This window comes from Rhinolophus hipposideros (genome assembly GCF_964194185.1).
Source record: "Rhinolophus hipposideros genome assembly, chromosome: 3".
In the NCBI taxonomy this organism is placed as follows: Eukaryota; Metazoa; Chordata; class Mammalia; order Chiroptera; family Rhinolophidae; genus Rhinolophus; species Rhinolophus hipposideros.
This window is the reverse complement of record NC_138049.1, coordinates 41,135,583-41,279,761: the sequence shown is the minus strand read 5'-3', so window position 1 is coordinate 41,279,761 and position 144,179 is coordinate 41,135,583. Positions and strand designations below refer to the sequence as shown.

Below are 144,179 nucleotides of genomic sequence, written 5' to 3'. Positions count from 1 at the left end.
AGGCTGTCGCCAAATACAAAAGTCTTAATAAATGCAGAGAGAATTAAGAGATGGCAGGAGTGAGGTGGAGGCGGAGGTCGTGCTGAATAGCTTGAGCCTCGGGGGAGAACAAACCGTTAGAAAATAGTGGGAAAACCCAGGTTTGGACATAGCAATGGGAGAATGCCAGCCCTCTCTCTTGCTTTGAGAAATGTGGGAGAATAAATAAACCTCACTCAAGAGGATGGAATGGAAAGATAACATTAGGTTACAGTTAAGGGACATTTGGATAAAGCCATCTGCAGAAATGTTGTGGATATAGTGGGATTTATTCATGATGGTATAAGGAAAGTGTGGAGGGGGAGGAAACGTCTTAGAAGAGTACGAGATGGGGGTGAAGAAGACTCTAGTAGTAAGAAGAGCAGAGTCCCATGAGGGACAAGGGAAGAAAGATTTTTCTATTTTGGAGATGTAGGATTTACAGAGATGAGAGAGCACAAGCGATCTGCCTCAAACATGCAACTTTGCTGCAAGTTTTTAGGGAGCCTGGAAGGACCTGGTCTAATCTCAGAGAACAGGGCCCAACTGTCCTGTATGACAGTTGGGGCCCTGATCTGGGCACGCTTCTGAAGACTCACACAGCGAGCATAGCTATTCACCAAAACGCTATGGAATGGTAATCTTATGTCAGCCACTGGTGGTGGGAAGTAGCAAAGAGGTTAAGTTGAACTAAGAAAAGAATAGTACATTTCTTGCCCCTGCTCTCACAATTCACTTGGTTCCAAAAGCTACTTTTCCCCCCAAATAAATAAAGCAAACCTAGTGGATGGGTGCTAACAGCAACTGGTTCACTGTGACCTGCCCACCCAGACTCCATATCCTGACACCCTTTGTGCTGTAAGGTGGACAGCTAAGGGCACACCAATTCTTTTAAGGTAGTAGAGAATCAGGGAGTCACTGAATAAAATCTTTGGTCTAAAGCCGAGCATTCATCTGGGTTCTTAAATTATGTACAACAGTTATTTGTTATCGATTCCCAGAGTTGCAATGTAAGAGGTAATCCCTCACATTGAGTATTCTTTTAATGGGCACACCCTGTATGTAAAGTTGCTTGACATATGCTACTCAATTTACTCGTCTCAACAGTCTTGAAATGTGAGCACTATTAACTATTATCCTGCTGTTACTAATGAGAATGCTGAGTCTTATGGGGCTAACTTATCACACACACACTGCACCTCACTTCAAAGGCCCTCTTCTTTCAAGTACATCTCACCTCTGGAGGCACACTGAGTAAGGCTCAGTTTCACAGAAAGTGGTTACAGTTTATGTCAAAGCCATGCTGCTTTGAGAAAACTAAAGATGGAAGAAACAACATGTTTGTTAGATGTAGTTGCACTTTGAAAGGTTTTTGGTTCAAGTAGTATTTATGAAGAACCACGTACCCCTCCCCCACAGCGATCAACTTGGTGATCACGGAGAATTTGACACTCCTCCAGGTACTGACACTGTAAGGACATACCTGGGGGGAAAAACAAAGAGGTAGAACTCAATATAATATATTTAGTCTAATATCTTTAGTCTGTGGGAGAGCAGGCAGAGAAGAAAACAGTCAGGATGAATGACACCGGGGGTTCTGTCCAGAGGGGGACAGGAAGGGGACAGAACATCATGGAGGTACTAGAACTTGAGCTGGGCTTTCTTGTGAATTAGCTTATGAAAGAGAAACCAGAAATTTGTCCTTGAATAATGTTTCCTGTAAATGACCTTTTTTTTTTTTTTTTTTTTTTTTTAACTGTTTGGTCTTACTGGAAGTTGGCTTAGGAGCTTGGAGTGGCTGCAATAGAGGAAAATCTGGTGTTTTCCCCAATTTGCCCAAGTAAAAAGTATTGTTGCAACTGCATTGGGGCAGGAAGGGTAAGGAAAGTCCCCTGGTTGGTTTTCAGCTGGATGGAAACCAAGGTTACAATAGCACGGAGTCTATCCTCAGAGTCCCTGAATGGTGGACAAAGGTCACCTGTGCGGCAGCCTGTGGAAAGGGGTAGTTAATGGCGTGTGTGCTTGGGTCTGTTTGTCAACCAGGCCTTGTTTGGTTGAAATACGAAAGCAAAAGCTCCTAAGGCCAGAGAAAACTTCTCTTTTTGAAAGCGGTTTCCTGACAGACAGTTAAAAGCCTCAGACCCCAGCCCACCTAAACCATTCGAGGCGCAGGGCAGGGACGAAGCCGAAGCAGCCGCAGGGCCTTGGGGAAGGAGGCCCATGGAGAAGTTTCAAGCGGTGCTGGACCTGCACCTCAAGCATCGCAATGCTCTGGGCTATGGCCTGATGACCTTGCTGACCGCGGGCGGGGAGCGCATCTTCTCCACCACAGTGTTCCAGTGTCCCTGTAGCGCCACCTGGAACCTGTCCTATGGCCTGGTATTCCTGCTGGTACCCGCGATGGCACTCTTTCTCCTGGGCTACGTGCTAAACGCCCGCACGTGGCGACTGCTGACCGGCTGCTGCGCCCGAGGCACCCGCTGGAGCTGCGGCTCCTGCCGGCGCCGGGCCCAGGTGTGCGCGGAGCTCAGCGGGATGGCCGCAGTCGCGCCCCTCACCTGGGTGGCCGTGGCGCTCCTCGGGGGCACCTTCTACGAGTGCGCTGCTAGTGGGAGCGACATCCTGGTGCGGTATTTGTGCCCGGGGGGTGACCCCGCCTGTGCCGCCCAGCTGCCCCTGGTGCCGTGCAAGGCCAGCGCTCCCAACGGGCGGGACCTCCGGAAGGAGCTCAGGGCCCAGTCGCAGGTCAGGTGCTGGCGTTGGACGCGGTGGGGAGGAGAGAGGCGGGCTTCTGCGGGGCGGACCGGGTGGAGTAGAAATTGGTGCCCGGTTACCAAATAAGTGACACGGAAGACAAATTAGAATGGCCTCTTCCTTCTAATGAGCCGACAGCAAATATTTGAATAAACTGAATGAGAAAGAGGAAAGGCACTCATACAGTCGCAGGCACCTACTCTGGGCCAGACACGGTGCTAGACCCTTTACCCCCTACGTTATTCTCTTACCTCTTTAGAACTGTCAAGTTGTTTGCCCAGCCAGAACAAGGCAGAAGAATTGTCACAATAAAATAGGTCTTCCTGGCTCTAAAGCCAACACCCTACACTGCTTCTGGGCATATAAAACGCAGAGGTTCTTGAAAATGAATGCTTGTTCATTAGATTTGCCAAAATTCCACATGTTTTGAGTTCCAGTGGAGAGATATATAAGTATCTCCCTGGGCCCTTGACATGACTTGGAATATAACTGACTTGCTAAGCTAGCAGATGTACTGAGGGGCTTGGGAAGTTACTGCTACTCCTTTTTCTTAAGTGATTAAGACCTAAAACTATTGCTTGCTCATCATCATGACTGCTGAGTCGTTCAAACTTTATCTGAGGATCTTAACATTTCTTGTGAAACAGGTGATTAGATTAGTATTTTGTTGTGTTTTCCTAGATACTGGGCTGGATCCTGATAGCAGCTGTTATCCTCTTCCTTCTGATTTTTACATCTGTCACCCGATGCCGATCTCCAGTTAGTTTTCTGCAGCTGAAATTTTGGAAAATCTATTTGGAACAGGAGCAACAGATCTTCAAAAGAGAAGCCACAGAGCACGCAAACAAATTGGCGAAAGAGAATGTTAAATGTTTCTTTGAGTTCTCACATCCAGAGGAATTCAAAACCCCAAGCATGAAAGCCTGGCAGCGGATTTCCTCACTATATACTTTCAATCCGAAGGAACAGTACTACAGCATGTTGCACAAATATGTTAACAGAAAAGATACGAGTGACAGTATCAAATCTGCTTCAGGAGATACAGTGATTCCTGCTCTTGGCTTTGTAGATGCACCTGGTATAATTACTAGTGACGTGACCTTATGAATAAATAGAAAAATCTTTCTTTTCAGTTTTTGCTTCATTTAAAAAAATAAGCATTAGGATTATTTATGATGGCTTTCATCTTTTGGTCTTCCAAATTGTGGAAACATGGAATTTTAGATCTGAAATAAAAATTTAGAACTTTACCTCTTTATTCTATTAATTATTTAAAAAAGAAGTGAGGTTAAATGATTCACTCAAAGTGACAAACTGGAACTAGATTAGCAGTTTTATATCTCCATTCTAGGGTCCTTTTCACTGAATAATAATGCTGATTTTCAAATTAAAAGACTTTAGTGGCAAAGACAGTGAAAGAACAATTGAATTTCAGACCTTTCTTTTAGATTATCTGTTGTTAATTTCAAGTTGTCTTTCTTGCAGGCAATACCTTGTTTGGAATTTTAAAATACTGACATTTTATGTCTCTAATATAGTTACTAAACAAAAATACAAAAATCCATCATGAAAAAGAAAGTAAACTTTTTAAAATACAAAATTGAAAATTGAGTTTATGGTAACTGCAGGCAATAATTGTTCTCAGTTTGTCAGATCAGAGGGAAATTTTAAAAGTTGTTTATCATGGTAAATTTCAAGTATGCACAGAAGTAGAGAGGATAGTATTACAAACCTCTATATAGTCATTACACAGACTCAACAAATGGAGAAGTCAGATAAAACCAATACCATACAAATAAATATCGACCTATAAATTGTGACTTGATTTAGATTAGGGGAAGAGGGAACTGGGAAAGTCTGTGAGAAACTGAAGTCTGTAAAGTAGGAGAAGAGCATTTCAGTTTGCAGGAACAGTATGTGCAAAGACTGAGATGAGAAATATCTTAGCAGAACAGGAAGCCTTAAAGGTAAGTGGGAAAAAATGAGCAAGGGACAGATGGTGGAGCCCCTTGAAGTCATGCAAAAGGAGCCCCTTGGAGTCATCCTAGGAGCACTTTAGAAAGATTGATCTGCTTTTCTTGTAGAAAAAGGAATGGCAGGGGGAAGAGGGAGAGCCAGGGTGGAAATGGAGAGACTATTATCAGGAGGCCACAGCAGTGGAAATAAGCAGGAGTGAACTTGAACTGGGTTGATAGTGATGAAGATTGAAAAACGGAGATAGATTCAAGGTAGATTTTGATTATAGACATAGATAGAATTTGTTGATGGAGATGATGCAAAGATTTGTTGGGAACAACGATATCTACAGATAAATTCTGTTGCTTGATGATGCGAGGATTGAATTTTCACGGGACATTAGATTGTCATTCCTGCCCATCCTACAAATTTTGTGTGTTTAAAAATGAGATATGAGAAAAAAGAGATATGAAAACTTTAAACTGTAAAACAATTGAGCACTGAGTAGCCCTCTTTCCTCTCTTGGCAGACCCTCGTGTCGGCTTCTATCAAAGGTCATTAAAAAGAACTAGTCAGCAGGACTGAATGTCCTGTTATTGAGAGTCATATATAAGAAGAAAGTTCACAGCAGAAAATTCATGGTCAGTGTTTTTCTATTCCCTAATGAATACTTTTGAAAATCATATTGTGACTGCTTTCATTTTTGCTTCCTTTATTTTATTTTCCAATTTCTTTTGCACATTTTCCCTTTCAATACTTTTTTGCTCTGGTCTACCTTTTATAAGGACATCTTCGATAGTATCACATTGTCTCCATTTTGTTGATTTATGCTCCACTTTCTCTTGCAGTCTTTAATAATTATTGTTAAAGTATACATGCCTAAGATAAAAAATTATGAAGATAGATAAGTGTGTGAAATTAAAAGTAAAACTGTCTCATTCCTTTGCAATATAGTCTTTCCAGAGGAAGTCATACACTCTGGGTCTACACAAATATTATAAATGTAGTTCTGCCACTTTTTCACATAAAATATCATTGTTCCATGTACGTATATGACAATCTACCTCACAAAAAAATTACTGCATAGTATTCTACGGATTAGTATTGGTATGATCCCTTTTTTGTTAAAAAAAATACACACACACAACTACACACATATATTCATAAAGTATATAAAGATAAACACCAAATTGTCAAACTGGTCAATTATGGAAACTAATAAATGGGGGAGAGGGTTTGGTTTTAAACCTCACACACATCTGACCTTTGGATTTTTTGGTAATGAGTAATAAATATTAACTGTGTCATTAGAAAAGATTAAAAAGGACCCTTACTCTGGTGTAGGATTTTATATTCAACAAAACAATTTTGCATCTTTCACTTACTTTCATTTTCATGTACGTGGGGTACCCATGAAACACATCACTCACACAAGTGAGGAACTGAAGCTTAGAGAGCTTACACTATTAGTCCAAGGTTACATGGTCAACAAAAGCAGAACTAAAGCTGGGAAGCTGACTTCTCTGAATCATGAGGTTCAAAGTGTCTATTTGGCTGCTTTTATTACAGGTTCTTCCCTTTTTAGCCCATGTGCTCTTGTAAGCAGAGAAGATAAAGATGTCCTAGTGGCCCCAATATTTTTCATCTAATTCAGAAACTTGGCAACTGTTGATAGCTAAGACCATTTTGAACAACCACAGTGAGATCAAGACACAGCACAGTTATGTCATGATGGGAACATGTCACTGCTGTTTGATAGGACACACTACTCATCTGAACCTGGCCCCAAACACGCCACATCTTGGTCTCCAGAAGCATTTATTTCTACACTCCATGTATGTTTATCTGCTGGCTTACCAAGTGATTCTTCATAAACACCCTGGCTTTACACTGCCCTAAAGCCTTAAGCTTGGAAAAGACTCAGACACAGCATCTAATATTAATATTTGTTGATAACCATATTGTTCTAAGAGATGATTCTACAATGTATTGAGTACTGGCAAGATGATACAATTTACAGAGCATAAGATTATGCATGGTTTCTTTGCTCCATCCAAAGCCATGGACAGAAATATAGTCTATGAACTGATTAAAGAAGCAAGTCCTGAGGGAAATAGAATTAGCCACATACACAAATTTCTTTGGCTGAAAAACATCTTGGAACGCCCAAGTCTCACAACATCTTGCATCTTATCTACCAGGTAACCTATTATAAATAACCCTTCCAAAGACAAGAGATGGAGAAATACTCCCTAAGTCAGTCCCAGCAACAGCAACCACTGCCTATTTTGTCAGCAAGAAACTCCCACTAAGTGCCTACCATGTGTCAATCACTGGGCCTGCCCTGAACACTAAACCATTAGTTGATCTCATTTTCTCTCTTCCTCATCACCAACTTATGAAATACCTGTTGTGAAGTGCAATGTAAGGGCTGTGGAATTTATTATATTGCATTCTTATCTAAGGAAAGATACCTGTATCAAAGAAAGGCCATGGTCTGTCAAGATCCTTTGCCACAAAGAGCAGAACACTAAAAATTTCCAAATGAAAGAAAAATTCTACAAGATTAGGTAATTTATTATCATTTTTACAATTGTGAGATATCAAACATAGAAAAGAGTATATGAAACACTTATGTACAGTTTAAAAAATAGTAACAAAACAAACATCTATAGGACCACCAGAGAGGGAAAAGAAATAGTGTATTTCCAGTATCCCAAAAACCCCATGCCCATGTGCCTCTTCACAATCAACTCTTTCTACCTAGAAGTGGGAAGTGATCATTTCCTTACTTTTGTAGTCAGCAGGGTGGAGCCCCAGAACCACCAGAACAATCAGATTCAGATTTGGCCATAAACGTGGGAATTGGAGTCAGCACATTAAAGATGGCGGCCGTCTGCTCAGCTGTTGGGAAAATGACCCCACAGAGGGAAAATAGCAACTAGCTTCCAGTCCTGGCCTCAAGGTCACACACCTCAGTCTGCTCCCCATATGCCTCTGATGCCCACAAGTCACGGACCCTCCACTGGAGCCCAAGGTGAGTGACTATGAACGAGTGAGTCTGTGTGCGGACTATTTAAAAGGACACCTGGGTTTCCCACAACCTTCTCTCCCACCTGGATGGTTGGAATCCCTACTGTTTTTCACAACCAGATGTTGTGGGGGGCTCTTCTTCCTGGCACTAGTACTCTCGGCTGGGGAACCTGGAGTGGGCCTGAAGTTCTTCACTCCTCCAGGGGTAACCTGCGTGGCTGACGTATCCCTCCCTGTTTTCAACTGCCAAAGGTTTGGGACCAGCTTGGTTCGCCTCTCTGCCCCTCCTGTGAGTCTTGACGTGGCTTCTTCTTTATATACTTAGTTATAAAACTCCTGTCCACCCAGACTTCAGATGGTTATCCAGGTTGATTTTTCTGTAATTTAGTTGCAATTTTAATTTGTTCCTGGATGGAAGCAGACATGGTGTTTATCTACTCCACCATCTTGGATTTCCTCTTATTATCTGCTTTTATGTTTGTTTTTGTTTGGAAGATTATGTCTAAAACAACTTATTTTAATTGCTGTGTAATATTTCACTGCATGAATATACCATCTATAATAATCTAGATATCCATTTATCTGCTGATGGACATTTGGGTTGTTCTCAGTTTCTGATTCTTATGAACAATGCTGGAGTGAACATTCATGTACTTGAATCTGGTATATATGGATTAGTGTTTGTTCAGGGTGTGTTCTTAGGAATAGATGGTAACACAAGGACATGTACAAATTCTAGTTTGTTAGATAATGTTGAATAATTGCCATAATGGTTGTGCTGATTTACACTACTATGAGACTTCCCCGTGCTTCTTATCTTTGTAACCCTTGTTATTTCTAATTACTTACTTTTTGTCACTCTGGTGAATATGCAGTGGTATTTTTCACTGAGGTTTTAATTGGCATTTCCCTGACTGGTCAAGGCTTTTCCACAGCTTTTCATATGTTTACTAGCCACTTGGATATCCTCTTTTATGAAATGCCTAGTCAAACATTTTGCCACTTTTTATATGGAGATTGCTGGTCTTTTTCCTGTTGATTCATAAGATTTCATTATTTCATTCAGTTAAACCAACAAATCTTTATTGAGTGCCTGCTATGTTCTGGGCATATTTTAGGTGTTTAGGTACATCAGTGAACCAACAGCAAAGACCCTGACCTTGTAGAGTTTACATTCTAAGGAGAGAGAGAGAGAGATAATAGACAGTAAGCGTTATATGTAAAGAAGTAAATAATTGGGTATGTAAGGAGAAAAAGAATACTGTAAAAAAAAAAAAAAAAAAAAGAGAGAATACTCTAAGAGGCATTAGAAATGCTGGAAGTTAAAGAACTATTACCCTCATTGAGATGTAACCTTTGAGCAGAGACTTGAAAGGGTGGCCTGAGATGTGAGCTAGGGGACAAAAGTAGGCCATGAGGTCAGAGAGGTAAGGGGGTGGAAGACAGATCATACAAAGCATTTGGGCCATTGGAAGGAGTTTGGTTTTTGCTCTGAATGAACTGAATAACCACCTCACACATTCCCTAAAACACCTAAATTATCTGATGACTGAATCAGGCCATTGGATACCCTGGGATAATTAATAGAAGGCAAGAATTTGCTGATAAAAAAAGAGGAAGTGATGCTCCCTTTTAGACTATAGATGTCCATAGCCCTGGAATTAGGGAAATGATGCCTAAGACCTAATGGACTTTGTTACTGTGGAATTAAAATCAGATGGGAAGTGTGTGTGTATGTACATGAGTTCTCTTTTGGTGCCTTGCATACATTTTTGATAGTCCCTTTTGCTAGGAGAATATTACTCTAGAAAACTTGGTTTGATAAGATTATTGATAATGGTCAGAAATGAACTTATATATTCAATAGTTACAGATTGCTTTTAAAACTCTGTAGCTCTCTTTTCAGTGATTCTCCATGTCAAATTTTGGGCTCCATTTAACCAATGCCCTCACATTCACCATGAACTTCTTAATACATTCATTTTCAGTCATTCAAGAAGAAACATCCAAACATATATTGAGAATACCTACTATATGTGGGAGTTTTATAATACCATGATTAAGAACTTAGTCACTGGAGACAAAGTACTATTTACTGGGTGGCTTATGAACTACAGAAACTTATTTCTCACAGTTCTGGAGGCTAGAAGTCCAAGATTAAGGTACCAGCAGATTCGGTGTCTAGTGAGGGCCCATTTCCTTTTCATAAATGGCCATTTTCTTGCTGTGTCTTCACATGATGGAAGGGGCAAGCGAGCTCTCTGGAGTCTCTTTTATCAGGATATTAATCCCATTCATGAGAGCAAAGCCTCCCAAAGGCCCCACCTCCAGATCCTATCAATTAGAGATTAGGTTTCAATATATGAATGGGGGGCAGCAGACACAAATATTCATGTCCTAGCTGAGCCTCTACTAAGGATGTGACCTTAAACATCTCTCCAAATCTAAGTTTCAGCATCTACAAAATGTAGAACAATCATATTACTTACCCAGATGATTTTTGGAAAAATTAAATGAAATAGTGCCTAGAAAATGCTCAATAAACAAAATTTATTGTTATTGTTGTAAGGCAGTAGTTTGAATGGATTGAAGAAAAAGGAGAGAAATAACATTAATCTGTACTCTTAAGGAGTTTGTAGGCAAAAAGTAAACAGTTAACCATAATAGAAATAAGAATAAAATATATTGTAATAGAAATATAAGCAAAATGTTTTGAGAAAAGAGAAAATAAATTCTTCCTAGGATTTTTGGAGAAATTTTCATTAAAAAAAGAAATATTTCAGCTAAGTCTTGAGAATAACTTAGATTCCACTTATCAGGGAGAGATTGAAAAGTCAAGTTTACTGAAAATATAATCTCATAAACTCACAGGCTACCCAAAGCCACCCAATAAAGGCCTGTCCCAGTACATTCCTACTAAACAATGTTGCTTTGGAACATGGTAGTTAGCAACAAGTCCTAAAGGATTCTCTCTGGGATGCCATTTCAGGTTTTTTCCACAATAGCTCATCCCACTAGAGTGCTCTTTTCTTGAATTTATCCTCTTTTGGGGAGCATGGTGATTGTATTTTTCAATGTGATGATTCATGCAGTATGCGTAGGACTTTTTAAAACATGGTGGCAGTTTAAGAATCTATCTAATTCAAACCAATATTTCTATGGAAAACTAACTCTTTCAAAAGTCTTCCCAGCATATTTGCAGTGTCTGGTGATCCTTTTCCAGGTACTGAATAGCATTTGTGGACACAAATATTTTGCTTTGACATTGTGGATCAAAACAAATCAACTCCTTCCTATATTTAAAGCTCTTAGGTGCTTCCTTCCTTCTCCTTTGTCTCCTTCCCTTAACAATTTGCTTTTTCTTAGAGTCAGTCACTTACATTAAGCTCTGGTTTAATCACTGAACACTTTGTCTCGGGGGTCAGATGTAAGGTGCTGAGATGAAATTCTAGTTTCCCAAACTCTGTCTTCCCTGATTCTAGATTATTGCAATAGTCTTTTACTTGGTTTACCTGTTTGTAGTTCCTCCTTCTTCCAATCTCTCCTTCCTGTAATTGCATAATTAATTTTACCTAACACTGATTCTATCACCCTGATTGAGAGATCCCTACTGTTTCTCCTATCAAATCTGAACTCTAAGCTCCATGTAAGAAAGAGGTTACCACTCAATTTCTAAAAAAAGGAGACAAGTTTAAAAAAAAAGGAGACAAGCAAAATAGAACTGTGCTTGTAGGGCACAGTCTCCTTAAACAAAGAAATTTGCTGATCTTACAGAGGGTTTGAGAAAGTGGTAGATTTCAAGAATTTGTGGACTTTCTGAAGTGAGAATTGGCAGAATTTTAAGCATGGAAGTACAGTTATTGGAGTAACTGATTGGCTGACTTTCAGAAGTGTGAGATTATCACTGATTGGTTGACTTTTAGCATCATGGTTACTGAAGCAAAGTTGTTAATTGTCAACTGGGACAGGTTTCAATTTGGTTCTAGTAGTTTCTTATTCAAGGCTTGAGTCTGTGGCTCTTTCTATGTCCCAATTCCTTTCTTGAATTTAGGGGATAGGGAAATTTTATTTTCACATGATTAGAAAGAGACTGTCTGTTTGTTCCCCACTGTATACCCAGTGCTTAATATGATTGCTTAGTAAACATATCTATTATACATTTCTTTACCTGTCTGTCTTAGTCTGTTTGGGCTGCTGTAGCAAAATGCCATAGACTGGGTGGCTTATAAACAACAAAAATTTATTTCTCACTGTTCTTGAGACTGGGAAGTCCAAGATAAGGCACTGGCAGATTCACTGTCTAGGGAGAACCCGTTTTCTGGTTCATAGACAGCTGTCTGTTCACTGTAACTTCACATGGCAGAAGGAACGAGAGATCTCTGTGAAGAGTCTTTTAAAAGAGCAATTATGCCATTCATGAGGGCTACATCCTCATGACCTAATCACCTTATAAAGGCCCCACCTCCAAACACTGTCCCACTGGGAATTAGGTTGCAACATATGAATTTCGAGGGGACACAAATATTCAGTTCATAGCACTGTTGTTCAAAGCCTTTAAAATCTACCTGCCCCCCACTGCATCCCAAATAGCTACTCTTATTTTTCAATATTCCCCAATATATTATCTCTGACTTAATCAGGACTTGTGACTGTTATACCATGCCCATTGAACAGTATGAAACAAGCAGCCTCAGTTGCACCTCCCCACTCAATTGAAAAACAATTATATAAACATATTTAATATTTTTATTATGATAGAAAAGAAATAAAATTTGAAAGACAACACTTTTTTTTTCATGGAGTAGCCACTACCAACTTGGGTTATCGATGTTCCAAAAAACACAGTTTGGGAAACAGTAATTCAGATAATCAGAGGCAGATGGAAAATTAATGGTTTTTTGGCTTACTTCACAATATTCTTAAATCACATAGTCTATCCAAAAGTAGCAACTTGAATAAACCTAAGTCTGTGACATGGTCTAACTATGGGTCATCTTATTTCAATGGCCAAGCAAGTAGATAGATACATAGGGGATTCATTAAATCATAATTCATTTCATGGAGACCAGATCATCATGTGTTTAGTCATCTTTAAAGACACTTAAAAGCACTTGGAGAAAGGGTAGAGCATCAAAATAAAAAACAGATGTTTTTCCTCTTAAAAATCAAAACACTCCTAACCCCTTTCTTAGCTCCCAGCTCTGTTCAAGCTTTTTCGATGAGACAACTGTTCCTATCCAATTCATATGCAATCTAAGAAGACTAATTTTAATGATTCCACATTTTTTAACTTTAAAACCGCTTGACACTGTTCATACCAACAGAATTCCACAATCTTTCCAGCCTCATAAGCACAATTATCCTAGCTAGAAGCTGCTTAAATCTCCCTGCAGATGTCTAGTGAAGCTCTCTTTATAATATATTTTATTCTCTTAAAATCTAAATCTTTATTCCAGATCTTTTATATTACCACTACAATTTGAGATTCAACAATTTACACTTATTAAAAATAATGCTTGGTAAATAGGGCTATTGGCAGTGAAAGACAACTGAAAGAGGTACTTCTGGTTTAAATTGTTGGTTTGAAAGTACATATTCAACCACAGTAAAATAAAAGCAAAGAGGTCTTTTGAATGTCATAGAGCAAATAACAGGATTGGAAAAAGCAACACAATCTTTAGAAGCTGAAAAGCAGATGGTAAGTGGTAATTGGCCTAACAGACCTGAGAAATCTGAATTCTAGGCCAGAACTGGAGAAAGATAAGAAGTAATATAAATTGTACCATGAAATTTATAGGGGGAAAAAAGGATGGGGTCTCAGGAATTAGCAGCACCAGCCACCTCTGGAAGTGGGGCTGGAGGTGAGGCTAAAATCAGGATTGGTTGAAAGTTTGTTTAAGAATTGGTCCCTTAGATTTCTGTCTCCATTCCAAGTATCTGGACAACTACTTCTCCTCCCCCTAACAAAAGATGGGAGTTTTAATCTCTAGGTGCAGTTTTCCAAAAGATTTCTTAACTGAGGGACACTAGGCTACTTGAAGGCAGGGATACTACCGTGTTTTCCCGAAAATAAGACCTAGTCAGACTATCAGCTCTAATGTGTCTTTTGGAGCAAAAATTAATATAAGACCTGGTTTTATTTTACTGTAATAAAAGACTGGGTCTTTAATGTAATGTAATATAATATAATATAATATAATATAATATAATATAATATAATATAATATAATATATAATATAATATAATATAATATAATACCGGGTCTTATATTAATTTTTGCTCCAAAAGATGCATTAGAGCTGATAGTCCGGCTAGGTCATATTTTTGGGGAAACATGGTATATTAAACAAATGAGAAGTTAAAATGTATACGCAGAATTTTTATTTCCTCAGCCTGGTTCCCAGAATGCTGGCCTTCAGGCCTGTGTTCTCCAGGCAATAGGTCAGAAGAGCCATATCTAACAAATCTGACTGTCTAAGAGAGGAGACTTCGATAAAATGATACATTTTGAGATTCATATTTAAATTCCCCAACTAATCATCCTGTGTTGAAGTGTATAATCTACAAGCTCCACCAAAGTTCATATTTTATAACGTAAGTGGATAATTAAGGAGCTCCAGAGATTTGAGAAATGTATGAAAGACAAAAGCCAAACAAACAAAATTACTTGGAGAAAACAGAAGCAGTGTGCTTTTAAGGAAAAAAAAACAGACATTACTTTTCATGATTTTAGGGCTATAATAGGAGACATTACATGTATGGAATAACTAGGATGAGGTTAAGGACATTTAGAGGACAAAAGAATTCTTGGAAATTAGTAATATGATAGCAGAAATTAAAAATGCAATAGAAGGATTAGATAATAAACTTGGGGAAATTTCCCAGGAAGTGAAGTATTAAGATAAAGAGAGAAGATAAAGATAGAAAAGAGAGAAAAGTAAAGAAGAGTAAATGGCTAGTCTAGGAGATATAACATCCTACAAATGAGACCCAGAAGAAAGAGAAAATGGGTAGATTAGGATAAGAAATCATAAAAAAAAATTCAATATGTTTTCCCGAAAATGAATGATACAGACTTCTATCTGAAGATTTCCATCAGGTGATCAGCACAGTAGAAGGATACAGGTCCACAGTGAGAGGCACCATGGTGAGATTGGGGAACACTGGGGAAAAGGAGATTTTTCAGAGACAGAACAGACCAAGTTTTCCAGAAAGAAGCAAAAATCAAATGTCATTGAACTTGTTGTTTTCACAACTGGAAGCTGGATAATCATGTCTTCACAAACTTTATCTCCTATTCACTGTCAGAAAGCTACTGAAGTATGAACTCTTCCAGGAGAGGGAGTACATCAAGAAAGTCATAGGATCAAGGAAACAAAGGATCCCATAGAATATAGGGGAGAAGGGACTCTGTAAGATGATGATGAAAGGAAAAGAGAAAAACAATTCAGCTCTCCATAAGATTAGCCTGATACAGGTTGATCAAAGTTTAGGAAAGAAGTAAGTTAAAATTTTAACAAAATTATGAGTTCTTAATATTTTACTGGAAAAATCACTGTGACCTCTTTCAAATAGTGTGTAGTGATTTTAAAACAAGTCTACAGATTCTTTGAAATTCCTTCTTTCAAAAGATAAATTCCCTCCCTTGATTGTATGTTGGACTTATTGACTCATTTCTAATGAACAGAAAAAAAGTGGAAGTGATGATAATGCATCTTCAGACCCTAGGTCATAAAAGGTATTGCTGCAGCCTCTTCTCTTCTCTTCTCTCCCTCTCTCTCTCTCTCTCTCTCTCTCTCTCTCTCTCTCTCTCTCTCTCTCTCTCTCTCTCCCTCCTTCCCTCCCTCCCTCCGTCCCTCCCTCTCTCTCTCCCCCACCATTACTCTCTCTGATGGAATTCAACTGTCAGGTTGTGAAGACAGTCAAGCAGCCACTGGAGAGGCCCATGTGGTGAGAATCTAAAACTTCCTGCTGATAGTCCCATGAGTGGCCTGTCTTGGAGTTAAATCTTCCAGCTTTAGTCAAGCCTTCACATGACTGCATCTGACTCGACTGACATTCTCATTACGGCCTTGAGAGAAATCCTGAACCAGAACCACCCAGCTAAGCTCTTCCTAAATTCTTGACCTACAGGAACTGTGAGATAATAAATTGTTGTTATAAGCCACTAAGTTAAGAGGTGCTTTGTTACATAGCACGAGGTAACTGATACATAGCCTTGTGAAATTTGCTAATTTATAACTATAAGGGCCATCCTCCCCTGTGATGCTGAATGACATGGCATCTTATTTTCTCTACTTGAGTGTCCCAGGCTCCTCTTCTCCTGCTGGCCAAGAGACATTTTGGTGAGACTTTTACACTGCACTCTTGGGTAAAAAGACCTGATTTTGGTAGATTAAAGAACTGGGATTTGAGATGCCCAACTACTGGTTGGTGAGCATCCTTTTCTTCCTGTGTGAAAGTGCTCAGCAATATCCAAATCTTATAAATTTGAGTCAGTTTTTCTTTTTCCACTGCAATAGCTAAGCAATAAAACAACATCAAAAGGCTTGGGCAAAACTTCTTTAAGAAGAAAAATTAATAGAAAACTTAATTTGTTTCAAAATATTGAGAGATTTGTGCAAGTGAGGAGAGAGTTTGGGGATTAGTGATCTAAGAATACAGAAAACTAAGGGCAGGTTAGCCCAGTTGGTTAGAGTGTGGTGCGGGTTTGATCCCCACATGGGCCATTGTGAGCTGTGCCCTCCACAACGAGATTGAAACAACTGCTTGACTTAGAGGCGATGGGCCCTGGAAAAACACACTTAAAATAAAAATAAAAGTTAAAAAGAAAGAATTGAGAAAGTTATGAAAATGTAAAAATCTATTCTATTATTAACTTTAGAAAAAGCCACACGTTGTGGAAGAAAGGAAATCTACTCTTATTATGCTATATGGTCGAGTGGTCAATAATGTTTATACAGTCATTATAGTGTAACCCCTGACTATTGATCTAACCCCAATTACACTATACTAGGAAGAATGAGAATCAAGAAGTTTGCCTATATATGTGGTTAGGATGGCAGCTGTGTGAGAGAGTCTCATGTTTCTTGTGTGGAAATTTAAAAATCATGCCTCAAAATGAAAAATCAAAAAAGAGCTACATAAGCATATTATGTATGGTATTTCAGGAAATGTCAAAAAAAATGGTTACAAGAGTAGAAAGGAGATGCTCGTGGGAAACAGGAAGTGATAGAAGGCAGAAGTGGTAGAAGTCAAGGAGGGGAGCTAGGGAGATTATTTACACTCTCATCTGACTCTAAACTATTTGCATGAACACATTTTTTAAAAGTAAATTAAAAAGAAAAGAGAAATAATTACTAAAATGTACAGAGCTAATCTGTAAATGTTACCATTACTAATTGGTACTTTACATCTTTTGCAATGCCAAATTCTCTTCCTGGGGTACCCAAAATGTGGTCCTTACATCTACAGAGAGGAATATCTACATGACATTAATTTCTACTAAAAATATTCCAGTATTTTCTGAATTTATTCAAAATAATCCTATGACTGGAGCCATAATAATCTGCTCTTGGAGAAGAATCTTTTTGTGTCCTGAGAAGGGACAAAATCTCTAGTGATCACTTTAATCAGTCTGGTGACTATTTTGTTTTCTCTATTGATTTAAAGTATGAAAAACAATATTCCAGTTATTTAATAGATTTTCTTCATTTTGGCTTTCCCTTCTCTTTGCAATGTCACTCAAGAAATTTAAAACAGGTGCCAGCTTTATTTAATAAATTTTTATTAAGCATTTGTTACATATCATAATTTAGTATGTGGTGGGGAGCACACCTGTAATCAAATAATTGTAATGCAGTTGGATTTGTATGGAGATTAGTGTGTGTACATGTCAGAGGAAAAGTCTAGTGATAATTTGCCTGGGAGCGGCCTCAAATTTTTATGGAATGAGGCAAGGTATAAATTGACGAAGGAGTGGAAGAGAGGTGATGAGGAAAGGTTTTAGAGAACATGAGCCCTGAAGCGGTTTTTGGAAGAATTGTTTACCAGGTATACAGGCAGGGGAAGAGCATTGCAGGAAGAAGGGACATGTGAAACGGAACAGAGGCACAAACAGTGCTGTGTATTAAGGAATCAAATTACTTCAGCACTGACCTGAATGCAAGGACAGGAGAGGAAGGTAGAGGGCTGGTCATAGATGCCTTCGTTTGTCATTATAGGGGACTTACACTTCACCCTGTAGACAATGGAGAGGCAGTAAAGAAATCAGTAATATCATCAGATATAAATGCATCATCCTGGTGAAGGACTATTTTTACTTGATATTACGAAAATTATATAAACTTATAAAAAAATAAAATACTATGATGGAGTGCTATAGAAATAAATTTAAAACTTCTTAACATTTTTTGAAAAGTGTTTATTATGAAAAGTTTCAAGAATAAACAGAAGTAGAGAAAATAATATAATGAAGTCTCATGTACCCATAAGTCAGTTTCAACAATTATTAACTAATTACCAATGCTATCTATGCTTCAAAACACTTCCATCATTCCTAGATTATTTTGTGACACATCTGAATATCATATAATTTCATCTGATACTAATATATAAGCACATGACTCGTATATCTCAAAAGGAAAGGATACTTTGAAAAGAAATAAAATGAGTACATTGGCAGTTACAAAATAGTAGTCACAGGGATGTAAAATACAGCATAGGGAATATAGTGAATAATATTGTAATAATTACGTATGGTGTCAGATGGGTACTAGGCTTATCAGGGGAATCACTTTGTAAGTTATATAAATGTCTAACCACTATGCTGTACACCTGAAACTAATATAATATTGAATTCGACTGTAATTGAAAAATAAAAATATTTTTAAAACTCTTATCTAGAAGCTACCTGTTGTTTTATAAATGTCCTTGATCTTTTAAAGTGATGTTAAAATGTGTTGTTTTTATCACAGAATATATATACATCAAAATTAAGTTGGAAAATACAAAAACAAACAAACAAAATAGAATGTAGAACACCAAGAGTGAACCATTATGTAAACCATGGGCTCGGGTGATTATCATGTTTCAGTGTAGGTTTAGCAATTGTAACAAATGTACCTGTCTGGTGGGAATATTGACTATGGGAGGAGGCTATGAATTTATGAAGGCAGGGGTATATGGGAAAGCTCTGTACCTTTCAATAAAGTCTTAAAATAATAAAACAAAAACTAACAAAAAATAACCAACACAATCATCACACCTAAGAAATAACAATTTCTCAATATCAAATATACAGTCAGTACTTAAATTCCCATGTCTCATAAAGGTATTACATTTTTGAATTGGGATTCAAATAAAGTCCATATACTGTAAGATTGCAGTCTCTTAAATGTCATTTAAATCAATTCTCTATTATAGTCATTTATTATTTAAAATTTTTTTAAATGTGGTAAAGTACACATAATATAAAATTTACCAGCTTACCATTTTTAAGTGTACAATTCAGTAGTATTAAGTACTTCACATTGTTGTGTATCCATCACCACCATCCATCTCCAGAACTCTCTTCATCTTGCAAAATTGAAACTGTACCCATTAAAGAATGACTCCCATTCTCCTCTCCCCTCAGACTCTCATGACCACCATTCTATTTTCTGTCTCTGTGCACTTGACTAGTCTAGGTACCTCACATGAGTGGAATGATACAATATTTGTCTTTTTGTGACTGGCTTATTAAGCTTAGCATAATGTCTTCAAGGTGCATCTATGTTGTGGCACATGACAGAATTTCCTTCCTTTTTTAAGGCTGAATAATATTCCATTATAAGTATATACCACATTTTGTTTATCCATTCATCTTCTGATGGATACCTAGGTTATTTCTATTGTGAATAATGCTGCTATGGACATCGGTATACAAATATGCCTTTGAGATCCTGCTTATGATTCTTTTCGATATATGCCCAGAAGTGGAATTGCTGGATCATATGGTAGTTCTATTTTTAATTTTTTGAGGAATCACCATACTATTTATATCATAGTGTAAATGTCACTGCACCATTTTACCTTCCCACCAACAGTGCACAAAGATTCCAATTTCTCTGCATCCTTGCCAATACTTGTTATCTTCTGGGTTTTTTTGTTTGTTTGTTTTTGTTTTTTAATAATAGCCATCCTAATGGGTATTAGGTGGTATCTCATTATGGTTTCTATTTGCATCTCCCTAATGATTGTGATGTCAAGCATCTTTTCATGTATTTATTGGACATTTCCATATTCTTTATGTATTCTGGACATTAATCTCCTATCAGATATATGATTCACAAATATTTTCTCCTATTCCATGTATTGCCTTTTTATTCTGCTAATTTTGTCCTTTGATGCATATAAGTTTTTAATTTTGATGTAGTATAATTTATCTATTTTTTCTTTCATTGCCTGTGCTTTCGGTGTCATATCTGGATTTTTAAGAAGATGTGAATCATAGATTCATACTGATAATATCCAGTCCAAATCTGGACTACAAGGTTCTTTAAAATGGGTTCCTCATCTGTGTGGCTCACGTGAACGTGTTACATGATAAGCTGTGTATACATGGCTTGAGGACCAGAAAAGTAGATCTGCAGCTCTGGGACCACATATTTCTTACTGTGGCTGAATGCCACAGGGGTGGGTATGAGTGCGCCTTCCTTTATATATTTTCCCGAAGTTTTGGGGAAAATGAGATTTCAAAAAATAAAATCTGATCAATGTTTGCTGGAGAAAAAAAAAGAAAAAAATAATTTTAACTTTATTGAACAGGCCTTTTTAATCTTCTTTTTCTTATGCCAAAAATCCCAGGTCTTAACAACACCAACTTGATTACTATTTTTCTTTACACCACAATACACATCCAAAATAATAATACCAACAGTACCATAAACAATTTGATTACTGAAAGAAGTTTCAGATTTTTTATTTTGTATTCTCCATTAGTCCTTTTTGTCCTTAAGGTATATCCCCCTAAAGTTGTAGAATCAAATTACTGTGTTAAAAATCACTTGGATTAGTTCTTCTCTATATTTTGTACCACTAACTCAATATGCAGTTAGGCTTATTTATTTAATTTTGCTTTCATCTATGAAAAATTGCTTTTAATTAAAAATGTTTAATTATCCTGTAATGTGATTGCATGGCTACAAAGTTAAATCACTCAAACAAGAACTATTTGGAGAAGTCTAGGTTTTATCCTTCTTGCTTCCATACTGTTTTCTCCCTCACACATTTTTTTTAAAGGTAGGTAAGTGATTTTACTGTTCCAAAGGAAAGACATAGCTGTCTGAGTCCAAATAGTTGTCTATGGTTAGGCAGGTTTGTCTGGTTAAGTTAAAGAATGCATATATATACATATATATATATATATATGGGCAAATATCAATAAGATAAACAATAATTCCAAATTAGCAGACATGAATATAATAGTATATAATATGTACTATATATTAATATATAATGTAATATATCACACATGATACATACATTTTATACACACATGCACATGTACCTATAAATGTACATATATTAGGTAGGTAACCTTTTAAAAAATGTTCCGATTAAGTTTTCCATTTAAAAATATGTTTGTAACCCATATTTTCTTAGATAAATTTTAGTTTACTATGCACTCTTTTCTCTACCTTCCTGTTTTTAATTAGCAATATATCCTAGAGGTCACCATGCTGTACAATAACTATTACTTATTTCTTTTTTATAGCAGTATAGTACTCCATTTTTTGGATATACTATACTTTATTCAATCAGTCCTCAATTGACAGATATTTGGTTTTTATTCTTTAGTTAGTACAACTGAAAAGTCTTGTGCATATATGCATTTAATATTTTGCCATATTTGATTATTCTTTTTTGTGAATTAATTTAAACAGAAATATAAATGTTACCTTTTCCCAAAATTGTTTAATATATATCTTTAAAAAATGATAACATCCTAAATAACCACAATACATTATCACACATTGCATAACTAACAAAATGGTAGTTGATTTTCAGGGAGAGCAAGAAGAGAAAGCCATTGTTGGTGGTGCTAAGGATGAAAACTAAGGCAGTTGCAGTGTGTAGGGAAAACAGGATATTGATTCAAGGGACATTTAGGAAACGGGGTTGTTATTCAGTGAGACTTCGGAATATAATAAGCACTTCTACTGTGGTTCTTTTAAAACACATTCAATCTACCTATGTGGTTCTTTTAAAACACATTCAATCTACCTAAAACACATTCAATCTACCTAAATAAAATCTCTTTGATCATGTACCTACTTGTAATATTACAGTCCACATGGTTTTTTCTTTTTTCTTTTTGTTTTTGTTCTTTTTTAGTTTCAGGTGTACAAAACAATATAATAGTTAGACATTTATAGTTTATATCCCTCACAGTGACAAGCCCCTTCCCCCATCTACTACCCCTCTGACATCACATACAGCCGTTACATTTCCACTGTCTCTATTCCTAATGCTGTACTCTACTTCTTGCAATTTTATATATAAAATTATAGTTGACTTTCATTATTGCTCAGCTTCAGCTTCAGGTGTACAGTGCAGTGATCAGGCATCTACATCATCTCTGAGGTGGTCTCCCTAATGAGACAAGTGTCCATTGGATACCCTACAAAATCTTTACAACATTATTGATTACATTCCCCAAATTGACTTTCGGATCCCCGTGGCAATCTTGTGGTTACCGATTGTGCTTTCTAATCCCCTCACCTTCCCCCCCATTCCTAGCCCCCCTCCCATCTAGCAACCCTCAGTTTTCCCTCTATGTCTCCGAGACTGTTTCTGATTAGTTCATTCATTTATTCTTTTCTTTAGATTCCACATATAAGTGAGATCATATGGTATTTGTCTTTCTCTGTCTGACTTATTTCACTTAACATAATGTTCTCTAGGTCCATCCATATTGTTGCAAATGGTAAGATTTCATTCTTCTTTATGGCTGCGTAATACTCCATTGTATAAATGTACCACAGTTTCTTAATCCAGTTGTCCACCGATGGGCATTTTGGTTGTTTCCATATCTTTGCTATAGTCCACATGGTTTTTAATTTTAAAGCATATGCATTGAAGAAAATGATGCATTGAAGAAACCAAAGAACGTGTAAAATAATGATCTTTTTACCTTATTTGTCATGAAAACTCTGGCCACTCCAGAAAATTACGGGGCAGACCAAATATTCAGTAAAGTTATGATCTCCAGCTTAATCCCCACCTTCTCGAGCAAAGCAAATTTTATGGTGCTGTGCATAATCAGTTGAGACATCCTAGATATCCTCATGACCAAAGGAGTCTATATTTTAGAGAACATTGTTTTAAAAGCTTGACATTAACAATAGAAGGCCAAATGAATAACATAAAATGGCAAATAATCTTCCAAGATTGGCCAATTAGACCTGTAGGTCGTCATCTCATTCATTCATTCATTTTGTATATATGTCACTCAGAAAATACTATCTGGTATTGATTGAATGTCAAGCACTGTGCCAGGTTCTGCAAATACAAAGATACTTGTAAATAAGATGTACTGTTTGCCAAAGAGTAACTCATAGATAAACTGGGAGGAAAGATATGTAGGAAAATACTCAGCATATAAGGTAGGAATTGGTATTAGGTTAGTGCAAAAGTAATAGCGGTTTTTGCAATTATTTTTAACCTTTTAAACCGCAATTACTTTTGCACCAACCTAATAAAAGGTACTAAATAAACCAGAGATTAGGGGGCAACTCACTTAGTCCAGAGGTGGGGTACAGAGCAGTTAGGATGGTCTTCATTGATGAGTGGGAGTTCACTTGGTGGATAAGGAGTATAATGTTCTAATATTACATCCTGTAGGCGGAAAAACCTCTGAGAGGTTTGCAGTGCAGTTGTACCACTCTCTACTTTGTATTTTCTAGAAATCATTTAATTCGAGTGAAATGGAAGTGGAGAGTGAAATGGAAGTGGAAACTAGAGGTGGGAAACCAGTTAGGAAGCAGTACAGATGAGCCGCTGAACTAAGGGGAAAAGAAAGATCAAGAGGAGTTTAGGATGTAGAATTAGAAGAACTTGGTAACAGACTAGATGTAAATAGTAAGAAAGAGGAAAAAGTGAAAAGGTAATAGGTTTTTAGTTTTGACAATGGGGTCATTAACTAGGTAATGAAATATTGGAGAAAAGGAGATTTAGCAGGGGATGAGAGAAAATAGAGTTGAGTTTATACCCAAATATGTGCTTCTGGGACATGTAGATTGAGTAAGCAGATGGGTGAAGAGGGTGGAGAGGAGAGGTTTTCTGTGTAAGAGTTACCCTCACTATCCAGGTGGAATGTCTGCCTTAAGAAAAGAGCCAACCATGGAGCCTGCATGTATCAAAATCTTTGGAAGGAAGAGGAATTGGAGGGGAATGAAGGAGATTTAGAATTAATATCCGACTGAAGAATCCCGATGGAAAAATTTAAAGGGAGTATTTTTACATAGGATTGTCCAGTTTCAAACCTGGCATGCTGTCTTTGTCAGTTTGGGCTGCTATAACAAAATTCTATAGTCTTGATGGCTTAAATCATTTATTTCTCACAGTTCTGGACTCTGGAAAGGCCAAGATCAAGGTGACAGCCGCTTCATTGTCTGGTTTGCAGATGGCCGCCCTGTTGTATCCCCACAGGGCAAAGGGAGAAAGATCTTTTATCTCTTTCTCTTCTTCTAAGAACATTAATGCTATCATCAGGGCCTCACCCTCATGACCTAATCTAACCCTAATTACCTACCAAAGGTTCCACCTTCAAATACTATCATACTGGGGATCAGGGCTTCAACATATGAAATTTAGGGGGAGACATTCAGTCTATAGAACATTCTATCTGCTATGTCATGTTTTCTTAAAGTTTGTCAGTGAAGGATGAGGGATGCATTGGTGGCCTGTCGGGAAGAAGTGTCAGGAGAATGGTGCTTTTTTTTTCTAGGATGATAGGGACTTAATCATACTTTTAGGCTTATGAGAAGGAGCCAAGAAGAAGGAGAGAGGGGTAAGTGATAAAGTAATGTCCTTAAAGAGGTAGTGAGTACTAGAACATGCCTGTCTCTCTATAAGAATAAACAATCCCAGGTATTAACACTTATTTATTCTATTTGCTCTCCCCTGGGTTCGTCCTCATGACATTATTAGCAAGCTTCCCCGTCTCAGTACCTTCATTAATTTAAAAAAGTAGAATACTTCAGATAATCTGCAAGACCAAGTTTTGTCTTACATGTAAACTTTTATCTTTATAGCTTTTTCTATAAAGCCTACCACCTAAGAATTAGAAAGAACTTTCTGAGTTATTGCATGGTTTGTCTCCCTGCCTCCAAGCCAAATTTGCCTCAAATATTTCTACCTCTAAAAGGTAGCTACAAGGTATATTGTTGAGAATTAGTTCAATTATGTTCAACTACATTTAACTTTATAGAGTACAAGTCTTTGCCAAGAGATATCTGGCTCGTTCCATGCATAGAAATACCATCTTAATCAACTGTTGGACCTGGAGAAGTTAAATTATTGGCAAAAAATTGCCCTTTGAGCTGTCTAAACTAGAGCAACTAGTTTCAGGGCTCCTTTCGCCCTATTCATTCATTTTGATTTGATACCCTCATGAGGGACTTCACCCAGCAGGGATTCAGAAAAGTTTAATAGCACAATTTTTCACCTCAGGAAGGTTAAGGATACGTTATTTAAACCTGGGCCTCTTCCAGACAATATTTAGGGACTATTGACAGTGGGGTGGGGATTTTCTTCCTTTTGTTGATTTTTAGTTATCTCTGGAGAAGTGAAAATTATGTCTGTGGACACTTATTTATTGGCTCCGGCTTTTGTGCTGCCTTTCCTGGGAACGTTTTTTTTCAACAGTGGCATTTGTCAGCTTTCCACAGGATTCTGTGCAAACACTTGGAAAGTCTTTCCCAAAGGGGAGCAATGCTACTTCTTTTACAACCTTGGGAAAATCTCCCTACAAGTTTTCGCAGTCCAGTTACGTGGCTGTCTGTGGTTTTCTTCAGTAGTCATTTCTATTCGTGAACCATGAGCAGCTTCAGGATGCAGGAATACCTGGGGCAGCTTTGTAGCCACAATCCATTCACTGCATGGAAAAGCTCCTTAAAGGAACCAACAGCCAAATCTCCCTATCTCCTTCAGAGACAGAGGAAGTCCTGCTTGTGATTCCTGTGGTCTCAAGGAAGTGCCTCCAGTCAGAATATTACCCCCCGCCCTGCCCCTTTGTGTTGGAGCACAGGGAAAGCAAAGTTCATGTGTATTTTCTCCGTAGGCATGTGTATGATTGTTCAACGTGAAGGCTGGGGTGTTTTCTACATCTGGATGTGATAACAGAGAGTATGAGAGGTGGCCTACAGCAGAAGATAGCCTTATCCAACCTCTACCCACCTCCATCTCCACACAGACATTGAATCTTGCTTTGAGGGAAGAGTGAGCCAAGAGTCATGAGTTCTAGCAAGGTCCTTCCTAAACCTTCAATCCCATTCCTATCTATGCCCACTCTCACCTTCATCACTTTTCTCAGGGGAGGGAAATCTTTACATAGTTCAGAATCAAATCTTTCTCTTAAAAGCTGGACCCCGCCCTCTCACACCTCCTTACAATGTAGCTTCATCAATCATTCCCTCTCTCCTATATTTTCAAATGCCTGCGTTCTTAAAAAGTAAAAATAAAAGAGTAAACAGCTTAACTGTGTGCTGAGTATCCTATGTCTCTTTCCATTTACAATCAATTTTCAAGAATCATCTATACACCGTATCTTACCTCCTGTTGACTCTTCAATCCAACATAGTGAGGCTGCGGCCTCCATCTTGTTCTGTAACTCCTGAGGCGAAGACCTTCTCCTTATCCAAACCCAACATTCCTTTCTGGCCTAACTTTCTTGGCTTTTCCGTGGCATGCAGTGCTTTTAACCACTCTATTCTCCTTGAAACACTCTTGGTTTCAGTGTAACCAGTTTCTCCCATCTACATTGCTGCCTGAAAATTTGGCCTCACTTGTGCTCTTCTTTCCTTAATGGCTTTTGAATGTGATTTTTCTTGAGATTCTACCTTTGCTCCTATATTTTTCGCAAGTCTGTGCTCCCCCCAGATGTGGCCATGACACCCACTACCTGCACTATTACCGATATACTAATGACTCCAAAGTCCATCTTCAGTTCAGATCTCTCTTCTGAGCTCCTACTGTTCTTTCGATGTTTCAAAGTTTCCTTAAACTCAAAATATTCAAAATGTTTTAGCTTATTTTCTAATCTGACTCCACTTCCTGTGGTCCCTCACTCAGCCTCCCAAACCACACACTCAGGAGCGGTTGCCAGCTGCGTTTACTCAGCAGCTCTGCATCTTAATGCACTTGAAGTGCTGGCTAATTTCGCTCCTTGGTCGTTTCATATGTAGCCCCAGACTATTATCAACTTAGTATCTCAGATTGTTGTGAAAATTAAGTGACATAACACAAAATTAATGCGCCTAACACCTGATAAAAATCTTAATAGAATCTGAAACCAAGAAAGCAGCATTTCCAGGTGTTTATATTATTTGGCGTGTACAGGTCACTGGGAATAAGCATTTCCTCTTTTAAGTCATTGAAATCTATGTGATTCACATACTACACTGAAATAGCGAGTCACTAAATACAGTTTGCTGGCTTGAAAGATTTAGGCCACCAGGAGGCTCCCAAAATCACAGGAGTGTTCCGACTTTGGACTTCTCAAGTGACTCCTGATGTGATTTAAGTTTCCAGTGGAAAGAGTTGAAGCAAAGATGGGAAATCTATAAGGTTTTGTTTTGTTTTTAAAGAGCTTCCACTGCCATCATATAAAATGTCTTCTCCCTAGAGAATCTTTTCTGGGACTTGTGTACTGGGTAGGTGCAAACTTTAATGCATTTTTCTATTTTCTCCTTCCTGTAACCCTTTCCTCTCTGTGAGTATGAGAGCTACTGCAAATCCAAATTCTGTTTCATTGAGTATTCAACCATGTAAAAAATATAATAATAAACAGTTTATTCTCTTTGGTATTCTCTGATATGTTGCAAATTGTCTATTACATATTCATCATGCAATGAACTTTATTGCATTACCATAACAGAAACCCAACCTACTCTCTTAAAGAATACAGTACATTTATTGGTTCATGTAAAACGCAGGATTTCTTCTCTTCAGTCCAGTCATTTTTGTCCTCCTCCCTATGTTAGCAGCAATGATTGTGGTCTGGGGAATGCCATGTCCTGATCGGCTTAGATCCAGCTGGCAAGAGGCTGGTTTTAAACTGAGAATGAGACTCTGTGTCCAGGCGATAACATGGAGCAGGGGATGACTTCCCCTGAAGTGGATAGGTTGCCTAATAAAGAAATGGTGGGCACCTGACTGGAAAATTGCCATTCTAACAGGAGGCATAAAGGTATAGGTAGCCAACAAATGTTCATTACATGAAGCATAATTAAAATAAAGGATATGGAAAAGGGAATAAAAGAGGAAGTAAAGGAATTGCAGGAAGATGCTTGGTCCTTCATAAACATGGAGAAGAAGGAACTTTCCACTTATTCACAATAGCCCATTTCAACTGCTAAAGAGATCCAGGCTTCTAATAACTAATAGATGAACTAGAGAGATTTGAGAAGACAATAAATAAGTGTATGGGCTGCTTTCTGATTCCTGGGGGACGTATTTCTGATTCCTGGCAACTTTAAATAGACAATAGGCAGGCCTCCTCAGTAAACAGCTTAAGTAACAGTTTGGTGATGTCAATTGAAAGCTCTAAACTATCTCTCTGCCCCAAACCTTTCTTCCCCTTTAGCTTTTCCAAGATAATAAAAATCTCTGCATTGATCAAGTTTCCAGATTCTATTCCTGGTCTTGTGTGGAACTGGTTTGAAGTTCCTTCCATTGATGCTACACCTGCCCCAGTGGTCCTATTTGGTCCTTAATACCTACGGCAACGTCCTTTTAAAGAGACAGTGGAGTAGGTGGGGAATGAACAATTTCCCATAGTCTCTTAAAGTCTAAAAATGTGGAATTTCAGCTGTTATTGATGTCATTTAAACGCATTTGTATAATTTTAGATAGTTATCATATCCTATCCACTCATTTTACAAAGAGAGAGAGAGAAAGATAGATTATACACCTTAGATAGGTATTGCGTCTTACCCACGATCAGTCACTAGTCAGCATCAGCTGAAGCCCCTAGAAACAGAACCAGGACTGTACCTTGAGGCTCTTGAGTTCTAGTTAAAGTCTATCACTACCATGTCACTTACACCCATTTTAACTGGTGGTGTTACTAACTGTAACTTTTAATTTGAGTTCTCTGCAGAATCCAGTAGATTCTGGACTGCCGTATAGGCTGCCCTTGTATGCTGATGGTCTGGCAAAGAATACTGTTTATTTCATCCAGTACATTCTGAATTTTAAATATATTCTGGTCACGGACAAAATATACTTTGTGAAGTTTTTAGGGGATAAAAATGGCAATAAAAATTCTAACTGAATAAGCGTTGAGATAAGACAGTATTCTCAAAGAACATTATTCACCTCTCATTTTAGAGATTTTCTGACCTCACCATCACCAATATTTCATGAGAAAAGGAAAAAAAAGTTGGTGAATGCCAGCTACCTAAAAATTAAATTAAATGAATTAAAATCAAATGTTGTTTTTAAATATTTCAGAACTGGCATCCAAATAAATATCTTGCCTTGTTGATTACAAGTCAAGAATCGCTTCAGGAGGCTGAAGCAGTATGCCAAGGCAATATATGAGAAAAATGACATCTATAGTTTTTCAAATATATGGAAGATTGCTGCAAATAGAACTGTTTCTATAGAGAATGCAATGTACGGTATCTAGAAACTAAATATAGTGAACTCTATGTTGTATTATTTCCTCCACTTTTCCATTGAGAAGAGATAAATACATTACCTATATAGGTGACACTTTTTTTCTGTTACCATAAATAAATGAAATGACTAGACCTCTTAGGCTAGACTACGTAATATGTGCAATTCATGCTTGCTATCTTATAAGGAGTTATTTGTAATTGAAATCTTGACATGAAATTGAAAATGTGTGATTTATAAGCAAAAGGAAAAAAAATAGCTTTATATACTAGAGCCCTGTACTTTAAATCTCTGGCAGATTTATAAGCCTTTTAAAGCCCATGCTATTAAGCATTCAAAATTTCAATGGCTGTATATGTTTAGCTCAATTAGCCAGCCTGTGGCATTTTGCATGCTGTTCTTCATTTTTTCCGTCTGTATTTTTTCTCCTCTAGCTTTTTCAGAAATGTTATTCCTATTTCTGTCACACTGTCGCCTTTTAGTCTGTCTTGCAAGAATGTAACATCAGCAGCCAAATGAACCTAGGAAAGAAGAAAAAAAAACAGGTCTGCATCATTCAGGGTAGAAAACTTGCTACATTTTTCTGCCTCTTTTTTCAGCTTGATTTACCCCATAAGAAGCTGACTTTCCTTGTGGAATGATAAAAAAGAGCTTGCTCTATGGTTGAAGGGCCCTTTACTGTGTGTCCGCCAGATGGCCTGGCTATGTGTCAGCTCTGTGATGTGAGTCTGAAAAGGAAAGGGTGGTCCAGACCAGGCCCAACTTGGATGGCTCCATGGCCAGCCCAGAGATGTGGGCCCATGCCAAGTTTTGCTCACAAGGCTGACCTCTGGATTCATCTCAAGAAGGACACAAATTCCCAACTCAAAGATGGCTTTGACCCAAGATACCTTGCAAGCAGAACTTCCAAGGATAAATGAATTCATAAACAGTCCTCTCCAACTCACTTGCCTAAGTCATTCTGTCATTAGCTAAATAGCATCATCATTTGTCCTAACAACATTTAGCAATCACTTATGGCTTTGAGAGTTTTGAAAAAAACATCAACTAAATAAATTATGAATATAAAATTAAAGATTGAAATTATAAACATGAATATTTGATACCCAGGCCTTCTTTTCCTCTGTAAAGCATATCCCATTTCCCAGACATTGAAGTCAGTCCTTAGGGTTTACTTCTCTATTCATTGAAATGTATTCATGTAAGAACAGCCGGTTATTGCTGACCTACCCACAATAGAATACTGCTCAGCTATTTTAAGTCATCAGGGTGAATAAGATAAAAAAGGAAAGTACCTAATAAAAGCAAATAATCAGTGGAAAATCCCAGGTCTAGTAGGCAATTAATTAATATTTATTGAATTTTATCTGACTCACTCCCCTCTCACATTAAGAATTCCTTGCCCACCCAGCCTGGATTTATTAAACCATAGACCTTAGTGTGCTAAGTTATCTGGCTCATACAGGGTGTAAAACCCATGCCTTTGTGATGCCCACCACTCAACTTTGAAATATCGAAGATAGACACCCTCATTTTTTCCTATAAGATCCTTTTTGTCTTTGTCAAAACTTAACATAATGTCAACTAAAATAACAAGGAGACTACATTGAAACTATTTGGATATTTGGGGCCACATGAAGCCTGATACCGATTTGTCATTCAGCATATATAATCAATTGTTATCCGTGCAAGATGGAGACTTCTTTATCCTATTTTTGACTTTGTTTTATGGTTCATCCCATAAACTCCCAGAACTCTTTCCTTCCCCTTTCTTAATTTCATGGCCATTGATTGCAGAACAAGCCTAAAAATAGTGGTAGGGTAGAAGTATGGCCAATCTGTGTGAATAAACATTATTTCTATTGTTTTACTCATTTGGATTACCTGTTACTATACCCGTCCCCTGACTAGCACAAATAATTAAAAATTATATGAAGCCTCATTATTGGTTGGTCAACACATGTCTAGCCTTTGGCTACTGTCTGGTCCCACTATTCTAAATAGCTAAGGTTTTGGGAAAATGAGACTGTTGATTATTACCTTTGCCTAAGCTGCTGTTGGCTTATTAGTCTTTGATGGACTGATTTTCTTCTAGGTTGCTCCTTCTAGGTATCCTTTACAGCCTTTATATTCTCTGTTTAACTTACTCATTACGTTTTATTGCTTACTAGGATTCCACCTGTGACTTCTTTTTCTCTTTACACTCTCTCTAGACATTCTTTCAGAGTTCCAGTGCCTCTTCAGTTCACATTTCCCTGTACTTCCAGACATGTAACAACTGCTTAGCGGATACCATCATGTGTGTATTAGACACCGCAATACCAGCAGTTCCAAACTGAACTCTGTGTTGTCTTTCCCAAACCCAAATGTACTTCTCCTGGTTTTGCTTTCTTGATTAATCCCTATGGATTGCTCAGAAACCTGAAAATAATTCCTGAATCTTTTTTCCCAGTCTTGCTCCTTTCAGTCAGCTGATAACCGAGTTGTAAATCTGTTCTGCCTTCTTAATGTTGCTCAAATTGATCTTTTCCTATCCACTCCTTTTGTCAGGGCTTTTCTGTTTTTTCTTTTTCTCTTGAGGTTACCATCATCAACTTCCTAACTGCTCTCTCCCTCCCTCCAGCACTGTCCCCTCCAGGATACTTTCATTTTGTTGACAAAGGAGTGAAATTCCTAAGACACAAAGTTCAAAATATCATTGCCCTGTTTATAAACCTGTTTACGTATTGCTGCGGTTTTCAATATAAAAATAGAAATTCCCAACTTATCATATGAATCCCCACCCCCTTTTTAAATCAGGCCTCTGTAAAGAATTTAAATCTTTCTCATGACAATGCCTCTTTCAGTGTACATGTCAATCATACTGAACTAATTCAAGTTTCTTGTTCCTTGAGTGAAATATTCTTTTTGTGCCTTTGGACATGCTGGAATATTATTTTACTTGGAATGTTATTTTCCCTGCTCCCTTTACCCCATGGCCTTCACCTAACTCCTATCTAATCCTTCAATGCCAGATCAGAGTTTCTCTAGGAAGTCTTTCGTGCCCCCTCACCCAAACCAACCCAGGTCTTCCCATAACCCTTAATCACACTTCTTTACACATCTGATTTCTCTATAGAACAGAAGATTCTGGAAGGGCAGCAACTGTGTCTTGTTCATCTTTGTAAGTTTAGTGCCTAACTCTTAGCAGATGCTAATAATTGCCTTAGTAAAATCAATAAATAATTCAGGTGTGGAAGCCAATCTCCAAAATGGCATGCAATGATCCCTGCCTCCTGTTATTCTCACCCTCGGGTAGTCCCTGCCCACTTTGCACCAGGGCTGGCAACACCTGTTGTGATTAGATCTACAGATAAGCCTATATGGCCATGAACTTCATGATGCCTCTAGCCAACTGCCAGCTAGGCAATGAGGCTATGTGAGTGAACTTGGAAGGGGATTCTCTAGCCTCAGCTGAGTCTTCAGAGACTGCAGCCCCGACCAACAGCTTGACTGCATGTGTATTAAGCTGTGAAAAGCTCTCAGCCAGAGCCACAACCACCCAGCCAAGGATCAGACTTCTGATCCTTAGAAACGGTGAGATAGTAAACGTTTTTTGTTTGTTTGTTTTAAGCTGCTATATTCTGGGGTAATTTGTTACCCAGCACTAGATAATGAATAATTCCAGCAAAATGAAGTTTTTGCTTTACCATTTCCAGGGCACCTCTGATTATCCCACAGAGTAAATTGCAGTAGCACAGAGAAGATCGCCCAGGAGGGAGCTCTTCCACAAACTCCACCAGAGGGTTCTTGTCTAGAATCAGGGAAAATTCATTTCTGCTTGAGTTGTTACAGGTCACACTGGGTGTAATTCCCAAATACATCTTGAAAGCAACCTAACAAAGAGGGGGAAAAATTACTAAAACTGTCTAGAACAAACATCTATGAATAGGGCCCCCAAATGCCCTCTCCCAGGCGGTACAGCACAATGGTTAAGTACATGGAATCCGTTCTTATGAAGTCTGGGTTCACGCTTAGCTTGGAAACATCTGAGCCTAGGACTTGTGCAAGTCTGAAAACACTTTTATTTTTATGGAACATCTTAAGGGGCTAGTTTTCTATGGAAACAGTATGTATGGCTTATGAAACAGAGCATTATTTCCAAAAATTTTTTCCCCCAAAATAAATATCTTTTAGGAGGGTGGGAAATTAAAATATCAACACATTAGTGTATTTGTCACATTAAGCCCTAGTAAAAGACAAGATCTTGAATTACAAGGTACCCAGGACACAATCCAAATGTGAGAGAGCAGAGGATGCTATGGGAAGGTTAGACCCAAGGGTGTGTTTTGGGAAGTGGAGAGAGTCATATCACAGAGGATGACAAGTCTCTGAGAGGGAGCAAGCGGTAGTGGTGGAAGACACATAAGTGAGTCATAAAGCAACTTCTCAAAAAAGTGTCCTGCTTTACAGGACTTCAAACATTTTACAATGTAGAAATGGAGGAAAGTACACTGGGAAGCAGAGAAGTAAAATGACATAGCCAAGGCTGTACTATAGCAGTTGCTTGACTCCTAGTTCAAGGAATTTTCTTTTCACAAGTGCACAGTCCTGGAATTTGAAATTTATTAATGGAAATTTGTCAGCATGACGTTGTCACTTTTACATGCCGTAATTCATTTAATTTTAAAATTAACACCAGTGTAGGAGAGAAATGGAAACAATTTCCCTAAATTATTTCTAATTAGAAGTACTGAAACGTTCTTCATTCATTCATTCATTCATTCATTCATTCATTCATTCATTCATTACTCAGTGAGTACTGTAGCACAGTACCTGGCACACAGTGGGAGTTCAATAACTATTTGAAAAAATATTGTTGAATGAGCATGCATTCTGTGTTTGACACCATGTTTAGACCCAGAATACAAAAGTTAATAAAATGTAGTTCCTGTTTTATAATAGCTCATATTCAAAAAAGTGCTACAGATATTAAACAAATAAGTGCAATGGCATAATCAGTCCTTCAGGTACAACGTTATGCATTAGGAAGCAATCCTGGAAATAATCGCAGAGGAAGAAACTTCTACCCTGTTCATGAATATTGAATGAGATATTTTCGGGTGAACAAAGTGGGGAGAGGCAGTGGTGGTGATATTCTGGGTAGAGGGAACCTGTCATGGGCATGAAACACCATGATAAGCTACATGAGGTTAACATTTATAAACTTGTGGGCAGTGGGGATGCCCAAACCATGAATAAGCTCAGGCAGAATTAAATTTCTGAGGAAATTTTAAGTTTTAGAGGAATCTCCTTCATGTCAGCATGGGGGATGGATTTAGGGTTGTGGGCAGGGTGGTCATGAAGTCAAAGACAGAGACACCAATCGAGAGGTTACTATGACAGCCTAGGAAAGAAATGATAAGGATTCTTCTCATTTTGTCTTTTATTCAAAATGCAAATGCTCCCTAAACTTTGCCATATGAATTTCAAACAGCCCAAATCCTAAAACTTGGTTGAAGTCTCTGACACAAGCCAGCTTAAAAGGATGTAAAATGAATCTCCCAGATCTTAAGTCAAGGAGCAAGAGAAAAGAAAAAAATCATAAAACTCCAGGCTTGGAGACTGATTTGGCTCCCAACCAATTGGCTGAAATCCATTTCTGCTAATGTTGATTCCTCTGGCTGGAAAATTCCTAGACTATTCTTTGTTTGAGTGAGAACTTCTTTCAAATTCTCAAACCAAGCAGCACGGAAATAACATTAAAATTGAGGCTGTGCACTTGGAATTAACTCTAATTCTCAGTGTTTGGGCTCTAGTCTCACAGCCCAGTACCCACCAGTAGGAGGCATTATCTAAACATGATTGGGAAAGAGTCATTCCTAGGGAATGACATTGTTTCCTTATCTGTCCAAACAGCCTGAGAAAGAGGACTGTTGTTTCTAAGTTTCTAATGAAGGTAGAGCTCCACCGTCCGCCACGGCCACAGCTTCTCTGCCGATAAATAAGGGCAAAGCATTTTCCCTCTTTATCTCCAACATGGATGCTTTTCAGGGGATTTTAAAATTCGTCCTTAACCAGAAAACTGTTATTGGCTACAGCTTCATGGCTCTGCTGACCGTGGGAAGTGAGCGTCTCTTTTCACTCGTGGCGTTTAAGTGCCCCTGCAGCACTGAGAATGTGGTCTACGGGCTGGTTTTCCTTTTTGCTCCTGCCTGGGTGTTACTGATCCTGGGATTCTTTGTGAACAACAGGTCATGGAGACTCTTCACAGGCTGCTGCGTGAATCCCAGGAAAATCCTCCCCAGAGGCCACAGCTGCCGCTTCTTCTATGTCTTTGGCCAGATCACTCTGAGTTCATTGGTGGCTCCAATGATGTGGCTGTCTGTGGCTTTGCTCAATGGGACTTTTTATGAATGTGCCATGAGTGGGACAAAAAGTTCAAGCCTCCTGAGGCTGATTTGCGAGGGCAAGCCCAAAGAATGCTGGGAAGAACTTTACAAAGTATCATGTGGCAAAACCAGCATGACACCCACAGACAATGAAGAACTGAAACTGTCCCTGCAAGCCCAGTCTCAGGTAAAGGACAAACACTCCTGTTTTCTCCCAGCTTGCAATATTCTCTCTGTTCTCCTTTCAGCCAGGGCTGAGTCTGAATCCTGCTAGGACATTTGATACAAAATGGAAATTGGAACATGATGCAGTGTTAAGACAATCTCAGCAGAAGCTTCTTAGAGGTTGGGTGGCTCCGTGAAATTTCTGATTGAAGTGTCTTTTCCATTTCTGAAAAGAAAATGTCCTCTGGGTTATGTGTAGGTAAATATTTAAGTGCTTTAAAACAATCTGTCGGGGTTGATTTTATAAATAATGCATAACACTAACTCATAATGGAGTGTTAAGGGCAGAGCTGTAATTAAAAATTACTGTCTTGTATCAATGATTTATTTTCAAACTGATTTCTCAGAAAAAGGAAAAAAACACACACATAGCATTCATCTTTTAAAATATAGCTGAATCAAACGAGCTAATACTTTGCAAGTTGCATGTAATATAATTAATATAGAAATTCCCTTAAATGATTTTTGGCAACTGCTATCTCTCTATATAAATAATGTCAAGATTCAGAAGAGTTTCCCATATAAAGTAGGATTTGGCAATCTTTAAATGGCCTTCAGTGAAAAGTGATCATATTCTCTAGGGAGGTTACGTCCTATGCTCTTTGTGCTGTACAGGTAAAGAAGTTCTTACATTACTTTAGAAGCTCAGGATTTGGGGCATTGCTTTAACAGAAGGAAATCATAGCTTTACCTAACTGACGTAAGGAAGTAGCCTGTCATCCTTCCAGGTGCATGAGCACAAATCCAGATGTGAAGCCTTGCCCTGGCCTGAGGAAAAGCCTGAATTCCTTCTTGAGAGTAGTAGGAATTGCATTCCTCAAACCAAAACAAGGAATTAGAGTAGATAAACAGATCCACAATTGGTCAGGAATGTTATTTGTTTCAGAATAAATGCACTGAAAATAGTACAATTTTACTTTTTCAACAAGGACTTGTCTTTACAGCAGCACGTTAAGAAAAATTCTGTTTTTAAAATCATATATTCCAAAGCTGGTTGGCAGTATAGTCATATACTTTTCATAAACCTATAGGCCTAAAAATACCCCAAAGTCTTTTCTTTAATGCATAAAGCGCACCCTAGATAAAAACATGCCAGGCTCCCAGATGTCTTCCTTCTTTTGTTGAAGGAAGGTATTAATTACAAATGTTATGACACAATGAGTGATTTTTGATTCATGTCCCCAGGCACCAGGCTCCATTCATTTAGTGCCAGATCCAAACACTCATCACTGTGTTAGTTTTTCTTCTCTAAACACAAACATAAGGAAATCACGCACACACTGTCATAGCTTAGCCTAGGCACACTGACCTGTTTACTTTTCAGCAGAATGAGAAGGACCTGGGGCTGATTCCTAGGGGAGAATGCATGAGGGATGTGACCAAGAAGAGCTGTATCAACAGCAGGTGCTCACCACAATGGTTTACACAGGCCAGAGCAACAAACAGTCCAGACTAATAGTTGGGTATGTGGGAGGGGGTGGAAAAAGAGTCCCATCCATGGGTGGGGCAGATAACAAGAAATCCAGCTGGGTGGCACTCTATTTTTAAGGAAGGCAGAGAGCAGCAGTGGAAAGAACTCGGCCTTGGAGTTGACTAGTCTTGGGTTTGAGTCTTGACTCGATCACTTAGCAGCTATGTGACCTAGAGCTAATGGTTTGACCTCTCTGAGCCCCAATTTTCTCTAGTTGGGGGTAATAACACCTACCTTAGAGGGTTGCTGGAAGGTATAGAGATAATGGACATAAATGGGCATAAAACTGCTGGTACACAGTTTAAGTGTTCTAAATTCATGAGGAAACTGCCAGGGTTTAAGGGAAGAGACTCAGGCAGAATGGGACACTATTGAGGGTTGGGGTGGGAGCACCCACAGTGTCTAGTTACACTCTGGGTACTATGAATTGGGGAAGAACAAAAGAGGGCTCAGTGCTCAGCACTCAGGTGAGAGCAAGGTGATACCAAGGTCATGCAATGGGAGGAGGGGGAGTCTGAAGCTGATCAAATAGCTTAGAACTCAAGCAGAATTGACTCAGATAATGGTGAGATGGCCTAGTGGCCCACAGGAGGCCCGGCTGTGGGGAAGGAGGAAGGGAGAGGATGAAGAACAAAGGAAGCCAACCACAAATGATTTCAGGCAAATGTAAGGACTTTCACATGATGGAAGCTGTGCCTCATTCATTGACAGAAAGATACCATGAGTTCAGTAATGCTTTCATGTACACACATATGTACATTTGAAAAATTGCTGCAAAAAAAATAGCTGCGTGTGATAATAACTTACTGAATGCACGTGGAGGTCTACATCATCTCATTTTAATGCCCCAAATCACCCTCTGAACTTAGGTAACCCCCATTTTACAATTGAGGAAACTGAGGCACAGAGCATACCCATAGTAAGGGAAAAGTTCAGATGTAAACCCAACTAGTGCCAATCCAGAGTTGGCATTCATGTGGAGTTTGAGATCTTTACACTGACTCTCTGGTCTGAGCCAGAGTGTGGGTACCACTGGTTTAAAGCAGTGGAGCTAATTTGTGGTTCTGTTGCTGTCTGAATGGGTCTGTTTGCAGATTTTTTTTGTTTCTATTTTCAAATAGGCCCATTTGCTGAGAAATTCTAAGAGTCATTTCACTGAAATGTCAAGAGAAACTTTGAAAAGAATTCTGTTAGTTGTCCAAATATGAAATTAATTCCAATTGTGAAAAATATAATTAGAACAACAACAAAAAATTTCTAAGATAAGTTATACAGACTTCTGTTTTTAATAGTCAGGAAAAAAACACCCAACTGAACCAGTTCATATTCAGAGAAAATTTTGTTTTTTCTGATTATCAAGATTCAGAACCAATAATCCTGAAGGTTTGGAATGACTGCCATTTTTTTCTTGGCTTTTATGCAGCCTTTCAATTCTTATAGTTTCAGTTTCCTTATTGTGTTACGTCTGTCTCGCTTTATCATAGATAATGAGTAATATTTCTCTTAGAGAGGGCTGCTGTCCCTGCAAACAATAGAACATGGGAAAAATCAGTCACTAGCCACGTATATGCGTTTATCAATGCCTGAAAACACCTGCCTAAGGAATTGCTCGTTTGCTCAAATGATCACATTTACCCATGCACAGAAGTCTTTCCTCTAATAGTTAATACTACTTGGGGTTTTGATTTATCTGATTCTTGGATAACCTATATATATTTATTTTTTCTAATTTGCTTGCCTTCTGGTTATTTCTTTGCATACAAGCAATGATGGATAGGATGGAGAATAATTAGGCAAACTCAAACTTTATTTTGACTGTTAGAAAAGTGTTGTCAAAAAATTAAGATGGAGAAGTTCAAGTAAAATATGGCAATCACTGTTGTAGTAATTTAGCCATACACTTCCCAATAATATCACCTCAGCTCCCTGAGAAGTGGCTTTGCTTTGACATGTCCTCAATATTTCTTTCTTTCTAAGATTCTAGGATGGTGCCTGATTTGTTCAGCATCTTTTTTCTCTCTGCTCACCATTTGTTATGCTCGCTGCCGATCTAAAGTTAGCTACCTTCAGCTGAGTTTTTGGAAGATGTATACACAAAAGGAGAAGGAGCAGTTGGAAAATACATTTCTGGACTATGCCAACAAGCTGAGTGAGAGAAATCTGAAATGCTTTTTTGAAAACAAAAGGCCAGATGTCTTCCCCATGCCTACTTTTGCTGCCTGGGAGGCTGCTTCAGAGCTACATTCTTTCGACCAAAGCCAGCAACACTACAGCACCCTCCACAGGGTGGTGGAAGATGGTCTGGAACTTAGCCCTGAGGACGAAGAGACCACAATGGTTCTCATGGATACTGCCCACAATGTGTAGCTCATCTGCCATCACTGACTCACGGTGTCCAGGGATACACTCATTCTGACATCTTCCTACTGAATCCACAGCAACCTGGGTATCTCTTTTTTCTTGCATTTAGTGTTCCTTTATAAGACAATAACACAAAGGGAAGCAGCTTTGCTGCATTCAGGTGCAGACAGTGTCAAGATGTGCTCAAACTGATGCCGTGTGACTGGTCAAGGATGGCAACAAAGGTGCACTTGCATTGGTTGAGGGGTTGGGCTCAGTGTCTTCAAATTCTAAAATGTCATGATTCCACAGCAAGACTCGTGCAAGAAGGTCTGCCACTCTATGTACATGTTGATCATGGCATCTGGGGGCTGACGTGGTGACTTGGGCGTGAGCCAGATACTTCACAGTCGGCTCTATACACAGTGAGATCTGCAGTGTAGTCAGCAGAAAACCTTGTCCTGTAAACCTATCCTCCTGCCTTGCAAGGATATATGAAATTCTACCACCTGAAATTCATTTCCTTAGACTCTGAAGACATCAGTTCTCAAAAATAATACATTGGAAGGATATAATGCCTAAAATTCAGAACTTTTCACATGTTTTTAATGTTCAATGAACGTATATCCCTGCAGGCAGGGCTGTATTATGACTTTTATGGGCTCTAGGCACTTTTGCCTTCTTGGACCCCTTTCTACATTAAGAAATACACACATACATATATATCCATGACTGTATACTATAAAGACGAATATATTAATATTATGTATTAAGCCATTGTTTTCAATCCCACGTTCATTTATTTTCTTCTGATTTTAAAAGAAACTAAAAACACGATGGGCCTTAGGGACAGTGCCTATTGTGCTGATGGGTGAGTTGGCTCTGACTAGAGGTCTGGGAAACTGTCCAAAGCAGTGCTGGTGTACAGTCGTTTTGCAGTTCTATGTTTATCAGAAATAATGCAAATTTTGTGTTCTAGTATACATATATGATATATATGTGTATATACATACATATATACATATATATTTAATTCCCCTTAAATCTCTGTCTTCTAGTGATGTTATTTGAGAACATAAAAATGCTATTATTGCTTTACACATCTCAATTTTATACCTCTCAACTTTACTGATTCTAATTTTATTCTTTGTAGAGCTTTTCAGAATTAGAAAACAACCATTTTGCAACCCCTAATGACGTAATGGATCCAGACAGTAAATAATGAATTCTAAACTAGGTGAAACCATGATGGGGTAAGGACCATGCAACTTGAAACCATTCATCTAAACATCCCTAAAAATGGGACAACTGGATATTATGTGCCTGCCAATGTGATGCAAAGCAAGAGTAAATACACAGTACCATCTGTGAAATATTCTTTTCAAAATATTAAACCTGAATCTAATCTAGTAATTAGATTTTACTAATTTACAGGAAATATGAGCAAAAGAAAATAAGTGAATTAGCAATATGAGAAAGGAACCAAGTAAAGGTAGAATATGAGGTAGAACAATTAAGTTCGTGAACTCATCCTAGAAAAAGTGCTACATACCTCATTGCTGAATATCACTATGGTCACCTTTGAAGTACTCCCCTTGAGAAGCTATGCACCGACACCAGGGCCTAGTCCACCCTTCAAAGCAATTTTGGAACTCTTCCTGGAATGGCCATCAAAGTTGTTGTCGTATTACCCTTGATGTCCTGAATGTCATCAAAATGTCTTCCTTTCAGTATTTCCTTTGTCTTTGGGTAAAGAAAGAAGTCATTGGGGGCCAGATCAGGTGAGTGGGGAGGGAGTTCCAATACAGTTATTTGTTTACTGGCTAAAAATTCCCTCACAGACAGTGCCGTGTGAGCTGGTGCATTGTCGTGATGCAAGAGCCACGAATTGTTGGCGAAAATTTCAGGTTGTCTAACTTTTTCACGCAGCCTTTTCAGCACTTCCAAATAGTAAACTTGGTTAACTGTTTGTCTAGTTGGTACAAATTAAAAATGAATAATCCCTCTGATATCAAAAAATGCTTAGCAACATCGTTGTAATAATTTCACGAATTTAATTGTCATGCTTCGTATACTACATTCTATTTCACATATGATCCAGTTTTCCACAATGGCATAAAAAAAAGGAGAATAAAAGAGACAGAAGAGACATAATAACCAGAAGCAACCTGTGTACCTTATTGGCATCCTGTTTCAAACAATGAGCTGTATGAAACAAGACAAATTTGAAGTATTTAAGAAAATATGAATGACTATTAAATGGGTATGAGACGATTTTAGGGAATTATTTCTTTGGTTATATATGATAATAGCATGATGGTGTGTATTTTCTAAAAAGTATTGATCGGTTACAGATGCATATTGAAATATTTATATGTGAATTACCATGTCTAGAATTATCTTTAAAATAATTTCAGCACAAAAAAGGGGAGCTAAAAGATGAAATGAGAGTGGCAAATATTGGTACTTACTAAAGCTGAATAGTAGGTACATGGGATTTGTTACATATTCTCTTTACATTTGTGTATGTTTGAAAAATTTCATAATACTTATGGAATAAAACAAATTATATACTTGCCTCGGTTATTTTGCTGAAGTTTGTCAGTCAACTCCCACATGCCTGGAGATTATCCTCTAGTATCATTCTCAGTAAAGGTTCTCTGGAATAGTAGTCCCTTAATTCTTACATATTCAAATTGTTGGCCTATTTTATACTTGACGGGCAGCTTAGCTGTTTCACACTTTCTCTACTTGAGTATATTTTAAGTGTTACTCTATTGTCTTTTGTCATTGAATGTTGCTAAGGGAAAATCCAACGACATCAGGATTTATTACTAACATGATGTTTTTGTCTATATTCTCACAGCATTCTTTATTTTTATTTTTAAATTGAAAACATTTTATTTTGTTTCAAAAACATGGAATTGGGAATCATTCCCATCCCTCCACCCTCGCATACACACCTTTTTTTTGTTGTTCTATACGGTTTTCAAGAAACCTTACAGTTTTGGATTTAGAACTAAACCACTACTATGTTCCTATTGGAATTTCATTAATTTAGTAATAATTTTAAAACACTTCGTTAATTTTGTAGTAACTCTTGTTTCACCTCTTTCTACCCTTTTTTTTCCTTTTGGCCTCCCATGCAACCAGAACAGAATCCAGACTTGACTTTTTGACATTTGCAGCTTCTCACCTGTGAGGTAAATAACAAGGAGCAGTGGATCTGTATATGCACCTTTTATGTGGCAGCTTCAAGCATGAAAATTGTTCCTCTTTATGTGGTTGCTGCATTGATTGTCATCACATATTCAACCCAATCCCATCATCGCTCAAAGTTCCCAAGGGAGCCTAGACTTCCTTGAGGAGCTGACAAAGGAAGGATCTGGCTCCAGCTATAATCATTTCTAGCAGTGGCTTCTGACTAAGGCTTAGTGAAGCCCAGAATGTGTACTGAGACACGGTGAGATTTTAGGAGAGGCCAAAGAGCAAGCTGAGCTGCTGAGGCTGGAGCCTGAGCACGGAGGGTAACCCCAGAAGGAGCCTACATTACTGGAAGGCAAGGCAAATGCCAGTGGCTTTGAATTTATTCTTTTTTGAGTAGGATTTTGATCAAAGAGAATTAGGTTAGTTTAATCCTTCTGGGGAGTTAGAACATACTTATTACAAGTATAAAATGTTATATTTGAGTCTGGAAGGAAACCTGCTTTTAGGCAGCTTCAAATAATATTTTTAATGTTCAGTTGTTTTTTAAAATTGAGTTATACAGGAAGAACAGTTGTCTAGCTATAAGACAGATCATATTCTAAATTTTGCTCTTCCACTAAGGAGGAGAGGCAGAATTGATGTTTATGACAACCTACTATGTACTGTATACTTTACATATGGTTTATTTAAAATTCACAAGTATACTGAGAAGGAGACATTACTGTTTCTATTTTTATGAATAGTACTAAAGTCCAAAAACATTAAGGTTAAGCCACAGGTGAGAGATGGAGCCTAAATTTGGACTTGAATTTATGTGAGTCTTAACTTCCACTGCATAAAATGTTGCATCATGGTGGTGTACCTCAAATACTCATTTAGCCATCAAAAGCGTTTTTCCTCATTGTTTTAAATCAGAGTGTTAGATTGGTATATCTCCGAGTTTCTTTCAACTCTGTTATCCTGAATCTGACAGTCAGTAGCACATGAGTTACCAATCAACTGGCTTCTTGGTGTATTCCTGGGAATGGATGTCGATCTCCAAGTTTCCTGGCCTGGCTTTTGTCTGGCCCCTGGCCTCTTTCCCATCCTGCATAGCTTTTCCACCTTGGGTTTCTAGACATTTGGGGTAGTTGTGCTCAAACTATGCTTCTAGTTCACTATATCTATTAGGTCAACTTCTTACTTTATTTCCTTTGATCAAAATGACCATTGATAAAGAATTTTCAGCAATAGGAAGTTCATAAAAGATTTAGAATAGTCCCCAAACTTACATTTTTAGATCGTTGAGAGCATATATTTCTGTCTGGATGACTAGCTATCTTTTTATAATTTCAGATGTCCTGACCCTATAGCCACACCAATGCCAGAGAAAAATCTTTAAAAGTTTTAAATTGTAATGAAAACTGAGATTAAAATGGGCAAAATGAATTAATTAATTCACCTAATAATATTCCCTGGATCATCTCAAGGAATAGGATAAAGTAAGAAAAGTCTTAACTCAGGTGATATTGAATAATTTTGCTAAAGAACAATACTTCAAAATATATGCATCCTTGGGAAGAGTACATAACCTATAAAGTGGTTACTAATTACATCGCAACAAAATTTTATTCCTAGATTAAACATAAAGGAATGTCCTTCTGCAATAATAATGGTTGCTGACAGAATCAACAGAACAAGATGATTTCTCCCAGGGGTTTTGTTGGTGTTTGTGTCAGGGAAGAAACATGAGGGATAGTAATCAGTGTGTATAAAAGGCTTGCTTCCTTAAACAATTGGCTAACTACAAGTGGATCTTGCTCACACTGTCTATGAAGTAAAGCAGTTGTAGAAACATACAGTTACAAACTAGTGTTTGATCAATAGAATGTCTTGGAAGACACAACTTCACTCCCTACCTCCTGCCCCAGAGGTAAGCTAGTCTTGTTTCAATCAAGACTCCTTTATTATATCTCTCTAGATTTTTCCATTTTTTTTCAATGACATTTTATTTTACTTGAAACACTTAAAAGAGATAAAATGGGAGGTAACTCTGGAAGAATCCAGACAGGGTCTGGAGGAGTGGCAGCCTTCACATGACACCTTGCCTCTACATCAATCACCCTAGAGTGCCAAGGACACAGTTTTCAAAACCCTTGCTCTAAAACAGTGGATGCCCATTAAGATCACTTGGAGAGTATTTTAAAAGTTCTTATATTGAACCCTATTTTCAGATAACAGTATTTAATTGGTTAAAAGTACGATCTGGGCATCAAGATTTTTATTTTAGGACGGCTCTAGGTGACTCAATGGAACAATAAGAATTAATAACCGTTACCCTGGAGAAATCACAGAGAAGTCAGGGCAAGTCTGGACGAAACCACACGTCTGACATGAACTAAGAATGACGCCAAGCAAGGATGACCCAGAGTTTGGATGGCCTTTCCTGATGGTTCTCTGAATTCTTAGGCCCAGATAGTTCTTGCTTTAGCCTTTGGGATTTTGTTTACCAAAGTATTCCCTCAATAGTTTTCATCTCCTGGTAAGGAATTTCATTTTAAAAAATTATATTAATGAAATACTCCCAAAGCTATTGATATTTTCAATCTGTGAGTTAGAAAGGGGCTATATAGTAAGCCTGACAAGCTCAGGGGGCCACATGGCCAGACTCACAAGCTCAGTGACCGTAGGATGGTTTAATTATAAATTTTTAACTGGGCAGATCATGGCAGGTAGTCACATCCCAGGCCTACAGCTTCCTTAGCAAAGGTCAACCTTGACCTTCAGTGGGCTCTACAACATTCTCATGCATCTAGGACAACATACCTTTGACATGTCAGAGTAATTTTCTTTTCCTGTCCCTTGAAGACACAACTGCAGGCACCAGAGCATAAGACCAGAGCATGAGGCCACAGAACCCTTCCCTGTTATCTTGTTCCCTGGATACCACCTCTATGTACTGTAAATCTTAATTAATTATCCTCTACCCACCAATGTAAAAGAAGTATGTATTTCTCCATTTTCCTTTTAATCCTGTGTTAGAGATTTTCCCACTTTGCTTTCTCCTATCTCCTTAATCTATCACCAGTGGATTCTATGCACCTTCCATAAGTTTTCTCCTTTGATTCTAATGTGTAAAATAAGCTGCAAAACTGCCATTTTCTGGAGCATGTTCTCAATCTGTTGAGATTTTGTTTCTGGGCATGTCCTCAAATTTTGGCTTAAATAAACTCTTATAAGTCTTTTCTATAGGCTGGACGTTCTTTTTTCAACAAATCTAGACACTTAGATTTGTTTTGTAAGTCAGTCTCTCATAAGTTTCATCCAAATAAGTTAAGAAATAGAAACAAAACCAAGAATATCCAATGGAAAATTAGGGTACACTAGATTTTGTACAAATTTTCTCTATCTACTTCTTTTTTTAAAAAAAATAGATTTATTGAGATAACATTGGTTAAGAGCAATTATTTAAATTTACACCAGATTTTCATGTGTTGAGATATCTGGAGGATTGAAAACTTTCCCCTGGAACATCTTTGGTAATAGCACCAAGAAGATAAGATGTCTAATGTAATGTCAGATGTCCTATAAGTCCTGATCACAAACAGAAGTGAAAGGTGAACATTCAAGAGTAAGGGGAAATGACTTGTAGAATTAACTGAGACTTGAACCTTAAGAGATATGTGTCTGGGGCTAGAGGAAAAATAATGTTACGTAAATGTAGTCACAATAAAAGTTTGAGGGTAATTTTCCTGCAAGTGACTTGCCTTCATAGTGGAACTCTGCCGTAAGTAATTGATGTGATCTGTTGGGTTAGACCCAATCAGTCTGCAAAATCCATAGACCTTGTGCTATGCGTACACACTTTTCCACAAAAGAAAACTTCCTACGCTTTTCTTCTTTCACCCCACCCAGAGGTACAAAGGGGAATAGTTCAAGAGTGTGGGTGTTTATGTAAGGCAGTTCTTGCCCACTCAGAGGGGAGAATTAAGACTAAGGATTATGTTTGTTTAAACAAGTTTCTTATTTTTAATAATTCGTCTGCCATATTTCTGGCCCAAATGGTGAGTTCTCAGAATATGTTATGAATTGCTTTTGCTGGGAATAGTCATCATTTTTTAAATATTGAGAATTGTATAACTATAAAATATTTTTCTTTCTTTTTACTTTTTCCACTCTCTTATTCCCTCCTTAAAAAAAAAAAAAGTGCTACTAAGTAGGAAACTGGCCTGACATTCAGCTCACTGTGATGCCAGCCTTCTCTGGAATGCTGTGTGGTGTGCTGTGACTTCCACGGAATTCAATCTCTGCTTATCAAGGGCTCCCATTTATTTTAATATCATGTGTTGGAAAAAGTGGAAAAATCATCAGTAAGCTCCTACCACTAACTTGAGGGTTAACCTTTGAAAATAGTGATTAATAGCAAAGAAGAATGTTCTATTTTAGGCTTAATCTGATTAGCTTCCATTGTTCAGTTGAGGGATTAAAGGAAGCAGTCATTCCAGGAAGATGTTGAGAATCAGGCAAGTATGGTGCTTTAACCCTTGCGTCCACTCCTGCCTCCTCTGCGCTGAGAACTGCTCTCTGTGACCTGGTCCACTCTGTTGATTGTCAACCTGCATTTAAAGGTCTTCTGAGACCCTGCTGAGTCTTTCACTTGCACCTTTTCAGTTCCTTGCAGGACTCACATGGTAAGGAATGTCTGGCTCCCAAATGCAACGTAAACTCTGAGGACTCTTCCATTTTAGTACCTCAGTTTCCCACTTTAATTTTTTGGGTGGGAGTGGGAGGCACATACAATAATGGCTAAATTCTCAAGCATTTATTTACAAATTATTCTCGTATGTATACAACAGTGGCAAGATACCTAAGTATTTTAGGATTGGGGGATCTCTGTAACTAGCAGTCACAACTGGGGGCTGTCTGATGTATGTGAAATAAGTGGTGGCCACCTTGGACCCTCTCCCCACTTCTCACCCTGCACTGTAGGGGCTTCCTGGCAGATGATCTTTGATAAAGCATTGAGTTGTCTGAGATGGAGTAGATTTGAGCCAAATGGAAGTTGCCATTCTTTAGTATCTGTGGGGGGAGCACAGAGCCTCCTCTCTACGTCCCAGAAGGCAGAAGGTGGAACCAGGGCACATTATCATCTGGTGATGCTGTCAGCTAGGCATGGCAGTGACATGCTCCCAGCCCTAATGATGTGAAGGCAGCATGAACGCATGACCTTTTGAGAGGATTATCAGCAAAAACCAGTCCTCCACGTCAGCGAGAGATGTTAATACAGGGCAAGGATTGCCTAGGGATCGAAAGGTTTCAGGTCTCCCCTTTTTTTTTTTTTTTTTTTCATTGAGGCTTCATTTCTTAGTCTATCCCTTAAAATGAGTTGGGTATAAGAGGGTGGGGTGTGTGGGGGAGTGTGCTTGGAAGGAAGATTCATTTAAACAACGGGGCGGGGGAGTGGGGGAGAGAGCCTCCTGTTTTGTGCAGACTTATGCTGTCAACATAATTCAAGTGTTGCATTGTACTGGGTGCATTACATTTAGGCTTATACCCAGAACCGTGAAATATGGTGATCTTTTTTTTTTAGAGAAAGTATTTCTTTCTAAAATGTATGTTGTTTGGAAAATAAAAGAAGCCAAATATAATCAGAAAAAAAGAAAGGAAGGAAAACAAACTATTGAAACATAAGGAACAAAGCTGTTTATTTTGTTTTGAAAAGAAAAGTCCTGATGTCTCGGGCTTGAATGGCTGGTTCAAGTTCATTTCACCTGGGCAGGTTTCCTACTCATGTAAAAAATCAGGTAGCATTCTTCGAAAAAACACAGAATGCCAAGAAAAAGGACTCAAAAAGATTTAGAAAAAAAGAAACAAAAGCATAAGCCCCATAGGATTAGAGAACCAGAGCAAACTTTTCTGATTGGTTCTTTTCTGAGAAAATCAAAAGAAAACCTAATACTATCTATTATAGTCCAACATCATTTCTCCTAGGAGAATTTGGCTATCTCCCTTCTACCAAAGTGTCTCTCTGAGTTTACTGTTCTGAGAAATGTTTGTTCTACTCTTGCTAACGGTTCAGAATATTTACTTTCAACTAACAGTGTGGTTTCCCTTGAAATGCTTCCTGAGGAAAACATTTCATTTTATCTTTTGAAATATTTGCTTACTTGATTATTATCTGCAAAATGCATAGCACAGACAATTCTTTCTACTTCAGTGCTTTATAGTTAGCATGTGAAAGGGAGCCTGCTACACTATTCTATCCAGGAGTTCTAGCCTCTGAAACAAAGGAAAACAAACACCAGCATCAGTCAGTAAGATGAATAACGTGAGGAGGGGACTCAGGTAAAATAACACTCATAAATTACTGTTACTAATTTTCCAGACAGAAAAAACAAATTCTGTGACAATTACTTTGCCCTGCTTTGGAAAATCTCAGAATGTTTTTCATACCCAAACCGCCCTCCTGAGTAGTGTACTATGATGGTCAAGTACTGTGTCTCATTATCCTGCTGTTGTGGCCACAGTTAATGGACTAAGATGGGGATTTGAGAGCACAGTCGGTCCATAGTTTGGCTACTGGCCTAGCATGAAAACTCTACCCAATAGAGGGCTACTGATTGACTGGACAGGTTTTAGATAGAGACTCTCTTTTTGGAACTTTAAATATGAGACACACAAAAAAAGCCACAGTTTGGGTGATTACACAGAAAACAAAAGATACCCAGAAAAAAGAGAATAATCACAAGCCATAAGGCAAGAACTGAGAGGCAGCAGAAGCACTGACGTAGAGATAAGAAAAAGAATAGAAAGCTATTAGTAAGTAGCTGCAAGAACAAAATAAGCAGAGAATAGTTGAGTCACCAAAATGGTGGAGGACTGAAGTAGGGAACCACATATGTCTGTCTGCTCCTGAGATGACAAGATGGACTGAAGGATTTTTCCAATTTCTGTTTTTCCATGAGGCCTTAGCTCTTGTGTCCTAGTATATCCTTATGATCAACCTCTACAACCTGGCATACCCCAAAGGCTAGCAACCTAAAGGAGTCTACCTAACACAATTTGCCTCCATGATGAATATTAGGATGCATTTCAAATATTTCCATAATAATGGAAATGATTTATTTAAATGATTAATTTATCTCTAATTATCTAGTCTTAATAAAACTTTTATTGTAACTGTTTGGAAACCATGAAATATATGTTTGTGTAACTAATATTTTTTTAGATCTTAGACGAGAGAGAGGCATAATTGCATTTTCTATTTACCCTTATAATAAACTGGGAGAAATATATTCAAGTTTAGGGAAATGTAATATCTAATGATTTGATTACCTATTTAATGCTTGCATTTTGTAATCACAATTGACCTCAGTGTAGCAAGAATGAGTCTCTTTCTTTTCCTGAAACTTTCTACAATCATATAAATAATGGAAAAACAAAAGATTTCAATAAAATTAGCAAGATGAGTTAGTTCACTATTATTTAATAAGAATCAGCTATCTTCCTGTCCAGGATTCTATTGCAGTTCAAATCTTGTTACTGAGGATTTATTATTGTGAGCAACCAGACACTTTTGGATTCTCAATATAGTAAATGTTGCTTGAAATAAGGGAACTTGTGCAAGTGTTGGGAGGGGAAGAGGCAAGAGTCTTTCATTTGGAAACAAACGTGGACTACTGCCCTCTTCTGGAAAGAATAGGAAGAGCAACAGTATGTTGATGTGTGGTAAGTAAGATCTATTATTTTCTGAATTCACTTCAACAATATGTAACAAATGTCTACAATGTTCTGGTTTGCCATGGCACAGTGGGTCAAACCCTAAGAATACCTAGAATTTTCCCTCCCTTTGAAAAGCTTACAGACATAATGGGGAAGTGAAATTTCCCAGAAATAAAAGATAACTTCACTGGATAATACAATAAAGTATCAAATGAAACAAAGTGAATGTGTATTACCATAACCTGAGAAAACTGTTATTCTCATTCTTTGTAAAAAACGTTTGCTCTATTTAGGTGGGGAATAGAAATATATACAAAAGAAGCTGGTCACAAGTAAATTCTTGGAAGATCAACAGGCACAAAACAATGAAATTGTATGTCACAGACTGATTAAAACATTAAACTAAAATTCAGACTTATGTTGCTCTATTTCATAATAGAGATATTCTAAGTAAGGTTAATCAAGAATTCCCTTACCTTTCCAAGCTTGTTCTGTCATGTTCTTTTATTCATCTTGACACTGTAATTCCTATCTCCTACAACACGAACTAAGTTTCACATTAAGATCTATGAACATTTCAGAAAGTGAACCCGGTCAATTTAAAGCCTATAGCACCATTACACAGACTGTAAGACTAAGCCCCAAGCGCTCAATACATTTTTCACTGGTGGTAGTTTAAGTGCCAATCTGCCATTGTGTCTTGCACCTCACTTCCTTGGAATCCCAAGGAAGACAGCACAAGATATTGGCCAGCCAGCCATATTCTGGAGTTCTTGGCCATAATGTCATTTAATAGCACTTCCAACAGTAATAAAATAGAGATAATCGATTCAATAGTCATGGGAAAGAGAGAACATAGATTTGGCTATAAAGACATTAGTAGAAAAAGAGGCAGTGACTGTATTTTAAAGAATTTCAGTGTTTAACAGAAAGCCTATTTCAGAAGAAAAGTTTGCACATTGAAAATTGTGTTCTTCAGTCTATTTCGCATCTTCAGTTGCAGGAAGTTGACACCATCCTGGTAAGAAAAGAATTTGGCTCCTTTGTCACATCTTCCTTATGACAGCCAGCTAGAGATACAAGTAGAGGTGAGATTTGTTCCAGTGTGGGCAAGCAATTTGGGTAGAGTCAAGCATGAGGCCACCAAAGTTAAAAAAAAAAAAAAAGAAAGAAAAGGAAAAAAGGCCATAAAAATGTTAGCAACAATTATAATGACTCAGGCCTTTGGTGCTTGTTGTTAGATTATTGCTTCTCATCTCCAAACCCACTCTTCATTATCTTGCTTGTAATGCTGGAGGTAGATCTTGCAAACATTTCTCCTTTGCCAGCAAGAGGTTCTGCAGAAGGAGAGCAAGAGGAAGGGACTTCTTTTCCTAGCTGTAGTGTATATTTTCTTGATTTGCTCATGCTGGAAATGACTGGTCGTGCATGGGATAACCAGTGGCACTCATTCTCCAGCTTGCTAGTTCTAGACAATGGTTCCCTCACTGGGGGCCACCTCAGCCCACTTATATTCCAGTGAGGGGGGTGTGTTCTTATTAGTTCTGATCCATAATTCCCTGCTCATTAGTCTTAGTCTGGGAACCCAAAGACTTTGTCTACCTTCCATGGTCTAAAAGTACACCTTCTCCAAAGACATTTGAACCCTAGCCTTGGGAAGAGGGCCCCCTTCAAAATGTGTTCCTTCTTTGGGAAGTCTCTCTCAGCACTAGGGTATTCTTTAGCATGTTTTTTCTTTCCTAGTAGTTAATTGCCTATATATAGTTGATAATTTTATTACGTGGTTTCTGTCTCCTGACTGGACCCTCACTTGGAAAAATTCCAAGGCAGGCACATCCTTCTGAAAATGTCTAACAAAGTCGGATTTGAATGTAGTCAGTGCTTCTGAGTACAAATCTGTGTGGAGATTGCAATTCCATGGCCATGGACCTGCCACCACTCTAAAGTGACTCAGGAGTTTTAAGCTTCAAGGTATTTGAATACCTTGTATAGATTCAGCCATAGCAATTTTGTGTATTTAGATCAGAAGCAGGATAAAAAATATATATATATGACCAGTATGATTTGGTGGAATTCTGTGAAGATTAAGCTCTAATCTTAAATGGACCCCTTTATTGAAATAAAAATGATGCATCGAGTAAAAAAAAAAAATCTCTCTTCCATTTAGACTCCTCTCTGGATTATATTTCTAAATATTTTGCCCTAGAATTTATGCTTACAACACCCACAATTTAGATTTCCTTCCCTGCTTTAGGCATCTTTATTTATATTGCCTCTTCTGAACATTTCCTTTCAATTATTTCATTGATTTTATATCACTCACCAAAAAATCATTGCTCACATTATTTAAAGTAAAATTTTAATTTATACTATTAAAAGGAAAAGATCTCATTTTGCTTTTCAGAATTTCCAACAAGTACACTATATTGGGTTCCAATTTTTTGAACTAAAGATCAGAATTTCAAGTTTTAAAAGTGCTTATTTAGTTAGTTATTTATGTATTCATTTATTATTAGTTTCAGGTATACAAAGCAACATAATAGTTAGACATTTAAGCCTCTCATAAAGTGATAACCCACCCCCGCAAGCTACTACCCTTTAGACAACTTACATAGCTACTACAATACCATTGACTGTCTTCCCTGTGTTGTACTCCACATCACGTGACTATATATACCTATATATTTAGTTATAGTTGACATTCAGTATTATTCTACTTCAGCTTCGGGTTTATAGCACATGTGACACAGTCTATTACATTTTTGATTATATTCCCCATACTGCATTAGCTATCAATTTATATTTCTTAATGCCTTCACTTTTTCCACCCTGCCCCCAACCCCATTCCCCCCTATCACCCTGATAGATCTAGTACCTATCCGGCACCATACCTAGTTATCACAATATTATTGCCTATATTCCTTATGCTATACCCTACATCCCCATGACTACTGTGTAACAATCAATTTGTACTTCTTAATCCTTTCCCCTTTCACCCATCATTAACCCCCCTCCCGTCTTAAAGAAGTCCCTCTAGGATTCTTTGTAATACTAGTTTGGTGGTGATGAACTCCTTCAGCTTTTTCTTATCTGAGAAGCTCCTTATCTGTCCTTCAATTCTAAATGACAGCTTTGCTGGGCAGATCTTGGTTGTATTAATATGTCATTGCTTTTCATCACTTGGGATATTTCCTGCCACTCCCTTCTTGCCTGCGAAGTTTCTGTTGAGAAATCAGTTGCCAGACCTTTGGTCACTCCCTTGTAGGTAACTGCTTTTCTCCTGCTGCTTTTAAGATTGTCTGTTTGTCTTTAATCATTGGCATTTTAAGTATGATGTGTTAGTGTTGGCCTCTTTGCGTTTGTCTTATTTGGGACTTGGGTTTGTATGCCTATTTCCTTTACCAGGTTAGGAAGTTTTTTTTCATTATTTCTTCAAATAGGTTTTCAATTCCTTGCTCTCGCTCTTCTCCTTCTGGTACTTGTATGCCTATTTCCTTTACCAGGTTAGGAAGGTTTTTTTTTATTATTTATTCAAATAGGTTTTCAATTCCTTGCTCTCTCTCTTCTCCTTCTGGTACTCCTATAATGTGAATGTTGGTACACTTGATATTGTCCCAGAGGCCCCTTAAACTCTCCTTAATTTTTTGGATTCTTTTTTCTTTTTGCTGTTCCAGTTGGGTGTTTTCTGCTACCTCATGTTCTACATCGCTGGTTGGATCCTCTGCTTCAAATAATCCACTGTTGATTCCCTGTAATATAGCCTTCATTTCCGTTATTGTATCCTTTATTTCTGACTGGTTCTTTTTCATGGTTTCCATCTCCATTTTTATGCTTCCTATCTGTCTCTTGAAGTTCTCCCAGAGATCAGTGAGCATCCTTATAAACAGTGTTTGGAACTATGCATGTGATAGATTGCTTATCTTCATTTCGCTTAGCTCTTCTTCTGAAGCTTTGTTCTGTTCTTTTATTTGGGACATGTTTCTTTGTCTCCCCATTTTGGCTGTCTCCCTGTATTTGTTTCTATGTATTACATAGGGCTGCTATGTATTCCAGTCTTGGTAGAGTGGCCTTATGTAGTAGGTGTGCTATGGGGTTAAGTGAAGCAGTCTTTCTGTTCACCTGAACCGTGCACTCCAGGTGTGTCCCTTGTGTGGGTTGTGTGTGCCCTCCTCTTGTAGTTGAGCCTTGGTTGATAATAGCACATCAGTGGGAGGGACTGACCCTTGGGCTCACTGGTTGTGAAGACTGGCCTTGACTTCAGTGGAAGAGTTGTTGTGGAGGGGCTGATCTTACAGAACAGGATCTGCCTCAGCAGGACTCTGGTGCCTGCCTGTTCTGCCCCTTGGGTGTGTTGTACTTGGAGGCAGCTGGATAATGCTCTGGCTAGTTTTGAAGCTGGCCACTGGAGGCGTCAGCTGCAGGACCACCTTGGAAGGGAACTACTGTACGTCAAGTTCAGCCACAACCTGTGTGTGCCCCAGCTGGGCCAGCCAGCACAAGCCACAAAGAAATCCGCAGATGTCTGCCACCTGTGCTGTGCTTGGAAGCTCCTTAAGAGGCCAAGCCATGAACCAAGGCCAGCTGCCACTAATGCCGGCTTAGGGCTGCTCAGCCAGATGCTGCTTGTCTGGGTTCGGTGAACCTTTGAGAGACCCTAGGAAAGTCTGCAGCTTGAGCCAAGGCAGGTGGTCGGGGCGGTGTCTTAAATCACCAGGGTGTGGCAAATGAACAGCTGAGACTCAGATATGGTGGCCACCTGTGTCAGGAACTGAGGAATGGGGAGGGCTCAACAAAGAAATAATGGCTTCCACCAGCTCTCCTGTCCAGGAGAAAGCCTCCTCTCCAGCCCCCATCCCAAGCCAGACAACTCAGTTCCCCACCATATGTCCCTGCCGCTTCTCCTGCTGCTGTCCCAGCGCTGGAGCTCAGAGTGAGTGATTCCTTTGGAGAGTAAGTCCACACGCAGTCCCTTTAAGAGGAGCGCCTGTGAGGGCAGCTGTACTCAGTCTCTCAGTCCTAACCTCCACTGGTTTTCACAACCAGTAATTATGGAGACTTCTCTCCCCAGCACTGGAACCCTGGGCTGGGCTACGGCTGGGACCTCTCGCTCCTCTGGGGGGTGGGGTGGACCCCCACAGATGGAATATCCCTCCCTACCTTTAATGGTCACGCATGGGTGTGGGACCAGCCCGTTCTGCGTCTCTGCTCTTCCTACTATCCACCTGGAGGTGACTTCTGCTCATTCTTAGTTGAAAGGCTTCAGTTCAACTTGATTTTAGGTGATTCTTGATAATGGTTGTTTTCGTAGATTAGTTGTAATTTTGATATGGTTGTGAGAGAAGGTAAACACAGCGTTTACCTACTGCGTCATCTTGGTTGTCTCTCGTCAAAAGTATTTTTATGTTTTTAGTATGTTTTATATCACGTTTTTCTCTATTGCAAAATTTCATCCTACTGTGACAATACCAGTGGTGTGATGTTTATATTGAGAAAATGTTAAATTCCCTCTATACCTCTCAGAACAACTATCATAATAACATTGTCCTGACAATAAAAAGCTTTCCCGGCTTTGATGAACAGAGTTTGTGCTAGGCCAAGCACTCATTAACTCTGCAAGTAACTAGAAGGTATGGATGCTCTGAGGGAGGCTTTGGAAGCTACACCCAGGCCACTCAGCTATTTATAATTATAATTCTGTGTCCAGATTTTAGCTAGAGAAAGCAATACCCGAAAATCAGAAGGACTGTAGCTGCAAGGTGTCATCTGACAAATATGGAAACTGAGGTTCAGCCAGGCTAAATGACTTGCTCGGGGTCACACAGTGGGAAGGTGGTTCAGCATGATGAGGACTCCTATCTTTTAATCTCTACTATATTGGATTTGGTTAGACTATTGCTCAGAATCTGATGATGATCAGAGCTCCTTGTGTTTAAATTACTTTTAAAAGGCAACATTATATTTCTTGTCAAGCCTGACATTTATGATCACCTTAATTTAAATGATTAAGTTTATCTTTAATTAGCATCTCCTAATAATAAAAATTTATCATAAATATGTTTGGAAACCATGAAATACGTTTTTTTGTGTAACTAAAAATGTGTTTTTTAGACCTTAGACCAGAGAGAGGTATGATTGTATATTCTACTTGCTCTTATAATAAACAGAGATTTATGCCTGTTAAGTTACAGTTAAACTGTCTATTTTTTTGTTATTACAACTAAAATTAGCTAAGGTGACTCTACTGCAAATTCCACATTTCCATTTTTCTCAAAATAGTAATCATAATAGGAGATCTTCAAAGGTGTATTTTTAAGGAAACAATGATTTTTTTTTTTTTTGAAAAAAAGCACTGGAATTAGGTCAGAAAGAAATAAATTCTAATCTGGCTTTTCTTACTATTTGTACATGGTGATGTCTTCTAAGTTGTAATTATATCATGGGTAAAATGGGACTAATAATAGATGTTCTCTTTACTTCACAAGCCTATTGTGAAAAATAGATAATAGGTGGGAATTACTTTTACCTTTTCTTCAGAAAAACCCTATGTTACTAAAATTTTTCAATATCACATTATAACAGAATTTTTATAAATTATATGTCTTATTTAAAATTTGTTGTACTTCGAGACCTGTCATCTCCTTTTTATACAAAATATAAATAAGACTGACAAGATTTTTTTGATCAATGATTTGGCCTGTCATGTGATTTCTTTTCATACCACTAGATGGCGTAATTTGAGATCTAAAGCCTGTCAAAATTGTCAGAAGCTTAGTGATACAGTCACTAAGTCCCTTTGGAAAAGTCCAAGTGAGGAAAACAAGAGAGAGGGGGATGTTATTAGTATCTGGAGTTACATAATGGTCCTTTCTCAGAGGCAGAGGAGTATAGAGTAGAGCACAAGTTCAGGAGACCTGTTCCTACGTGTAGTCTTTCATTAACTAGTTCTTAAGAGTACTCACTTCACTCATCTGCACATAGGTTTCTTCATCTAGTCAATTCTCTTCAAATGTATTCTTCCCTCTCTTTCCTTCTTGGAATCAGGAGAGAGGCAATGAGTTCTGGAAGCCATGGTAAATAGATGCTAAGTATGGAGAAGGATGATGGTGGTGTTTGGTATAAGTATATGGTCTGAGAGGGCAGCCAAACAAAAGTCACAACCATTAGTTCTATTCTTGACCCTGCTATGCTCCATGGGCAGCATGTAACCATGGTAAACTTCCTCTGACCTTGCCCACTTCTCTATAAAACGGACTGTAATATTTGACACCTGCTTCCTCTGAGGAGAGTTTACAAAGATTAATGAGATAATGCTGGCAAAGGCCAAACCTTTTAATAAAAGGTACTAATTATAAGCAAAGCATCAGTGGGTGAGTACATAACTAAAGTCTGATCCTTCGTCTCTGTTAAAATGCTCCTCAATTGGGTGACATCATTCCCACACGTAAAAGAACATTTTGCTGGAGAAGTAAAAATGATTAAGAGAGAGGAAACCAGGCCGTTGAAGGAAAATATAAAGACCAGGAGATATCCCTTCTGCACAAAATAAGGGTGAGGGTGACAACATATTCTCTTCATTGATAAAAAGGAATCTTGCATCCATCTTGAGATGATTTTTGTGTATAGTGTAAAATAAGGATTCAATTCCATTTTGTATGTGGATATCCAGTTTTCCCAGACCATTTGTTAAAGAGATTATCCTTTCCCCATTGCCATACTCAATGAATAAAAATTGAAAGCTTTTCCTCTAAGATCTAGAACAATGTAAGGATGCCTGCTCTTACCACTTCTACTGAACATAATACTGGAAGTCTAGCTGGAGCAATTAGCCAAGAAAAAAAAAAGGAATCAATATTGGAAAGAAAGATGTAAAATTATATCTTTTTGAAGATCATATGATCTTACAGGTAGAAAACCCTAAAGACTCTACACACGCACACACACAAAAGTGTTGTAACTAAGAAATGATTTCAGAAAAGTTTCAGGATACAAAATCAGCAAACAAAAATCAGTTGTACTTCTGCATACTAACAATGGCCTATCCAAAAAAGAAATTAAGAAAACAGTGTTACTTACAATAGCACTAAAAAAAGGATAAAATACCTAGGAATTAATTTAACTAGGGAGGTGAAAGATTTGTGTACTAAAAACTATAAAACTTTGATGAAAGAAATTAAAAAAGAAAACAACAAATGGAATGACATCCGCTGATCATGGGTTGGGAGACTTAATATTATTAAAATGTCTATACTACCCAAAGCAATCTATAGATTCAATATAATCTCCATCAAAATCCCAAGGGCACTTTTTACAGAAATAGACACAACCATCTATATGTATATATTTTGAATATTTACTTTCCATTAAAAGAGCTAATATTCTTGTAGTATTGCACATAGAATTGGTTTAGTGAAAAATTAATTCATTTTTTCAAACTAATGCTCCTAGATCTTAGTTATATTTTGCAAATATGGAAAGAAAAAATATTTTAACCAGTTAATTAGTGTGGTAAACTGCATTAGGACTTGAAGACTTAGATTTCAACTTAAACTGCATGATTCATAAGACATGAAATAATGAAAGTAATAATAACAGTAAGTGGAAAAATCTTTCATTTAGGTGTTTTTTAATGTATAAATTTTTTCTCATATGCTGGAATGTAATTTTTGTCATATTCTTCCTGGGACTCAGTTTTCTTATTTGGAAATTGGAGATAACAACTCCTACTTTGCATACTTCACAGGGATACAGAAAAGATGAAAGGCAAAAACTACGTAAACCTGCATTGAGAACCACAAAGCACTGTGTAGAATGATTATTGCCACTAATGTGAAGAATCAATATGGCAATGTATAACAATATTAAGGATCAAGAGAGAAAAGAAGAATGAGACTGATTTAATTAGTCAGTTATGAGATCCTGGACGCAGCATATCTGGACCTTATAAATATCTTATATCCATGCATACGTTCAATGTCTCCCACAAATGAACAACACTAGGTTAATAACCATAGGTGTGCAGATTAAAAGAATTCTGGCTAAGGATGCATTTCCCAATCTCCTTTTATATCTAAGGAATTTGAGCTAGTCCCAGATGATTCCAAGTTGTCTCTCATATATCAGGACTGTGAAAGTTCTTAGAGGACATACACGTACATTTACGGGCAATATTTTTCTCTTGGGAAAACATTGCTCAGGGAATGAAATAGCTACAACAATATTCTCTGAGACAGTCAAAAGCTACCTCCTTCCATGTGCTGAAAATGATTACATAAAGAAGTTGTTTTGGGGCATGCATGTTATAAGCCTGCCTTATTGCACTCCCGTTTGTTTACCTACTGAAAACATTTTACCTAGTGTGGGACATATACTCCACAAATACCATTTGGTCAGGAAAATCGATAAATGCTTAAATGCCTAGAAGCATTTATTTCTGTTCACAGTAGCTTTATCTCTGTGCTAAAATAAAATGCTTTTTTATCAGAATCCCCTCTGTTAGCACCTAATAATGGATGGTTGGAACCTGTTCAGGCAGAGCACAAAACCACCAAACTCAGGATGAATCAAATATTTTCAAAACATATTGACAGAGCTAAAAAAATAAAAAGAAAGAAAGAAAAAAGAAAGAAAAGAAAAAAGAAAATGCATTTACCTGAGCTATTATGTCTATAATTTCTGAGTAACTATGGCATCTTCTCACACAAGATCGAGCCAAAAAGTCTTCCACCAGCCGTGTTCCAATACCATATCCCCTGTGGATGAAAGATTGTGGTCTGAAAATTATATTTGAGTAATTAGTGAAGTTTATCAATGTTGAAGAATGGATTCATCTGTTTAGCACTTGCACAAGTGGATAACAAACTAAACCAAATGTGACAAGTCAAATGGCTATTTGGCAATGGGCTCCTTCTTTGTCCCACAGACCAAAGAAAAAGAGAGCAACACATCCAAGAAATATTAACTAGTCTACAAGCAAAGGAATTTGAGGAGTCAAGGCCGGCCCAAACTTGACAGTGTAAGCTAAAGGTAAAGAAAGTTGGTTGGTGTTTGTAGCCTAATGTTTCTCATTAGCAGCTAACTTTCTCATCTTTAGCTGTTGACAGAAACAGAATGAGAGTCTAGCTAACTTGTTGCCTGCTGTAGGTGTGGTACCGGATGTTCATTCTTCTCTTAGCATAGTTATCATGGTAGGAGTGCAGGCATGTCTGGGATAGGATTGGAAAAGCGAGGAGGAAGGGAATAGAGAAATCAATTTTTGTTGCCAGTGCAGATTTCAGCAGCCAGAACTCTGAATTTCAGTGAAGAGAGAAAAAGCCAAGTTCAGAAAATTCATTTTTCATTCCAGGGAAACTGAATCTCTGGCACTTGAGAAAAGGTATTTGTATTAGCTCCACCGCATAGTGAATAGCTTGAGTACGTCGTACCTGAAGTACAATTCGGAAAGCATTTTGTTGAGATGTGATCATGCAACTGAGTATGCAGCTAAAATGGCTGAGCAGACACCCTCAACAAGGTAAACCTAAGAACTTTCAATCTAGTTGAGGATAAATGACCTAACGGTGGAAATAAAAAGAATAAGGCTGCTTTTGTCAAACCACTGACTCAAAATTGATCTTTTAATTCCACAGCCACATGTACACAAACAAGTGAAACGATTTGAATGGAGCAACAGAAGGCCCAACAAGATCAAAACACCAGAGTTTGTAGAGGCAATATTTACTGCATAGGGTCTAAAAAGTGGGGGGAGATATTTGGTGACTTGGAGATTGAGGAAGACTGATTTGATGTCAGAGTGCTCATAAATTCACTAAATCTATGAGATATCCTATGTATATTTCTGAGTGGATAGCAACACTCAGTTTAGCTAACTTGTCTTTCAAGAAAAAAATGTTTTGTGATTCTAGTTAGGAAGTTCACACTGAAAAGGCTTTTAAAAAGCACAACGTATACTTTACAGAAATAAAGTTGTTATCAGGATTTTTAAAATGTTTCCAGTGTTTTCTCATTTTTATGCATATGCACAAGCTGGGCCACCGGGAACAGTAATGGCAAGCCAAAATGTTATGGTCAGTCTGCATATATATCTTGCTTTGGTCAAAGGATAGGTTTCTGCAAAAAGATATTTGTATATTTATATATCAAATTAAAAATGTAAGACGCTCTTAGCAGAAGCTATTAAAGAAACCTAAATGTGAATTATGGTTTTCCTTAAAGCAAGTCCTTTCTGAAGCCTCTCAAAATTATTCTTTAACTAATATTTCACTCATATTTGTTAAAATGGGCATTCAAGTAGTATCTAACCAGAGGTATATTTTTAGTCAAATAAATAAATATCTTCATTTTCTAACAATGTTCCACAAAACAATGCAAATTTAATATATGCTAAATAAAATGATGTAACTTCTGGCAATGCTATACTGGGGGTGCCACAAAAATGTACACAAGTGGACACTTTGGTCAGTATTGTTCAAGCAGTAGTTCACCATAATCAGAAGTGTCTGGACACTGATGGTAACCACTCTGAACACGTCTTGTAATTGCAGAAGTCAAACGTGACTTGTATTCATCTTTTGTTATCGGTACATATTGAGTAGTACAGTTTTAATAGTTTTTTCCTTTCTTAAAATGTGTATACATTTTTTGGCATCCTCTGTATATCACATGTTTAAGTATGACTTAATTGTAAAATATCTTAAACAGCTCCCACTTTTACAGACAGTTTAACTGAGGAAGTGCTCCTGACTAATTAAGAGGAAATTAAAAAAAAAAAATTTAAAGTATGTGGATCAAAATAAATAAACACAAGACAATGAAAAAGAACTTTTCAATAGAAAAAGGATAAGCATACAGAAAGGGAGAAAAACAAGGGTTGGGAAGAAAAAATTCTTTCAAGCTTTCTATATGGTTTTTTTTTTCCTGTATGCCACCTGAAAATACAACGAACCCTTTTAAAAAGCTCTAAAATGTTCAACTAGGCTTAATTTCCCATTCAACCTGTCTAACTAAATCTTCTAAGTAGTACAGGTTTTGCAGTCAATGCCCTGTTAGAATCCTTTTCAGGATCCATAGTTAAAAGGTTCAAAAAATATTGGCAGATATTTTATTATTGGGCAATAATCTAATGATCATATAATTATTCTGATTAAAGGCTGAATTTGTACAGAAGGAATTCCCATTAATGAAGATACACTTTATTTTAAAAGGAAGAAGTGGGTTCCTCTATTTAGTATGTATTTTAAGTAAAGATTAGTAACGGTACAAGTGTCCAAACAATAAAAACACTATATAAGAAAAAGTAAATCTCCCTTCTACCCATAATCCCTCTTCTTCCAGTTCTCTCAGGCAACTGCCGTTAGTAATTTTTGCATATCCTTCCATAGATGGTCTATGCTTATGTAAGCAGGTATTTATATTGCAAGGAGTAATGTTAAAACAAAAGACTTGAAAAGAAGCAAATTTGATAATACGTCATATTGTTTAAAAATAAAAATGATTTCAGTTCTACCACATCCTAGCAAAGAAATGATTTCCAACTCAAAAGAAAACATTCCATGCTTGATATTCATGGAAAAAGTTTCTTCCTACTACTTTATGCTTTATGACTACCCAAATGGCAGCTGTAAGAAAGTATGTTTAGCTTTAAGAGGTTATTTATTGAAATAGAAGAAGTCATTAGAGGTGGACAAAATGCAGAGGAGTTTAAGAAACAATGTACGCACTCTATAAGAATGAAAGGCTTCTACTTACATTTTGTCTAAATATTTATTCACATCTTCATCTTTTTCATAATCCTTACACAGTTGGGCAACAAGCGCTCCATAGGTGAGGACAAAGAGGTCTTTGTTCTGGAGAAAAATAGATGGTTTTACATTACAGGCAAAGTTATAAACAATATATTACTCTATCTTTATTTACAAAACTTTCTAGTTAGAAACAGCCTTCCAGATCATCTGTTCATTTTTTCCACACTCCTACTAATTATTGCAACAATTTTCACTATTGACAACAAATTACACCCATATTTGGATACATTCCTGGGTGGAAAACAAGCTGTGAAATAAAATTAATTTCTTAACATGAGAACGTCTTTCTATGCATTTGCTTATATATTATATAACTGGCAACATATTTTCATGGAGAAAATTTTTTAAAAAACACTAATTGCTAATATAAATTCCCATTGTTTTAGATTGTCCTTTGGTATAACTGCTCATGTATTTTGTTGGAAGAATAACTGGGTGAGACTTCTTATGAGTCTGCACAATCCTTAATGGGTTCCAGATCTGCCAAGAAGACCATCAGGATAAACCCAACTATAGCAACAAATTTATGATTTTTTTCTTTATACTTAGAGAAAAAAGGATATTTTTCGCTTTCCTTATAGATCTCCAAAAATATGTCTTATTTTCAGAGTGAATTAAAGTCAAAACGGAGGATAATTTAGGTTTGGTTTAGCATAGATAAGTTGAAAATATGGGAAACAGAAAACACAAAGTTCAATCAATCCATTTCTAAAAGTCTCTCTGTTTTATGTCTACTACTGAATACTATCTAAGAAAGGAAAGGGGATGTTAGAGATAATGTATTCCAATGCTCTCACTTCTACAGAGGAGGGAATGAGGCCTCAGGAGAACTGAGTGACTTGTCTAACTAACTAGCAATTGGCAGAGCCAAGATGGAGTCTGAGACGGTAGGCCCCACTCTAACATAGCAATTATCTCTGAGGTGCACAAAAGAAGCCACTGTTTGGAGTAAAAGTGGGTGAGAGAGGGAGGTGGGAAGGTGTACCACTGTTGAAAATAATCTTATTTTGTGCATAATCTTGTATTTTCATGAAAGGTGAAATGTAGATTCCACATTAGAGGAGGTATTCTTACTTCTAGGCCCAGATAGCTTAGATAGCCGACTATGGAGGGGAAGATAAGGCCTGATAATATGTATTCCATTTCTTTTTTTTAATCATGGGCAGAAATGGCTCAACAAACCAATAAAATTGTTTATTCAACGAAGTGGCTTCTATAAAATGTTATGTAATTTTGATCCAAATACTTCCAAAATTGGCCAGATACCACCTGTGTACACTTCCTTTTGTATGAGTTTATATCATGACCAATTATTTTTTTGTGAAGTAGAATATTTATTATCACTAAATGAGTTTTAACTGGTTGGAATCTAAATATTTTACAGCACATGTAGACATAGTTTATGTTGAAAAATATAAATCAAAATGTCATAAATGTATGTAGAATATACTTTATGTATGTTAATTGATATCACATTAAGGGCACTAACATATACAACTCAGGTATAAAAAAATAATAAGTACATTAATATTTGTACTAGAAAATAAGGGACGTAAAGTAAGTGATTTGAACAAAATGTTGTTAAATCACGAAAGGATCATGATGTATTCAATTTTAATTCTGTTCTTGTTTTAAGAACCTAATCATAAGTCACAAGAAATACTTATAATTTATACATGAAATATCTACCTAACATATAAGGAACCATTGCCAAAGATAAATTATTGCTACGTGTCAATGCTACAGCATAAACAAAGTTGAAAAAGAAAGAAAGTGATAAAATATGGTTTTATCACTAGCAGTAAAACGAAAGAATTTGAAAAGGACAAAAAATTATACCATCCCTCTATGCTAGAGTCTCAGCATCGTGCCTATTTATAATTAAGGTCAAGCTGAAATAATGACATTTTCTGATCACAAAAAATGTCAACATAACTTTATCAGTTTTTAAAACAACCATTTCCATATATGAAAAATAAAACACCATTATTTCAGGAGTTTTGGGATATATTAGGTGTTTTTATCAACTGATTTATGTATAATATGAACTGTGTACAATATTTTATTAGCATTTGATAGCCCCACATAAAAATAAATCAAGATCCCAGAATGCCAGAAGCGGCATCTGCAGGCATTTTCAACGGGGATGTGCATGGGTTAGTCATACAATTTTAAGTATCCATAACTGAAATTACTTAATTTTATGCAATGCCCATCAGTTTCCTGAAATAATTAACAAAGCTTTAAACTTAATGATGAGTTTTTAAATCTGCAACTTCTGAATGCCTGAAACTGTAATAAAAGGATTAAGATTAAAGAAGAATATCCACATTTAATCTGCAAATAATTAAGTTTTAAAAATAACTCTAAACTTGGAATATGAGAAAAGATAGCAGCACATACCAAATTACAATAATAGCGACTTACATTTAAGACTAGGAAATATAGTTTTAAAGGCAATCTTTTAATACCACGTTTTTGATGACCTATTCCTATTTGATTTACTATATAATCCACTATTTTCTATATATTTTATTTCCTGTTTCATGAAGTATGAAATACAACAAATTATAACACAAGTATGAAATACAAAAAAATTGCTTAATTTTTTCATATTTTCTGTCAAGACAAGAAAAATTTTGACACTTTTATAAATATAATTAGTCAGAAAAGAAGACCCTGAAATATGTGTTAAGAATTGATTATTCTAAAAAAAAAAAGAATTTATTATTCTGTTACAGTATGTAAGAGATCATTGTAATTATTCCCAGAGGTGTCATTTATAATCCACTAAATGCTCCCTTGTTCCACTGAAAAACTCCACTTAAAACGTCACCTTTCAAAATAAATCAGAAATCACTTAAGAAAACATTTTCTCTGACCTAGAACCAAATGTCTTTGAAAATATGTTTATAAAAAGATCTTACTATTTTTTGGTATTCTGGTCTTCTGTGTGCAGGGCGAGACATAGTGCTTGAAGTGAAGACTGTGATCTTCGATCTCTTTTCTTTGGCTTTGTTTTGTTTGTGCAAGTCCCTTCTTGCTTTGAGACACAAGTGCTACTTTTTCACTCTACTGCTTTTGCTCTTTGCGGAACTGAAGAGAACAATCATAAACAGGACTGTGCTGTAGCCACGTACCAGCCACACATCAAATAAATACTGCCTGTGAGGATGAGTTGTAATCTACAGGCTTAAAAGCCGAGAGTGGGAAATCAGACCAGAAGTACCAGCTATGGAAAATTCTTTAGCCCAAGGGAGTATGAGAGTGGTGTTTTGTTCTCATGCCAAGGCATTGTTTCAAAATCACAAACAGAAACCTTCACAATCCAAGATGGATCTAAATGTTGGCATTATTCAGTCTTTGTATTGATTGTTGTGTGAATTCAAGGCAGGATCAGCAATCCATAGGCACTAAATCCTGGGTTCAGACCTAATCAACAACTCTAATGGACATCACATTATCCCCAAAATACTGGGGCATCGCAGACCCCCCCCCCCATCTTGTGTGATTACAAAACTCAAATTTACTTGGTAACTTATTTTTCATAAACAGCAACTTGAAGCAATAATAGAATCAGATGCTGATATTTGCTTATAAAACTGTTGCTCAAAATGGGTGTTCTACAGTTTAATAATATATAATGATTCTGGCTGGCAGAGAAAGCGAGCCCTTAGCTTTCTTTTGATAGTACCTACCTGAGATGTTAGCTACTGAAAGCTCTATTATTTATGCAGAAGTATAGATGTTTAAAGTTAAAACAAGAAACCCTCTCATCTTGACAACTGCAGGGTGTGGAAGATCAAAATGTTTCCAGAAATAGAAGCATAAAACTTTTTTAAGAAAGTAGTTTCTTACTTCTTACAGCTTGAGTCAATTAGGCATATGTGTTCTGGAAAATTCTTGCTATAAAGTGACAGACTACTGACGACTTTGAAGAAGAGTGTGGTGTAGTTGAAAGAGCCTAGGAGGATCTGGGAGGCTCAGGCTAAGCTGCAGTTCTGGCTGTGTGACTTAGGCAAGCTATTTTATTGCTCTCTGGCTTAGTTTCCACATCTGTGAAAGGGCAATAATAATACCCACCTTACTGAATAATTGTGAGTATCAAAGAGATAATGTGTGCTATAAACTACATTATAATGCACGATATAAATACTAATTACTATAGATTATTTTTGTAGCTGAATGGAATTCTACAATATTTAAGATATTTCCATTAATGCCTATGGTCTATGACACCATTCTCAGGAAAATCACTTTTGCTTGGTTGTAGGAGATGGGGGGCTTTTCTGCAGCAAATTAATAGCACTTTATATTTATATAAACTTTACAGTTTACGACATGGTTTCCACTTTCTTTATGTCATTTTAATTCAACTACAATCTGTGAAGTAGTCAGTACTGTCATCATTACCATGTTATAAGCTAGGAATCTAAAAGTCAGAAAGGTTAAGAAATTTGTTCCAATTTAGCTGGATAGGAGGCAACAAAGGCATTTGGGCTAAATTTGCTGCCTCCAAATCAAAAAAGAAAAATTTTTTTTTCTGCACACACTGTAATGTTACAGCAAGATATTTTACAGGTAGATTCACAACAGCTGCTAAGTATGGTGACAGCATGTTGCTGAGACAAGTTAGTTAGTATGTTGCTAGGTAGACAGGGAGGTCCCTGGTGGAATAAACAAAAAAGCAGCCATATCTTGAAATTCCACGTTCTGGAATGTCTCCTTCACTCCAGGACAGAGATATGAGAATGTGCCTTAAGGTTAATAAATTATCTCAAATCCCTTTTGGCCGGACAAAGGAGCAGATCTGATAGATAGGAATGGGTTAATCCCTTCAGCATAGTCAAACAGGGCAAACCTAATAGATGGATTCCATTAAAAGGCGCCAGCCCCCCTCCCCAAGCAGGCAAGGGAAGTTTCCTGGGCTTCCCAGTTGCGGCTACCCCCTCCCTCTCAGGAGCTGCAATCTCTTTTCCTGCCTCTAATAAACTATCTTCCTTTACAACTTTTGCCTCTCTCTGTCCGTGTGTCCATTCTTTGGCTACATGAGACATGATCCTGGCCTATACCCAGAAACTGCAGATCCTACCTACATCATTGCTAGGCACAGTTTGGGACAATTCTGGACTCTGGATGCGAGATCCCTGAGAAAAACATAGAAAAGGCCTGTGGACTTAATGGGAGGGGAGAGATGGTACAGCAATCAGTTTTACTAAACTCTAATGACTGTGGTGTGGTAACGGCAGAGCCACTGTGAGAATCCAGGACATCATGGGTACATTGGGGAAAGCCAGCTCTTCCTCCAGTCTGACAGGTCTCCCCTTTTCCTTGGCCCTGCAGGCAGGACCATAAGGCTTAAGGAAGGAGTCCCTGTCTGGCGCTGCTGTGTAAGCAGTCTGCACAAGCACAGCTGTAGGCACGGACTCTGGGACACTGGTTTGCTGGTTTGCACACTGTGAAATTCAGTTGCCCTCAGCAGATCTTGTGATTCACGTGACGCTTGTGGTCCACAAGCTCCTTCTTTTTATGTAAAACCACCCTTCACTTAAATAGAAGAAAGCACAGAGATTGTTTCAAACATGCAGATGACCTATGATGTCTGCCTTGGTAGCAAATTAGAGAGAAGAGTCATTTAAAAATAATGCAGAAGAAAAGTTTTTCCTCTTTTATTAAGAGTTCTTTCGGTGGCCTAGGACTGAATTCGGAACTGGGATTGTAAATATTCTTTCTTTACTCTCATTGCATCTGCAGTGTCAAACCAACTCAAGTAAATGGTGAACTGGGCCACTCCCCTATACTGTTCCTTTGGGAAGTACCTGGCCAGCTGAATGGAGACTTGGGGGGACACTAAAAGAGAAGGATATCTACTGTCCTGTCAGCCAAATGATTACCATATGAGATCATCCGCAAACTCTAGACAAGGCAAAGTCACTTTGAGCTACCATAACATCTGTCCAGGAGCTTGTTAAATTTTTGCAACTTCTTTTTCTATTTAAGGCTGCTTTTGGTGTTTAATTTAACCAGATTTTACACAAAACTTGTTGATTTGCTTGGCACCCCCTGAGGACAGCTCTAGCTGTCAGACCTGATCTCCCTTACCCATGTTCCCCCCGTGCATTCAATGAATGAGCTGGTGGGTCCCTCTTGAAGCAGCAGACATTTTGTATGTTGGCTAGACAGGCAACAGAGAGCTGTGTTTTACAAGGAGACCACTTGGCTACAAATTCAAAAGAAAATTGATTACTCATAGATGTAATCATTCACAATCATTTGATAAGTTACACACTGGTAGCGCACATGAAGTCATTAAATCTTTCAACAGTTGCCTATATACTTCAGGCTTTGTTTTAAGGAATAAAGTAGTCCTGATAACAGCTGAAATATCTTGTGCCCTCCTTAATCCCATTCTTTCCTCCTCAGTGGCCTACTTACTACCCAGAATTTGATATTTATCATTCCTAGGCATGTTTTAAAATTGTGCATGTTAGCAAACATAAAGAATATGTAATATTTTATTTTAAAACTTTACATGATGTATCATACTGCATGTATCCTACAACTTGTATTTTCCCTTCAATGTTATTTTTAAGATTTATACATATCCATAGCTGTCACTGTAGTTATTTTCACAGCTCTAGCTGAAGTCAGAAAACTTTTTCTGTAGAGGGCTGAATAGTTAATATTTTAGGATTTATAGCCATACAGACTGTTACAACTACTCAACTCTGCTGCTATGGTGAGAAAGCAAGCAGCTGTAGACATCTCACCAATAGGCATGGATATTTACCAATAAGTAAATAAATAAATATATATTTATTTATTTATTAAATTTATTGGGGGTGATAATGGTTAGTAAAATTACATAGCTTTCAAGTGTATAATTCTACAATACATCATCTATATATCACACCAATAAATATTTATAAACACTGAGATTTAAATTTCATGTAATTTTTATGTCACAAATATTTTTTTTATTTCAAATCATTTTAATAACATGTAAAACCTATTTTTAGGTCAAAAGTCATACAAAACATGTGGTAAGTCAGTTTGGTCCCTGAACCATAGATTACCAACCCCTAGTCTATTACCATGGTTTTTAAATCTGTTTCCTTGTTATTGGACATTAATGCTGAAATTTCTCTTGTGATCTTGTACATAATCAATATGTGTTGACAAATGATTTATTGGGAACTTATATAAATGTTCATTCTCTATTTTTAGGATATGGAATTCTATACGTATCTTAGAAAAAAGTTTCTAGGTTGGTGCAAAAGTTATTGTGGTTTAAAAGGTTAAAAACAATTACAAAAACTGCAATTACTTTTGCACCAACCTAATAATTTTGTTCTCCCCATCTTTTATACCCTTTCTAATGTTTATTCACCAATCATTTCTGATAAAGATATGTTTAAACTTTGCTCTATGATTATAAGAATTTCTCCTTATAATTTTATCAGTTTTTGCTTTCTATATTTTAAAGTTATGCAGTCACAGATATACAAGTTGATGATTGTCATATTTCATAATGGATTGTTCCTTCTATTATGACTGTTTTCAAAATTAGCCTTTTTGATACTCTTTGCCTTTAGTTCAGTTTTGCTTGTATTAATATTATTCCCAGTGATATATGTTTCAATACCTTTATTTTTCAAGCTTTGTGTAGTCTAGTTTTAGGCGTGTCACTTGTAAGTAGCATGAGTCTGTTTTTTAATCACTTTGTAGATGAATTTACTCCAGCTCTGGTGTGGTGGTAAGAGCATGTTCCAGAGACTACTTGGGTCTTCATCGAGGCTCTTCCACTCATCTCTGTGTGATCACGTGAAACTCCCTTAATCTCTCCATACCTCAGTTTTCTCATCATTAAAAAAGCTGAGGATAACATTAGCACCTCATCATAGGGTTATTGTGGGAATTAAATAACATACAGCTGTTAAAACAGTGCCTGACATGTAGTAAGCACCTAGTAATTGTCAGCTATTCAAAAAATTTTTGTGTGGTTATTGATGTGTTTGGTCTTATTTCTTCCATTCTTTTGTGTTTTTGCCATCCTTTCCCCTGTGTTTATTATCTCTTTTCCTGTCGATCTTTCCTTTTATTTTCTCTGCTTTTTGAATAATCTATGCACTGTATTTCTATTATTTAATAATTATACCTAAAATTTTTACTGTTTTATTGAGATAATTGATTTACAATTTGATGAGTTTTGCCATATGTACATACCCTTGAAACCATCAAATCAATCAATACAATTAACATTTCCATCTATTTTAACTGTGTTGTCTTGGATTCTTTGCCTACATGGCATCCATTAGTAACAGGCATTTCACACTAACTGGCTTGGTGTGTGAGAGCTAAGAAGGTAGTTCAGAGTATGGGCTCTCTATTGCAAAATTCTCAGTTACTTCTCTTCAAATATTGTTTCTCTGCCTATTCCTTCACTTTTTCTTCTGGAACTCCTATTAGATGATCATGGAGTTGCTTAATTTGGCTTCTATTTTCTTTAATTGGTTTTTAAAATGTCTTGTTTCTTTGTCTTTTTGTGTTGCACTTTGGATGACTTCCTCAGCATTATGTGTCAATTCACTAATTATGTATTTAAACATGTCCAGTTGAGAGTTTATTTGAAAACAGAAATTTATATCTTATTCACTTTTTATAAGCCCAGCCAAGCCTAATCCAATGCCTTTTATATAGGAGTTATACAAAATATATTTGATCAGTTTATTTCTTCTTTATAGATATATAACTTTAATATCTAAATATCGCATGTTCATATAACAAAAAGATATCTTATAAACAAATTTGCAACTTAATTTATAAAGCAACACATTATTATATTAGATTCTGTCAATACAAAGATTTTTTTTATGCAAAGTTAGAATGCTTTTGTTGTGATTCGGCTTTAGGGGTATACAGGACTTGTTCGTCTATTTTGGGAAAGCTTTTGGAATCTTCTGGCAGAGCTCTTGGGTCATAGACACTCCAGATACACTCTAGTTTCTGATAATTTCCATTATTCTTTATGCCATAATTTCATAGTAACCAAATCCTGGACTAGTACAAAGGTAAGAATGGTCTCTGTTTTGCTTCCAATGTTTTGTTTGCTGGTGCTGAGCATTTTGTGTCACCCAAAACAGCACTTGGGAAGATGGCAGCTATCTGCTTTGCAAGCAAGGCATCCTCTTTTTAGTGGGAAGATGCACTGAACAAGTTTTCCCCATCACTCATACCACATGAATCTCTCTTTCAATTTCTTCCAGCTGTAACCTGAAGTGCATTTATTAGCTCGGGATTCCCAAGGTACACAAGGAAAGATGCTAGAATCCTTTAAACATGTAAGGATGTTGGGTCGACTGACACAACCAGTTAAACCAGTAAGATCTCATAAAATGGTTATACCTGAAGGAGTCTAATGATCAGAAAGGGTTACAAGCTGATTTGTGTAGGAGCTTCCCAACGATGGGCCCAACCCTCAACAGTATGGTATCTTCTCTGCAGAGAAGTGGAACATTTATCAATTCTTTAATTGGTGCTTTGACTATTGGTGGGCAACAACTGTTCTCGTCTTTTGCATTCAGATGTCCCTGTCAGGTTGGGAAAAACGTCTATTACGGCTCTGCTTTTCTAGTCCTTCCTGCCTTGATCCTTCTGGTTGCTGGCTATGCTCTGAGAAGCCACATGTGGACAATTACCAGTGAATACTGCTGCAGCTGTGCCCGTCCACAGCGGAGAATCAGCCCCCTGGAGCGCAAGCTGGCTTGCCTTAGGTTCTTCGGCATCACAGGGAGGGCACTCGTTGCTCCATTGACATGGCTGGCGACAACCCTGCTGACAGGCACCTACTACGAATGTGCAGCAAGTGAATTTGCATCTGTGGACCATTACCCAGTATTTCACAATGTCACTGCCAGCAAACGGGAAGAGATCATAGCTGGGTTTCCATGTCACAAATCAACTCCATCTGATGTGACCCTCGTAAGAGATGAAGTAGCTCTTCGGCACAGATACCAGTCACAAGTAAGTTCTTGACTTTTTTCTGTTATCCTATCCCATATTAACTACAGTCACTGGAAACAATTCACATTCCTACTGCTTCTCAGATTGTCCGATTATAGAACACAAAATAGATGCCATTTATCAAAGTGATGTCTACTGAGTGACTATATAAACACAGTTAAGATGCTGGGCTTTGGAGCCAACAGACCTGGGTTTGAGGCTAACTTTGCCATTTATTAATCCACAAAATTTTAAGTGAGTTATATAACTTATCCATGCTTTACTTTTCTCAGCTGTAAAATGGGGACATTTATAGGATCTACCACATAGGGTTGGTATGAGGAGTAAATGAGTAAATATATCTATAGTGCTCAGTACTGTGTCCACAATCTGAATCTATAAAAACAATGCATTTTAGGTATTGTTATTAAAATTATTACTATATTACTACATTTCATCATGCTACATGTATATTCCAAGTATGCATTTTAAAAAATATGCATTCTTATATGTTATAATGTCATCTAAAATTACAGGAAGTTTAAATGTAATTATAAATAAATTTCAATGATGGTTTTAAATATAGTGTCCTTAGACAGGTTTGTGTGAGGGGTGGGGTATCTTCTCTGCAGGCCTGAAACTAATGCACTTATAGGTTAAATATAAAAAATGTAAATATAAATATAAAAAATTTTTGTCAGTAAAGGAAGAGTCATTTACTTTCATCAATTTTTCCAAGGGATTTGGGGAAAAAACACATTTTCAAACCACTGTAATACAGTAAAATATTATTTTTATACTACTTATTGCAAAGACTTTTTTTTTGCCCTATTACTTTTTAGTTATTAAAATTTAGAAGTGCTAATGATACTTAGTTGAAAACAATTGCTATCAATGAACAGAATGCTGAAGTGTTGAATATGGCCTAGTTTAGGCAAAATTGGAAATGCCATTAAGATAGGCTTTGTCTCAATCTTTTTATGCTGGCCCTAAAGCTCAGGTAGAGGAGCTAATTGAAAAGTCAAACAATCAATGGGGCAATTTTAACTTTCAAAAATTGTCTTGCTTAAGAAAAGCTAAGAGGTAATACACAATGATAAGATTTTCTTATGGCCAAAATAAAATGTCTTATTTAATGATACACAGGCTTCTCTGAAAAGATGGTTTTACAGCTCTGAGTGCCCTCAGCCAATGGATTTTTTGATTTAGTAACAACAAAACTAATATTTATTGAGATGCTCATCATATACTGCATAAACATTTTATATCTTAACTCTAATCCTCATGATCTTAAAAACAAGTATAATCAATCCTATTTTACAGATGAAGAACTGAAAGCTCAAAGAGTTTATGGAACTTTCACAAGTTCATACAGCTAATAGCTAATAGCTGATAGAGATATTCAAAGATCATGCTGTTTCCATTTCACCAGGCCACTTCTGCAACTGTCTTGAATGTCAATCTCATTTGAGGAAATATGCTCTCTTTCAGTTGAATTATTCTGGGGTGACCACAGAACATATTAAGTTCGAATCCCTTCTCTACCCATACTTCATTCTAAAATATCTTCCTGACTGTAGTTGCACTCCATTTCAATTTGCCTTCTAAACTCAGACCAAAATTATCTGTCTTAAACACAAATTGTGATGAGCCTTCCCCACATGCCCATATTGCATCCTTCAATGATTTCCTATCAGCCTAAGTAGAAATTCAAATTATTGGCATGACATACTAGATCTTTCAGTATCTGGCCCTTGACTAATTTTCCACATGACTCCTATGACCTTGTGAATCCAAACTTCTGGAGGTCTTCCCAACTCTTCACACTCCTATTTCTCTGTCTTCTTCCCTTACTAGAACTCTCCTCAACTTCTCAGATCTGGTGAACCTCTCTTTAATAATTTAAGTCTGGGCATCACCTCCTTTGGGATGGATTCCCTGATACCCCTCTCTTTTAAACAAGTTCATTTCTCTTCCATTGTGCTTCCTCCCAACCTGTGTTAATTCATATGAAAAACTACCATATTTTATTCTATTTCTTGGCTTGCTATTTTGTCTTCCTCTTTAGGCTTAAAGACTCTGAAAAGATTGAATGTATCTTAAATTATTCACATCTGAGTCACCATAACCTAGCACCATGCATGGTGGGAAGTCAACCTAGGGCTCAATAAAAGATAGTTGATTAAGTTGAATTAATGGGCATCTGAGATGGCCTTTCCTCCACCATGCTGGCTTCTATTAAGTTTGTGAGGAGTATCATTTTGTAGGTTTTAGCTTCCATAAAGTGCAGCTATCCAGCTGTGCACACATGGGTAATTCCAGGCCTGTTCGTAAATCACAAACTATGGAAGAGATCTTCACCTCCCAGACTATGGCTTCCTACTGCTGGCTTCCCTAAATGTGTGGAATTTGTGTCTCTCACTTTCCATAACAACAGCTAAATACTGATAAAAAGAATAAGTAAAAGGAAAAAAAGGATTGTGAGAGTAGAAAACAGCCATTCATATCAGTCTTTAACAGTGGAAACTAAATAGTTGTAAATAAAATCTAGTTCATTTTTCTTTCAAAGTGTATTTCAAAACAAGTCATAAAACCAGTAAGCAAATGACTATTTGAAGGTGGAGGGAAATGAAAAGGAAAATAGTAAGGTTCTTTACATTTAGGGACATAAGAATCTGCTTACTGACTTTCTTCTTTGGTCACCAAAAATAAAAGAGCAACTCAGAAAGAAGTATCAATGAATACTTGTTGGTACATCATTGAAGATGCCTTAGAAGGCTACCATTATTATCTATCATATCATCATTTTCATCACCATCATTATCAAATATTTATTAAGCCCCCAGAGAATGCATGGGCCTCTACCTGATGGTTGAAAAGGTTGAGCTAAAAGCAAAAGACGTAGTTTGTGTACCTTATGCAAGGGTAATTGGTGGGTTATAGCGTCTGCCACTGCAAGGACAGCACTTAGAATCCATTCCAAGTTGACTGGTAAAAATTCTTTGTAATTCAAAAACCAAGTTTAATGGCTGGGTCTACACTCTCCCTCACACTTGTATCCATGCTCAATGATCAGCACCTTATTAATACGTTAAAAACTAGAAAAACGAATATCTTACCCACAGTATAGTTCTCAGTTTTGTAGGAATCCCTCCTACCATGGCTGTTTCTCAATGTATTGATGTTTTCTGTTTTTCTTTTAAATAATTATGTGAAGATGCTGGGCTGGATTTTGATCACTTTGGCAACCATCGCTGCTCTAGTCTCCCGCTGTTTGGCCAGGTGCTGCTCTCCCCTCACCACTCTGCAGCATTGCTACTGGACCAACTACCTCCACAATGAGAGAGAGCTCTTTGAACAAGCTGCAGAGCAGCACTCACGCCTTCTTATCATGGAGCGCATAAAGAAACTATTTGGGTTCATTCCTGGAAATGAAGATGTCAAACACATTCATATTCCTTCGTGTCAGGACTGGAAAGATATTTCAGCCCCCTGTCTTTTCTGCATGGGTGATGACTGGCAAGGTCACTATACCTTCCTTGGAGACAGGGTGGAGGAGGAGAAAGAGGAAAGCAAATCAGAAGGTATTGAATTAAAACCTTGATTATAGCACCTTTCACGGGTCAGGTTGTTTAACAGATAGTTTATGTTTATGATGAAGTTTCAATGTAACCTCTTCATCTTCTTCTAATACTTGTTTACGCAAGTCCACCCAAAATGCAATTTCCCAAATCAATTTGTCTGATAATTGTGCCAATCTCTCTTTTTGAAGTTCCATTGATGCTCTGGTAATGCCTTTATTGGTCTAGTCAAAACAATGGACTTTGGAGTCGTATCAAAATTTGAATCTTGGTTCTATTACTTAGTAGCTGTGCAAAAATTAATACTCTAAGTGTCTTGTTGTTATCTGCACATAGTAAGTACTAGTAGAGCTGTTGTAAGGATTAAATGTGATGATATAAGCAAAGTGCTCAGCATAATGCCTTTCATAAAATAAGTGCTAATAAATGTTACTTTCCCCCTTCGTCTTCGCATTCCATGTCTTATATCACATTTTCCCTGTCTCTAATTTCTGGTTTTCTTTCTTTGTTTATTTCCACCGATGTATAATATCCAAGAACTTTTCACTGCTTCCTCCTCTTCCTCCAATCTTACCTCTCTGACCTCTTAGAAACCAGGATAAAAAGCCTGGTAACATGTAAGGGAAAAGCCCATGGAAGAAATTCTTGAGTAATCCTGCCATAACCAGAGAAAGATGATGCATTATTGTATCATCATTAGTATCATAAATGTTATTTGTAGCACCTCCGCACTAGGGGCATTTTTATTGCTACGGCATATGAAGTTTATTCTAGAATGCGTCCCCACTGTGCTCCACTGCAGAGATACGATCTGTGACTTTTTAATATCAACTTGAACCTTTAACTCAAAATCCACTTGGGGAAGTAAGACTACAACCTGTATTTGTATATCCGTTATCTAGAACTCCAAAAGGTGAGAGCTTCCTGAATTTTTTTCTGCATGACTTTGCTCATCTAATATTTGACAATTTTCTAAGTTATCTTGATTATTTCTGATATACATGTAGTGTCTTGGTCCTGATTTTTGCCACATTCACATAAGCAACTGGTTCATTGGGTAAAATAAACAAAATGAGGGCTTTATTTATTTTTTAAACCAAAAGAATGGTTGCTTACTGGGCAGTGGACCAACTGCCAATAGCCAAGCTGACTTTCAAGATTCACCTTCAAGGAGACCTGAAAACTTGACTATCTAAAATGTAATCATTACTTGGTAATTTACTTTTACACAATCATGGCATAAAGAGTCTATTTTGTGTGAAATTATGGTCTCTCAAACTTAATAGAAACAAATAAAAAATTAATCTAATTTAATTTTTTTAACCAATAAGAGTCACATAGTGTCAACTTTGCTAGGGCAGGAGAACTGTCCCCCACCCCTTACTTATTGGGCAAGTCAGTTGGTCTCTCTGGGATTCAGTGTTTTCATCTATAAAACAGGGATAATGAGATCTTACCTGCTAGAAGGCAGGAAAATGAACAAATAAATTCTTGATGTCCCTTCTATATCTGATAAGATTTTTACGTCTGTATGTATACAGGTCAATATGTATACAATCTTCTAGAATGGTAGTAAGCCCAGATTGTTCCTACTGGAAGAAAAATATCTTTGAATTTATTCAGAGCATTCTCTGAAGACATTTTCAGGCATTCCACTTTTAAAAGAATATTAATGTACTGATGTTTTATAAAACACTTATAAGTGGCCAAGGAAAGTTATTACACTTTGTCACCGAACTCTACATACAATATTGATATGATATTACAAGAGGGATCTTTGAAAAATTGAAATAAGTATGGAAGGTAACTAGGGTCCCTGTTTGGCACTGGTATAAAAGAACCATATAAATATAGAAGGTCACAGCCACTTTGTTCTCTATGGTCTCCTTCAGCTCTAAAATTCTATAGCTCTATTTACCTGAGAATTTTTGAAATTCTGCAGTATTGGGACACATGAGTTAAACCAATACTTTACAGCACACTCAGAATTATTTTATTAGTTTTCAGGGAATATACCACAATAAATACTCTTCAGTAAGATTTTCAGTTAACAGCAAAATCAAAGAGTGTATGAAGTTAAAGTAATACTGGAAATACAAAATCATTGGAAAGAAGATAAGAGTTGTTTATATGCTAACATCAGGAAACTTTCTTTCCACTAGATTCGGAAGCCCTTTCTACGTCAAATTCTTTCAGAATATGAAATCTACAATTTATATTTGAACCACTTAATCATGATCTTCCACTGCAGTTTTGTGGTAGAAAGATTGAAAGTACTCTTTGGCTCCTCCACATGGCTTTAAAGGGTTTAGTACCGCGTATGTGAACATTTAAAGGACGGTACACATCTTTGAGATTTAAGTTTATATATCCATTTCAAATTAAATAAATTAAATTCCCAGTCTTTTTTTATTTTTATTTTTTTGTCGAGTATTCTTTTGTTCCACAGCCAGTTAGACAAAATTTTTCCATTGAAAATATTGTATTTCCTCCTATTCATGCTTAATGGATTTATGTAATTTTAAAACATATAATTAAAATCAATTATGTACTAATACTACTTTATATTTTGCTACCAAAAGCTTTTGACTACTACATCAAATGCCGTGGGTTGGCATACATACAGACTTATTTATTTCTTAACTTGAAGTTTGTCAGTTCCCTTTCCCCCACCACAATCTAAGTTACTGCCTTTCCAGGAGACAAAAACAACCCCAATGTTTAGAGATGTTTTACTGAGCTTTCTTTATGTTTTTGAATTGCAGAGTCATACTTATACTCATTTTCTTTGTCTCCTTTCTCTGTTCTCAATCTCCAATTCCGTTTTTTAAAAATTCTAATGCATTGTTGTAATACGAAACAACAATCTGATTTTACAAATGTTTTCTTGCATTCTATTTTTAGCACAAAAGGAAATCACATTAACCTTAAAACTTTGAAATATCACGGCCAATCAGCTTCAAGCTTCCAGCTTGAAGCTTCCAGCTTCAAGACTAGGTACCTATTTGGTACCTCAAAATATACAGTATAAAGATAAGATTTTAGCTTCTAAATAAGTCTACCAAAATTTAGCACTGGTCACGAAAGAACAGATATTGGTAGACTGTCCATGGAGTGGACAGCTACACAACCGGCTCCTTGAACTGTGCAGCACAAATCTGTGACTGTGACCTCTGGACCAAAGAGCAATGGATGGTATTTCCAGAGGAACAAATTACCTTACCCTTGATCTGAATTATTTTTCTGTACTAACCACCAAGTACAATTAAATTCTAATCTCAGTACACCAGAACTTCAGTAAGAAATGGTATTGTTTCCTCTGCTGCCCCTCAGTGGTTCAGACAGATGGCTGCACCCACCTGTAGTAATAGTATACAAGTAATACGTATGGTGTTTACTGTATGCCAGCTACTTTAAACAAATGATCCCACTTCCTCCTTATGACAAACTGGTAAGCAGATTTACATATTATAAAATAGATTTCTGAAATGACATTAAAATAACATACAGAATGTGAAGGAATTTTGTGTAAAGTCCTATACAAGTAAAATGCGTTCTCATTGATATAATTATTTTATTAGATAACTGGTGAATATTGGTTCACAATTGAAATACAGGTCTATCTGACCCCAATAAAATAAGTTTCCCCATTTTACTGAGGAGGTAACTGAGATACATAGTAGTCAAGCAATTCACAAAAGGTCCCATATCTATAAGTGTTGATGCTGGAATCCAGCCCTGGTAGTCTGGTGTCTGACCCTGCACTCTACAGCACTAGAGGCAATACAGCAACAGGAGGCAGACTGTAGTCCTTGCAGGTATTAGGAGGACTCCCCCCAACTCCTGTCAATGAATAACTAAAACATCCTGAGTTCCAACAATAAGATGCCATAGCACATCCGAGTCCCTCTTTCTCCACTTCCACTGTACATGAATATATAAAGGCTTGACTTCAAGGCACTGTGCTTCTTAGTAAAGTGACATGTTCACTCTCACTGAGGTGTACCTTTGGACATGAGCTACCCAACATCCAGAAGCACTGATTCTATTAGTCACAGACTTACTGTAAGATTGCCAAGGAAGCTTAGATAGTCTCTTTCTTATTCAGGTTGTGGCAGAATGCCACTATAACCTGTTGCTTTGTTTTCAATAGGCCATAGTTATGAACGATCAAAAGGAGAGTCAGGAAATCACGCTCTCTCATCATTCATATGGTCTTATACAAGTCAATCTCTCTGGGAATTTAATTTTCCTTTACAAGAGATGGGGGAAGGTGATAAAATTTGTGGGACTGATTAAACTACTTTGAATCATGGACCCCTTTGAAGAGCCGTTCTGAGGAAAGCTATTTTGAGAAAATATCCAGAAAAACTGTGCGCACACACTCAGACACAGGCTCACATACCTCAGAGTTTGCATACTGTGGTAGGCTAAATTATGGCCTCCCTAAAGATGTTCACGTTCTGATCTCCAGAATTTGTGAGTATTGCTTTATAATTTATATGTGAAAGAGACATTGCAAATGTAATCAAGTTGAGGATCTTGAGATGGAGATATTATCCCGGTGGGCCTGATGTAAGGGTCCTTATAAGAGGGTCACAGGAGGAATCCGAGTCAGAGAGAAGGCAAAGTGGCAACAGAAGAGGAGTGTCAGAGGGATGCCAGAGAAATTCGCAATTGTTGACTCTGAAGGTGGAGTCAATGCAGGCAGCCTCTAAACACTGGAAAAATCAAGGAAATGGATTCTCCACTAAAGCCTCCAGAAGGAACACAGCCCTGCTGACACCTTGACTATAACCCACTGAGACTTGTCAGATGCAGTAAGAAATGTATACTGTTCTTACAGAACTCTACAATAATAAAATTGTGTTAAGCCACTAAATTTGTGGTAATTTGTTAGAGTGGCAATAGTAAATTAATACACATGACAATACATTTTAGGAGTTTATAAACCCACAAACCTGTCGTGACTGACACCCTCTGGATTAAGACCTCTTCAAGATAATTTTTAGGGCAGGTATTCTGTGATTCTATATGCACTGATTCTCCGCCCTAGGCAAAACTGTTGCTCCTATATTTAAATAAATAAATATATCTGTAATATAATATTTCATAAATAAATAAATATATAAAACACAATGTGTTCTAAAGTGCAGAAAGAACAACTGGATATGTACTTTACATGTTTTTATAGATGTTTCAGCCTAAACTACAAATCAAAAATATTTTAATGTATTTTTCTTCTGTAGTTGCCAGTTAGTGATATCAACAGAACTATATGTATTATAAACTACTTTATAAGGTAAACATATTCCATTGGATATGTGGGAAAACAAATGCCAAATGGAAAGACTTATCTGGATCTATGTGCTTTATTGAATACATAAATTTCATAAATCAAGAGAAATTGGCCTTTTCTTAATAAATTTATGCCTGTCTGCCATTCTTTCACTGAGATAATTTGAAGTTGAGAAAACTGCCTGCAAAAAAAGCATCTTTACTCTGATAATGATTTAATAGATCCAAAGCAAAAAACATCCAGTAACTACTGGCAGAGCTAGAATAAAATTTAGTATGCAATTCAGTAATGCCAGCAGCCAGTGCCTGCTATTCTGCATTTTGACCTCATTCTCGGAATTTTCTAGGACCCTCCCTTGTGGGCCAGTTTCCTCCTTTCCCGACGCTCTCTGAACCTTTCCTTTCTGGCTGCACTCAGCCTTCCACACATCGCCACCAGCTGGGCGGCCAGGCCAGGCGCCTGTGGGAGGAGCCAGACCAGTGGTCACATTCACTGGCAGGGGATGTGCTTGACAAACGTGGGAGAGTACAACGTTTTCACACGATCAGAGGCCAGAGAGGAAGGACAGCGATATGAGGGAAGGTTGTAAGCCTCGGAGCACATAGCTGACACACCACCCCAGCGGACTGCCTGGTCAGAGGCGCGCAGCCTGCGCGGGTGTTCACTCTGGGTTACCACCCATGCAGCGCACTGAGCAAAGCACTGCGACACCCTGTGGGTTAGGGGATGTTGGCACTTCTGGTTGGAATGCCCCGTGTTCTGTAAAGTGTCTCTGTCGCTGTCAAAATGAGAGACCAACTAAAAATTGCTTAGTGATGCCCATGTAGGTGTGACAAAGATTTTCGGCGTGTTTTCTTGATTGCATTAGCGCTGGATTCTTAGGGAGTCTGCTCCAGTATTAAAAAACAAGAAAACAACAAAACACTCTTCTGTATTCTGAAATATGCTTTACAGTGAATATACAACAGGTTTTGAAAAGGATGTTTTACCCAAAATCTGTTAATAAGAAGGTAAAGGGGCACTACATTTACTAGATTAAAACTTATCAGTGTTAGCCTTTTTCTAATATAAACCTTAAATTGGTTGGTTTGCTGCATCTATCTTGATAGGCTATTACCACTTAGGAAATTTTTTTTAAAAACTTTGATTTTTTTTCTTTAATCCAAAGCTTATTTAAAGGTGTTAGCAACTTCCTTGCCAAACTCATTCTATATCCCTCACCTATCATTTAGGTAAAAAGAACTCCATCTTTCCAGTTCTTCTAGCCAAAAATTATCTTTGACACCTCTCTTACAACCTACATCAAATCCTGACAGCTCTACCTTCCAAATATACCCAGAACTTGATCACTACCTCACCCCTTTCATTCGGACAGTTCTGGTCCAGCTTCGTTGTCTTTTGCTTAGATTACTGCCATGGCCTCCTAATTGGTCTCCATATTTTCAGACTTTGTGCCCCTAAGTATATTTGCACTCAGGAGCAAGAACGGTCTTCCTACATTAATGGAATCAGATTGTCACGCTTCCATTTAAACCCTCCAAAGATCCTATGTGATCTGCAAGCCCCCCCTCCCACTCCCAACCAGTTCACTGCACCAGCAAGTGGGCCACAGCTTAGGACCTTTGCACTGACTGTTCCCTTTGCCCAGAAGCTCTTTCCCCAATTACAAACCATTAATTTCTCCGAACTGAGGATATCCAGAAAAATAAGCACCTTACATTTGCAAAGTTACTTCCTGTATTTTACTTGCTTCTCACCATCTTCAGGAGAGTTCCTGCTTTCCTTCTGAAAGTTAAAAGAATGCCCCAAATCAATCCCTTAATACGTAATACGTGGGATCAGTACCCAAGTGTACCTGAATGTTTTAAGGTATTTCTCTGCTATAAGTAAGCAATACTTCTCAATAAAATATCAAGACGCCTCTGTTCCATGGGACATCATCATTTTAGGATGACTAAAGAGAAATTTTCAGAGCCTCATCATTAGGGAGCTTGTTATTTAAACACTGTTTCCCCCACTACACAAGTGAAACCAGCTTTACTACAGGTAACAAAACAAAAATACAAAAACGTGTGAAAAATCCTTTAATGTTGGATTATTTTCTTACATTTTCCCCCTTCTTTTGACTTAACGTAAAAATGTTCCTTCATTATAAACATAAATAGTTCTTTAAGAGTATTCTCCTAAGAGTAACATGCTTATTTAGCCATTTGCTTAGCTTTTGCCATGGTCGTCCTTTGAAAATTTCCTTTGTAATTGATGCGATGCACTTGGAGATGACAGAGGTAGACATGCATTTTAAGCATATTCCTCAGTTTCATTCTCCCCAATCAAAGGTTCTGAACAGTTTTAAGTATTGATACTTTTACACTGCTTATCAAAACTGTTACCGAAATCTACACCTCTCTACATCAATTCACAGAGACACGCAATAGCATACATGTTTAAATCTATGTCCAGCCACGTTCATTTTATAAATTCTGAAGCCCAGAGATCTGAATCTAGAACCCAGATCTCCGGACTTCCGGTCGGTTTCTCCCCGGATTCACTTGGGCTGGCCATTCAGCAGCTGGGCCGACATTTCGGGACCGAGCGGAGCTCCTGCTGCTCTCTGCTCCCTGGGCTCCACACTGCTCTCGGCCGCGCGCCCAGTTCCCGTGGCCCGCCAAGGACCTTGGAGGTTGGAGAAGCGTAGGAGTCCCCCGGCCTCCACCATCAGCCGACATTGGGCTGTGCGCCTGTCCGCCCCACCAGGCCGTAGGGTCGCAAACCGGAACCGGAAACGACGAAGCTCGCGGAAGCCCCCGGAGTGTCTCCCCCGCGGCACCGTCCCGCGCCGGCCCGCGAGGCCGTCTTTCAGCCCCGACATATCGATCGAGGATGCCGCGCTGTGGGGCTTCTCCGGCTCAGGCTCTGCAAAGCCCAGGAACCCGCCCTAGGTGTCCGTGACGAATGCCAGACCGAGCGCCTGCACCATCCGCACAAATCCCGAGCGGGCGTGGGATAGGCGGCTACTCAGTGTTCCGCAAGCCAGGCACAACCAGTCAAACGCGGAATTAGGGAGCAAGCGCAGGCCGGCGCGAGCCCGTTGCTCCGCAGGCCGGGCCTGGCTTTGGGCCCGGGCCTCGCAGCCGGGGACTCTGCGCCTGCGCCCGCCCGGCCGCTGCCAGCTCTCCCGGCGCGGCCGCGGTCCCGGCTCCAGCGCGCCGCCTGGGTGTCTGGGCGATCCATGGGCAGCAGCGAGGGCCACGATGACAGATTACGGCGAGGAGCAGCGCAACGAGCTGGAGGCTCTGGAGTCCATCTACCCCGATTCCTTCACAGGTGGTACTTCCGCGGCCGCGGCCCGGCACCTCCCTGGGGTGGAGTGGGATGGGTCGGGGCCGCCGCGGCCCTCGGTCTCCCAGGCCGAGGAGATGGAGCAGGAGACTGCAAGGCCCCGTGGCCACCTCGCCCACCACTCGCTCAAGTTCTCCCGAAGCTTCAGGCACTTAGGAGGAACTCCACGGCGCTTTCCCTTTCTCCGCTTCTTCCCTGAAATCTGAAAGTCCGGGCGAGGCTGGCAGGTCCCTGGAGAGTCAGGCCTCGAATTGAGTAGTCGGGGCAACTGGGGTTTCTGTGTAACGTACAGCAACCCGAGGTTTTAATGAAATAACACGAACACAGACGTCCCAAGTGGAAGTACTCTTTCCACAGCTACAAAGGTGTCCGTTTTCACGTTTTATTCGGGTAGGAGCTGTTTTTCATACGCTGTTGTTTCTAAGCTTAATGGGATTCAGAGTGCTGTTCTCAGCGTCACCCGGAATCAGTTGGGAGAGTAGCTTTGTCCCTGAAGTTTGTCGTTTTTCTTTTCTTTTCTCTTATATGCTGGCAGTTTGCTGAATGCCCAGTGAATGATGTGGCCCACATTCAGTTCCACTGTAAATTGACAGGTTGTTAGACTGGAAAGGATATTAGACATCATCAAGCCTCTACTCTTGCTGCAAGCAAGGTAATGGAGGCTCAGGAAGGGTAAGGGGCTTGCTCTGGGTGGGCCAGCAAGGTAGCGGCGGGACTGCTGAGAGGCAGGTCTGGAACTCCTTTCCTGTTCATGAACCTTCAGACATGGGACTCGGGATCTAGGTCCAGCGGGGATGAGGGGCAGCAGGAGATTGGTTTGCGGGTTAGGCTAATGAAAAATACCGTTCAGAAGTTCATCAGCTGTGTTTTAAAGGAAGAGCATTCTGTATTAAGCCGTGCTTCAGGTGATTCTGAAAATGCAGCAAGATAACCGTATCAGTGTGGCTTCTCCCACATTACATTCCGTTTTTGAAACGTGATCAAAAAAAGCCAATAAGAACTAGAACCTAGGTTTGTGGGATTTATGTTCCCTATCCCTTTCTTTGAGTGTTGTCCATCATTGTCAGAATTCGGAGTGTCAGGTATGTTAACTCAGTAACCCCTCTCCCTTTCATTGTTTAGTGTAGTTTTCTTAGCTCGGACTTTTGACCACTGCTTGCAATGGTAGCAAATTTTGTTCTGCTTTGCCAACAGGCAGATGCCTCTCAGCTATCCCTGTATAGCTCCAGTCCTGTTCATGTTCTCTTTCACCAGCAGTACAGCTGTGCTGTGAGGATATTAAGGGGATGAGTGAAGAGGGGTTTGAGAGTGTCATTAACTGGGTGAGTGTGTATGGAGTCTAGCTCCCTTCTCTCCTTATATATTAATGTCTAAATAAAACAGAATAGAGGGTCGGTCAGTTGTTGGATATATTCTTAATTGTGACGTACAGTCATATCTAGTACATTGGAAATGTAATAGGCATGAATACTGCGTAGGCAAAGATAAGAAAGCATAAGATGTGCTTTTCTTGTCTTTGAACATAAGGTATCCCTCATTAATTAGTGTGCATATAAGCTTTTGTAAAAGTGGTACGTTTTTAACCTTAAAACAATCTTAGGATTCTTTCAAATTACTAGGCTCTGATATACTGTTTCCCCAAAAATAAGACCTAACTGGAAAATAAGCCCTAGCATGATTTTTCAGGATGACATCCCCTGTACATAAGCCCTAACGCATCTTTTGGAGCAAAAATTAATGTAAGACCCGGTCTTATTTTTGGGGAAACATGGTAGTTTAGTATGTACAGTTCTTGTCAGATGCAAAAGTGCTTGAAGATTCTGAGCCAGGGTAATAAAAGATACTTTATGAGTCTTTGACGCATGCAAGTATTCTGCAGGATTAGCCGAGCCCATCTGTCTCTAATTCCTATCAGCATTCCTACAAGCTTTGCAATAAATAAATTAAATTGAGATGTTGTGATTTTCAGTTCTTCAAGAACTTTGCCTTACTCCTTACCATGTGCTTTATGAAACATCTCGTGGAAAAGTTATTGGCCTTTGGAATAAAATGTTTCCATGTTTGATCTTTTGAAATCTTAAGGATTTGCAAGGTTTATAGCCTTCCTTTGTGTTGATGATTTCATACTTTAATATTTTCGTATCAGGTTTAAGAAAGAGAGCTTGCGTGTTTCAGTTTGCAAAGGAACACGAATTGGTCATTTTCTGACTACATTTTAAATCACATGTAATATTAGATTTTTTCATATTAGATTTGGTAAATGCTCAGTGCTGTTGATGAAGGAAGTAGATGACTATTTTTTAAGTAGATGACTGAGTGCTTGACAGAGAAGCCTTTGTTAAGCATGCCGTGACTCTTTTGTGCATGCTGGAGGGGCACTGTCCAGTCAGCCCGTGGTCCTAGCCACGTAGACCTAGCCTAACCTCAGAATTGATTGGTTGATATTTACAAGGAACTGTTGATCCAGTATTGCATTTGTTGTAAATTTAAGAAATCATAATACAGTTTCTTTTTTTTTTTTTGCCTATTCTGTAGCTTGATTGCACATTGATTCAATCCTCCTAACAACTAGTCTTCCAAAATATAATGGACTCTCCTGATAACACATTCTCCTTTGGTATTGCTTCTCTTGGCAAGGTCCTACTGAGGTAGTAGAATTTGGTTATTTCCTCTTCTGTATCAAAATCTCTGCTTATGGGGAGTTTTATTGGAACAAATTGGTTGGCTTCAGGCTAACCAAAAGTCAAGCTCCCGTAATTCTGTTTGGTCTTACAAAGAGCAATACATAATCCTGTATCACCTCTAAGTAGAGCCATGAGCATTTAACATTTATAATTGCATTTTAGCGATGGGGCAGAAATCATCTTGCAAAAGCAGTTTTTCTAAGACAGACACTTCCTAAAAATCAGAGGGACTTATTTTAATATGAGCTGTCTGGTTCTTCATAAAAACCTTAATGTCATTTGTGTGTCCCCTTAGTATACCTTTCAGCTTGTACCTCCGTTGTCTCTGTTCTTGACAAAATCCTTAATTCTGTCCAGTTCACCCTCATCTGCCCCTATATCATCCAACACTTCTGCCCCTCCACTTGTTCTTTCCACTACGCCCAACAACCTTAGTTTTGTTCTGAAAAGTATTTGATCCACTTACAGTGGTGGAAATCTAATGTTTTTAGTGAAGGCCAATGTTTCCTCTGCTTATCCCAAATCAATAGTAATGCATTGGAATGGGATTAGTCCTTCATCAAAAGTCAGGAATCATTCATCTTTACAAGTCCAATGAAGACACTTCCATCCCTATTTTAGTCACCTCCAAGCTTTGTGATATAATTCCTTTTCATGTTTGTGTGTGTGTGTGTGTGTGTGTGTAAACACATTTATTTTTTAATTAGATTCAGCCATGGCAGAAAACCTCAAATAACAGTGGTTTTAAAAATGTGAAAGTTTATTGCTCTTGTGCATAAAAGGTAGTTATGTAGTTTTTAGTTCCAGAACTCCTTAGAGACCCAGGCTTCTTAATTTTCTGTCACCCCTAAGATGTAGTCTCTCCCTCTTGGTCATGATGGCGACATTCCTTTTCCATACAGTAGGTAGCTAAAGGAATGATGGAAAGAAAAAAAAAAAGGAAAAGATAGCATTTTGTAAGGAAATTCCTTACGTATGGAAACTGTTAAAGGACTTAGTTTGCTTCCATCTCATTTGCTGGAACTTAATCATTTGGTGAGACCTAACTGGGGAAGAGACTGGGAAATACAGTCTGTATTCTGGGTGGTCAATATGCTCAGTTAAAAATCGTATAACTGGAAGAAGGGGAAAGTGGATCTTGAGGGATATTAACATTGTTCTTCATCCTTTTTTTGTTCCTGATTCACAATTTTTTCCCTAATGGCTGCTTGGTATAATGAGTATTATTAGCTCTGTGTCCTTAGACAAATCACATAACTTCTCCTTTCCTTAGTTGCGGTATCTGTGTAATGAGGAATGTGTAACGTAAATACTTTGTAACTGTTAAACAATGTAGATACTCTTGACTAGAAATTTGCCGCATTCGCATTCGTTGCTGATTCTTCTAATATGACTTCATAATTCCTTGTCTTTATCAACAAACGGTTTTGATTTCCCTTTTCTTCAACTGCATGGGGCCATAGCCACACCTTGGACATGCCATCTTCAAAATTTTGATCTCTAAACTTCCTCTTTCTGTCCATAAACTCTGTAGCCCTACAGTTCTTTCATTCCCATGCTTTTACTTAACATGCCTCCAATGGTTTATCATGGATTGATAGTTTATCAGCTTCTTTCTTGTTTATCTTGCCTCCTAATTCTGTCTGGTCCCCAAGGTCAGGCAGTTCAGTGATGTTCTTGCTGGAATCCCCATGTTTTCATTTACCAAATATTTGCCATATATGATTGTTAGAAGCTCAGTCTATTGGCAAAAGACATCAAATAAGTAATTTATAACAGTGTGATGACTCTTTCATGGAAGTATGTATAGAATGCAGTTGGAGCATAAGGAGAGGGGAGAGTCTGAGTTGTTTTGGAGAATTGAGGAGTGATGAGTTACGAATGAGACCTGGGGAAGGGGCACAGCATGTGCAGAGCATGACTCTGAGAGAGCAAAATGTGTTCACAGGAGAAGTGGCTTGGTATTGCTAGAATGAAGTGAGAAGTGAGTCATGGAAAATGAGACTTGACAAGTAAGCAGGGGCCAGATCACAAAGGGCCTTGTTAGGCATTTACATACCTTGTTAGGAATTTACCATATGTTCGTACAGGCCAAGGGTTCAGCACCCATTTTCTCCCCACATAGGTACATAGACACATACACATACATTGTAGGTGCACATTGTAGATGCTGCCATGTCTTACTTGGATCTCAACAGTTGGGTGGCTTTACAAATAAAATAGGCTTTTCTTGAGTGTTTTTAACATTTCAGGCATGGCTGCTGCAAAAGAAAGCTGTTAATCTCTGGCACTTTTTCCTCCTATTTTTCCCCAAATTTAAGATTCCTTACAAAACTGGTGTTGGTCCTTATTTCTCTCTAGTGATCTCATTTAGTCTAATGGCTTTAGCTATCAGCTCTCTATGGATGATCCCAGATTAAATTCAAGCCTAGCTCTCTTTAGCTCCATTTGCTCATTTCTGATTGCATACTCAGTACTTCTAACTGAAACTGTCCTGTGTCCTTCAAATATGTCATATTTAATTTTTATTTTGTATTTCTTGTTTTTGTTAGTGACACCGCCATCCTCTGCCTATAAATTCACAATGTCATTCATCACTGTGTTCCCTGCTATTTCCACCGCTGCCAACCTAGTTAAGAACCTCATTAACTTTGCTGGGATGATTTCAATAGCTATCTAGTTTGCCCTTGGTGTCATTTCTCTCCTTCCATTTTATGCACTGTTGCTAGATTTACCTTTCTATGTTTGAAAATACAATTCTGACCATATTGCTGCTGCTAAAAAAACAAAACCCACTAAAAACCTGTCACGGTCCACAACTAAGCTTTCAACTTTATTTTCATAGGTAGAGCCAATCATATTGTAAAAACTTTATTATAATTTCCTTTCAAGGACTTTTTCAGCATGGGCTGGCTTGCCTGAGGCCTATTAAAATATGAGTCCAGTGAGTCTTTTATCTTTTCGACAAACACTTTCCTAGTAATCATAGGTGTTCATTATTGCTTCAAGTACTTTTAAACTTCAATTAAAATGAAGTCATCTGACTTGAAAATTTATTGATAATGAATATTTATGAAGGCCTCAGAAGTTCCAGAGTAGGAGAATCTGAGTGCTTTCCATAGTGACTTCTTCAGAGATCCCCTGGCTCTTTTATTTCGAAAAGAGGCTACTTAGCTGCTACGAACCTTGATAGGGGCTGATACTTTCCAGGCCCAGCGTGAGGCAGTTATCATGGGTGTCTTGAATTTTCCTTGTTTCTTCTTCTAATGGTTCTGAATGCAAAATTTGTTTTTGTTTTTCTTCTTTTATTCCATTAGTTTATTTCTTTCATTGAGCCAAAATTTACTGAGTTTCTAGATACTGCCAGGCACTGATCTAGGCGCTCTCATAGAATTTTTATAGTATTCTTGGGAAATAGATAATAAACAGATATATAGTATCAGATAGACATCGGGGTGTAAAATGGTACATAAAGCTTTCTTATTTATGTAATTATTGATTTATGTGACTTGTCTTACTTAACAGATTGTAAGCAATTTGGTGTTTGGATTTATGGCCAGTTTTGTAATTCCATGAAAGAAGGCAGAGGCTCAATAATTTGTGAAAGAATAAAGTTTGGTTTTAGAGATGATGTGGGAGAGAGAGATAGCTAGAAGATACAAACTAACAAATTAATATTTACTATTTGTCTCGGAGATTCTAGTTATGTTTCAGAATATATAAGTATAAAAATTAGTGATAATACTGAATATTTATATATCAATATAGTTTCTAATAAGAAACATCAAACTCTTTTGTCACTCCGTTTGGGAATTTTTTAGAATGTAGTTTTCCTTATATCCCCTGTTTTGCTGAAAATAAGACCTAGTTGGACCATCAGCTCTAATGCATCTTTTGGAACAAAAATTAATATAAGACCAGGTATTATATTATATTATATCACACTACACTATACTACACTGTATTATATTACATTATATTATATTATATTATATATATTATATATTATATATAATTTATATTATATTATATTATATTATATTATATTATATTATGTAATACCCGGTCTTATTTTACTGTAAGTAAAATAAAATAAGTAAAATAAGACTGGGTCTTATACTAATTTTTGCTCCTAAAGACGCATTAGAGCTGATGGTCCGGCTAGGTCTTATTTTTGGGGAAACACGGTAGGTGGATATTTTGAATTAAAAGGTAAATTACTTAATTATTTTAATTGATTTGATAAATCTACAGGAGGGTATCTACTATAGGTATTTCTTTCCAGATTAGAGACATCCCAAGATTTAAATAGAAAATTGATGGATGTGCTTTATCATTTGAATGTTCTGTTCCTTTTGTATTTGTGGAAATGGAAATTCAAGCTAGGGGAACAGTTTCCCCAATTGGATAGTGATATTTTGCTAATAAGGAAAATGCCTTAGGAAGCTTCTTAATAACTTAACCTCTGTGTATATTTTCTTGCAGTATTATCAGAAAATCCGCACAGCTTCACCATTACTGTGACATCTGAGGCTGGAGAAAATGATGAAAGTAAGTCTAATAAAAAATACTTGCGGTTTTTCTAAACCTCTCAGGAATTTTACTCATTCTGCAGCCACTCTGTGCTGGGCATTGAAGGTGCTAAAGTACTGGTAAGAATCTAGTTTAAGTGTTGTGTGGTTCTAGTTGGTAGTATGATGTAAACATGACTTACAGAGAAATAGAGAGGAAGTCAACAAGATATATTCTGACACAGTAAGCTTAGTGTTTAAAAGTGAGGCAGAAACACAACAATACCCCAGATGGAGAAAGGGTAACAGATTTTTGGCCAAAAAAGGACTTTGCATGCACACACATTTCAGTGATTGTGTGGTATTCCATTGAGTGATTGTTATTTTTCCATGACTGTTTTTTGTCTTTGGACATTTAGATTGTTTACTAGACTTTTGCTGTTATAAATTAGGCTGGATAAACATCTGCATGTTTTTTCTCTCTTTAAGATGGATATCCTACTATTATATAAATACATTTGTATAAAACCAGGTAAAACCACTATTACACAACTATAGAACTACGACAGATAAGCAAGTTGAAATAAAGCATCTATAAAACTAATAAATTAATTTAAACTTGGCAGATGTTCGGTGGGGAATATCTGAAGTTCATCTCTACCTTTAGTCCAGTTCAGTTAATATTGTAATTTGATAAAAGCATTATGTAAGTTGATGTTAATCCCAAGGATTTTTTTCACTGTTAAGCTAGTCAACTAAAATTCTGCCATGTGATACCAATTTTAGTGGTATCACTTGATAACTCTAAATCTGTCTTATATAACTGAAAATGAGGTTAGCATAGAGATAATACTGAAATCTGAATTAAAAGAGTGCTGGATACAGTTATTTACATACAGCATATTATACGTAGATAATATTTACATATAGGTATTTATATATATAATCTGAAAAAAATGAGCAACTGTTTGCATTTTGTTTAAAATGTAAATATATGCATAGAATTTTTTATCCATATTTTAAAATTTTAAAAGGATAGTTTAAAGGATCCTTTTAAAAAAACTTTAAATATACTAAAATGGTAACCGTGATCGTTTCCTGATAATAGGATTATTATTGATTTTATTTTTACCTTAGTGTATTCCTAAATTTTTTATAATGAATATCTATTACATCTTATAGTAGAATGAATAATATTTTTTAAAAGTTTCTTTTTTTAGCAATAAAATTAGAAACATGTTAAGCAAAAAAGAAAAATGCCGAAAGACACCGTATTTCTTACTGACCTAACACTTAATCCTTCTTATATCCATTGACTCATAAAAATGCTGTGTTGACATCCTACACAAAAATTAAAACAAAATAGCAAACCAGCGGCACATTTTAAGAGAAATCTGGATCTGAGTTAAAAGCATCAAAATCATGAGGTTTTAATAATTAAAATGTGAGTTTTAATTATTTAAGAAAGGCGAAATCTAGACAAAGGATCACGTGGCTAATAAGTTTTAACAGAAAATGTGTATTATGTCAGCTTAGTTGCAAATTACTTAATAGAACTGAGAATTCACTAGGCTGGGCTGCAGAGAGATACCTTGTACTGATGTGCCTGCCTGTAAGAATCTCACTCCAATAGTGAGACAAGTGAGATCTGTCAGTTGGCACAGGCCAAAAGAGTGAGTGGGAATATGTAGATGAGTCAAGTTAAAAGTTTCTCAGACAACCTCTCAAACTGTCCAATTCAAAACCATGTCATCCAGCAACCCCTTAGCAGTCCTCTGCTGTCATTGTACAGACAGAAGCATAGACTCCAAGACTAAAGCCAGATCTGCACCGGGAACTCTGTCTAGTAGAGGCCTGAAAATGAGCCTTAGACAGTACTTTTTCTATTATATCTGGTACCTTTTGTTCATCTTAAGGAGGGTTTTTAAATGAGTGGCTTGTATCCATCCTCTTTCTCAGACATGCAGTATGGTAGAATACTAATAAGTAGTAAATGTATTTCATGTGTTAGAAGTGATTTTTGGTATTCCCATGTTTTCACTTTTCCTTGTGGTATGTGTTGTTCATGTTAGTGATTTTCTGTCTGGTCTCATAGTAACCTTGTTTTTCTTTGCTGCAAAATCTGCTGTGCTACTTTTCATTGACACATTGTAAATTAATTACTGATTCAACCAAGATGTGGACTTCTCTATACTTTCTATTTTAAGGTATTCATATCAAACTCTTATCTTGTGTCTTTAGCTGTCCAGACTACTCTCAAGTTTACATACAGTGAAAAATACCCAGATGAAGCCCCCCTTTATGAAATATTCTCCCAGGAAAATCTAGAAGATAATGATGTCTCAGGCATTTTAAAATTATTAGCACTACAGGTAAGGAAATAAATTTTGTAATTGCATTATTTTATTAGCCTTAAGTATTATACATTAATTTCAAGAATCGGAAAAAGCTGTTAAATATATATCATTAGTATCTGAACAAGCAGATTTCATTTTAAAATTATAAGCACTACAGGTAAGGAAATAAGTTTTGTAATTGCATTATTTTATTAGCCTTAAGTATTACACATTAATTTCAAGAATCAGAAAATGCTATTAAATATATATCATTAGTATATGAACAAGCAGAATTCATTTTATATATATATATACCTATATATATATAGATATATATATATATATATATATATATCTATATATATATAGTATATACTCCTATATATGTATTCACAAAGCATCTTTATTTTTGTTTCCCACTGCACCTTTAAACTTTGAGTAAGAGAAGTTTTCCCTGTACCCCTGTTTGAATCTCAGTCAGCCCCATGACTTTTAGATGATAAGCAGTCTGGTACGTACTTTGAACTATAAATACAGCTTCAATTTGGTTCTTAGAATAGCCAGTCCCCTGTGCAGTTAAAAATTCTAACTTTAAAAAAACGAAAACTTCCAGCCTCTCTGACCTGCTGCAGGCTAGTGGCCTACAATCTGGGAAGAGAACTGGTGATTGTTTTTTTCCCTGTCTCTCTTCCCTAAACTTACAAACAGCAATGATGGTGTGTGACTCCTCGAAGAGGTGATGTTATGTGGAAATAAACACGGGTATTGGAAAGTTTTTATTTGGCCAGTTCTGTGGTGGGATGGGCTACCCACAGTCTGGGTGTTTAAATCTGTCTCTTGCTTGGGTAGAGAGTTTCCATGGGTTCTTCAGAATAGGGTGTAGGGAGGGCAAGTAAAATCTTCACCACCTTAAAATCAGAAGTCCTAGTTTTGTTTGTTTGTTCTAAGAAGAATTGACAGGAAACATGTCTCTACTTTAAATATAACTTGTATATTTTAAGGTCTATTGGTTTTCTGAATGCTGATATTTTAAAAATACCTGGACCTATTAGAGAATGGAGAGTGAAAGAAGATATATCCAAGCATGAATTTATGCTGATCCAGGGCCCTGTTCACTCTGTTAACCAGTATGAAATTATACTAATTCTATTATCATTTGGCATAAAATGCTTCCTTTAAAAACATTGCAGAAAACCTGAGACAATATGCTATATATTCAGTCAGTCGTGTATTTAATATGTCATTTGATCTGAGTGATTTTTTTCTTTGCATTTTATATTTTATTCATACTCAAACTCCTTTCTTTCCAAAAGAAAGTTTTAATTTCTTTCTAATTCTTACATGAGATCAGATGTATTGAGGGAATATTTGTATTTTTTCTCTAAAAATAGTTGTATTAATTTTTAATTATCAAAATATAAATTCATGTTACAAAATACTCAGAAAATCAGGAAATAATGAAGAAGAAAATAATGATTACTCTTAATCTCACCAACCAGGTAAAACTGCTTATTAACATTTTGATGTGATATAGTTCCAGACTTTTTTTCTTACGCTTATATTCAGAGTCCCTCCCTTTCACCCCTAGTTAGAGCAATACATAATGTTTTATAACATCCTTTTTTTCACATAACAATATAGGAATGGGCATCTTTCCATTTTAGTAAACATATGTGAATCATTATTTTTAGTAACTGCATAAAATTTCACTGTAAGTATGTGTAATTACACATACCCTTTCTGAAACAACTTCAAATTATTTCTCATTTTTGCCTGTTTTGCTATATAATTCTTTGAACATTCTTATATATCACTATTTGCTAATCCTTACAGCAGAGTCTCCATTGAATCTCTAGTACCTGGCACATAGTAAACAATCAAATATATATATATTTTTTAATTTAAAGAATGAAATACTGATAAGTGTACTAGTCCAGTGTTAGAAGTACGTAGCTTAAAAGGTATGCATACTTAATTACGCACACATTTCAAATTGACCTTCAAAATGGTTGTGCCAAGTTAGGATCTCACTATAGCTATTGAAGGTGTCTGCTCACATTTGCTAACACTAGAAAGAAAATGATGACAAAGATGAAAATACTATATTCATAATTTGAAATTCTTTAATTATACAGTAATATGGATATCTTTTCATATGATTTCTAGTTACATAGTTTCCATATGAATGACTCTTTGCTTTCCTATTGGAATACTTAACTTTTTAAAAAGAGATCCTACTGGGATTTATTTTTGAAATGTGTCAAGCATTAAGTGACCAAGACAGACACCATCCCCCCTCTCATGGATTTTATATACTCTGGTGAGAAATGGGGACAAGCAAGCTGAATACCATTATTCTGTGTGAGACATGTTTTGATGGGGGAGGTACAGGATGGCATGAGTGGACGTAGATTTGAGGCACGGGAGACACTTCCAAGAGGTAGCTGAGACCTGAAGAAAGAGTTTGCCAGGCAGTAAAGGGAGTAGAAGAGTTTCAGGGTAGATGAATAAGCTGTTAAGAGGCGTGAAAGTGAGAGAGAAGAGATCATTAATTCCTTTAAGAACTTCTAGTCATACTAAATGACTTGAGCTTAGAATTTGAGGTTGGTGGTTATGTGTGATGGAATTAAAGAGGGTCGTTCCCAAAGGGTCTTCTAAAGTGTTTAAAAAGTATGCTCTCGTTCCTGATTGTTTTGGGAAGCTATGAGGGGTTGTGTGTGTGTGTGTGTTGAATGGTGAGAAAGTTGGTATCAGGGGTGACAAGACCAGAGTATTTTAAGAAGAGCAGTTAGGAATTTCTTGTAATATTCCAAGCTGAAGATGATGGTGTCCTGATGGTAGTGTTAATGGAGAACAGTAAGCGAACTTAAATGATATCTAAGAATGTTAGATATCTTAAGATGTTACTGTACTAAATACTATAGGCAGTTGTAACACAGTTTGTATATACAGTATTGTGTATCTAAACATAGGAAACATACAATGAAAATACAGTATAAAAGTTAAAAAATATACCTGTTGGGCACTTACAAGAATGGAGCTTGCACGATTGGAAGTTGCTCTGGGTGAATCAGATAAGAGACAGTGATTGAGCTTGGGATGGGATGGGAATGTTCCGGTTGGGTGGATGATAGTGTGGTTCTCTGAGGTGGAGAACTTAGATATAGGTTTTGTGGAGAAGATGATGGTTTCCGTGTTGAGGTTCCTGTGGGACATCCAAGTCACGGTCCAGTGGGCAGTTTTCATACGGGTTTGGCACTCAGGAGAGAGGTTTGTTTAGAGTCACATTTAGGATGGTTAGCATGGAAACACTGCAGAGAAGCTCCACTGAAGAGGATTGAACCCTAGTACTCACGGAGGACCCAGGAGATGAAATACCCACTCGAGTGCTGCTGAGGCCAGCCCTGTCGAAGGAATGCTTGGAAATCTATTCTAGGACAAAGATTCTGCCTAGCGTGTTTTGGATTTCTTTTCTTTTTTTGTCTGCTTTCTTGGAACTCTATCTTATTTCTGTAGATAAACAAGATAATCTTGTTTCAGTTTATGCTGCCTTCAAATGAATAAGTTCCAAATAGCTTTTGAATTATATCCTTTTCATGAAACAGAGATGCTTTTATATTTTGTTTTAAACCATTTCAAATCAAAAGAAAAAATGGGAGATAAAGATAAATCACAAAAGTACCTACATTTTTTATTATTGTATTACGATAGAAAATCACTTTAGCCTCAAAGTTAAGTTCATTGTCACAACTCTTAAAGTACCCAGAAGGAACTAAAATAATGAAAACATGCTTGAGAACTGATGTTACTAGCAACTGTAGGAAAGGTTTTCTGAATTCTACCTACATTTATAATTATTAAACAGAATTTACTGAAATATCTGTTTTAGGTTGGACATAGCAAATTACATAACGTTTTAAAGTTAAGAATTGTTATTTATATATAATGCTCAATTCTTAAATGATCACTTTTCTAATGTCAGAACTTACAGCGTATAACTGAATTAGTAATCATATTATAAATGTGTGGAGTTCAGTTATTATGCTGAAACATTTTTTTTATTCGTTAGTTTAAATTTTTTCTGAGAAGTATGCTTCTCACTACAACCTCGTTTTTTTGTTGTTACATAGGCAGAGGAAAACCTTGGAATGGTGATGATCTTTACTTTAGTGACAGCTGTGCAAGAAAAATTAAATGAAATAGTAGATCAAATAAAAAATAGAAGAGAAGAAGAAAAGAAACAAAAAGAAAAAGAAGCAGAAGAAGCCGAAAAGGTATATTAAAAGCTACATTTTATTTCGCTATTCTCTAAGCCTGGTTTTTTTGGTTGTTTTGTTTTTTGGAAATTTCATTAATTTTTTTGGAAGTAACAAAAATAAACAAAAGTAAATTTTAGTAAAGCTTTTACTAAGTAAAATTTTAGAAGTCCCTCTTTTACTTGGTTGTATAGCACAAGTAATGATTAATAATCAGTTAATAAAGTTTAGTAAAGTTCATGCAGGTAAGATCAAGAAATACAAATTATTTCACTTATGGTATATAGTTTGGAATTATAAAGCCCTCACCAGAGTGTTTTAAATAAAGTTAGGCATGGCTTAACAGATAAATGTTCTAAGAAATGCATCATTAGGTGATTTCATCATTGTGTGAACATCATGAGTGCACTTACGCAAATCTAGACAGTCTAGCCTGCCACACTCCTGGGCACTTACGGTAGGTCCTGTTGCTCCTAGGCTGCAAGCCTCTACCCGATGTTACTGTACTAAATACTGCAGGCAGTTGTAACACAGTTTGTGTGTACAGTATTTGTGTATCTAAACATAGGGAAGGTACCTGTGTGGGACACTTACTATGAATGGAGCGTGCAGGACTGGAAGTTGCTCTAGGTGAGTCAGTGAGTGAGTGGTGAGTGAATATGAAGGCCTAGGACATCACTGTCACTACCGTAGACTTTATAAACACTGTGCACTCAGGCTGCACTAAATTTATAAAATAACATGAGAGTAAATCAAGCACAAGAGAAAATGACACATGAGATTTATGAGGTTGCTGCCGGTGAAACACGGCTCGCAGTGTTATAGCAAACTTTTTTATTTTCATGAGTAGAAAGAGTACGTTATAAAATAATGGTAAACGGGACAGTATCTAGTAAGTACATCAGCCAGTAACATAGTTGTTTATTATCGTTATCAAGTGTGTACTGTACATAATTGTATGTGCTGTATTTTTATACAGCTAGCAGCACAGTGTGTTTGCTTACACCAGCATCACCACAAACACACAAGTAACGCGTTGCCCTGTGTTGTTAGGGCAGCTACAACATCACTAGGCGAGAGGAATTTTCCCATTCCATTGTAATCTTTATAGGACCATCATCTTATGGGTGGTCTGTCATTAACCAAAACATTATTATGCAGCACATGACTGTATTTACTAAGGTAAAGGAAACCTCAAATTCTGAAATGAAGTGAAAAGATAAGCTCCATCCTAGTGTTGTAAATTGATGCGTGTTGAAAACATTAATACTGACAGCAACAGTTTTCTTCTTTAAGGGTGAATAGCAATGGAGATACGTTGCATATTATCTTTGATTTGTGTAATAAAAATAAAAAATGGACTTGTCCAGAGTAAAATGCCTAAAACTAGTGACAGTAGCCAGTGCAGGCAAAAATCACATTAAATATTTCAAAACTTGAAAAAGCTTTTCTGTGTTTTACCTAGATCATTGGGCTTTATTTTTTAAATTGTTGTTTCATTTATCTGGTGACATGTCTTTTTTATTTTCTAAGCAATTATTTCATGGCACTCCTGTTACAATTGAAAATTTCTTAAGTTGGAAGGCCAAGTTTGATGCAGAACTCTTGGAAATTAAAAAGAAACGAATGAAAGAAGAAGAACAAGCAGGAAAAAATAAATTAAGTGGTATGACTCTCCCCTATCTGTTCCCCCCAAACTCTTCTGCATTGCTTCTTGTATAGCAAGAGAATCATTTGGACAGATTTCTATGAGAAAATAATATACTTAGGCATGTATGACAGAAAGAGAAAGCATTCTCTACTTGATGATGTATCTTCGCACATAATTGTAATGAATAGTTATGGATTATCTTTGATCTGAATATTGCAGTGGCTAGATCTTAAGATACAGCTACCATGACTTTCAGGATCATAAGCCTTAGAAGTGACAGAGTCAAATCCATTTGTTTTTCTAGGACTCTTACGGCAGACAGGGTTGTCACTTGTTCTATTTTAATGCAAATGCATTTCATATGCCTCTTAGTTGAGTTCAAAAATTTCTTGAAATTCACAATAAAACAGATTTTCAGACTTGTTTTCTTGGGTTTTTATACTTTTTAAAGGGTTGTAGAGAAGATGGGGGAAACCATGCTGTTCATATTAAACATGTTTCTTTTTTTTTTAGGGAAACAGCTATTTGAAACAGATCATAATCTTGACACATCTGATATCCAATTTTTGGAGGATGGTAAGATAATATTAGAATTCCATCTGTACATATTATTTCTAATATTAAACCATGAAAGTCAGAGTGATAACTTAATGTGAATTTTTCCTCCCAAGGGTGTAAAGAAATACATTTTGAAGGATAAATTGTAACGTTTGATCAATTTATACATTGAATTATAGCAATGTATTCTTTAAAGTTTTCTGATAAACTGAAGCAAAATCAAAGATAGCAATAGATAAACAATTGTGGTCACATTACCCTCTCACAACTAGTAAACCAAGCTATTGTGACTTAGGAGATCTGTTTTCTTCAGATTTCTAGTATCATACATCTATGGAAACTGTATTCCGTGGTCTGTCATGGAGCCTTTTAAAAACCTGAGATCTGGAGCTCCCCTTGCCCACTAACGCAAAATCTTACATTTCATACCACTCTTGCTCTCTTTGGGGCGTCTGTTCCTTATGTTTTCCTCCTTCTCATTTTTATTCTAACTCTGCCCTCCTTAGGACTTCCGTCTGTGGATTATCCGTCCATCCATCCACAAGTATTTATTGTACCCCTGCTACTATAAGCCAAGCACTCCCCTGGCCATTGAGGATACAACAGAGAACGGCTTAGAAAAATTCCCTGCCCTCATGGAGCTTATGGCATACATCTGTTTCTTAAACTGTGCTTCATACTGTCACACCTCCAGTAGTGCCCTACATACTCGTAGGATTCTGCACGTCATTTGTTAGCCTCCTGTCATGCTCATGTTGCCAGTTGGGGATCTTCTAGCATCTGGCCTTTCAACCTTGTCCCGGGACTATCTGCTGGAGAATGCTAAGAAGCAGTGTTGATGTGGCCCGCTGTTACATCATGCTTCTTAACCTTAGCTGCTCCCTTACTGACATTCCATATTTTTTAAGTGTATCTTACTGGATTCTGGCTCCAATATTTTTATAGTCTCAAAACAAACAAAAACCAGCAAGGATGTCCTCATCTATCTCCTTCTCACTTTAAGGGCTCATTTAACCTCCTATTTTGTTGAGAAATTCTAGATCCAAAAAACTTTGTTTCACTCTCTCTTCTTGCACTTTAGAAGTTTTACTATCTTCACTCATTCTTGACTTCTCTATGCTAGTGCATCAGTATCTCCTTATATCCAATAACTTACCAAAGACTATTGTTTCTGCCACTGAAATGTCTTCTCAACTCTTTCCTCCTGATTTGAAGATTTGTCATTTTTCACCTGGACTTTTGTGGTAGCTTCTTAAATTGTCTCCCTGCATCAGTCTCTTCCCTTTTCTAGTGACTTTACCTACTCTATAGCCACCACCTCTGTGGTGGTGTTTCTAAACCCTGATTTAATTATGACTTTTCTCTCCTTAAAATCCTTCGATGGTTGTCTGCTGCTTAGAGGACAAGGTTGACGTACGCAGGTCTTCAGTCTAGTCTTTCTCTTTCTTATCTCCAGATATTTTTCTTCAAGAATCTTATGTTCCGGTTAGAAGTACTCAAGGTCTTAGCTTTTCTCTCTGCCTTTGCATATACTTCTACGTAGAATTACTTCATTCTGCCCCCACTTTCTTCTCGGTGGATTCAAATTTATCATGAAGATATTTCAGAGGTCATCTGCTCTGTGAAGCCTTCACTGCCTCTCTCAGGCAGAGCCAATCATTTTTCGGCCTGGACTTGGAAAATTTTATTTTATTACTGAACTGCTCATACGTGTGAAGCAAGTCTCATTTTCATTGAGTTGAATGTCAGTGGGCTGGAGTCTGGGGAGGAAGATGAACAATTTTGGGTGAAATTAAGAGTACTGTAGTATCCTACCTTTATGTATTTCAGACAAACTGAAGGAAGAGTGAAGATGTTTAATGCAAAGCCCGGGTATTGTGCCCGATAGGGCTTAGATAACTTGGAATCTTGGAAAGGCATACCATTGGTTATGAGGGGAACGGGGTGACAGAGAAGATCAAGTTAACTTTATCAATTAAATAACAAGTACAGCTGAGCTTTAATGATGTACATATCTGCCACTATTGTGTTCTGGTATGGGGCCCATGGTCAGTGGTAGTCGACTTTGTGTAATCAGCACATATCATCATTGTCTTCAACTTACCACGTGCCACATAAATAATTCATTCTACAAGGCTTATTAATAACTGGGTTTTTTAGACTATGAACTGGAAGCATGAAGTTGTTCTTCAAACGCGTGAGTCTCTGCTAACCAATACAGACCACTGTCGGTATAATTTGCAGTAGGTAGGGTTTCATCACTTGCACCTCCCACGCGCAGGTGGACGTTTCTGCTTGGTGCTGCCAGTTGTTGTATCTTTGATTCCTTACTGGAGGACTGAAGGTGAAATCTTGTCTTTTGCAGCTGGAAACAATGTGGAAGTAGATGAGTCTTTGTTCCAGGAAATGGATGACTTGGAGCTAGAGGATGACGAGGACGATCCAGACTACAGTCCTGCTGAGCCCGAGAGTGACTTGACTGACTAATGGACTGTCCCCGTCTGCGGAGAGGCGCGGCGGCCACAGCATCTGTGGCTATGCTCGGAGCCTGTTGGTGTTCCTTTCTTTTTTTCTAAGAAAAAATAATTTTCAGGAGAATATTCTTCTGATGCCTTTCATCATTGAACTTAATAAACTGACCTTAACGTTTCAAATATACGATGTTCAATTCCTCTTATTGGTGGGAAGCAGGAAAAATATTTAAAATCATATAGTGTTGGAGAGAGACCTGCCTGTCACTCCAGACATGCATATAGGCTGCTGCTGTTGCTCAGGTGTGGTTTTTATACACGGCACTGGACTAACTCAGAACTTCTGTGGTGGTTTTTGGATTCTAAGTGTTGTCATTCATAGAGAGTATTAGAAGACTGAGGTGATTAGAACATTAAACCTTGTGCATTCTAGCCTTCAGGCGTGATAAATTGAAGTCTTCACAAAACCAGAAGCCCATATTATAGTCAGCAGAAAGTGCACGTTAGTCCTGTGGTAGTATTTGAATCCGAACCATCTGTGGAATTGTTAAAAGGGGTGCACTTTAGGCCCTTATCAGTTGAGGTTAATAAACACTGAGCCTCAGTCTGAATTTTAAAACAGTGAAATCGCATGCCAGTGACTCGGGACTGTAGTGCCCACTCCTGATGAAGAATCACGGTCCTACTGTTGTGGAGTCATGTGTTGTGATGTTCCCCTGCGTTTCTAATTACCCGTTGTGAAGTGGTCTGAATTCTCGGGGTTGGACACTGTCGACAAGAGAACCACACATTCACATCTGTGCACTTACGAGATCTTCAGAATAATTTGGAATGATTGACTTGGGGATTCCAGGTAGGAGAGTCAGGCTTCATGCGAGTTGTTATCCAGTCACTGCAATTTTGCAGGATTGAATTTTAACCATAATGAGAAGTGATTTGTGCTATTGCAAATAGCTGCCTCCATTTAAAAGTACGTCTGCATACCCACAAACAGCAATATTAATTGCACATTTATTTTTGCAGTCAGACATTATGATTAAAATCAAATACTTGAAGACAAAGCTGTCATTGAGGAATTTAATGCTTTTCACAGCCTTGATCTCAGACCAGTGAAAGGGAATGGCAGTCATGTTCAGCATTTCTTTTTTTTTTTTAGTTTCAAGTGTTGAAAACAACATGATTAAACATATACAACCCTCACAAAGTAATAATCCCCCCAAGTCTACTACACTCTCACATCGTACATAGCTATTCCAATACCATTGACTATATTCCCTATGCTATACTTTACCTCCCATAACTATATATATGTATGTATACACATGTATAATTATAGCTGACAATATTATTCTACATCAACTTCAGGTGTACAGAGCAGTGGTCAGCATCTACACAATCTGTAGTGATCCCCCAATAAATCCAGTACCCATCTGACTCTGTAATATTTACATTATTAATCATATTTCCATTACTGTATTTCACATCCCTATGACTATCTTGTGACTAACAACTTGTACTTCTTAATCCCTTCACCTTCTCCTTTCCCCACCCCCTCCCATCTAGCAACTATCAGTTTTTTCTGTATATCTCTGAGTCTATTTCTGTTTTATTTGTTTATTCTGTTATTTAGATTCCACATATAAGAGATCATATAGTATTTGTCTTTCTCAATCTGACTTACTTCATTCAGCATAACATCCTGTAGCTCCATCCCTGTTGTAAATGATAAGATTTCATTCTTTTTTATGGCAGAGTAATACTCCATTGTATAAATGTACCACATCTTTATCCAATCATCTATTGATGGGCATTTCAGTTGTTTCCATATATTGGCTATTGTGAATAGTGCTACAGTGAACATGCCGTGCAGGTATTTTTTGAATTACTGTTTTGGATCTCTTTGGATAAATACCCGGAAATGGAATTGCTGGGTCATATGGTAGTTCTATTTTTAATTTTCAGAGGAACCTCCATACTGATTTCCATAGTGGCTGCACCAATCTGCAATCCCACCAACAGTGTATGAGGGTTCCCTTTTCTCCACATCCTCGCCAACACTTGTTTTTTGTTGATTTATTGATGATAGCCATTCTGACAGGAGTGAGGTGGTATCTCTCTCACTGTGGTTTTTCTTTGCATTACTCTGATGATCAGTGACGTTGAGCATCTTTTCCTATGTTGGCCATCTGTATGTCTCTTCATGTCCTCTGCTCATTTTTCAGTTGGGTTGTTTGTTTTTTTAGTATTGAGTTGTATGAGTTGTTTAAATAAATTTTGGATATTAACCCCTTACCAGATGTATCATTGGCAAATACTTTCTCCAGTTCAGTAGGATGTCTTTTTGTTTTGTTGATGGTTTCCTTTGCTGTGAAAAAGATTTTTAGTTTGATGTAGTCCCATTCGTTTATTTTTTTGTTTGTTTCGTTTGCCAAAGAAGATATATCAGTAAACATATTACTAAGGTTAATGTCTGAGAGTTTACTTCCTATACTTTGTTTTAGGAGTTTATGGTTTCGGGTCTTACATTTAAGGCTTTAATCCATTTTGAGTTTATTGTATATGGTATAAGGAGGTGGCCCAGTTTCATTTTTTTGCATGCATCTGTCCCGTTTGCCCAGCACCGTTTATTAAATAAACTATTTTTAGCCCAATGTAAATTCTTTTTTCCTTTGTCTAGATAAATAACCACATAGGCATAGACTTTTGGGGTCTTTATTCTGTTCCATTGATCTATGTGTCTGTTTTTATGCCAATACCATGCTGTTTTGTGTAGTATAGATTTGTAGTATAATTTGATATCAGGCAGCATGATACCTCCCACTGTTCTTATTTCTCAGGATTGCCATGGCTATGCGGGGTCTTTTGTGGTTCCATATAAATGTTAGGATTATTCTAGTTCTGTGAAAAATGCAATTGGTATTTTGATAGGGATTGCATTGAATCTATGTATTGCTTTGGGTAGTATGAACATTTTAACTATTTAACATATTCAGCACTTCTATGCGGAGAGAAGTCTAAATGTGTTACATTGAGATTTTGCTTTTCCTAAGGAAAGATCTTTTTTGACGCTCATCAGCAGATGCATAAGAATCTAAAAGAGCAGTTCAAGTAAGGATAAGAAAAACAACGAAGTCAATGACGACTTGACTTTGAAGTGTCAGTGATGATTCCACCTCCCCCTACCCCATGATTTTTTAAACTCTTAAATTTTATACATTTCCTGCAGATGTGGAAGTGGGTATCCACCTTTGTCATTTCAGAATGTCATTTGCAGCATCAGGCGGAACCTAATGCCATGGAAATGAGACAAGCTGGTTAGTTCCACTGCTCCTCGCAAGTATTTGCACCCAGAGTAAATACTAACTTTCCTGTTGGCTTTGTATGCTGTAAATTAGCCAGACTGTTTCTCGAACTGGAGCTCACATCTTCCCAGGAAGTCTAACAGCGACACTGCTAGTGTTTGAGGCAGTAATTGCCCCATCTTGGATTATCAGTTTTGTTCTTGGATTCGGGAAAATTTTTGTTTTTGTTTTTCTACTCCTAAGTTGTGTAAAGCATCATTAGGTTATAAAACAAACTTGTGTATAAACAAACACAGTAATATGTATTCATTGCCGTAGCCCTGTCACAATCACAATGCCTGGCACAGAATAGGCACCTAACATTTTGTTGAATGAATGAATAATGGAGTAGAATGCAAAATTCTCGTTCATTTTAGAAGTGAGAGGTCAAAGAAACTGCTGGCCATTTGCAGCTTTGAATAATTCTTCCAGATTCTGCATAACTTCACGTTCTTCCAGCGGGGATACCTTAAAAAAAGTGGAGAAATACTGACCAAACGCAGGACATTTGAAAGGTTACATGAACATTTCCTAGTTGAGGTAAAATGATGAAAAGTGGTCGGTAACATCTCCTATCAATGAAAAGGATGAGTTCGTTGGTTGTACTGTAGTCACAAACTCCAAAGATGTTATGTGCCAGAAAGCAAAGAGATGCATTCTTGAATTCCAGAAGAAAGGTGATTGTGGGTTTTCAGTATTCATGTGCTAGCCCCTGTAAGGTATTATGAAGGTGTAAACAGAAAGTAGGTACACTACACATAGCTCAGAGTGTTTGTCTTTCAGAGAGCATGTCAGGCAGCAAAGCAGGCCTTAGATGATTGTCAAAATGAGGCACACACTTCAAGAGCTGTAGGGAGTAATTTTAGAGAGACTGGAGTTCTAAAGTGATAGAAAAGTTTTCCTAAAATGACACATGAAGTGCAAACTCCTATCAACATGTAAATGTGAATGACATTAGCTTGTTTGCTTTAGGACCTGTGTCAGGGTAAGAGATGACAAAATGCTGCCAAAGAGGTATATTGTGAAGTTTACAGGCTTCTGTTTTATGTTACCTTTTGTTGGGTACACTCATCAAAGGACTTGGAAGGAAAGTAGGTGAGTTGTGTTGGGAATGCATTAAATCCCTTCCATCAATAAAATATGGGAAAATGCTGGAGAAGATTCCAAAATAGTGTAAAGAGTTAGCCAATCCAAATTTTAAATGACAGTGCTGTGCAGAGCCATGCTGGCACCTGAGGCAGAAGGAAAGTAAGTATTTTAAATGTGGATATTTCGTTTATAGTGGATTTTACATTAATTTTTATTTTTTTTAACCATGGCATTAAAATATTATTTATCTTAATTACTGTGTTTCTGGTGCCTCCTTAAATTTTGCACCCAAGGTAAGTGCCTCACTCATGTCAGTCTAATCCCTCATAGTTCAAAAGGTCTTTCAGGGTTCCCTGGCCGCTATCCTGAGATCATTAGGTAGAAAGACCTGGGGGTGGAACCATGGGGCGCTCTCAGGTTAGTGGGTCTTCTCAGATAAATGAAGGTGTTTGGTGGACAAACAGTGAAGCCATGTTATTGCCAGATAGTTAAGCTAAAGCATTTAAGGATCTGAAATTACTGGAATGTAGGCTACTGCCACATACCCAAGATGTTAAAAAGTAGGTTATTGGCTTTGACCATACCAGCCCAAACATGTAAATGTGATAGAATTATTAAATTATACTCCAAATTTGGTGGTATCGTCAATAGATTGATTCTTGTGGAACTCAGACTGTTGAAACTATGGCTCAAAACATTTTCCACCTATAACTTTGAGATAAAGTATTTTTTTAAAACTTCTTTGTATTAATTTGGCTATATCTTTTCACTTTTAAGTTTTGTTTTTAAAGTATCAGACAGATCCACCTCTATCTAAAGACATTAAGAAATTGGGATCTGTTACTGAAGATGTTTTAAAAGGTGACATTGATACTAAGGCCCTTGAAAATGACATTGGAAGAGAGTGTTAGGCACATTCTCATGCATTTAATGTCTTGTCCCTTTCCTCGCAATTAACCACTAATCTTACGGGATTCTATAAGGAAACGTTCAGGAAATGTCTCTGCACATGTATTTACATAGGGAGGATGGGATTTCTGTCTTTCTGACACTCATGCTCAGTTGGTGATGAACCAGCACGTGTTGAGCCTGCCCCAGGGAGTTTGAGCACGAGGGGGAAAAGTGAAGATTTAATATTTAATACTTAATGTTTCAGTTCACTACTGAAATTTAACACATTGCTTACTATGAAAATATAGGAGATGGCTCTGGTCAGCAAAGGGTGAGAATTGGAATAGTAAATAGGCTCTTTTATGAACTGGGAACTTAAAAAATATTCACTTAATCTCTGATCCTCAATTTCCTCATCTGTCAGGTGGGAATTATAATACTTCCTTAATATGAGAATGTTATTTTAAAAAAAGGAAAATTAATAAACATGTTCAAAATTGGTCAGTTACCAGCAAAGTTCTTCACAGGGCTTTGTCTACAAATCTCTCACACCTTCCCCACTTCACCTTATTCCACTTGCCCAACACAATCAAATTACAGTGAAGAAGTATACTGCTTCGGACTAATGTTTGTGTCCCCCTGAAATTCTTATGTTGAAATCTTAATCTCCACGGTGGTGATTTTAGGAAGTGAGGCTTTTGGGAGGTGATGAATGAGAGTAGTGCCCTTATCAAAGGGCACCTGAAAGCTCATGTGCTCCCTCTGCCACATGAGGTTACAGGGAGAAGACAGCCAAGGAAGCAGGTTCTCCCCAGACATGAATCTGCTGGTGACATGAATCTTGGATTTCCCAGCCTTCAGAACTGTGAGTAATAAATGTCTGTTGTTTAATAAAAGTCCATAGTATTTTGGTATAGCAGCCTGTATAGACTAAGACAAATACTCCATTTTCCTTCTGTCATTATTTCATTTAAAAGAATCTAGTAAAAAAAACCCACCAAGATTATTTTACAATACAGGGAGCACTTCCTTCAGCTACAGTTGCAGAAATGTTGCCCTGTATTTGCATCTGTAGCAGAAACACTGCTTCAAGTTAGAGCAATTCTGAAGGCGTTTCAGTTTCTTAGCTCCCTGTTTTAGATCAGCTGTGGTTTTTGTTAGACCTGCATCGCAGTCGCAGTCCGACTGTTCCTTCTGCCCAGTCATGCGTCCTTCACTCCCACACAGGTATTATTCCTGAGAGCACTTCCCATGTCTGCATACAAATCTCAGTCTGTTTGTGGGCAGAACCCAACTTAAAATATCTCGCAAAATTTTAAATTAAAGCAGCATTTTGACCCAATGGCAGAACAGCAATGGTGCAGAACCCGCTGAGGGTAGAGTTGGCGGGATGGGTCTGGACTAGAGCCCGTGGCTATCCACAGACTGCATGTGGTGCTAGGGAAATGGTTCTGAATGGGGTTGGAAATGAGTTGCAGTATTTTTGGTTGTCACAGTGTATCAGGGTGCGTGGAAACCAGAGATTCTGGGTATTTTCTGGTGTGAAGACAGTCCCCCAACATGAAAAACTGTTCTGAATCCTGAATTAGAATATTTCTAATATTCCTGTGGACATTTGTGACTGTGAAAAGCCCATATAACTACTTTCATAGACAAAGTATTGTGGGGGGAAAAGGTGGTGGTATGATAAGGTCTAGGACTTTTTCCAGAATATAAAGAAGTTCCACTAAGCTCATGTAACAGATGAAGTGCTAAGAGACCTGGGGTGAGGCTTAAGGAGGCTCCTGAGTGGGAAGAACTTGAGGCCTTAGGCAAAGCAAGGCTCTCAGTCACCACCAGTAGTTGCCAGTTTCATGCAACAGACATCAACTGGATGTACAGGTGGAACGAGAGACATCTTAGGGGAGGTTTGCAAAGTTCAAGAAGAGAGAAGATATGCCAGATTAGAAGAACCTCCCTCCAATATGTGGCCACTAAGCTTCTTAAACCCTGTCATATGCCCTTTTGGGAAGGAGGAATGAGAAGGAAGATCTGTTGAGAGAGGAGAAACAGCTCTGATAGGAAGTTTAAATTGTCATTAAGTACACTCAAGTCACTGCTTAACAGTCAAACAGGTATGTGCTCTTTAATCTGTAGGTCTAATTTTTTTTTTTTAATAATGGGAAAGAGGATTTGAGAATAAGATGAGACTGGTTATAGAAAATAATAAATAATCTTTTTTCCCCCCACATACTGCTGAGTCATAGAGTGTAAACCTTTTACTGGGTTGTAGGAGGATTAAATGAGACAATATAATTGAAGCCTTGGCTTAAATTTGAATCAATACTATAAGGCAGCTTCTAGGGAACAAATCCTTTAGCTAATGGATAAGCATAGAGAATACTCTGCGAAACACCTGTGAATATGGAAATCAGGTAGGTCTTGCAGTTTTACTTCAAGAATATTAAGTGATAAAAAGGATAATAGCAGTGTTGTATTGGAGCAAGTGAGATTAGTTTCTTTCCTTTTTATTATTTCATATATTTATGATAAAAAAATAAGCAAAAATAAGTACATGCCCAAGCTTGTGTTGTGTTTGTAAATGGGAGAAATGAGATTTATGTGAATTTAATTCTGATTTACCATATGAGGCAAATGCATTATTACCATTCCATAAGAAATTTTTTGTTGCTATAGAGTGAGTTCCATTTGCTAAGCACAGGGTGTATTCCTCAGACTGCTTGTTCTAGTGAATTTGTAAATGAATTAAATGTCAAACCTCTTTTGATCATGAAAAGGACACTATTGCCATTTATCAGCCAAAATGCGTACGTTGTTTCGAAAATGCTGTGTTCACGGGTGCCATCTAGTGGTTAAAGAATCTATTGCATTTTTAGCTGCCACTATTATTCTACAACTGAGCCTGGCTTTAGGGCAAAGATCAAAAACAAACAATAAAACAGGAAAACTTATCCTCCATCTTGTCCACATCTTTAAATTTTGTCTCTTTAGCTAATTGTGGGTTTGGTTTTTTTCCTTCTTTTTTCTTATTTTTGTATTCAGACTTTATAGATGTTTCAAAGATGGGTTGAAGGGGGATTATACCATCTACTGTAACCAGAGCTTCACTGACAAAATTTTGATTGTAGGATTTTATGGAGCTGTGGGCAACCAAAATGGTCCTTAAGCTCCCCTAGATTGGATTGAGCTCAGACAAAATCCTGGAAAAAGTAGGGATGCAGGACAAATTAGACAGAGAATCTAAGGCCAGTTTCTAAGGAACAATTACAGGGGCCTGTTTTTCTGTACATAAAGATTAGTCATATTAGAAGAGAAAGAGAATCCTACCTGGGAGATCAGGATTTTGTCTGAGCTCAGTCCAATCTAGAGGAGCTTCAAGACCATTGTGGTTACCCAAAGCTCCACAAAGTCCTACAATCAAAGCTTTGTCAGAAAATCTAAATTCTTAGATTCCAGTGGGAGGGGAAAAAGAACTAAGATTTTTAAAATGTGAGGAAATCATATGAGAGTTATCAGACTATATTAAGAAAGCCAATATAAGAATATTGGGTATTCCAGAATCAGAAGAAAACGAGAAGGGAGAAGAGAGTTTGTTTAAGGAAATAATAGCTGAGAAATCCCCAAACTTGGAGAAGGAGCTAGATATACAAGTCTACAAAACTAATAGAGCACCTTATTACCTAATGCAAAAAGTCCTTTTCCAAGACACATTACAATGAAACTGTCAAAATCAATGATAAAGAATTTTAAAGTCAGCTAAGGAGAAAAATTAAGTAACCTATAAAGGAATCCCCATTAGGCTATCAGTGGATTTTTCAGCAGAAACTTTATAGGCCAGGACAGAGTAGAATGACATACTCAAAGTATTGAAAGATTTAAATTGCCACCCAAGAATACTCAATCCAGCAAAGATATCCTTCATACATGAAGAAGAAATAAAGGCTTTTCCAGACAAACAAAAGCTTAGGGAGTTTACAACCACTTGACCCACCTTGAAAGAAATGCTGAAAGGCATTATTCATGCTGAAATGGAAAGATACTAATTAGTGACACAAAAAAACAAAGTACACAGAACTCTAATAAAAGTTATAAATATATTCAGAGTTAGAAAACTATTTTAGAATAGAGTATTAAACAATTATAGCATAAAAGTTAAAGGACATCAATACCTAACTATCAACAACGGATAGGTCATCCAGACAGAAAAACAACAAGGAAACATTGAGATTGGATCATACTTGAGAAAAAAGAAACTTAAGAGACATATATAGAAAATTCCATTCAACAGCAGCAGAATACATTCTCCCAGAGCACACAAAACATTCTCCAAGATAGAGCATGTGATAGGACACAAAACAAGTCTTAGCAAATTTAAGAATATTGAAATCATACCAACTTTCTGATCACAATGGTATGAAACTTGAAATCACGAGGAAAGTGAAAAGATCTACAAATATGTAGTAACTTCTGAATATCCCATGGGACAAAAAGAAATCAAAAGGTGAATAAAGAAGAATAAATGATCTAAAAACAAATGAAAATGGAAAAATATCATATCTTACATGATGCAGCAAAAGCAGTTCTAGAGGAGACATTTTAACAACAAACACTTACATTAAGAAATTAGAAAGATCTCAAGAAAAAAAAAAAACTTCACATCCCAAGGAACTAGAAAAAGAAGAATACCTTAAGCCAAAAGTTAAGAAATGGAAGAAAACAAATAATAAAGATCAGAATGGAAATAAATGAAATAGAGATCAAAAAACCATAGAACAGAACAACAAAACTAAGAGTTGGTCCCTCAAAAAGATAAACAAAATTGACAAAACTTTAGCTAGACTGACCGAAAATAAGAGAGATGACTCAAACAAACAAAGAAAAAAACAAACAAATAGAAAACAAAGAAACAAATAGAAATGACAGAGGAGATATTACAAATGCTACTATACACAAGATCATGAGAGACTACTATAATAACAATCATATGACAACAAAGTACATAACCTAGAAGAAATCAGTACATCTAGCAACACCCAATCTGTCAAAATTGAAGGAAGAAACAGAAAATCTGAACTCACCAATAAAGAGTAAAGAGATTCAATCAGTAATCAAAAATGTACTAACACAGAAAAACCCAGGACCAGATGGCTTCACGGGTGAAGTCTACCAAATCTTTTTTTTTTTAAAGGATTAACAACAATGCCTTTCAAACTCTTCCAAAAAGTTAATGAGGAGAGAATACTTCTAAACTCATTCTACAAAGATAGCATTACCCAGATTTGCAAAACAAATTCAAGAACACATTAAAAGGTTTATACACCATGACCAAGTGGGATTTGTCTGTGGGATGCAATGATGGTTCAATGTACACAAATAATTAAATGTAATATAAAACATCAATAAAATGGATGATAAAAATTACATGTGACCATCTCAATAGATGCAGGCAGCCTTCTCTATGAGACAGAAGTAGTGAATCGACAGAGGTATAGGTGAGCTATTCAGAAAAAGAGGTGATGAAATGTTATACTCCACAGATTTATTTTAACAAAGGAGAACAGTAAACAACCCAACAGGAATATCTGCATTTTGTTGAGTCTGTCATTCTTGTGATTATGAACACAAGGAGCCTGAACAAAGTGTTTACTGACTATTTATTCTATACTAGATCCTGAATTTATATGGAGACAATATTAGTCCCTACCCTCAAGGAAATTAAAGCAGACACCCAAAATTATTTTACAACCATTGCAATGAATATAAATTAGATAAGTAAGAGAAAGTGAACAATATAAGGCATCAAATTAGAAAGTTGTTCTAATTTATTGTAATAAAATTTGGACATAAGGATTAAAATTAGTAGTGGGAATGGATTCCAAGAAAAGCTATCTTTACAATTGTGTACCTAGCACACAGTATTTCCACTATTTTACAGTTGTGGAAACTGAAAAATAGGAAGGTTAAATAACCTGCCATGTAATTAGTAATTCATTGATCTGAGATTAGGCACCAAGGCTGTTCTTCACATGAAGCTTATGTGGTTCTTATTTACTACATAATCCCTGGTCCTGAACATACACATGACAGTCAGGGAGAACTTTGTCCCCAATGCCCACAGTTCTCACCTCTTTCTTTGTCTTATACCCATATCCTCCCCATCAGGTGATGGATGGGAGAATTGTAACTCCTCCAAATTCTCAATTAATATTCATTTCATATATTATGCCTTTATATAAAACCAAAGAGCTATTAAAAATACGTTTTTGTGAGTCACTAGAAGATCTCAACTGGTTTGATCTGGCGGAAGAACCAGGGAACATGAAGATAGTTCTATAGAGATCATCCAATCTGAAGAACAGACAGACAAAAGAATGAAAACACTGAACAGATCCTCAAAGACTTGTGGAAATTAGTAAGCATACTAATAATAAGGAAGAGGAAAGCTAAAAAGGCAGGGAAAAGTGTTTGAAGAAATTGTGTCTAAAAACTTTCTATCTTTGCTGAAAACCATTAATTTACACAGCCATGAAGCTCAGCAAACAGGCAGGATAAACATGAATAGATCTACACCTAGGCATATTACAGTCAAACTACTGAAACACAAGTTTTAGGATTGTTTCTTCTATTTCTGTGAAGAATGCCCGTGGTGTTTTGATGGGGATTGTATGGAATTGCTAGGTATCTTTGGGTAGTATAGGCATTTTAATGACATTAATTCATCTGATCCACAAATATAGGAGTCCTCCCACTTGTTTGTATCTTTGATTTCTGTCTGTAAAGTCTTGTAGATTTCATTGTACAGCTTTTTCACTTCCCAAATCCTGCTTGGTCGTGGAGTATAAAACTTGCAATGTGTTCTTGAATTTGTTTTGCAAATCTGGGTAATGCTGTCATTGTAGAATGAGTTTAGAAGTATTCCCTCCTCCTTAACTATTTAGAAGAGTTTGAAAGGCATTATTGTTAATCGCGTTTTTGGTGTTTTTTTTTTTTTTTAATTTGGTAGACTTCATAAGTGAAGCCATCTGGTCCTGGGTTTTGCTGTGTTAGTAGGTTTTTGATCACTGATTCAGTCTCTTTCCTCATTATTGGTGTGTTCAGATTTTCTATTTCTTCCTGATTCAGCCTTGATAGGTTGTGTGTTTCTAGATGTACTGATTTCTTCTAATTTACGTACTTTGTTGTCATATGATTGTTCTGATTATAGTAGTCCCACATGATCCTGTGTATTTCTGTAGTAGCATTTGTAATGTCCCCTCTTTCATTTCCATTTGTTTGGTTGTTTCTTTGTTTGTGTCTTCTCTCTTATTCTCAGTCAGTCCAGCTAAAGTTTTGTCAATTTTGTTTACCTTCTTGAGGGACCAACTCTTAGTTTTGTTGTTTTATTCTACTGTCTTTTGATCTTTATGTCATGTATTACCACTCGGGTTCTGTATTGTCTGCTTTCTTCCGTTTCTTAACTTTTGGCTTAAGTTGTTCTTCTTTATCTAGTTCCTTGTGGTGTAAAGTATTTTTGATCTCTTTCTAATTTCTTAATACATGTGTTATGTTATAAAGTTTCCTTTAGAACTTTTTTGTTGCATCATGTAATATATAATACATTTCCTTTTTCATTTGTTTTTAATTTATTCTTCTTTATTTACTTTTTGATTTCTTCTTGTCCCACTGGATATTCAGAATATACCTAAGATTTCACAAAGCATTGACAGTTCCATGGAAACAAAAAGTTCAGTAATATTTTTAATCGCTAGATGTAGCATGTCATTGTTTGGTATGGAAAGGAGGAAGCTAAAACAATTCCTCCCGTCACAGATGCAGTTCCATTACTGCAGAGTGGTCTAGCCAGGGAGAACAGGAAAAACTCTCAAGGATCTTAAAAGGCCCCTAAAGCATTTAGTTCAATGAAAATTTGTATTGTGGAATCAGAAATCCTTGGCCGAGTTATTCATTTTAGTAACTAGTTTGCTCTCATTAATTTTTCTTATCAGTCTGTGCACTGCTCACAAAAGAGATTATTGCGTTGTTTAGAAAAAATGACATGAAACAAGAGATAGGCTAACCATTTACAAGCCTAAACTACCCCCAGCTTAAACTGTATTTACTTACCGGTGAACATTTGTACATTACAAGGATTAAAAATCTCTCCCCTAGGATCAACTGTGTTTAGTGGAAACTGAGAATCATAACCAAAGAGCAGCTGATGTAGGTAACAGATGATTGAAAAATGGGAGAAATGTCTAAGGGAGATGTTAGATCAGGTCTGAGATATGTTTCAGTTATTGGAGAAGGCAAAAAAGATGGGATCAGTCTTCTGTAATGACTACTTAAAAAAGAAAAGAAAACAGGAGTGGAAGGACATTATAGACGATCCTGGACATTTTGCATAAGGAATTTAAATACTCTTCTGAGTTTATAAGGCTCTTTGAATTTTCCATAGCCATTGCCAGTTTTACATAGGGTAGTTCAAATAAAAACCTGAAGAAGGAACACCAATCTTCTGAGATAGGTAATAAAAGATTTTACTAACCATCCTTCATGCCCAAGGAATATGTTCCAGTAGCTTTCAAATATACCTTCTTGTTTGTTGTATAGTTTCCAAAGTTAAGTAAATATAACTACTGGACACATGCTGTTCTCTTTAGTATCCCTGCAAATTTTGAATCCTTTGCTTTTTCTGGAGCAATCAGATATTTATTTCCTAATAACAACAAATTCTTACGTAATTTATTCATCAAATATACCTTCTTGTTTGTTGTATAGTTTCCAAAGTTAAGTAAATATAACTACTGGACACATGCTGTTCTCTTTAGTATCCCTGCAAATTTTGAACCCTTTGCTTTTTCTGGAGCAATCAGATATTTATTTCCTAATAACAACAAATTCTTACGTAATTTATTCATCCAAATTGAGTGATCTGCTGATTTTCTAGAATACTACTCATTGGTCAAGACAAACTCTGTAGGGAGTATTTATTTCTCAGCAACAACACATCATTCCCTGTCATCTATAAATTATATCAGAAGTGGATTCTGTTTCATCAGTTGACCTACGAACAGTAAGTAGCTAAAGGGGAGACTTTGATCCTCTTTCAAGTCTCTTTCTCTTCAGCATACAATGTGTTTTTTCTCCTCAATTTTCTGTTTTTCGTCCTTTTCTGTTGGACTTCTTGCAAGAATATGAGGGAAAGACATGACTTCCTTTCTCTTTTATACATTCACTTTCTCCTATATATATGAAGGAGATGCCAACAATGTATGACTGGCCAATGCCGAGATCTATGAATTCATCTCACACTACACTCTTTCCCTTGTTTCTGTGACAAGACAGCTTAAATTTCTTTCTCTGCTGTGACTGTACAAAGTAGACTAAAGATAATAAGTAGCAAAAAATTAGTGCTTTCAGAATGTGTTTGAGGGCTGCTAACACTCTTCTTTTGTCTGCATCAAGAATTTCTGTAAAAGGTGCTATCTGTGGGGGTAGGATGGGTAGCATTGTCCGGTGATTCTAGTAAAATCACCAGAAACCTGGATGATTCTAATGCAAGTGATTTTCTACTCTTACTCAGCAAAATTCTAACCTCTGATTTTCCTCTGTGGGTCAGGTGATTTAGATTGTTTGTAAAGGAATTAAACGTTCTTGACATGCAATTTAGACAAAGCCACATCTGCAACTTTTAACAAATTCATTTTCTTGGTGTGCACAGAAATTTTTAAAAAGTGTATAACTGAAATATATATTGGTTCTAAACTTAATGGAATTAGAACTTCTGGGATTCCCTCATCTATTTCACATTCAAGAATAGATTTCTCAGGTGGAGATAATAAAATATTTGCCAGGTCCAATTTTTGAACAGGTACATCTTTAGACTATTTGCTTCCTAGTTTTATTTTGACTGTCTTATTTAGATTTATTTAGGTTTCTGATAAAAATTCCATTGGAAAATATAATAACATCCATACAATAGATATTGGGGCAGTATCTCCAAAGTAATACCACTTGTGGGGACAGAGCTCCAGAGAGCAGTTTCCAGGTCCCGGCCTCACGCGGAAAGGTGCTGGCTCAGGTAGTAAATGGCCATCAACTGTGAGCTATATATAGCTGTGGTTAGTTGGCCGACAGCTATAACCCGTGAGGCATTGGCCACTAATATAACTGCTGTGGCTACGTTAGCAGAGGAGTGGGGGCTAGCAAGAAGGTGGTAGCTGGCAAGCGCGGATTGCAGTTAGCATGGCAGAATGCAATTAGCCAGGGGTTGGTTGGTTGGCAGAGAAGTGGATGATGGGTTGCGGATTGTGTGGCACCTGCTTCCTGTGTTTCCGGCCCAGCCGCCAGCGAGACTGTAGTGGCGTGTGTAGTGATGTTTGTGGCTCCGTGGGTGTTCCTTTTTGGCCTCGCCATGGCCTGCGTTCTTGTGTGGGGAGCGCGACCGGAGACCCCGCATGACACACTGCATGACACCACTGGTATTACTATGCAGAGCACATTCCAGAATTCATTTGAAATAGCACACACATCCTAAAGCCTTAGAAGTTTTTCAGAGAAAGCAGATTATTTCTGTTCCAGAAAAAAAAAGAGAGAGAGAAATAAAAAGTACATTCATTGAAGAAGTTCCTATTTATATAACAATGAAAAAGAAAGTGAAGACTAAAAATATGAAATACTAAGAAACTGTATTAGGTCAAGTGATTGAAAGCACAAACTCTGAGGTCAAATCATCTGGCGTCAAATCCTGCCAGGTCTGCTAACTGGGCAACCCTGAACAACTTGCTGAACCTCCTGTGCCACATTTTCCTCAGCTGTATGTTTGGAGTCATGCTAATGTCTCCATCATGGGGTTTTAGGCAAAGCTGTTTAGCTTTTTAGTATCTTAGTTTCCTCATCTTTACAATAGTGATAATACCTCCAGCAACGTTTGGTTGCTGTGAAGATTAAATGACTTATATATGCAAGCTGTTTAGTATGGTATGTGTTAATACATATATGACATTTAAAAGGGGCTTGGCACATATTGAGCACTCAGTAAGTGTTCGTCATTATTATAAAGTATTAAGAACTTTAAAATAATTTAATCTGTTCTTACTTGTAGGTGAATAATTATGGACAACACTGACCAATACTTATTGAACTTTAAAGGCTATAATTTTGAATTACCTATCGTTGATGTTGACTTTCTAGAAAATCTAGAAGATTTTGAAATTAGAGATGATGATGTCTTCGTAGTTACGTATCCCAAATCTGGTAAGTTTGAGGAGTGGGCCACCTGCATCCGTCTTCACTCTGGTTTGATAATACATGTGTACAAATGTGCACTTTTCCCAGACAAAATGGTAGCCCAGTCTACATTTAGACAACCACCTAGGATTAGAAAATTAAATAAATCTCAAATCTTTGTATGTATTTGAAATGCATATGTTGTCATTTCTGATGGTACATATGAAGAATCCAAATATTGAGCGAAGAGCAGATACTTAGTAAGTGCTGAACTAATTGGCTTTCTCTGAGAATGAAAGAAAATATATTTAAAAACCCAGTAGGATTTTTGTTAACAGCACATCTCAGTTAGAACTAATTCCTAATAAGCTTTTCAATTACTCTGTTTTGTATTTCCCTATAATAATGACATAGTTTTGAACTAATTGATCTAAAAAAAAAGCTGACTTTTTAAATATTGGAACAAGGCGATTGGTGCTCCTAAATCAACGTGTACAATGGTTCATGTTTCTCAAAGATACACTGGAGTGTAAGTCAATACAAAAAAACTTATTTCTGATTTTCATGAAAATACTCCAGTCCCTCCCTTTCACCATCTACTTTGAAATTAATGACCTCGTTTACTTTCCCCAAATTAGTAATGAAATGTTTTTTCCATGAATTCTTCTATTCTGCAAAATTTATCAGCACATCTGATATTGGTATTTTGTTTTCCCCTCCCGTAGATGTTGGTGGCATCTGTTTTTTATTTGCTTCATTTTAGGCTAAGCACTGCAGCCCATGAGAGTCTTTCCTTTACCCTTAATCTAGCCCAAGTGTTTGGGACACCAAACATCAGTGCTCAGTCCAGGCTCCTGGGCTCTTACTCATCTTGGAGAGGAGATTAGGAACTGTCCCCAGGAGTCGCCATAAATTTTATCAAATTTACTATGTCTCAGTAGTTGAGTCGTAACAATTACAAGATTGTTGACATCTCACATCCTTTTAGAATGTCGATTGTATATTCACGAACATAGATGTAGAAATGCTAAACCAAGTATAAGCAAAAGAAACCTAGCAATGTTAAAAAAAAATGCAAGGTGGGCTTCTTTCAAGCCATGATTGGTTTAAAAATATATTACTGTAATTCACCCACATTACTAGAATGTAAGAGAAAGCCTAGTTATCATCTCAATAGATGCAGAACAAGCATTTAATAAAATTCAGCACATATTCATAATGGAAACTATTAACCAACTAGCGGAAAAAATTAGCTTCTTTAACTTCATAAACAGTATTTACCAAAAACTAACACAGACATCTTATGCAATAGTGAAACATTTAAAATATCACATTTAAAATCAAGTACAAGACAAGAATGTCTGCTATCAGTACTTTGATTCAGTGTGTGAGAAAACCTAGTCTACACAGTTTTTAAAAAATGGGGGCTTTAGGGGATGGGAAGGGGACTTCAGATGTTAATTTGTCTGTCTGTACTTTTACAGATCAGGCTTTAAAAAAGGAGGGAAAGGAATGAGAAACAAAGGTAGCCGCAGAAAATCAGTCTAATGGAAGTGAACACGAATGTAGGAAACAGAAAGAGGTGAAGGATTAATCTCAATTGCTGCTAGCATGAAATCAGAAAAACCACAGCTCTTTCCAAGTAAAAGAACAACGAAGAGCATTTGATTTTGTCTTTACTCATTGTAATGCAAAATACAAACAAAAAAGTTAGATAAATTTCCTTGGCATACTTAGAATGGTTTAAGAAAAAAAAACTCCAAATGATTTTGAGATATGTGGTTTCATTTTTGACATCTTTTTATAGAAAATTAATTCAGAATTAAAAACAAGATGATTTACTTTTACAGGTACCATCTGGGCTCAGCAGATATTAAGCTTGATATACTTTGAGGGACATCGTAGCAGAATGGAAATTGTGAAAACGATTGACAGAGTTCCCTTCCTCGAATACAACATACACAAAATGGACTTTCTTGCGAGACCATCCCCTCGCCTCTTCTCTACCCACCTCCCATATTATTTAGTACCGAAAGGTCTCAAGAGCAAAAAAGCTAAGGTATGTCATAGAATTAGCTTATGGACCTTTGGCACGAACAAAAATACTTTCTTCAAATATTTTTTCCAGCTCCACTTATCCACATTCTTTTAAATGTTATGATTATAATTTTTATGATATTGTTTTACACATCATAAAAATTGGAATCCATAAATATATATGGAATTATAATCCATAAATATATATGGAATTATAAGTATATACGTAAGTTAGGGCACAGCACACATTGCATGCAGTGTATTTATAACGTACAATAGAAATTCCTTTATATCAGCACATAAAATTCTGTTTTTTTTAACGGTTTAGTAGAATTTTATTGTATGGTTATACAATATTGAATGTGTATTGATGGACAGGTAGGTTGCAGCACATGTATATATCACATTGCAATAAACATCTTATAGATCTTTAAACTCTTTTCATATAGTGAAATGTTTCCCTAAAAGTGGACTTTTCACTTTAAAGTGTCCAATTATTTTAAAAGTTAGTAAATATTAGCTACTTGCCTTCTATAATGTATTAATTTACACTTGTTCAAATAGTATATAAGAATGTTTTTTGCTCAAACGGTACCAGTGATTGGAATTATCAATCTTTGCTAATGTGCAAGTTAAAAACTTCTCATTCTTGAGAAATTTGCAGCCCTTTTGGTTTTAATCACTTGAGCGTCTTTTTATAGATGTCTAGCCCTTGAAATATCCTTATTCTTTGCCCACTTTTCTTTAGCTCGTCTTTTATTTACTGTTTTGTAGATGTATTTATGTGGGACAAATATTTTTCCCGTCAATAGTTTACCTTTAAAGATTATTGTATTTTAATTTTATATAACCAATTTTAATTTTATAGAACCAATCTATCAATCTTTCCTTCGTAGATTCTAATACTTGTGTGTTGTAAGAAAACACTTCCCCACGAAAAAGATTATGCAAATGTTCTCCAGGTTTTTTTCTAATTAACTGTGTGTTTTTATTTTTTACATTTAATTATAAGTTATATCTGATACTGTATGTGATTTGAAATATGACTATTGCATATTTGGGTGAGGTAGTTGCCAGTTGATCCAATATGACTTGTTTAAGCATTTACTCTTCCCCTATTATTTTAAAGTCTATATTTTGATATAGTAAGTTTCTACCGTCCCTTCTTCTGATTCTAGACTCTTCATTCCAAAAATTAATACGTGGGAGCTCTTCACTGTTTTAAATATCGTAACTGATAACAAAGCCCCACCAACTTTATTTTTTGATATGTTCATTCCCCCAATGATTTTTAGCTGTTGATTGGAATTGATTAAACATCTAGAGATTAATCTTGGGACAAACATTAAAATTGCAATATTGCAACATTCCTTCCAGCATCATTCTATTTCTCTTTATTTATCAGGTCTACTTTCTTGTCCATTAAATATGCTGTTATTCTTTGTATGCTTCATACACATTTTTCCCTGAATTTCCCGGTGTTTTATTTTTTTGGCTAATTCGAATTTTAATTTTTTTCACTATTGTTTTTTCTAGTTATTGCTGTTGCAAAGAAAAAAGTATTAGGATGTACTATCGTCAAGTAATGGTGTAGATGAGTGCTAATTCTTGAAATTCATTAACAAGTTTTACGGTCAATTGCGTGGTCAATATTTTTAATATGTCCCATGACTACTTGAGAAAATGGTGTGTATTCTCTGTGTGGGGTAACAAACACACACATATAAAATAAACTTTGTTAAATGATTGTGCCAATTTATTTTGGTAATTCTTTTATCCTTATGTAAAAGGTAACTGAGTATAAATCTTCCACTATGATGGTTGCTATATCAAAATCTTTACAGACTTAATAGAATTTGTGTCATTCAAGATATCCTAATATGTTGCTCAGTATACGAAGATTTCTGTTCTGTTGGTCATTGGGAACAAATTTTATGTTGTCCTGTGAAATCCTTTGGCCTTAAATTTTACTTAACTTTATATTGTCACTTGTTTTCTTTTTTCCTGGGGTTTTGCCATATGCCTTTGTTTGTTCCAGATTTCAAATATGATTTTTCCACTGCTGTATGATTTTTCAAGTTGTGTAAATTATTCTATCTATCAGATCTATGATGTCCCTTCACTGAATAATCAGGTTATGCCAATTATTTTATTATTATAATATGTGGTGCTAGGAATATTCGTGAGCGTGTCTTCTGGTGCACACCTATATGAGCTTCCCTAGAGTGTATGGCCAAAAATAGAATTGCAAAGTCAACAGAAGTATTCAACTTTATAAAATGATGTTATTTTTTAAAACAGCAGTTGTATCTGTTTATGCTGAAATCAGCGATGTATGAGTTTTTATTTTTCTCCTAGAAAGTTTTTTATCAGCCTTTTTAACATCCATTAATTATAAAATGGTATCTCAAACTGCTTTGAGTTTGTATTTCCCTAATCAATAATGAGATAAAGCACTTTTTGATATGTTTATTGTTGGCCATAATTATTCTCGTTCTGCGAAAGTTTCATTTTCTTGTTTGGCTTTTTCTTATTGTTTTATATATATTCTGGATGTTATTCAGTTATTGGTGATATCTGTTGCTTCTCTCATGTGTTATTACTTTTTGTAATTTTATGGTATATCTATCTATCTATATATATAGATAGATAGATAGATAGATACATTTAATAAATTTTATTGGGAAATATTGGGGAACAGTGTGTTTCTCCAAGGCCCATCAGCTCCAAGTAGTTGTCCTTCAATATAGTTGTGGAGGACGCAAGTCCAAGTCCAGTTGCCATTTTCAATCTCAGTTGCAGGGGGCAGAGCCCACCATCCCATTCAAGAATTGAACCAGCAACTTTGTTTCTGAGAGCTCGTGCTCTAACCAACTAAGCCAGCCAGCCGTCCCTTTTACAGTAAATTTTTGAAGAACAGCATTCTTAAAATTTTAATGTAGTTGAATTCTAGTCAGTTTTGACTAAAAAAAAGCGTTTTTTTCTGTTTAGAAAATCCTTTTCTTCTCCAAAACTGAGAATATATTCTTTACTTATTAATATTTGAAAGTTTTACTTCATACTGAAATCCTCAATCCATTTATAAATTTTTTTTATGTATGGTGTGAGGTATGAGGTAGAATTCTATTTCCTTTTTTTTTCCTACATGGATAATTGTTTGCTAACATTATCTGTTTAATAGTATTTCCTTTTTCACTGATCTCCAATGCTATTTGGTTGTATATCCATTATTATTTAATGTCCACACAGAGTAAATGGAAACAGCTTCTGTGCAAGGTAATTTACCATATTAATCAACCTTACAAATAAATAATTTTACTATTAGAAGTTTGTCCTTATGTGTGTACATGTGAAACGTCATGTGAATAAAATTATTTATTTCAGCATCTTTGTAATGGCAAAAATTGGGCATAACCTAAATTTCCACGAATAGTAGGCTGGATGAAACAACTAATTATGCATTCACATAATGAAACATTATACATTATTCTATAAACCAAGAATTATTAAAACTGTTTTACTGTTCCCCCTGCAGATTATTTACATCTACAGAAACCCCAAGGATGTTTTGACCTCATACTTTCATTTTTCAAATTTGGTGGCTACAATACCAGCTGCAAATAATATGGAAGAATTTTTGGGAACCTTTCTAGATGGAAAAGGTAACCATGAATTTATTTACATAAGCAACATGTTTATGAGTCAATGTTGCCATTTAGCCAAATTCTCAAAATATGGGAACATATTTTAGGGAGATGGACAGAGTAATATGGACAGACATATTTTAGGAGCTGGAATGCACATAAATGTTACTATTCTGTCAGTTTAATTTGCTACTCAGTGGCTTTTTTATTCTCACCAGGACCAATCTGGGATTGTATGCAAAAGCATATTGTTTAAGAAATATTTTGACTTTGTCATAAGAGAGCTACAATGGTCTAACAATTCAAACTATTTAGAATCTTGCGTTCCAGAACAGCGAATGTTCAAAGTGCGTGTAATTTTTGTGTTCTGTCATGGACTTATGGTAGATCTTGTCTGACAATGGTGGAATTTTCATTTTAACCCTGAGGAGGATAAATTGATTCAAAAAGCTTGTCGAATGTGGAATTGGTGCTGTCACTCATTTAGAAGATTATACTCAGTTTCCATCTCAATGTCGATAGCTGAGGTTGCTCTCCAGGGATCTTAAAATAGACAATAAAAGGAGTAATAAAAACATGTTTTCAAGTGGAAGAGGAGGAAAAGTAAAGGGCCTCCCAGAAAGAAATCTTCCAAGTTAGTTCTTTGGGGATCTTATTTCTTTTTTTTTTATTAATTTTATTGGGGTGACAATTGTTAGTAAATTTACATAGATTTCAGGTGTACAATTCTGTATTACATCGTCTATAAATCCCATTGTGTGTTCACCACCCAGAGTCAGTTCTCCTTCCATCACCATATATTTGATCCCCTTTACCCTCATCACCCACCCCCCACCCCCTTACCCTCTGGTAACCACTAAATTATTGTCTGTGTCTATGAGTTTTTGTTTCTCATTTGTTTGTCTTGTTCTTTTTGTTTTATATACCACATATCAGTGAAATCATAGGGTTCTCTGCTTTTTCTGTCTGACTTATTTCACTTAGCATTATTCTCTCGAGATCCATCCATGTTGTCACAAATGCTCCTATATCATCTTTCCTTAACGCCGAATAGTATTCCATTGTGTATATGTACCACAACTTCTTTATCCATTCATCTATCAAAGGACATTTTGGTTGTTTCCATGTCTTGGCCACCGTAAACAAAGCTGCAATGAACATTGGCGTACACGTGTCTCTATAGAGAAATGCTTTTATATTTTTTGGGTAGATACCCAGGAGAGCGATTGCTGGGTCATATGGTAATTCTATTCGTAATTTCTTGAGGAACCTCCACACTGCCTTCCATAGCGGCTGCACCAGTCTGCATTCCCACCAACAGTGTATGAGAGTTCCTTTTTCTCCACAGCCTCTCCAACACTTGTTACTATTTGTTTTGTTGATGAAAGCCATTCTGACTGGGGTGAGGTGATATCTCATTGTGGTTTTCATTTGCATTTCTCTGATGATTAGCGATGTTGAGCATTTTTTCATATGTCTATTTGCCATTTGTATATCCTCTTTGGAGAAATGTCTCTTCAGGTCCTCTGTCCATTTTTCAATTGGGTTGTTTGTTTTTTTGTTGTTGAGTTTCATGAGTTCCTTGTATGTTTTGGATATTAGCCCCTTATCAGAGGAACTGTTTGCGAAAATCTTCTCCCATTCAGTTGGTTGCCTCATTATTTTGTCAATAGTTTCTTTTGCTGTGCAGAAGCTTTTCAGTTTCATATAATCCCATTTGTTTATTTTAGTTTTTACTTCCATTGCCTTTGGAGTCAAATTCATAAAATGCTCTTTGAACCCAAGGTCCATAAGTTTAGTACCTATGTTTTCTTCAATGCAGTTTATTGTGTCAGGTCTTATGCTTAAGTCTTTGATCCATTTTGAATTAATTTTGGTACATGGTGACAGATAGCAGTCCAGTTTCATTATTTTGCACGTAGCTGGGATCTTATTTCTTAATTGCTGCTTTCCTACATACGCAGGAAAGGTTTCCATCAATCATGTCATTGTTCCCAAAACACCATTTTTAAAAGGTAACATAAATGTCCAGTGGTACAAACTTGATTTGTATTTCTGAGGATTCAGAACAGAAAAGGAAGTCTATAGTCTGCTGTTCAATAAGTGCAACATCTTTAACCTTGTTACGTATTAACTTTTCCCCCAGTGGTAGGAAGCCTTTGGTTTGATCACATCAGAAACTGGTACAAGTACAGACACGACTTCAATATTCTGTTCATGATGTATGAGGAAATGAAAATGGTAAGAGGAGAACGTTATTTTTTAAAATTATTTCTTTGAAGCCCTTTTTTATCTTAGCTTTAAAGAACCACATTTTACTAGTAGTTTGCTACCTAACTACTTCTCAGGCTTTTTTAGAGCTTTCTAATTTCCTGCCCATCCCTAATGACTGGTCTTCCTTGGGCTCTCTTGTCACTGCATGGTCATCTTTTCTGGTTCCTTTCCATGTAACCATCTGTAGCAATAAAGGCGAACTCACTCATGTAGAGCTTAAAAAAGAGAAAGGTCACGGGGAAACGCTGGGGTGAGAAGCCATTAAAAGAAGGCTAATTAGCCAGAGGTGATTTGGGCCCTGTGATGCTAGTTCTTCCAATATTTTAAGAGAATCTTGAAATGTAACTTTCATGTGAAATCACATGTTTACATGCTTGCATGCAATCAAAATTGTCTTAATACATTGTGTAAACCGCACAAAACACATGTGAAGTTCAGTGTTTTGTGATCTTTGATTAATATGTTGATTCACTGCTACATAATTTATTCATTCATTTAGTCAAACTTATTAAATGCCTACTATGTGACAGACACTAAATCACAAGACAAAGAGGATTGAAACCACTATTTATGTAATTTATAATCCAGCAGGGAACATAAGTATTCACAAAGTAGGTATATATAATTCAAAACTGTCACAAGTGTTATTTTTAAAAGTACAGGTACATATCAGTATATGAAACAAGGGGATACGGTATGGTTAAAAGTAATAGGCAATTATTTCTGGAAAAAGTAACATGACAACTTTAAGCTAATAAATGAGTAAATAAAGCAAGTGAGGTAAAAGGGAATTCTAAGCCAAGAAAAGACAATGTACAAATGGCCTGATGCAGTAAAGTGTGTGGCATCTTTGAAGAACTGAAGGAAGAAGTTAAAGAGCTGGTGGAAAAGAGGAAAGATGAAGATAGAGAGGTATGTCAGAGCCAGACTGTGCAGGGTCTGTAGACAATGTTAATGGCAGTGATTTTTTAATCTTAAAAGCAGTAAGGAGCCTTTCAAGATTTATCAGACCAGCAATATGATAGAATTAGTATTTTTATAATATCATTCCCATTAATGTTTTGCAGTGTGATAATAGTAAATATAGGCAAACTAGTTAAAGACCAGTATGCTAATCCGCTGAAATCAATGGTGCTTTTGATTAGACTAGTATAACTGAGACTGGAAAGAATGCAGAATTTTAAGACATATTTAGGAGATGAAAAAGGAAAGGGATTGTATATAGAAAAAAATGAGAAAGACTGATGTGTAGGACACCTCCTGCATTTCTGGTTCATATATCTGTGTAAATAATTGTATTATTCGTGAAAGTACTTAGGGAACACTGAAGCAGGTAAGGCTCACGGTAGAAGATTATGAGGTTGTTTTTGACATGTGGAATTTAAGGTGACTTAGAAGTACTCTAATAAATATATTTGGAAATAAGTGGAACACACAGGTCTGAAGCCCAAAGAGTCTTGGGCTAAAAATATCAATGATATTAACTTAGGCATCATCACTGTATAGAATATAACTGAAACTATGAACATGGATAATATTGAGCGTGGGAAGGGAGAGGGGCACAGCAAGAGGGAGGAAGGAAAATGGGAGGGGGAAGAAGCGGAGGAGGTGAGTAAAGGGGAAGAAGGATCTATTACTGGGAGACCTTAAGATACAAAGTTTGGGTAGAGAGGAATGGGCTCACCAAAGAAACAGAAATGAACAGTCAGTGAGGTAGAAAGGAAAGGAGAACTTTGTGGCAGCATAGAAGTCAAGCGGGTGTGTTAAGAAAGATCTTTAAGATCTTTTTAAGATATTTAAGGCTGCTGAGAAGTCAAGTAAAAAGAGAGTTTAAATGTCCATTAATCTAGTGAGTGGAAAAATAGTATGAGGTATAGTAAATGAGGTTGGGATGGGTTGCGGAATAAGTTGGCGAATCACAAATATATATCACCAGTGAAGGCACATGTACGTATACTGTTAACTATCTTTCAGTATACCAAATTTTATATCTAATATTTGGATTTCAAGCAAATTATGTCCAAAAACTAATTTATCACCACCCAACAAAAGCTGCTGCTTCTCCCATGAAATGCCCTGTAATTCAAGTGACCTAAATCAGAAACCAGGCTTCATAATTAACCCCTGCTTCACCCCGTACTTCATTTCTTCAATCATTCAACAAGTCATGCTAATTTTGTCTGAAAACTTGGTGGAAGATACAACTTAATTCATTCCACATGACCCCTGCCCTAGTCCAGCTCATCTTCATTTTTTGCTTCGTTTCCACAGCAACCTTCCTAATTGGTCTCCGTATCTCCAACCTCACCTAGTCTCCATTTACTCTTTATTCTTCAACCAGAGTTATCCCAAAATACAAATCTGATTCCTTCCCTATTTTCATTTTTTAATTCCTCTGTAAGAATGTGCTCATAACAAAAGCGTTAATAAACAACAAATTTACTGACAATTAGGGCAAAGAGACCACGGAGTAAACTATGCTAAATCTCTTGAATATTCATTCTGTCACCAATGTACTATCACCAGGTACCACTTTTCTCTTGCTTTCCACCAAGTAGCCTATTGTTCATGTATTTTTGATCTAGGTTTTTCACTAAACTTTCAAAAAACAATTTTTTTCAACTATATAATAGGGAGAGAATCTTCTTTCAACTTCCCTTGTCAGGGAAGATACACCTTAGTCAATGTGGGATTTTCTGCTTTACATCTCTTTGTAGAAAAAGATCCCAATTTTCTCAAGCAGTTAGGGATTCATCAATGTTGGTGTCGATGTTGAGGTCTTCCATTGTCTGCTACTTTCCTTGGAAATGTGTTGGCAGTTTTACCTAATACTGTTTATGTCTGGTTCTCCAGTGGTCATTGTATCAGAAACACTCAAAGTCCACTTAGTTTATCTCAGAGGAGTTTGCACATTTCCCACTGATTTGGAGGTTATATCCCTGGGTACATAGTGACGATAAAGAACCATTTACTACTTTATTGTCTCAGGTATCCTGCAGTATATAGTCGGAATAGAGCAGGAATTGCTATACTGTTTAGAGATTCATATTTACATGTAAAAAAATAAATACAGAGAGATTGTTATTATAAAAATAAAGATAAAAGTTATTTGTGGGTGGAAGGCATGGTTTATAATTAGGGAAGGGATATTTTGTAGGGTTTTGGTAATTCTACTTTAATTTTTTTAAGGAACCACCTTCGTAAGTAACTATTCGTAGTACACAGTTTTATATTCCCATTAGTTGTGCATGGATTCCAATTTCTCCACATCCTCATGACCACTTCTTACTTATTTTTTATTAATAGCCATCCTAATAAGTGTGAAGTAGTATCTCCCTGTGGTTTTTTATTTGTGTTTCCTTAATGATTGGTGATTTTGAGTAGTATTCATGTTTTTATTGACCTTTTATGTATCTTATATGCAGAAATATCTACTGAAGAGCTTTGACAATTTCTTAATTGTGTTTTTTGTTTATTTTTGAGTTGTAGTTCGTAAGTACATTGGATATGACCCCTTATCAGATATATGATTTAAAACAGCAATTTCAATAAGATTTTCAAAAATTAAAAATAAATGTCCATCATCAAAGTGCTAAGTTATGAAAAATTTAGTGGATAAATAGAAATAAAATAGGAAATTACAAATTATGGTTTTTAAAATGTAAATTAGAAAGTTCACTACATTCCATGAGTTGCTTTTATACTCTGTTATTTGTGTACTTGATCATAGAAGATTTTAATTTTGAGGTAGCCCATTTTATCTTTTTTTTCCATTTTTCCTGTGCTTTTGTTGTCATAATTAAGAAATTATTGACAAATCAAATGTCATTAAACTTACTTTCCTATGTTTTCTTCTAAGAATTTAATCATTTTAGCTTTTATGTGTAAGTCTCATCCATTTTGAGTTCATTTTTGTATGTTTTTGTAAATGGAATTGTTTTCTTATTTTCTTTTGGGAATCTTCATTGTTACTATGAAGACAGGCGAGTGATTTGGGAGTGTTTGTTTCGTATCCTGCAACTTTGCATTATTTGTTTATTGGTTCTAACAATTGTTCGTGGAATCTTTAGGGTTTTCTATGTAAAATATCATGTTGTATGTGAACACAGATAATGTTACTTCTTCCTTTGAATTTGGATGCCTTTTATTTATTTTTCTTGCCTCATTTCTCCGGCTAGCACTTCATGTATTATGTTGAATACAAGTGGCAAGAATGCGCATCCTTGCCTTGCTCCCAATCTTATTGGAAAGTTTCACAGTCTTTCATCATTGACTATGATATAAACAAGTAGGTATTTGTTATATGGTCTATTTATGTAGAGGCAGTTTTTTTTTCCTTTTCTCTGTTCTTTGTTTTATGAGTGTTTCTGTCATGAAAATGTGACGGATATTGTCAAATGCTTTTTCTGCATCATTTAAGATGATCATGTGTTTCTTTTCCTTTCATTCTGTAAATGTTGTATTATATTAATTAATTTCACATGTTGAAACATCTTTCCATCCCAAGAGTAAATCCGACTTGATCATGGGGTATGCTCCTTCTAATATGTTGTTTAACTTTTTGGTAGTAATGTTTTTTGGGGGGAGGGAGTGGGAAATCTATTTTTTATTTTTTTATTTTTATTAATTTTAATTAAATCTATTGGTGTGACAATGGTGAGTATAATTACATAGGTTTCAAGTGTACATTTCTATAAAATATCATGTATATGTCACTCAAATGTGGATATAAAACTGAAAGCAACAAAGGATCAAGACAAACAAACAAAGAAACAAAAACTCATAGACACAGACAATAGTTTAGTGGTTACCAGAAGTTAAGGGAGAAGACAGGATGGTAGAAGAGGGTCAAATATATGGTGTTGGAAGGAGAAATGACTCTAGGTGTTTTGCCATTACTTTGTCGAGGAGTTTTGCATCTTACCTTTCAGTGGTGATATTGGTCTTTAGTTTTTTTTCCTGTAGTGTTGTTGTCTGGCTTTAGTATCAGGGTAATGCTGGCCTTGTAGAATGAGTTCGGAAGTATTTCCTCCTCATGGATGTTTTTGGAAGAGTTTGAGTAGGATTGATGTTAATTCTTCTTTAAATGTTTGGTAGAAGTCACCAGTGATGCCGCTTAGAACGGGGCTTTTCTTTCTTGCATCCATTTATTGAATTACTTGCTTTACTCTTTCCCACATGAAGTTCTGAACTTAAACAAGCACAGATAACATATTATTGTTCTCTTAAACTTCTCTGAAGCTTATCACAGTTTCAGAAATGTTAGGTCAGCTACGGGCATGGTCAAAGTGGCCAGGAGCCAAGTCAGACCCCTCTGCTAAGTCAGACCCCTCCTCGCATGATGGAAACTGGGGGCCCTGGCATTTCCCCGAAAAGGCATCAGGCCATTCGTGCGATAAACAACTCCGGGAGGCAGCTGCCGATGCCCGATCTGTCTGTGCCGGGGGCCCTGCTCATCTGCCACCTCACTCAGCCAACCCCCACCCCAAAAATGCCTCCCTCGCTCTGCCCTGGGCACGACTTCCCCACCCCGTCTGCGGACCGGTGAACCTCGCCCAGGGGCGCAGAGTAAAGCACTCCCCTTTCTCAACCCGCCTGACTCTCTTAGCCTCATTATCTCGCCACAAGCCTTACAAGAAACATGAGATATCCTAAAAGTGTTGGTTAAATAAATTAATGAGCTATCTTTATAAAAACAAACAGTAGGAAGCTCTACCAAAGCTGACAACCAGAGCACTCATTTTCATAGGAGGAATAGGGAAGCAATATATCCTTGTCAAACTTTAGACTTACAGTAAGTCCAACCACCTTCAGTTTTCCAAAATGTAATTAAGTTGTTGGGCTGTAACTCATGTGTTCCTTATAAACTGAAGAGTTTCTCATACCCACAATTCTTTCAGGACCTCAGAAGTTCTGTGCTTAAAATCAGCCATTTTCTTGAGAAAGAACTGAGTGAAGAGGACGTGGAAGCTGTTGTGAAGCAGGCTACGTTCAAGAACATGAAGTCTGATCCAAATGCAAACTATGACGACGTTATACGTAATGACCTTGGGACAAGAACAAGAGAAGGACATCATATGCGCAAAGGTGATGCTCAGCGGTTTATGAGAGTAAAAGTGTTCAGAGTTCCCTTGATTCCTTGCCCTCTACACTGATTAAGGGGTGCTCCTAAATGTCTTTCCAAGTACTGTCCTTTGGGCCTTAGAGAAAACCAAAGATCCTAACTGAAAATGGCCCTGAAAAGTGTCCCTGAAAACTGAGCAGTTGTTTAGTACTGAGCCTGACACTTGAAACTGATTAGTCAATATTAGGTTCCTACCTTCTAGTATATGTGACCCTACTCTTAAAAGTTTGTTACCGAGTCTCACCTGAAGGTGATGGATGTACGCATATGTGACTAGGACAGCTCCAATTTTTGTTTTCCTTTCTCTTAGTGCATTCTGTAAGTAAACTCCATATGTATTTTGTTGTGGGAGAGGGGTTTGGATTATAGTTATTTCCTCATGTGTCAGATTTCTTCATTGTAAAAGGTAGATTCACCAATTGTGCTACGAATTCAATTATTCAACATGAAAAAGAATTTTACTGTGCTTTTATGACATGCCAGGATTTGTTAAGAATGAATATATTGTTCTCCTGATAGTCCTTAAGTTCAAAATTTTTAAAATTTGATCTTTTTAACATGCATTTTATAAAACATAATTTATATTTTCCTATTTTATTCATATTTATACTCTAAATTATTCATAACTTAGCATTTTGATGATAGAAATTTATTCTTAATTATGAAGACCTTATTGAAATTGCTCTTCACATTGCCATTTTTTAAAAACTGTTTCTTCTTTTGCCCCATTTATTATCAACTTTGACTTCTTAGTATTCAACTCGATCAAATATAAAGCAATTCTCATGCCCATAATAGCTTGCGAACATGCCGATAATAATGTTTAAACAAGAAAATTTGATAGCCGAAAGTGCCAAATCTTCATTAAAAAATCAGCTTAATGATAGTTTCAAACTTCCATCAAGTAAAACCGAAGCTATCGCAGCTCAGAGCACCTTCTGTGACCTTGGTTTTAGTACTTGAAAAATCTTTGGGTCTCATTTTTTTCCATTTTAAAAATGAAGAAATACTGATATTGTAAGGTTGTGTTAAGGATTATATTACATTTTAGATAAAGTTTGCCAAGTACAGTGCCTGGCATTTAGTAAACTATCTATAAAAATTCGAATCTAGTCATATATTTTACTTTTGTTTTTGCTTCTCAATATGGTTACAATTTAATGGTAGCGGTTGATGCAAGTAGGTACGTAAAGAAAGTGGACTTTGGAAGTGTTGTTTCTTAGCTCATTTCTATATAAGGAAAATTGAAGTATATAACATGACATAAAACTAACAGATATTTAGCTTGGCTTGAAGGAGGGATTAAAGCGGGTTGAAGGGAAGTTTTGCTCTGATATTGCTACTTACTCACCTAGAAGCTGATCGTGTGCTTATCCCTCCAGGTGTCATCGGAGACTGGAAAAATTACTTGACAGTGGAGCAAAGTGAAAGATTTGACAGAATATTCCAAAGGAAGATGAAAGATTTTCCCTTGAAGTTCATCTGGGATGTAAATAAGGAGTAGAATCAATGTAAATGAATTCTATAAAAATCTATTTAACTAGAGGGCATATTTTAATATATGTATTAATTTGTTCTCATGCAAATATTAATTATAAAAGTTTAGCAATAAAATAATGAGAAACTATGCTTAGATTAGTTACCATGAGTTTAATGAACACTGAAATTTCAAAAAGTAAAATGATTTTAGAGATAGTCTGCATTGATAGTCTGTATTAAGAAGTGAAAAATAGGAAGCATATAATGTGAATTGCAAATGTCCTGAGTTTTCTGCACTGTGTAATTTTTTAATCTACAATTAAATATAGTATCAAGGAAACATTAAAAATTGTTTTATTATTGTAATTAAATTTTAATTATTTGGTTTAATATCAATATAAGTGTCGCCATAAATAGAGAACTCATGTGTAAGAACATACATCTGTTTAACAATATATCAGGTTACAAAATTGACACTAAAGATAGAAAAATCAAAAATACATTAATTATGTCACAGTTTAATCATTAAGTATTTTGGTGGAACAAATAGTTGTGTTTATAACACATCACTCACTAAACTAATTCCACATGTATTTAATTTTTAAATGTTTAATATAAAATCATTTTGAATGCCTAGAACAATATAGGTGAATTTGTTTATAATTTCCAAATGGAGAAAAAGTTTCGAAGCATAAAAGCTGTGAAAGAAACTTCAAAGAAAAAGTTAGTAAATTTACAACTGTAAATATTTCAAGGCATCACCATCCACAATAGTCAACTAATGAAAACAACTCAATGTCCACCTGCAGTAAAATAAATAATTGTGCCATTTCATATAAGCAAACACTGTATATTAGTAAGAATGCATGAATTACAGCTACATGGAAAATATATATGAAGCTCTGAAACATAATGTTCAGTGGGAAAAGCCAGACACTTATTGCATGATTCATTGAATAAGATTTAAAAACAGGTAAAATTAACCTATAGGTATAGGAGAGTGTATACCTTTGGGGGACGCTGTAGTAACTGGACAGGCACATGAGAGAATTTTGGGGTCTTAGTACATTCTATTTCTTGATCTTAGTGCTGGTTCCATGGGTGTGGTCACTTTGTGAATATTCATTGGGCTGTACATGCATCATTTGTGATTTTTATGTGTTTTTGTCATTTTATTAAAAATTTGTGAAATTGTTAATATAAAAATTTTCTCCAAGGACAAAGAACTTGTAGTTTATAGAAAAGAAAACAAATTCAGAATTAGCAAAAGTTTAAAGCAATGCTCAATGATAGAGTAGGGTGAAATAAACATTCTCATATATTTTCATGGAAATGAAAATCAGTTCTAATCTTTATAGCAATTTTGAAACAGAATCAAAAGTGTTAAAAATAGTCACCTTCTATGATCCTATAATTTCATTTCTAGGAAACTTCCAAACTTCTATTAAATTAATTCAACTTTCTGTAATTTAAATGTGACTTTCACAACATTTCTTTTCTCAACTAACATATTTTTCCGTGCCCATTCAATTGACTTATTTTCATTTCACAGATAAAACATCTCTTTACATCTTTGTGGAGAACATGAATCTGAGATGTTTCCTCATTTTGAGGAAACCTGGCATTTTGGTGAAGCACTCCGTTGCAAGTGAGAATATTCTATTTATAACCAGTTTACGCAAAATAGGATATTTCATTAAAACATTCACGGAACTTGAACTTCCTGAGGAGCTAGAACCAAGAAGTATGAAGCAGTCAGGGACTCACAGATCTTTTCACTTTTCTCTCTCACTCCTGTGTCAGAGCTGCATGGTCTTTCACTTTTGTGTTCTTCATGTAAAAAACACATTCTTCCATCCTTCTGTCTCTGAAGACTGACTTCAGCCCCATGATAGTCATACGTTATGTCCAAATGACCTCAGATCGAACAATGTGCAGAGATAGGCTGGTGCCTTTGAATTCCAATTCCAATTCCAGGGAGAGAAAATAAGTGGCATAGGTGAGGTCACTAAGCTGCCCTGAGCATTCAACCTATGTTCAAAGCCAAATAGTCATGGAGTGCTAGCACAGCACACTGTCCCCTGTGGCATCCTTAAGAGGATGAGATAGATAGTGAAAAAAAGATACAATACCTGATATAGCTTGTATTATGTCCCCCCAAAATTATCTCACAATGTGATATTATTTGGAAATAGAATCATTGTACATGTAATTAATTATACTCAGATACTGGAGTAGTGTGGGCCCTAAAACTGATGAAAAGCATATCCTTATAAGAAGACGAAAGAAGTACAGGGTGAAACCAGCCTAAGAATGACCAAGGGCACAGCTCTCCCACAAGGCAGCCAATTCAACTTTCAGGCAATACAATTTGCAGAAAATCTGCTATCTATAAAATGAGACAAAAATGGGAATGAAATGCCTTGAAGATTTTGCATATGCCTTGCCCTTGGTCATGTCAGGATCTGAGTTCTCTGGAGTGCACCTGCTATCAACAAGGCAGTTTGCATACTTAATTCAGTACATTTTCACAGAAATCTTATGTAGTGCACGTTACAGTGCCCATTCTATGGAAGGAACCAGGTTTCGAGGTATGCACTTTGACCACATTCACAGTTAATAAGAAGCAGAGCCAGCACTTAACCCAGGTTTGATTCCAGTACTCAAATCTTCTCCTCTCCTCTTAATTGGCCATTTGAGGCTGATCAGATTAGATATTGTGCTGCATGTTAGGCCAATGGAATATGAGAGAAGCAAGAATGAGAGGTGATAATGAAATTTTAGAGAAAAAGGAAATTCTATGAATGGAATGAAATTGAATACATGTATTTTTATCTATTCAATCTAAAATTTTTGTTGATAAAGAAAGCTGGGGATTTATTAAAACTGGAATGGAATGAAATTGAATACATGTATTTTTATCTATTCAATCTAAAATTTTTATTGATAAAGAAAGCTGGGGATTTATTAAAGCTGGCCTAAGGAAATAACACTATACCATCAAACTACCTAAGTAATCTGAACTTGGTCTGATAATAGGGGGATTCCATCAAAAGCAAGGCAGTCTCCCAGAAAGTTAATTAGTGAGAGGCAGGTGAGTAAGAGATACTGAGGCAACCCTCCGCATCTCTGAGTCAGAGAGCTGTTGTGTGGGCGCATGGGCCTCGTGGCCTCTGCCCACTGTGCAGCAGTTGGCGAGCTCCTGACCCACTCTGTGGGTTATGGTGCTGTGGGGACAGAGTCCCAGAGAGCAGTTTCCAGGCTCTCAGCATCGCATGGAGGGGTGCTGGCTTCGGTGGTGGATGGCCGTCAGCTGTGGCTAGTTGGCTGTCAGCTGTGACCAGTTGGCCAATTGGCCACTAATGTAGTTGCCGGGGCTGTGTTGGTAGGTGAGTCGGTTGGTTGGCAGGCAGAAAAGTGGACAGCAGGTTGCAGACAGTGTGGATCCACCCTCCAGTGAGACTATAGTGCCCCCAGTGGGACTATAGTGGTATGACTCCCCTACCTATGGCTCCGTGGCTGTTCCTTTTTGGCCTCACCATGTCCTGCGTTCTTGTGTGGGGAGCAGGACAGGAGGACCTGCACATCGACCCTCACAACAGGTGCCCACTCGTACCAACGTGGCTGCTGGAATCCCCAGTAGCAAAGTGAAATTCTCAATTCTTTACAGCACTGGCGGTAGACACCTTAACCGTCGGAAGGAAACTTGACGTGCTAACGCTCGCTTTACGTGGAAAAGATGCCCAGGTGCGGTGAGATCTCACTAAAGTTTAAGAAAAGCCCTACTAAGATTCCTCATGATGTCATTGCCTGTGCCACCATGCAGTTTTCGATCTGTGCCTTTCTCATTCTCATGGGCTGCCTCCTGCTGGCGGGTTACACCAGCCAAGTGGGCTCCCGCCAGGCCGTCGCCATTTGGATTGTTGGCCTCCTGGGGTTTCTGCCCGGTTGTACCACCTGCTCATTGCCTGCAGAGCACATCCAGGCTGCCAGGGCTTCTCCTACCAAAACCTTCTGGACTGTGGTGACTAGTCCCCACCGCAGCCAGGAGAGGATCCCCAGATGGGGCTGAGCAGAGCGGACATTTGGCAGAAGCTCTGGAAATCTACACCTAAGATTAGGGAATTCTGCACTTTGGCAGATACTTAGCAAAACTTGGCTAGATTTAAAATATCTGTACCCAAATGTTAATTGAGTTGATAATTAGACAAACAGTGTGGGGACAGAGTCCCAGAGAGCAGTTTCCAGGCTCTTGGCCTCCCATGGATAGGTGCTGGCTCGGTTAGTAGATGGCCATCGCTGTGGCGGGGTGGCTATCAGCTGTTACCAGTTAGCCATTAGCCACTAATGTACCTGCCGTGGCTACACAGGGCTTTGGTTGGTTGGTGGGAGGAAGACATGACTGCGGATTACGGATCATGTGATCTTGCTTCCTGCATCTCCAACGCAGCCACCATCAAGAATGTATGACTCCCCTATCCATGGCTCTGTTGGTGTCCCTTTTTGGCCTCACCATATCCTGCGTTCTTGTACGGGGAGGGTAAGCTGAGACCCTGAATTAGAAACTGGAAGCTAGGACATGCTCAGTTTTTATTTTCTTGGCCTTGACCAAAACCCCTGACAAAATTTTCCACATGAATGTGGAGACTAGCTATATTAATTGTATGGGAGAAGTGAAGATATTCAGTAGAACAAAATGTTGCCTCCACCACCCTATTTAGCTGAACATTTCTTTTAAATAGTCCTAGTCACGAGAGGCGAACAGCAGGGTCTCAGCTCCCGCTCCCCACGCAAGAACACAGGATATGGTGAGGACAAAAAGGAACACCCACGGAGCCATAGGTAGGGGAGTCATACCACTATAGTCTCACTGGAGACTGGATTCACACGACGTGCAACCTGCTGTCTGCTTTTCTGCCAACCGACCAACGACTCTCTCTCTACCACAGCCGCAGCAGTTATATCAGGGGCCAATTGGCTAACCGGCTATAGCTGATGGCCAACTATTCCCCAAGCCAGCACCTTTCCACATGAGGCCGAGAGCCTGGAAACTGCTCCCTGGGGCTCTGTCCCCACAGTCCTCATTGATGATTTTGTCTTAAGGCATATGGAAAAATGCAGTACGTCTAATTTCATATTACTAAGTGATTTTATTTGGAAAATTTCTGAGTATTTTATCCCCCATACTTATCTGTAGCTTTATAGTCTGTGGATGATCTTGGTAAAGTCACATATCAATGTCGGAAAAACAAAAAGAGCACTACATTTGTGTTGTGTGAGGCCCCATGAGCTTGAGAGTCAGACAGAACTGGTTTTAAATCCCAGATGCAAACTTTCCTGCAGTATAACTTTGGACAAATTTCCTCAGTACTCATAGATACAGTTTCGGACTACAATTTCTATTGTTTGGGTTTCAATAAGGATCAAATAAAGTATTTTATATCAATAACATGGCGTATAGATGTTCCCCAAAGTGTTAATTTCTCACTGTAAAATAGTGTCCTGCAAAGATTGTACTTAAAATTAACTAAAGCCACAAGTGAATTGCATCTTTTCACTTAAAACTAACATAGGGGAGTTGGCCACCCAGGAGAAATTTCTGCTAATCTGTAAAGTTATAATCTAGTTCAAATAGACACACTGGGTTGCTCTTTATGTGTATGAGTTTCTCCTCTGGAGTCCTATAAAGGAATAGGGCAGATCCAGGAGACTACAGCTTATATAAATTGGAGGGATCTCATTAAAAAACCCCAAAAGTATAAATTTGAAATTAAGTGCAAGACATTGCAAGGGGCCTGTACAAGGGTGGGGCCCTGAAGTTTCAGTCTCATTAGTTTCACGGTAAATCTGGCTGTGCTACAGGTGAAGAAAGGATCTGAAGAAAAGGACTGCATGTGAGATCCATCTGCAGTTCAGCTGTGGCTCCAGATTAAAGGTGACAATTGATAAAGCCGTAGTGTTTTCTAGAGTAAACGGTATCATCCTATGAAAAGAAATACTTTCTGAAGTGCTATAGATAAGGAATATAGACTTTGATTTATGAAAGATAAAGAGAAGAGGGTATTTTCTGAAGAACAATACTGGCAGTTCATAAAGGAGAAGAAAAATACGTTCAAGTGTGTTATCTTTTTTTTTTTTTTTTTTTTTTTAAGAAAGGCCATTTTTTTTTTAGATTTTTTTAATTGGGGAAGGGGAACAGGACTTTATTGGGGAACAGTATGTACTTCCAGGATTTTTTTCCCAAGTCAAGTTGTTGTCCTTTCAGTCTTAGTTGTGGAGGGCGCAGCTCAGCTCCAGGTCCAGTTGCCATTGCTAGTTGCAGGGGGTGCTGCCCACCATCCCTTGTGGGAGTCGAACCGGCAACCTTGTGGTTGAGAGGACGCGCTCCAACAAACTGAGCCATCCGGGAGCTCAGCGGCAGCTCAGCTCAAGGTGCCGTGTTCAATCTTAGTTGCAGGGGGCACTGCCCACCATCCCTTGTGGGAGTCGAGGAATTGAACCAGCAACCTTGTGGTTGAGAGCCCACTGGCCCATGTGGGAATCGAACCGGCAGCCTTCGGAGTTCGGAGCACGGAGCTCTAACTGCCTGAGCCACCGGGCCGGTCCCAAGTGTGTTATCTTTAGGATAAACAAAATGTACCCAAGATTAAAAAGAAAGTTTGATGGTCTTCCAATAGGTACTATATTATGTACCCAGACTCTTAATGAATTAGAAATTTATAAATGTCTAAATATGAGTTTGAGATCTATCAAAGTGTAGTAAATGAAGACGGCTAATATGAGTTGTAATTTATTTGGGGGGAGGGGAAGCATTCCTTAGTCCTCTGATTAGATCTCAGTGTTTTGTATGTTCTATATCCCTTCCATGAGATATTTACAAGTGCTTCTCTGCTTCCTTCCCTCTCTCCAACCTGAGGAATACAGGAAGGCCAGAGGGGGCTAGATTTGAGTATCTACCCTCAGATTAGTTAGGCTTTAGTAAAATCCTAAACCAACCCTAGTACTAATTGCTTAGGCTCTGGTAAAATACTTTCCTTTGTGGGCAGGCTTGTTAAGCACAAGAGAGAACTTTGGGAGTTTTTCAAAATGGTTACTTTTCTCCCTCCTCCTGCCAAAAGTAGGATGGGCTTTTTCTCTGATTTTACAGACAAGGCTTAGTAGGGCTTCAGGAAGTAAAACTCACTAATAGCTCAATAGAATGACAAATTGTGATCAATGCTAAGAATGAAAAATACCGAGTATTATAATAAGGGGAACTGAGATCATCTGTGAAATCAGGGAAGAGTTTCTTAAGGAAAAGAACTAACAGAAAGAACAGGGGAAAACATTTCAGGCAGAGGAAACATGAGAGTGCTCTGAGGTAGAAAGGAACATGGAGCATTTGAGAAAATGAAAGAAAAGTCAGGGTGACTAGATTGCAGAAAGAGAGCGGTGAGTGGTTGAAGATGAAGTTGCAAAGGTAAGTAGGCTGAGAACTTGGCCCTTATTCTACAATTGATGAGAAGCAACTTTAGGATTACAAGAGTCTAAGCCTCGATTGTGCTTTGGGCTGAAAATGAAACAGAAATAATAGACATTTTCTGAGGTTGTTCCTTTCAGTTGCTCTTATCTCCTAAAGTGGAGACATAAGCAAGCGCTAGGT

General features: G+C 37.2%; 7 protein-coding genes across 8 annotated transcripts; 5 read left to right on the top strand and 2 right to left on the bottom strand.

Moving 5' to 3' along the window:
- Positions 1-2,179: 2,179 nt before the first annotated feature.
- CALHM6 (calcium homeostasis modulator family member 6) lies at positions 2,180-4,021 on the top strand. The gene is made up of 2 exons (XM_081038014.1): positions 2,180-2,763; positions 3,454-4,021. The coding sequence occupies exons 1-2, from the start codon at positions 2,239-2,241 to the stop codon at positions 3,877-3,879; spliced, it is 951 nt and encodes a 316-aa protein (XP_080894140.1). The 5' UTR covers positions 2,180-2,238; the 3' UTR covers positions 3,880-4,021.
- A 26,027-nt stretch (positions 4,022-30,048) lies between these two features.
- On the bottom strand, positions 30,049-66,858 carry TRAPPC3L (trafficking protein particle complex subunit 3L; the record flags this gene model as incomplete). Its single annotated transcript, XM_081038000.1, has 5 exons — positions 66,690-66,858; positions 63,707-63,804; positions 60,612-60,711; positions 33,337-33,522; positions 30,049-30,168 (listed from the first exon to the last, which is right to left on the bottom strand). Exons 1-5 carry the CDS (start codon positions 66,729-66,731, stop codon positions 30,049-30,051), a joined length of 546 nt encoding a protein of 181 aa, XP_080894126.1. The 5' UTR covers positions 66,732-66,858.
- CALHM5 (calcium homeostasis modulator family member 5) lies at positions 35,536-42,632 on the top strand. The gene is made up of 2 exons (XM_081037943.1): positions 35,536-36,205; positions 39,692-42,632. Exons 1-2 carry the CDS (start codon positions 35,666-35,668, stop codon positions 40,079-40,081), a joined length of 930 nt encoding a protein of 309 aa, XP_080894069.1. The 5' UTR covers positions 35,536-35,665; the 3' UTR covers positions 40,082-42,632.
- A 6,369-nt stretch (positions 66,859-73,227) lies between the features above and the next one.
- On the top strand, positions 73,228-77,368 carry CALHM4 (calcium homeostasis modulator family member 4; the record flags this gene model as incomplete). The annotated part of the gene is made up of 2 exons (XM_081037952.1): positions 73,228-73,785; positions 76,982-77,368. The coding sequence occupies 2 exons, from the start codon at positions 73,228-73,230 to the stop codon at positions 77,366-77,368; spliced, it is 945 nt and encodes a 314-aa protein (XP_080894078.1).
- Positions 77,369-84,362: 6,994 nt separating this feature from the next.
- LOC308492717 (uncharacterized protein) lies at positions 84,363-85,513 on the bottom strand (the record flags this gene model as incomplete). The annotated part of the gene is made up of 2 exons (XM_081037987.1): positions 84,363-84,429; positions 85,085-85,513. The coding sequence occupies one exon, from the start codon at positions 85,511-85,513 to the stop codon at positions 85,190-85,192; it is 324 nt and encodes a 107-aa protein (XP_080894113.1). The 3' UTR covers positions 84,363-84,429; positions 85,085-85,189.
- Positions 85,514-85,630: 117 nt separating this feature from the next.
- RWDD1 (RWD domain containing 1) lies at positions 85,631-104,635 on the top strand. Of its 2 annotated transcripts, XM_081037970.1 has the most exons (9): positions 85,759-85,968; positions 86,519-86,635; positions 87,178-87,305; positions 93,153-93,218; positions 95,420-95,550; positions 99,645-99,788; positions 101,304-101,436; positions 101,935-101,997; positions 104,345-104,635. In XM_081037970.1, the coding sequence occupies exons 6-9, from the start codon at positions 99,663-99,665 to the stop codon at positions 104,464-104,466; spliced, it is 444 nt and encodes a 147-aa protein (XP_080894096.1). In that variant the 5' UTR covers positions 85,759-85,968; positions 86,519-86,635; positions 87,178-87,305; positions 93,153-93,218; positions 95,420-95,550; positions 99,645-99,662; the 3' UTR covers positions 104,467-104,635. The 2 variants fall into 2 exon arrangements, with proteins under 2 accessions (XP_080894095.1, XP_080894096.1); XM_081037969.1 differs by lacking the exons at positions 86,519-86,635; positions 87,178-87,305 and having other exon boundaries at positions 85,631-85,968.
- Positions 104,636-120,044: 15,409 nt separating this feature from the next.
- LOC308492697 (amine sulfotransferase-like) lies at positions 120,045-136,901 on the top strand. The gene is made up of 6 exons (XM_081037919.1): positions 120,045-121,006; positions 122,830-123,038; positions 126,552-126,678; positions 128,807-128,901; positions 134,835-135,021; positions 136,441-136,901. Exons 1-6 carry the CDS (start codon positions 120,865-120,867, stop codon positions 136,560-136,562), a joined length of 882 nt encoding a protein of 293 aa, XP_080894045.1. The 5' UTR covers positions 120,045-120,864; the 3' UTR covers positions 136,563-136,901.
- Positions 136,902-144,179: the final 7,278 nt, after the last annotated feature.

Bases quoted from the DNA above. Each gene is read 5' to 3' on its own strand.
- CALHM5 (XM_081037943.1), top strand. From the start codon at position 35,666: ATGGATGCTTTTCAGGGGATTTTAAAATTCGTCCTTAACCAGAAAACT. The intron at 36,206-39,691 runs GTAAAGGACAAA...TTTCTTTCTAAG, and splicing joins CCCTGCAAGCCCAGTCTCAG to ATTCTAGGATGGTGCCTGAT.
- RWDD1 (XM_081037969.1), top strand. From the start codon at position 85,896: ATGACAGATTACGGCGAGGAGCAGCGCAACGAGCTGGAGGCTCTGGAG. The intron at 85,969-93,152 runs GTGGTACTTCCG...ATTTTCTTGCAG, and splicing joins CTACCCCGATTCCTTCACAG to TATTATCAGAAAATCCGCAC. The intron at 99,789-101,303 runs GTATATTAAAAG...TTATTTTCTAAG, and splicing joins AAGCAGAAGAAGCCGAAAAG to CAATTATTTCATGGCACTCC.
- CALHM6 (XM_081038014.1), top strand. From the start codon at position 2,239: ATGGAGAAGTTTCAAGCGGTGCTGGACCTGCACCTCAAGCATCGCAAT. The intron at 2,764-3,453 runs GTCAGGTGCTGG...GTGTTTTCCTAG, and splicing joins AGCTCAGGGCCCAGTCGCAG to ATACTGGGCTGGATCCTGAT.
- LOC308492697 (XM_081037919.1), top strand. From the start codon at position 120,865: ATGGACAACACTGACCAATACTTATTGAACTTTAAAGGCTATAATTTT. The intron at 123,039-126,551 runs GTATGTCATAGA...TTCCCCCTGCAG, and splicing joins TCAAGAGCAAAAAAGCTAAG to ATTATTTACATCTACAGAAA. The intron at 128,902-134,834 runs GTAAGAGGAGAA...CAATTCTTTCAG, and splicing joins TGTATGAGGAAATGAAAATG to GACCTCAGAAGTTCTGTGCT.